Source organism: Poecilia mexicana, unplaced genomic scaffold, assembly GCF_051168715.1.
Source record: "Poecilia mexicana isolate PSO_F unplaced genomic scaffold, ASM5116871v1 scaffold_2, whole genome shotgun sequence".
In the NCBI taxonomy this organism is placed as follows: Eukaryota; Metazoa; Chordata; class Actinopteri; order Cyprinodontiformes; family Poeciliidae; genus Poecilia; species Poecilia mexicana.
Genome location: NW_028263371.1, coordinates 20,512,242 through 20,633,360, shown reverse-complemented (window position 1 = coordinate 20,633,360; position 121,119 = coordinate 20,512,242). Strand labels below are relative to the sequence as shown.

Sequence of the window (121,119 nt, the reverse complement as noted above, 5' to 3'; positions counted from 1 at the left end):
GAAGGCATTTTCTTGACTCATTGAGTCAGATGAAGCTATAGCACTACGCTGCCAGGTTTGTTTGAGAACGACCACTTAAGCCATATTTGGACCATTAAGTTGAAGTGAAAAGCTCACGAAAGGATCGATTGAAAGATCTCTGGTACATTTTAAGCCATTGGCATCGTTGGTTAACATCAGACGAGTTTCATTAAAAGCTGCAAGGCTTTACAGGTTAGTGGACTTTAGCCAAGGGTAGTTTATTCGGTACCAGTTAGCCAAGCCTGAGAATGAAACTAAACTGAAAGTGTTTTTGTTAACCGCTAATGATTTTTCCCTCAGATGTCCAACGGAGGTCAAACAAAAATGTTGAAGGACAAACAAAGGATGAAGCATCTTTTAGGTCTACTGTCAAGTCTGCTGGATTACTTTAACTATGACGTTTTGTGATCTTGAAGCATCTTTTGCCCTAGGCATGTCCAACTCTGGCCTCTTGTCTCTACTCTAAGCAGGCAGGACACTGGACATGACTGGTGCAGAGGTTTTAAGGTTAGCACATAGAGCTAAGAAGAGCAAGGTTTTAAGCTAAAGGCTCTTTGGGAATCAACCTGAACTGATTTCTGTCTTTTTAAGATTTTCTCCTTCATGTGTTAAAATAAAGAACTGAGCTCATACTGCCTTCATGACAGACTATTAACCTAAAGCAGACCATCCTGAAGCTCACTAACCAGTAACAGCTACAGGAGGAAGCCTGATTTACTGCAGCTGGAGCCCATTTTCTTAAGGCGGACTGACGGTTTGGACACATTGGACTCAGCTGAGGTTCCTGCATGTGGAGAATCTTCCTGCATAATCCAGGTGAGTCTGCTGCTTCCCTTAGATAACCAGACATCAAATCAACAGGAAGAACATTTAAAATACCTAAATCTGAAGTCAGATGGTTCTGATCAGTGGGTTCAGCTGATCTGGGTCTGCTGTTTGATGTTTTATGTCTGTTAGGTTTAGGTTGCTGGTTTTCTATCAACTATATGCTTGGATGACTTCCTGGATGGAACGGTTTGGAGACTTTTTCCTGGTTCCTGATGTTGTTGATCAGAACCTCCTGGTGTCGGATGCTTGGATGGATAATAAATGTTCTGAACGCTTCCTGAGGTCCAGCCAGAGGAAAACAGTCAATGAGCGCTTCCTGTCTGAGTGAGTGACTCACTCATTCCCATAGAAACTGGGCCAAACCGTTTTCTGTAAACCGACCCAGATCAGGACCATTCATGCGTACTGGATTCTCTCTCTCTCTCTCTGTGTGTGTTTTGTGGAGCCTCGCACGTCCTCGCTCATCTCATTCGGTCGCCCACACCCTTTCATCTAGCAGAGAACGAGGGATGAGTCATCCGTTGTTCACTTAGAGTTTTATCCTCCGGTTCTGCTGTGGAGGGAAAAGTCCAGCTCACATCAGGGTCAGCAGGGACTTAGCATCGACTGTTTGGTCCAAATATTCCTTCATCCATCTAAATTATTCACATTAATTTGATTATAAATATGTTTGAACTGGTTCTATTGGTTGGTGTTTGTAAAGTTACACCGTCAAAAATTAACAGTAATTTGGATTATTTAGATGGAACCCCCAAGAGCAACATATGGGAGTTCATATTTTCACCATGTTATTTATCACAGCTCCAAACTAAATTTGTTAGATACTAAATAATTTGAAGTTAAATATTTTGCTAAATACTTAGCTCTAAGCTAAATATTTATTTCACAAGTTAAATATTGAGGCTAAGTATTAAGCTAGCTCAGAGCTAATCTGGTTAACAATGAGATAGCTCTAATACTTAGCTAAGTATTGGCTACACTAGCTAATACTTAGCTAATACTACCCTAACTAAACATGTAGTTGATCAACTAAATATTAAGATCTATACCTAATATTTTATTAGCAAGCTAAATGTTTAGTTTGGTGAAAAATATTTTTAACATATCAGCAAAATATTTAGCTCTGAACTAGCTAATTATTTAGCTAGCTCAGAGCTAAGTATTTAGCTAGCTAAGTAGTCCTTACAAATTTGGTTAAAAACTGCGATTAACAAATAAATCGCACAACTTTGAAAAATGAACCCTATGAGGTACTCTGACTTGCTCGTCTTCTCCAAACTTTGGCTAAGTCATCTATCTGAATAAATGACCATTAGTTTGGAGCGTCTACATGTTTGGTTGACCTGTTGACCCAATGAACTTTGGAGTCAGGAACCAGGAGCTCTGATCAGAGAAATGCCATTCTGTTGGGCTTCATATAAAACGTACTCTGGTTCTGGTAGCGAGTCAGATGGTGACGTTCACCACAAACACATTGGCTGCATGTTTCTACCAACCTTACTGTCTTCTGCTTCCTCTACAACTTGTGACTGATTTCTATCGGTGCTGATGACAAACCGCCAACACCTCTCCTTCCTGCTGCGGCGGCATGTCACAGGAAACCAACCCCGCGCCCCTCAAACTGAAACCAGCTCTGGAGTTTTGGGTTTCAGCTGGTTCTGATTCACCAAACTGTGAAGAGACTTTGACGAGACAGACCGGGCTCCTAGAAGTGGCGATAAACGCTGTAATAAACACTCATCCATGCAGAGCTGTGATGGTGTGGCTGCCTGAAGCTATGCTGAAGACGCCGGATTGAATTGCTAATGCGCCGCAGGGAGTGTGTGTGTGTGTGTGTGTGTGTGTGTGTGTGTGTGTGTGTGTGTGTGTGTGTGTGTGTGCTGCTGGCTGGCAGCGCTGCGAGGCTGTTTAGCGAGCGAGACGAGCAGCGCTGCCGATGAATATTTAACCAGAGAGAGGCAGAGCAGCCATCATTTATTGATGCTGCTGAAGGGGAAGATGAATGGGCTGTCTGTGTACACAGCCCTGGAAACCGCCGGCATCCAGGCGAGACTCGACCCGAGTCTGGATGTGCGGCAGGAAGCAGAGATTCTCTCTGTCATGGCGGGATTGTAGGAGAATAAAAGTGTTTGTCATTAGATCTTCTGGTGGAGCTTTTAAAAACTTCAGATTTATCGGCTTCTTCAGAGGTCATGGCGGCACTTTCTGCTCCATGTCTAGATCCGTTCAGGGTCATGGTGGCTCTAAAGGTTGGTTCACTTCCTGCTAACGCAAAATCCTCCAGCTGTGAACAAATTAAGAGAAAGTCTGGTAGTTCTGACCAAAAACCACCTAAAACAGACGCTTGAAGGAAGAAACCCTTTCTGGTGGAGCCTGTGGCTCCAATCCAAACAGTCCTGTTCAGTTTGAGTCAATCCAACTCCAGTCCGTTTGGCGAGAAAGTCTGGTTGATTTGGGGAGCTGTGAATGCTAAGCTAACTTTGGTCCTACAAACCTCGGTCTGGGTTTGGTTGAAGTGAACTCTGGTGCGGTTCAAACGCTAAGCGAACTGGAGATTGTTCCAGAAGCAGGAAGTGGTCTACAGCGCAGAGAATTCTGGGTAAATGCAACCAAACCACACATGCTAATCTACCATTAACTAGGACATCCAGTCTGTTGGTCTTTAGACAAAGAAAAAACAAATCCTCCAACCGCTAAAGCCTGACGCCACTATGTTTGTGCCAGTCTGTTCAGCTCAGTATCTTCACAAGTTTTTGTCGTTTAATGCAGTTTTTCTTGGTGCAGCGCCCCCACAGGCCAGGAGGGGAACAGTGCAGTGTGAATGCGAACTGCAGCAGCTGGAAATGGAACAAATGTTGAAATTTTGGTCCCAATCGAACCAAATCTACCAAACTATCAGACAGGAAGGTTTGATCTGAGGCTCCAAACTTCGCTTTCACATCAAGCACTTCTGGGGAAGGAGTCGTCAGCAGCCATGAACACCCAATCAAAAACAGACATGTAGGAATTACTGGTTTTAACTAGACCTGGTGAAGAAACCTGGATAAATGTGGTTTATATGTGGAATGAAAGCTTTTACAGCCAGGAGGGTTCAGGTGTGTCTGCTATGTTTATTTTATTTGAAGAACTTCAAATAAAATCTGGATTTTACTGGCTAATCTGGAGATTATTCTAGATCCAGCAGGTTTGTACCAAAAATCAATTTAGACGTATTTATAAATGCATGTTTATGTTGCGGTGAATCAGTCGTGTCTTAGAAGAAACGTCTCGGTTTAGTTCTGAAAGACGAGTCCAAGTACGGCGGTCGACCTCAGAAAAACGCGCTAACAAAAGAGAGGAGAAGAAAAAGGCTGATGCCGTGTGTGTGTGTGTGTCTGTGTGTGTGTTTCAGAGAGACGGTTTCAAGGCTCCCCTTCCCTTTCGCCCTCGCTGCCTCTCTTTGACACACACACACAGAAACACACACACTCGTTTTCACACTTCACCACCAGCACTTTCTCTCTGTGCGGATGCACGCTCGCTCGCCCAGCGCTGCACTCAGAAGGAGGAAGACGAGGAAATCAATTAGTGTTCCTCGTCTTCTCGCCTCCTCCTCTTCCTCACCCATCTCCCCTGACGATGAAGCGGCTTGCTCCGTTAAGCCTACGCTAAATCGTCTTAAAAAGCGCAGAAATTGATCAATATTCAGTACTTTTCTGACGTAACTTTAACCTAATGAATGATAAACTGCTGTTTTAATTAATCTCTCTTAAATTTAACTTTTGGGATTGAATTGAAATTAAGTGATTTTTGTGTTAAATTTATGTTAAAAGGTGCAGCAGTGCCCTCTAGTGGAGCGCAAAGGGAAAGTAAATATTCAGTTTATTCGTTGGGATGAGTGTGTTGGTGTGTGTGTGAGAGAGATTACACGAAAACCAACCAAAGAGAAAAATGTTCGCAAACTTCTCTCCGAAATAACGCTTTGAGCGCCACCTGCTGGACAAGACTCGGTATTACACTTTAAAAAAGGCCGGGATTTAAGATTCAGTAAACAATCAACATCCGTCAAGTTTAACTCTTCTTTTAACAAAGCAGTGGCTTAATGATGCTACAGCGCCCCCTAGCTGAGTAGCATCCAGAGGATTCTGTGTTTTCTGGAAGAGACGAGCCTGTGCAGCGACACACACACACACACACACACACACACACACACACACACACACACACACACACACACACACACACACAGAGGAAATCAGGACGGCGCTCTGCCTGTGAGAGGAAATTAGACCACCTCATTATTCAAATTAGCTGAGAGGAAAAGCGAGTCGCTTGCCTCGTTTACGCCTCAACAGATGGAGAGATCTGTCACTCTTCCTCTTCGTCTCCTCGTTCTGTCATCTCTCTGCTCCTCTCCGTTTATCCTGCTCGTTCCGGCAGGATTTCCCATCATGCATCACTTCCCTCACAATCAGCACTTGTTGCAAACCTTAACCTCCATCCTGATGGCAGCTGTCGACCTTCCTTCAGTGGATGGTAACGTGGTTCTGGTGTTGCCTTTGACCTCTGACCTTCAGTTCTATAAACTCAGTTGTATTGAGTGAATTCTGGTTGGATGTTTCACCAGGCTAATTCCTCCATTTCACGCTATCAGAATGTATGCTAGCACGTTTGATGAGATAGCTGAGCGGCTAGCCTGTTTCTTCTCCACCAGGGCGGCCATCACTGTCCTGTTAAGACGGGACAGACAGCGGCTTTCCCCCACTCAGTCGTTTCCTGAGCTACACAGAGCACGCGTAGGCATTGGTAAAAAATCCAGCGGCTCCTCTGGGCTGTAGCGCCTCTGGTGGCCTCTGAAGGAACTGCTGCAGTTTTTTGCATAAACTCAGTGATTGGAAGCCAAACTTGCGGCACAGCGAACCACCCAGCTGTCACTCAAACCACAGTAACCACGGCAACCATGCAGGAGGCAAATCTGAAAGGTGATAATCAGAGGGAGGGTGATTGTCATGGAAACGAGCCCTGACCTTTAACCTGACTCATTCCTCCACACACATTTACACACCAATCAGAGCAGGAGTGTGTGTGTTTCTGCTCTAACCTTGTCACACACCAAACAGCCTGCTGACACACACACACACCCTTCAGCAGTGATGTGTTACCACAGCGCCTCCTGCTGGTTGATGCTGTAATTCCTCCAGTTTTACACCAGGATGAAAAGAGTAAATTAAACTAAAAACATTTTAGATATTTAAATTCAAATTTAAATTAGAATTAAGAAATAATGGTTTATTAATATTGAAATATATTTAGAATATATTTTAAAAAAAAAACACCAGAAATATTCATTAATGTGATTTTTGTTGTCAAACTTCAAGAACCAGAACATCAGCTGAACTGAGGGTCCTGTTTCATGGTTCTGTAGAAAACAGAGGAAATGAACCGACTTTCAGCAGAACCGGGTTTGGATCATAGAATCAGAACCAAACTGCTGCTGCTCGACGTTACAAGGCAAAAATTTTACTTGGTTCTGGTGACCGATTAAAATTAGATTTGAGTAAATGTATTGATTTAACCCTTGAAATTCTGGATCAAACCTCTCAGTAATGCCAGGATTATTGTTATTGCTGATGGATCTTAATCTGACTCTGGATTAACTCCTGAATTACTGTTCTACATACTGGACAATATAGCTGACAAACATCATGATATAAACATCAGTCGATATTATTACCGATTAGTTTTTTAATCAGGCATACTGAATGTTTTCTGGCTCCATAGACTCCGCCCACTTTCTGCAGACAGTTCAGATTTCATAGTCAAGCTCACCAATCGGCTTCAGTTTGAAAATAAAACCACTGAGATGTTCATCAGAACATTTTATTACCAAGCTGAACATTAAATAAAAACCATCCAGAGCTGAGAAGCAAACATCAAACCTCTGGTTAAGAAATGCTTCGTTAAATAATTTCTGTTGGTTCTACAGGTTCTGATCGCCTGATCCAAACATCATGAATCAGTCTGGAAATGAGTTGAGTTCCTGTTCAAAACAAACAACTTCATCCAACAAACTGAGTCCATCAGACCGGTCCAGATTCAGGTTCTGGAGGTTCTGGAGGCTCCTGGTGATGACGGTTATCTAGAGATGTTTGTGCGTTTCAGTCGCTTCGTTGCATAGTTTGAGTCCGCAGCATGAAATGAAGGACATGAGGACAGACGGACGCAGAGGACAGACACTGGAAAAGTGCAGCAAACAGAGAGGAAACGGCAGCCTCCACTGTGTGATGACCTTTAACCCCAGCTATCACACAGGTAGGGTTAGCTTGAGCTCATTAGCTACAAAAACTGTTAGGCTAACCGGTTTGATCTGGTTGGAGGAATTGGAAGCTGATGGTGTGTTTAAGGACACTTGTTCAGACAAGGCAAATTTAGCAGGAAGTGAAGCAGCAAAGTCTCGTTTTTCCACATTTAACCTTGAACAGAAACATCAGAGGTCAAAGGTCGTCAATCATCTGGGGTTTTAATGTGGGGGTGTTAAGTTTTGTAGCTAATGAGCTAAGCGGAGCGCCCGGGCCGGGTCAGTTCCTGCAGCCGATCTCCTCTTTGTAGCGGTTCGTTAGCGTGTTAGCCTTTAGCGTGAGCTTGGACAGAACCGCCTGGAGTCCGTTCAGGTGGAAGTGGAACTGTTTCTCCAGGTCGTCGTCGTCCTCAGCCTCGCTGCGCTTCGCCTCGGCCTCGGCCTTGGGCCGCTCGTCGCCCAGGACGCCCCACTCCATGTCGTTCCGGATGGACTTGAGCAGGACGTAGGAGCTGTACATGTCTCCGTCCGGCTGGAAGTAGCCGTTGGTGGACGGGGCGGACTCTGGGACCTTCAGATCCTCGCCGTCCTCCAGAGGGACGTCCCGCAGCAGGCTGGGCACCATCACCGTCTGGTCCATGTTGTTGACGGCACCAATGAAGCGGCTCATGGCGGTGAAGAGCGAGTTCTTCTGGTTGTAGGAGTCCGATATCTGCATCATGGTGACGTCTGTTCTGACCGCCCGGCGCCGTCCAGGACCAAACTTAGCCTGCTAATGCTCTTTGGGGGATTAGGATGGAGCTGGAGCCTGATCCTGGGTCAGGAGGGAGGGACTCGGCGCGTGATCCAGACTCTGGGCCGGGTCGGTCCTGCAGGACTCCAGACATCCACCAGCCACACTGGAAACAAGCAGGAAGACATGATCTATCTTGAAGGAAAGCTCCTCTGAAGGATTATTCATTTAGATTAATATTCTGGAATAATAATGCAGAATCCGACATTCATCTAGAGGTTCAGATTAAACACAACATGGCAGAAAAAGCTGCTACTTTTAATAAAATCATAAACTCTCTTCAAACTGTAAAACATAACTTCAACCTTTATTTAACTCTAAGCATGAAAAGAATAATTAGAATCGGTTCGGCACCCATCGGTTCTGAGGAACCTAACTGCTGCTGAAATACAGGAACTGTCCGATGATGGAACCAGCACCACTCTGTGGGTTTTCTATGCAAATATCCCCGAAAATCAGTAGAACAAATTCACCAGTACCCCAGGATGTTCGGATATCCTGATCCAATTGAACCTCATTGTGGGAGGCTAACGGAACATCTCTCCGCGGGATTCGGGTCAGAACAGCCGGTACTGCGCTCCAGACCAGCGGTAATTCCGGGTCCCGCTATCCCTGACTCGCTAACGCCTCACTAACCGGAAACCCCCCGCAGGTGGTCGGTCCGGAGGTCTTACCGTGTGCCGGCCGTGGTTCCTGGCTGCCGTCCGGGTGAGGAGTACCGGGTTCCGGTCGTCTGTCGGTCCGGGAAGCGATGAGCTCGGGAGGGTCGGCGGGTTTGTCCGAACAAGGGTGTAGCGGAGCGGCGGTGGGGCGGGACTTAGAGTCTCAGGAAGCATCAGCCACAGCCAATCACAGCGAGGTACGAAAAAGACGACCAATCATACACGGCATGACGTCAGATGGAACGTTGGAAAATGTTAGATTGTTAAACTGATTAATTATGAAGTAAACAATTAGTGTAGAGGAAGCAGTTTAATTTATTTACTTTATATATAAAGTATTTTATTAATATTCAATTACTATAAATTCTTAAGGTTAGCAATTTGTAATTGATTATATTAAGGACGATTATTCATTTAATCTAAAAAATGCATAATTTACTATTAGTATTGCAGTATTATTACTGTAAATAAATATTTGACTCGCTTTTTAAATTATTTAACTATATTAAATAATTTATGATTTATTATCATTTAATCATATAAGCATTTATTGGTATTGATGTATTTAAATTTATAAACAATTATTTTATTTCTTTTTATCATAGTATATATTTTTGTATAATAATCGATGAGAAGGATAGCGTTGTTTGCCTTAGTAATTAACAGCAGTGGTAAGAGGCTTTTATTTTGAAGGAAGTGTAGTTCAGGCTCAGGTGAGAGTCTGAAGGTGAGAAACTGTCATAAACGGGAGGATTTGTTGACTTTATCATTTTATGTTGCAGTGAGGAGAATCTGTTGGTGTAGATCTCAACAGAAATCAGGTTTACATCTGAATATTTGCTTTAGTTGAAACTTTTAGTGTTTATCAGATCAACACAACTTCAGTCCCACAAAAACTTTTATTTTCTAAACATAAGGAGTAAAATGTGAGTTTCATCTTCAACCTGCTCTTGGTTCAAACAGTCCACAGCTGGTCTGGCGCTTCCAGCGCATCATTATCATGTCCTCCTGATGTGTTGTCTAGGAGACTGCAGATGGAGGTCAGATGACACGATTCCAGGTGAGGGACACACCTGTCCTCAGCTCACCTGTCAGACCATCTCGTATTGGTTGGTGCTGATGAAGTGGGCCAGGCAGCAGGCCAGAGACGTCCCAAGAACCTGAGACAGAATCGGGTCACACTGGGCCCAAACCTGAGTTACCTGTGAAGGTCAGGGGTCAGTACCTGAGAGAAGGCGATGCCAAAGGTCACGCCAGCTATGACAGCCATGTTGTTCTCTATGAAGGAGACCACCAGCTCATAGCAGCCCTGCAGAGACACAGAGACACAGAGACGGGTCGTCCATAAACCTCTTAAAAGGTAAATTAGGACCAAATGTTTTAACTTTTACTTCTAAAGTTTTCTTCCTCCATGATATTTTCTGTAATTGTTTCCGCACACATTTTGTTGAGGCATGAAAAAAAGATAAAACAGTTTCATTAATGTTTAAATACATTAGTATAAGATCAGCGTTTTCAACCAACTTAATGACTGAATTGTTGCAGATATCAGCTTCCTGGAGGTTTTAATCAGCTTCAGTCAGAACTCTCCTGCTGTATAACTGTGACCTCCTGACCTGTCTGTAGACTTTGCGTGCAGCCAGAGTTGCATTCTTCAGTTCAGCTTTGCTGCACTCCACATAGGTAACACAGCAGCTGGCAGGGATACCACTGGCAGGGAAATACACACTGCTGAACCAGCTGGTGTAGTTCTGGACTCCACAGCAGTGCAACTGAAGAAACATCCAAAAAGACAAAAGACGCCACGTTTAAAGGCCGATTCTGTTTTTGGTTATCTTATGAATAAGCTAGAGCATCGTCTGCGTATGGTGTGATCTGCAGGTTGCCATGGTGAATGTAGAGAGACTGTTAACTGATAAATATGGATATTGTTCTTTAAAAGACAGAGAGAAAACAAAAAGATTAAAAACTAAAAGCCAGGAAGGTCAGAGTAGAGACCCTGACCAACGCTACAACCAGCTAAGGATTACCATCTGCTGAACTCACTGTGCGCTGGACGCTGTCCACTGCCATGCTCCTCTCATCATATCCGTTGTACCACATGACGGCCTCAGAGTACGACGTCAGGAAGGTTCCTTTAATCTGGAGACACACAACCGATCAGATGATTTACCGAGTCAAACGCCTGAAATGCAGCAGAATGTTTCTGACCTCGTGACGAAAGACGAATCCAGAGATTCCAGCGATGAGTTCGATCATGAAAACCAGAGACAGAAACACTGCATACTGGGAGAGGTCAGAGGTCAAGATGAGTAATCATGTTAATCTGTGTCCCCTCAGGGTGTAATCTGAAGCAACATCCCACCAGTTTGAGCATCCAGGGCCGACCCCTGCAGGTGGCGAAGCAGCCGAACAGCCCGAACAGGACGATGGCGGCGCCGGTACCGGCCAGCGCGTACGGAGCGTTGGTGGGACCGCTGGAGATCAGCAGCATGTACGGCCCCAACATGAACTTCCACCACAACCCCACCGAGAGCAGGACCACACCTGTCACCTGAGGGGGCGGAGCCAACGGTCAGACTGATGGCCAATCAGATGCTTGTTTTAAACAAAGGTTTTAAATAAATCATGATTCCTCATCTCAGGTCCTGGTTCTGTTTCCAGATGATAGAACCTGCCTGATATTGTTTTTCTGTCGGATCAGAACTCGTCCAGATGGGCTGAGTCACAGGAAGGAGGCGGGTCGTGATTGAGCAGCACATGACTGGGAGCGAACGGCGGCAGCCAAGTGACAAAGTGACAAACAGACGAGAACCAGAGCAGCAGCGACGCTAACGTCTCAGATTCACTGAGGCAAGGTGAATTTAACGAGATCATTCATGACGATGCTTTATCTCGGTTCCTCCGTCTCTGCTGTATCGGAGAAATGTTACAAAGCTCCAAAAAACTGAAAAATAACAATAATTCAGATCTAGCTAATGTGTGGAAATTATGTAGATGTGAATCGGATCCCTCTGAAGACAAACAGGAGGAAAAGGTTCTGTTCAGCAGCACAAACCGTCTGGGAGGCGGACCGGGTCCAAAAGTATCAAATCATCACATTTATAAAATAATAGGTCAGGTTATTTATGCCAAAAGTGATTTTTTTTTAAAACCTAAGTTATCTTTTGGCAATAACAGGAGTGATCTTTTTCTAATCAGTTGACAGAAAATAACATAATTTGTTTATGTTGAGTGGAAAAATGAATAATTAACTGAATGTTTGCTTCATCAAACCAACACAAAAAGTTTAGTTAGTTCAACTAACTTCCTTTCAGTCAATCTGAAGTGACCTGAACTAGCTTGGTTCATTTATTAATTTTATCTTAGCTCATAAAGTCAGATTATTCTCTCTCTTTTCTTTCAATTAACAAAACACAATTCTGTGGAACCAGTTGAAAAGAAAAGATGTTAAGTCAATAATTAATTTCTCTTAATTTCTCTGAGTTTACCGTGGAGGTTCAGCTCCTACCTGCCTCTAGAAACCAGGATCTACCTGCAGAAGGAGAAACGTAAACTCTGCTCCTCTTCCTCAGCCTGCCAGAGGAGGAAGAGGAGGAAGAGGAGGGTCCTCACCCAGAAGATGAACGAGTAAAGCAGCAGCAGCGTCTTCAGGATGAAGATCACCGGTTTGGTCTCCATCCTGCTGGGAGCCATCATCAGTCTGACTTCAACTGGACCCTCTGCTCCTCTTCCTCTGTCTTTGTATGAGCTGAGGAAGGCTCGCTGAGGCGTCAAACGGCGCCCTCTGCTGGAGGGAAGTATAACTGCAACATCCTCAACTGTGACGGGGATTTTTCAGAATCAGTTCAGTTAAAGTTTGTTTTTAGGGTTTGTACGGAGCGGTTCTGGATCAGTTTGGGTTCTGGGTCAACGCAGATGAACGTGTGAATGTCCAGAATGTGTCGGGGTGGTCGGGGGGTGGGGTGTTTGTGGTTGAGACCCGCCTCACCTCCGTGTGAATTGTGTGGTCACGGTGTGAAGTATGATGGTCACATGGTGCCTCCTCTACAGACCAGGCCTCAGTGGGACAGACACCAGAGAGAAACCGGGTCATCACTATGGCCCTCGTGACGTTCTGCTGGAGCGCCACATTAAAGGCTCAGCAGCACCGAGGTTCAGTTCTGACTCTGCCGCAGGTGGTGTTTGGGCTGCAAACAGATGACAGAGCTGTCAGAGCATCCGTCACACAGTCAGACTAACACAGAGGTTCTTGTTGTTTTATGGACAGATTCGGTCCAGAACAGCCCGATAACCACGGCTTTAACCAACCAGCAGCTCCAGCAGCTTCAGGTCACAACCTGATTCTACAGAACAACAACCCCAAAGGAAATGGACCTGGTCCTGGACACCAACCAGGTCTGAAAAGAAAGTCAGTCCAACATCACTTTCCTCATGATGTCATGTTATGAAGTTTACCAGGTCCTCCTTCAGTAAAACATCCCACAGCATGATGCTGCCACCCCCATACTTCACAGTGTGGATGGTAAGCTTCCCTGTTTTCCTCCAAATGTAGCAATGATCATTATAACCAAACAGTTCCACTTCAGTCACATCAGACCTCCAAAAATTAACCTCTTCATCTGTGAACAACTAAACCAGCTGATCTTGTTAAGTTTTCTGGCATTTAGTAAATAGAAGTAATTTTCTAAATAACCTGAAACAAGAGAAGATTTGTCTGATGTAACGTCAAAGAGCAAGAAAAAATGGTGGCTGTGTATTTGTACTGGGTGTATGTAAACTTCTGGTTTGAACTTTAAAACTAAAGATCAACTAAATCGCCTGACAACCACCTCACAAGATGCAGCTGTCAGGAACACCTTATATGCTCACTGAAGATGCTAATATTCATGTTTAAAATGTTTTTTAAGCTGATTTAATATAATGTGACTCTAAAACAGGAAGTGACATCAGTGAGGGGAGAACCTGAAAGGAGGAATCTTCATACACCTAAAACTACAGATCTCATCTATAAATTGAAGAAGTTTAATAGAAACCTGCCTGCCTCACTTTCATCCAAACTGATGTTTTCTCAAACAGCAGCTCCCCCTGCTGGTCAGAAATCAGAATGCAGCTCTATTCTAACCCGTCTATTGAAGGATAACACTGAAACTCAAGCAGGTTTCATCAAGTTTTATTTTCTCCAGACACAGTCATCGTCATGTTGCTCACATTTGTCCTTACAGATGGTGAAATTAGACGAAGTGGATTTATTGAGGGAAGATTTGTGGAAATCCTCCCAGAACCTCAGAGGTTCTCTGTATCATCCAAAATATCCAGAACCTCCATTAGTTCATCACAACCAGGACTTGAGACGATCACAGCTTCTGAGACCAAATCGTCCTCTACACCCGTACCGACCAGGGGGTGAAGGTTCCTGGCTCAGCTGGAGGGCACTGGGAGAAAACCAGCAGGACCAAACAATCAGAAAGGTTTTTATGTCTGCATCACTGAAACATGCTCCTGGAGGTTTTCTTACCAGTTTGGTGAATCGGTCACAACAGGCATTGCGGATCCTTTCTGCTGAGGCCGGGCTGTCCAGCCTAAAGGGTCCCATCATTCGTGACTCCGCCCGGGCGGCTCTGATGGCGTCTTTGATGGCATAGAAAACAGACGCCGCCAAGAAGAGAGGAGGCTCGCCCACCGCCTGGTAGAGAGAGAGTCGGTTTAAAATGTCCTACCATGTAGGAGAGCAGGGATGTTTCTGTCTGCAGAGTCAGGGATGTTACCTTGGAGGCAAAGATGGCCTTTTCATTGGGAGCATCTCGGAGCAGCGAGACGGTCAGCTGAGTGGGAATGTCGCCAAAGGCAGGAATCTTGTAGGAACCAGGACCCCGAGTGAGGAGGACGCCCTGAGGGGAGTAATGGAGCTCCTCCAGCGTGAAGAGGCCCAGACCCTGCATGAAGCCCCCCTCAACCTGCAGCCAGAGGAGAAGATGTAGACCAGAGGTTTGATCCGGTTAAACCACAGCAGAGTGTTTGATGACCTACCTGTCCGATGTCGATGGCTGGATTCAAACTGTGACCTACGTCCATCACTATAGTGGTGCTCAAGTTCTGCCACACAAAATGACGAGGAAAGTCTAATCAGTAGCAGATTGAAAGTAATCTGAGGGTTAAAATATAAAGAAAGTCCATACCTTGTGAGCTCCAGTCAGACAGTCTATCTCCACCTCTGAACAAGCCACTCCATAGCTGTAGTAGTTGAAGGCCCTGCCTGAGTTTGTGTCAAAGTCATACCCCAGATCTGGAGTCCTAATGAAGCAAAGGAAACCCTCCCAATTTGGTTGAACTCAAATCAAAGCAATGACTGTACTTTGAAGCTCACTTGTAGAAGCCGTTGGCACTGAGGTTGACTCTGTCGAAGTAAGCAGCATTCACCTAGAAAACACAACATTTGATATTTAAAAGGCCCAAGATGTTGGTTTCATTTAGACTAAATAAACAGAAACAACAAAGCTGTGTGATCTCTTGGTTAAGCTCACCCAGTCCTCCCATGATCCTTTGGGATTCTTGGTCTTGAAGCGCTCCAGGCGCTTCAGCAGAATCTCGCAGGCGTTCTGAACGGCCGCCCCGTTGAGGTCGGAGGATGCGGACGCAGCGGTGGCGCTGGTGTTGGCCACGGTGTTGGTGCTAGTCTCTGAGATGAAAATCTTTGAACAGGGAATACCCAGAACCCTGCTGGCCACCTGGAGACAGTTCAGATCCACACAATGCTGAACTTATTTTAGTTTAACATAGCACCTTTATACAAAACTTTGTTTTATTTCCAGGAAGTTCCTGTTTTTTGACGGCCATAAGGCGGGGCAGTTCCTTCTTAAATAAGGTCAAATCAGCAGCTGAAAACATGTGATTGATGATTTAAAGAGGGTTGTGTTAAGTTATTTTTTCAGTTCTCCACCTGGACCATCTTGGTGTGGAGTCCCTGTCCCATCTCTGTCCCTCCATGAGTCAATAACACAGAGCCGTCTCTGTAGATGTGGACGAGAGCTCCAGCCTAAAGACAAAGAACTCAGTCGGTCAAACTTATTCATTAATAAACTCCTTAGATTCCTCAAAAACTGCTTGACCTGAAGCAGATCAGAGAACAGTTGAGTGAACCTGATTGAGGAAGGTGGCTGTAAAGCTGATGCCAAACTTAGTGGGCACAATCGCAAGTCCTCGTTTGGTCCATCGGTTCTGTCTGAAATGAAACACAAAAGCCTTTTTATGCACAACTTCGCTCTGGCCAGTTAGAGTTCTGAGGTAAAGAGGTCAAAACTCGTCAGTCTAGTTGTTGTCAGTTTGTAGCTAAATGTTTCCTTCAGATTCATTAGTTTTACCTGTTAAAGAGATCAACAGCAGCTCGTCGTTGTTCGTATTCAGATCGTGAAAGACACTCATCCCAGCAGCGATCCAGTGTGAGCCCATGCAGGATCTGGTTGTAGGGCGTTGACTCTCCCTCCAAGTACAGGTTCAACCGGCGCACCTGTAAGGGATCAGATACTGGACACTCCTACACTCCTACTGTCCAGATGCTCAGACATTTATTCATGTACAGACCTCCTCAGGTGAGCGGCCCAGACTATGAGCCACATCTGTAATCCAGTTCTCAGCTACCATCATGCCTTGAGGCCCTCCAAAGCCTCTGAAGGCCGTGTTGGATGGGAGGTTGGTGCGACACAGGAAGCCTTGGCCACGCACATTTGGTATACGGTATGAATTTTCCATGTGGAACAGAGCACGCTCCATAATCTGAGCACAAAGAAGCAAACTATCGTCAGCATAGCGTATGATGAAAAGAAGAGAAATCCTGGTTATGGATGAAACTCACTGCCTGGGAGAGATCCATGGAGTTTCCAGAATTGCTATAGAAAGCCACATCCAGAGCAACAACCTTCCCACTCTGGAGGAAACCAACCTATGAGAAATGAGAAGTGAAGCTCAAATCAACCAAATAATGTAACCTCTATCAGAAGCTTAGGTAAACTATGTATACTTTATATTTCCCATAGAACGGATGACGACCTCCAGTGATCAGCATGTCCTCATCTCTGTCCAGCATACACCTGACAGGTCTCTTCAACCTGAAACACACAAAGCTCTTTAAATCTTTGGAGTTTCAGATTTAACATGAAATGAGGGTACACTTACTTGTTTGCTGCCACGGCAACAACAGTGGACAACACAGTGGTCCGACTTTCCTTTCCTCCAAACCCTCCACCCATCCGCTTAACTCGTACCAGAACCCTATTTGACGGGACACCCAAGGCCTTTGCTACAAAAGACTGGAGAACAAAAGACAAACAAAAATGTGTCATGTGAGTTGCATCTCCAGATAGGAAGGCTTTTAGGTGGCGAACTCTTGGTTGACACTTTCTACTCTGAATGACAGTGAACATTTAAACTTGGGTTTGTCAGAAGAAATTGCAGTTGAGAAGATATTTGTGGTTTTAGTTTCCAAACATGGCTGACCGCTTCCTGTCGACTTTGCAGAGATTTCTGAATGTTACCTGAGAATCAGAAGGCGATTGACTGGAAATGAAGAGCTCCATTTCTCCGTCTTCTTCTCGGGGAACAGCTAGAGTGACGTTTGTCTCCAGGTAAAAATGCTCCTGACCTCCCATATGGATCTCACCTAAGAGACAGTTATTAATTACTATCTGATTAACCAAGGTCAGATGGAGGTCAGTGGACAGGTTGTTTTACCCTCCAGTATATGATCAGCTTGTTTAAAGCCTGCTTCCAGGTCTCCGTTCTGGATGGTTCTGATTGGTTCATAGAAGGACTGGGCGGCGATGGCTTCCTGTTAAAGGAAACAAAACTGTGGTTCAGTGAGTTCTACACTGATTACTGCTGAGCTTTCAGGTGTTTCTGGTCTCACCTGGATGGTAATGATGGGCTTCAGCTCTTCATACTGGATCTTCACTGCTTTGGCAGCTCTCTGAGCATGAAGCTGGGAGTCGGCCACCACGGCACCGATAATGTGACCCACACAGGTCACCTGTGAAAACAACAGATGCATCATTAACCTGAACATGACAAAACCACCTGATTGGTCGGTCTGACAGAAACACACCTGGCCGTCGGCGAAGACCGTCTCGTCTTGTCTTACTCCAGTTACGTTACTGCCAGGAACGTCACTGGCAAAAAGACAGCAGACGACTCCGGGACACCGCTCTGCCACTGATACGTCCACAGAGCTGCAGCGAACACACGGCAGGTGAGACCGGACAGGTGTGTGTTACTGTCCAGGTGTGTGTTACTGTTCAGGTGTGACTGGATTGTGTCTTACAGTATCCTAGCGTGAGCCTTGGTGCTGGTGATGAGGGCCAGGTAAAGCTCGTTCTCGTAGAGAGGCACATCGTCACAGTAAACTGCCTCACCTGTGGCCTGCTTCATGGCTGACAGGTGCATTATGGGACGGCCCACCATGTCATCCTGGTTCTGCCCCTCTGGCACCGCCTGGAGGTGGAGCAGAGAATTACACTCCTGGACATAAAGTGTGTTTCTCTGCATGGTGGAGGTGTGTTTGCTGTACCTGGTAGACCTGAACGCTGGACGGTGTCTCTGGATGGTAAATCTCTGTGGCACTCAGACACTCTGAGCTAACCTCCTGCACATTCAGACCCTGACAGAACAACAAATCTTAAAGATTGTCTGGTTTTAGTTTTGTTAGACAGAAGAAGTTGAACTCAGTGAGACAAACCTGCAATCTGAGCTTCTGCAGAACCGTCAGGTAGAACTTGTAGAAAAGACTTAGGGTCAGGGTTTGGCGGTATGTCACCATGCCACCAGGTGCAGAGGGGTCTAGGCTCATCTCCTCAGCCAATGAGGAGCAAGCCTCCTGAAGAAGCTCCTCCCCCCACTGCCTGCATAATGCAGCACATTGTTGAATCCAATCTTCCTCTAATGGTTTGATCTTTACCCTTCAGTTCTTACCTTCCCAGCAGCCGGTTTGCCGTCTTTTTGGCCAATACCGTCACCGGCGCCATGCCGCCATAACTGAGCCTCAGGTCCTTAACTATATCAGTCCCAGGAGAGAAGATGGCGCTCATCGCTGCGGTGACAATGCTGATGTCATCCTCACGGCGTGGGGACTGCTTGAAGGCTGAGACGAACTGACACTGTGGAGAGAGGAAAGGTCAGATGCCACAAAGGAGAGAGTCAGGATGAAAGACAGAGAAGGTTAGCAGCAGAGGACAACCAGACTTAGGTTTGGGTTTCAAGACATTCATGATAGTTTAGTGAGAGACCATAGTTCTGATGTGACACCAACCTTCTTGCTGTATGGGATGAGTATGGAGAGCAGGATCTCCTGAGGTTGTACAATTGTCTTCCTGTAACCTGTGAAGAAACTGTTGTCCATCTGAACCTCCCGACTGCCATCTAGTGGAGGAAGAAGTGAAGGGCCACAATTAATAAACAGCCATAGGAAAATGGAAATGTTTTTATGACATTTGGCTCCAGACAGCTTCATAGTCCAATGACCACTAGGTGTTCAGGTCCTGTAGCTGTAGAATAAACCCACATCATCCTTCTACCACCGTGCTTTACAGTTGGTTCTGTCCATAATGGTCCAACATCTCTATCTTGGTCTCATCTGTCTAGAGGACATCGTCTGCACATTGATGGACTTGAAGATGACCCACATTGAGCAACATTAGATGCCTCTATGGGGTCATTGCTGATATCTTTCCATCAAACTGATGAACTTCCTATTCTATAGAGGTTATTTCATTGACAGCACCTCAGAGATTTTACTGAAGCAGCAAGAAGAACAAAGGTTTACCCATCTCTGTTTTTAAAGAGATTAATGTGAGATTTGCTGTTAATCATCTGCAAAGACCTGAATGAGAAGTTCACACTGAATTACTCATGAACCTTTTGTCCTTTCAGGCTTCACTGGATTCAGAAAACATCAAATCTTTGTTGCACAAGTTCTGGTGAAAACTTATGTAACAGGCTGTTTACATGCAGAAAGACGTCCAGTTTGGACTCTTGACTAAAGGTCGCTTAAGCTCCGCCCCCTCTGACAAACAGAGACAGTGCAACATCAGGACGTTTTGTCTCTCAGTGGCTGCATCTTTAGGAGTCTGGAATCATTTTCACACAGAAGCAGAACCAGATAAATCATAAATCTACCTTTGTCCCTCAGTGTGAGTTTACAGCCCGCTGCCATAAACACAGGGTTGAGGTCTGATATGGGACTGGCTGTCATGATGTTTCCACCAATGGCCTGAAAACACAACCAGTTACACAGACTGTACTCCTGTGAGATGACATCAGATGGTCTGAACGTTCTTTAGAAACTCACAGCTACGTTACGGATCTGCTGTCCTGCAAACCATCGCAGCTGCTCCAAGACACCCTGGAAGACTTCAGTCTGATGAGGAGGAAGAGTCTGAACGGCCTCTTTCAGCACCGCCCCCATGTGGCTGAGGCTGCATGCTGCACCAAACACGATGCCTAAAGACCAGAGGATGCTTAGTCACGTCTTGTGTTGTATATGTTGGACTTTAAGTGTTAAAATGAAGGAAGTTTATTATGTTTGTGTTACTTTAGGAAGAATCATTCTCACCATTCTCAGTGTGAGTCACTGCATTCAGCTCCGCGATGAAACCAGGAGCCAAGATCACAGGGTACACCATGTTTTTAAATTTGACTTCAATACCTGTAACAGGGACGATGGATGGATGGATGGATGGATGGACGGACGACGGACGGACGGTGTTAGGGAAGCAGAAAACTCACCCACTTCGGTGTTTCCTACCACCAGTCGGGCGTCTGGATGTTTCCATTTCAGGAGCAGAAGCTCATCCAGACTCTCTGGCTGCAGCCATGTTGTCCGGTCTCCATGGAAACACAGAGAACGTGATGATCTTTGAGCTTTAGACAGATTCTGTGGGAGAAAGGCAAGAAGAAAGGTTTAAATCATTCAGCACATAATCAGTGAAGGGTTAAATAACTTGTCAGTGGAGTATTTCCTCACACAAAGTGTAAAATTAGAGTAAAAGTAGTGATACTACAGCAGGTAGTACACCTGGACTGCTCTGGTTCCGTCGTGTTTAGATTTTTGACTGACACAAAAGCTTATGTTCAACTGTATGCAGATGATGGTCTGGTTTATATGCAACAAGGTATTTTGCCTGGTTTAACATCTTTGAATGAATCTCCTGAGGGTTTGTGTTCCTCACCATCAGTTCAGGAGGGAAGATGACTTCCTGTGTGGGATCGTACGGCTCAAAGTCTGCTGTGTTGTACAGAGATGTGGCCTCCTGTGAAATAATGCACATTTAATGCTGGTCAAGCCAAAGATATTCATACTGATGTTAGATTTTAGTGAGGCTTGCCTCTGGTTTGTCCTTTGACCCTTGGAAATCTCTGTTCCCATTGGCCATACAGCAGCCATTTTTTCCTTTGCCTCCACAACATCCGCCTTCCTAGAAGAACACAAATTAAAACTGTTACTGTCTTCATGTGGACAGCTGGGATTTGCTGCTGTCAGTGTATCTGGTTGCTACTCTCTCATTTTTACACCTGGTAGTCATTACTGTCTCCATGGTGACAGCTTATAGTACCTTCGTTGGTACAGACATGGTAAAGTTACTGAAACCTTTAAGCCATCTGTTCGTACCATCGTGAATGTCTTGTATCCTTCCAGAATCGGTCTGTATCCTGTACAGCGGCACAGATTTCCTGAAAGTGAAAATTGTTTTCGTTACTGCAGTGAAAACGACTCAGACTAAGATGAGCCTCCCATAACAACGACCTTGGAAGGCCTCCTCCACGTCGGCCATGTTTGGAGTGGGGTTGTTCCTCAGCAGTGCGTACATTGACATGACGATTCCCGGAGTGCAGAAACCGCACTGAGAGCCGTGAGACTTGGCGATCCGTTCCTGAACAGAGACAGACGTTGATACGACTGACCCAGCTTCAGAAGGTGACACCTGTTCTCACCTGTACAGGATGCAGTTTTCTCGCCACGCTGCCAATTCCCTCCACCGTTGTCACGGCAACCAGGTGTAGCGAGCACAGGGGAGCCAGGCAGGCATTCACGGCGTAATGTCTGATATCAGTTGAAGACAACAGTCCATTGAGCAGCTGTGAAATCAGTTTGTTGGTGTGAAAAGGCTCAGAAGTCAGATGGAAGCACATGACCGCAGTCCAGGCACGCTTCATTCACCCAGCGGAGGATACAGCAGCTGCTGCGGCTCCGCCTGGTATCTGGACAGCATGACGGTGCAGGCGCCACATCCCCCTTCAGCACAGCCCAGCTTGGTTCCTGTCAGCCTCACTGAGGGACACACACCATGAGTTAATGAGCAAATCTGGGAATCATTGACAGAACTGGTCAAATCTTCACTCTGACCTCCTGACTGATCATGTTCTCAATGTTTAAATTACAAAAAACCACAATCCTGAAGCTCTAAATCAGATCTAAACCAGAGGAAGTCCAAACTTCTTCACTCAACCAGAGACCCGAAGAGGGAAATCACCTTTCAAAGTTTGAGTCTTAAATCTCACAATGTCCAACATCATGAAACGATCTCTGCTCCTTCTCAAGATGCTAAATTTCACGTCTCTCCTCAAACTCCGTTTTGTCTCATCGTCCTGCTACTCTCAGTTGTCCTGTTGTCTCTTATAAACAGTTTTTTCCTCTTTCATTCTGTTGACCCATCCTTCCTCTCCATCAGTCTCTCTCTGACCTCTGACCTTTTTCTAGTTGTACTGTCAGTTCATTCTGTTGTTTTTCAGGGGTCCATCATTGGTCCCACATCTTCCCTCGTTTAAATCTTCATCACTGATTCCCCATTTTGCCTTAAAGGTGAAGAAATGCTGGAACCGAGCATCTTCAACCTGATCGACTCTGAACTCAAACCTCGACTGAACCCAACACCAGAAATCCAACCTTTGCTTTGCGTCACAGATATTGAAATAATATTCATGCTGCATTAGTCCTTATCATCCTGATGTCGACCCCTTTGAAGATGATAAATCTGTTTTCAGATCTGAACTCTTATTATTGTTGACATAAGTCCTGCTCTCTGATTGGTGCGTGGTTCTCTAACCTGACAGGAAGTTGGTGTAAATGTTGGACTTTAACTGTTTGCTGATGAATTGTGGCTCAGATCTTACATTTTCTCCTCAGGTACGTCAGCAGAGTCATCTCAGGGTCGGGGTTTGTTTCAACAATCTGCAACAGTTAACAGAATAATAATATAAACAAATAAAAATTTATAAATGATTTAAAGTAATAAATACATAAATGAAATGAAATAAAATAAACAAATTAATTCTAGATTTTCCAAATAAAACCTGATTTATAAAATTCAGACATACTGTAGCAAGAGTTGTTTTACAAATTTTAAAAATAATATATTCTTAAATGTAATAAACATTTAAAAAATAATAAATTAATTAAAATAACTTGACAAATACTAAAAATAAATAATTAAATGAGGAAAAACTAAAATTGAATTCAATATGACAAATAAATAAATTTAAATAAAATAAAATAAAAATAATCTAGATTTCAATAATAAAATAAACTAAACTGGAGCCTCAGTAAAGGACGGATTGGGTCTGAAACCAGAACCAGATGATTTATCAGATCACATAAATCCTTTCTGAATATTTTCTGTTTTTTCCAAACTGCAGATGATTAATGAATATTTTCTCGGGTCAGTAGAACCGAGCCTGGTATCAGTGGGTCAACATGCAGCATGAGATCCATCAGACTGAATTCCTGAGTTCCACCAGAACTGACCCGTCTTACCTTCTTTCCATTCACAAAGAAGATGAGCTCATCCGAGCTGGTGCGGTTCTGAGAGTCGGTCATGGTTCTGTTCCTGCTGGTCTCCATCCTGCTGGTGCTAATGAAGCTCCTTCAGAGGAAGGCCACTCCTCTTCCTCCTCCCAGAACCTACGGTCCAACGGGAGTCGGTTCTGTTCCAGTCATGTGAGGAGAAGCGACGCTGCAGTCGGGCAGACGACCCGCCACAGTCAGAACTTTGATCATAAACTTATTGCATGCCTCTGCAGGCTAATTATTCACAGCTGGGGGTCAAAGGTCAGTACAGTATAGCTTAGGTAACGGGTTTGGAGGCGTGAGGTCACGTGTTGCAGACATGAAGAGTAAAAACGATGATTATTAATCATAAAAATACGATAAAACGCTCAATACGCAGAAAAAATATATAAATCATAAAATATTATTTAAATCCATCAACAGTTTACATCCATAAACTAAAGACACACATCCATTCACACCTCTTATTATCAATAAGTGAAATATTCACACAGAAATGAAAATATTTTAATTCTTTCAAATTTCTTTAGTTTTTGTTTTTTATTCAACTTAAAAGTTTCTGATCATCAAATTTTAATATGAGACAAAAATAATCTGAGTAAATATGTAAATATTTTAATTTCATAAAACATGATCCTGTGTGTAAACATCAGCCTAAAATCATGTGTTCATAATCCCTGCTGATGGGTCTGTAACCTCACTGAGGATGACCTTTGACCCGCTCAGCTGAACTGATTTTCTTTCACAGATTCAGTTTAAATCTTTAATATTCATTTCTTTCTTCAGCAGTAAGAATCGGATCCCGTTTGGATCCTGACTCACATCAGCGTCGCCTCCCTCTGAGCTTCATGTGATTCGCGGCTTCAAATCAATTCGATTTGCCCTCAAGAGCTCAGGAACATCCACAAATACTCTGCTGTTGGTTACCATGGAGATGATGCAGCGTAGCGCGGCATTTTAATGTGAAACCTTTAACTGAGCAGAGCTACAGCAGGGCACCGAACACACAGCCCTGAGGAACTCCAATCCCAATAAATTCACTTACACCTTTTACATGATTTTATTTTACATTTTGGGAATTAAAATGATACAAAAATACAACAATAACCTCCAAACATTTACGTTTCAGCGCTAAAGCTCCTTCCAATAGTAAAAAAATAACCTAACACTGAGCAACTTGACTTTATGGCTTCGTCTGGAGGTCGGGTCCAGTTGGGTCAGGTCGGGTTGGGTCAGGAAGGATCAGCTTGTTGGCTCTGGTTTGTCAGAACAGAAGAAGAACTTTGAGGTAAAGAGTCAAAAGCATCAGTCTGAACATTTCTCTGGGTTTTATGTGTGAAAATCTGCCTTCAATGCTTGTTGAGATCTGTCACAGGAAGGCTTTTATTTTGAAAGTCACGAGGCTTCGACCAGGTGGAAGCCTCCGTTCTCCTCCCTCAGCCTCTCCCTCTTCCTGGCCTGCACCAGGCTGTAGACCACCGCTCCCAGCGTGTTCCTGTTCATGCTGAAGCCCCGCCCACCGCCGCGCTCCACGAAGCTGGACCGCTCGTCCCGATTGCTCACGAAGAACGTCCGAACCTGAAGGGTGAGAGGCGTCAGAGCCTCACCTTTACGCCCTGACCTGGAGTTGAACTACCGACCTTTCCATGACGCTCACTGATGCCTTTCACATGAATGTCCCCTCTGAGCTGCCGTAGGAAGCCCTGCTCCACCAAAATACAGCTGGTGGCTTCTGGCACCTGAAGGAGATTAAGATGATGATGATGATGATGATGATGATGATGATGATGATGGCTGCATAAGCTCCTCCCACAGACAGGTGGCTCACCTGGATCCTCCCGCTGACCCCGGTGCTCTCCATCCGGCTCGCCATGTTCACCGTCGCCCCCCAGATGTCGTACTGCGGCTTGGTGGCGCCGATCACACCTGCGATCACCGGGCCGTGGGCGACACCTGCAGGCCAGAGAGAGAACTGCATGAAGATTCAAACGGCTGAAGATTTTAAATAATTTTAAAACTTATTAAAATTTATGGAAAAAATGAATAAGAAATACTGGAATTGAAAAAAACTAATAATATATAAAAAATATTATATATCTTATATATCTTAAATTAGATTTAAAAAATCTAATTTATAAGAAACAAAAACAAATATGATCTTAATTAAATATAAATATTTGAAAATTGTTTTTTAAATAAGGTGAGAATTTGAAATGAAATTCTTTCTGTCTCTGTGTGTATGTTTCTGCCCCCACCGACTCTGAGCTGGAACTGGTTCCCAGTCTGTGTGTTGATCTGCCGCAGCGTTTCCTGCATGGCCAGAGCGAACAGCACCAGCTCACTGAGGTGACGCCAGCCGTCGACACTCTCCTGATGGACACATCGCCGTTAGCAACCGGCTGCAGCGCCGAGCCGAGGCAGGGAGGACACTCACCTGTCGGTCAGGTGAGAGGCCCGAGGCGGCCATATAGGAGCTGCCGATGGTTTTGATCTTCTCCACCTCCTGGAAGTAACACTCGTCCAGCAGCTGCAGCGACAGGCAGGCTAGTTAATCAGGGTGGTCCAACGTCTGCCCCGGAGGCCGTTTGAGGCCCGGAAATGATTTTGTTTGGCCACTGAGGCTGAGTACGAGTAAAGAATGGTAAAAATTGTACAACAAAAATAGAGAACAACTGATATCTTAGTACACTTGATATATGGAAAAACTGACTCACAAGTAATTTTTTGGCAAGATACGAGAATTTGTCTTAAGTCAATAATTTCTTAAAAGCTGGAACACTGAGTTCTTTTAGCTTTTGTGTAGTCTTAATTTAGTGAATTTATGCTTTAAGTTTGCCAGTTTTTTCATAAAGTTTGGACTCCCCACTGAGCCATTCTGACCTCGTCGAAGTCACTGATGATGTGGTTGAGGAGCCGCAGACACTCAACGTGCTGATGGACCAATTCCTTCTGCTCGTAGAAGTCTGAAAACCCGGGCAGCGAGGCAAACAAAACCCCGACCCACTGGTACGACTGGGCGTACAGCTCCTAGGATCCAAACACAGCCGCAGGTTGGTTCATCCAGCTACAGGGACAGACTGATGCATCATGGGATTGGTCTGCCCAGGTAGTCACCTCGTTGTTGGTGTCTCTCTCCAGGAAGTGCTGAGCCACGTGGGACGGCAGGATGTTGAGCAGCAAACACTCGTTGTGCTCCCGCTGCTCCTTCATGTCCTCCACCTCCTTCTCGGCCTGCAGGCGCCACAGGAAGTCCAGCCGTGCCATGGCCTCCAGCTACCAATGAAGAAGAGCGAGAATAAGATGCTGAAGACAGAAGCTCAGGTGACCAGTCTGTCCTGCTGGCCTCACCTGTCTGCTGTTGTAGAGGACTGCGACCACGAACATCATCATGAGAACCAGACAAACGCCCCCCTGGCAGAGCTGCTGGGAGCTGACCTCAGATCAGATCAACAGGGAGGACAACGTGAGACAGGAGACGGCATGAGGTGTCCATCCACTCAGAGATGACCCACAGCACCTGAACGTACCTCTGAGTCTCGATGACGTAGGTGTAGAAACCTGCGGTCAGCAGCAAGAAGGCCAGCTGCAGCATGCAGCTCAGCCTGAGGAACACCGCACAGGTGACCATGGCGACCACCGCACTCAGCACCATGAACTGTTAACGAAAAACTGCACAAGTAACCATGGCAACCACCGACCTATCAACAAAAAGCTGCACAGGCTGAAGGCTGCTGTCATGTTCCTGCTACAGCCTAATGCTACAGGTAGGAAACTCAGCTTCATGTTCTGGGAGTCCAGAATGAAGGAGCTCTCACCTCTGAATGAGTACAAATGTTCATATCTGACCATCTGGACGGAGGTAAAGTCACAAAAGCTTCAGTAATGCTGGATTCTGACCAATCACACCAGAGCTGAAAAGAAGAAGAAACTTAATTTGCTTCAGTGTTTAAACTTTAACCTTCACAGCAGCAGATCCAGTTTCCCAGAAGCATGAAGATAATAACCATTCTATGGGTTGTGACTGTCAAAATAACTAAAATAAAAATATTCAGACTTACGATGTTCACAGAGGCTATCACCGTATTGACGGTTATGGCAGTTAGCATGAGGACGGTTCGTGCGTATTTGGTTTCATGAACCCAGCAGCAGAGTGACTGTAGAGGGGAGGGGCAGCGTTTAAACTCCTCCCCCAGAGTCAACAACAGGAGCAGGAAGTAGACAAAGCCACTGATGATGAACTGGGCCACCATCGGACTCCACCTGAACAGAAACAGAAACAGAACTTGTCTGGTAAACGAGGGTAAATACTCAGCGTTCCCCGTTATGCTGACGATATTCTATTTATACCAGAAGTCTGTGAGGAGCACAGAGAACTGAAATGATTCAGTTTAAAAACCTGTTTTATGTCACCAGTAACAATTTGGTTGGAATTAATCTGTAAAAATTGTTGGTGGATGGACAAACATACCTTGGGGCAGGAATTAGCACCTGGACGGCCATCAGCAGTATCAGTAGGATGAAGGAACACACCATGTTAGACTTGAAAAGTTCATCTCTCATCTGAGAATACTGAAAAAGAAGTGGACTGTGATCAACCACCTGTCCATCACACCTGAAACAAACCAATCTCCAGATAGGAAGTTACCTTTCCCTCCATTTGGGAGTCCTTGAACACCTGAGTGAAAGTGGTGATGTGCTCTTTCCTCATTCGCTCGCTGCTTCGCACTTCCATTGCCTGACGAATCCTCTTGTTCACTTCCCGTGAACCGGAACGCTGAGCTGCGATGTGATTCGGCAGTTGGGTGAGAGAGCCATTGGTGAAAGTGGCCAGGATCTACGGGAAGGACAAGGGAAGAAATAATCAAATGACTCCAGGAATATCCAGATTTTTACCAACTATATTCCATATACTCACGAAGTTCATCCCCAGGATGTCTCCAAATGGCAACTCAGCACTCCAAGTTGTCAGTTCATCATAACTTGGGCGCCTTGCTTTAGGGGGCTGGGCCTCCTCCCGTGTTGCCGGGCGGATAAGGTAAGTCTCAACATTGTGTTTCCGTAGGAACTCACTCCGGTCCTGGCCGTGGCCCTGTTCCGTCTCATAGATCCCACCCAGACAGTCCAGAGTGGCCTGTGAAATGTGGACCTGGCTGAGAGAGGAAGACATCTTTTTACCAATCGCTGGAAACATGAACTGGCTCTATGGTTGTTGTAGCTCTTCTGGGGAGACCAGGTGTTGGTTTAAGCTGCTGACCCTGGCACTCCTGCAGCTTCCAGACAGTTGGCAATATCAACATCCCAGCTCCAGATGTCAAACTGCCACTTCTGAAGACCCAACACCCCACAAAGGACAGAACCTGAGTGGACACCAATTCGCATGTCCAATTCCTGCTGCAGCTCCCGACGGACATACCTGCAACAATCCATGTGTTCATGTGTTACAGAGACGCCTGTGCAGATGGTGTTTGGGGTGTCAGTTTTCTTACCGTATGGTGCTGATCATGCTGAGGCCCATCTCCACACAGCAGCGGGCATGGCCGCGCTGGGGTTCTGGGACTCCAGACACACAGTAGTAACAGTCTCCTAAGATCTTTATCCTCAAACACTGATGCTCCTGCACACACGAGAAAAACTTTAACCTCATTCTCAAAGGAGGGCTACAGTTTTTTATTTTAGAAACTGTTCAAAAGATGACCGGACCTCAGCCAGCCTGTCGAAGCGTCCAAAAAGCTCGTTAAGGGTTTTAACGAGTTCCTGAGCCGAAAGAATCAAAGAGAGAGACGTGAAGCCGATGATGTCTGCAAACAGGATGCTGGACAAACAGAGAACATGTTTACTGGTGCAACAGAAGTTGTAAATCACGTAAAAGCAGTTTGCTGCCGATCAGAAAAGTGTTTGGCAACCTGACGTCCTTGTAGTGGTGGATGTAGATTTTGTGGAACTGTTGAGGCAGCAGATATTCATCCACTGCAGACATGTCTGCAATCATCTCCAGAACCAGGAAGCGTGGTAGGATGGACATTACCAGACGCTCCTGAGAGAACGACGAAGGACTTGGACATGTTTGTCTTACATAAGAGTAAATGTGTCTAAGTGGGGAAGAGTTTACCTGTCTTTGGTTCTCCCTCTCCAGTCGGACTCGTCCTTCAATACATCTTCGCGTCTCTAGAAAACTCTGCCGCTGAGTCCGGTCAGACAGGTAGTTCATGAAAATACCGGCGGTGTTCATTGCCAGGTACAACAAGCCTTTTGAGAACACCTGGACAAAGGAAAGGACATAAAGAAGGTGGAGAGGCATTTAGACTGAAAAGGGAAGACATATGGTAGTAAAAAGTGAGAAGTATAAAAGTTTTCTAACCCTTCTGATCAGAATTTGGTCGCTGTAGTGCCAACAGACATCCACTAGGAGGTGCAGGGTAGAGGTGATTGTCCCTGCAGCAATCGCCCAGGGGAGGGGCAGCGGCAACAGGGTGTAGGTGGAGAACAGAGTGAAGAAGACATACCAGGAGTGATCGGTTTCAGCCCAGCTGAAAACCCCGACTAACACCTGGACGGTCTGAGACACCCAGGTGAGCACCGACAGGTACCTGAGAGGGCGGACGGAAGGTCCAGACCTGTTTTTAGCAGTTGGTCATCAGAAGTCGTTGGAAGGGTTAACAGCCTTTAGTTTTAGACATACCGGAGCCACTGTGGTGATGTCATCACCTCCTTGTTTGCCACTGCCAGCCCACAGACCCCCGCCCACAGAACAAGCAACAGGCCGGTCAGCCAGTCACAAGCCACGGCCCCCCAGCCTGTTGGCCACGTCACCAGTGAGATGAACAGCCGGATGAAGATGTCAATGAGGTTGGTGACAACCAGAGAGGTTCTTCGCTGAGCTGAGGAGAACTGCTGGTAGGTCAACTCCAGGTCGGCAGACCTGGTGGTCCGGATGGAACACAAGTTTTAAAAACTGTTGAACATCAGACTGTTTTACCTTTTTGTTTGTGCTTCTCTACTTGAATGTCAGCTGCATGGTAGGAATGAAGATGCCTCGGACCGTCGATCCGTATGATACAAAGAAGTCGGCATCAGTTGGCAAACGCTGTGCGACTTGCGTTTGTACAGAAATCCTTGGAGTTGCTGGATGAACTCGAACTGCAGACGAACGACGCTTCTGCCAAAAATTACCACGAGACGTCTTGTTGCGTATCTGCCTGCAGAACCACAGAAAGGAAGCAATCAAAGACCAAAAAGTCCCAATGTCACCTGCTGATGGCATCAGGCGTTGTACCTGTTGATGTCAGCAATGTAGGCGTCTGTGACGGTGATGCGGTGTCTGCCTCTCTCCAGGCCGCCAGCGAGCCTCAGAGAGTACAGGTTGTGCTGGTCGATGATGTTCCTGACGGCGGTCTGCCACAGCAGACGTTTCCTTCGTAGGCCGTGGGCGGGGCTGATGTTCGCACTGAAGGTGATGTCACTGGGCTGCCTGGCTGACTCACAGTCGCCATTTGTCAGTTGGGTGAGGTTGTCAGTCATGGTTATGTGGATGGTGGGTCTGAGCTACGGAGCTGTGTGAGCAGAAACCATGAAACACTAGTCTGATTTCAGGATTTCTGCCAGACCATTGTCCATTACTCCAAATCAGTAAAGTCACTCAATAATGATCTGATAGGTGGCTTCATTTTTCACTTTATGGCTTTTAAATCATGAGTCACACTTTTATCTGAGGTGAGCCTCAGGGCTCTGCTCTCAGCCTCTTTGGTTTTCTCAAACTGCACATCTTTGATTCCTAGAGGATTTAACATCTACAGATATAACAACTTTTTATCATTATTATGCTTAAAAGTGTAGCTTTTTTTCTGTTTCCATGTATTTAGTGGTTTTTACGTTGGGTCTGATTATAATGGTCCTATTTTATTGTCTGTAATTAGCAGAGGCCTCCATTGACACCATCAGAGTGCTGATGAAGCAGATGGTGTTAATCTAATGCCAGGTGAGGCCAGCGCCATGCTGTACTTCAACTTACAGTTGACTCAACCATGTATCCAGAACCATTAAAGAGGATTCCTGCTTCACACCAAACTGAATGTAGACACCTTATTTGGATTTAAGGTAAAGTGGCTCAATGGGTACAAATCGGTAAGAAAAGGTGAAGGGTTTTATTGAATCCTCTGAAGATTAGTTCACAGGATGAAAAACTGGACAGAACCGAGACATACTTGTACTCACTGGGTGCAGAATTGAGTTTGTCATGTCCAGTAACGACTCCGGTTCTTGTGGTTTGCCGTTGTCCTGTTTCTGTTTCCTTGCTGCTTCCTCATTCATCTCAGGTCCAACAACTCCATCTTGTTCCCTGATTTATTCAGGAAACATCTATAGCCTTTCCAAGCTCCTCATTCCTTCATCAGCGTTCTGAAGGTTTCAGCAGCAGGAAGAGTCCAGTCTTCATGGTGTCGGTGAGTAAAGACGGATGGTACCGTCGGGTCACAACCAGAACATGTCGCTCCTGAACTCTAGGTCTGAGAGAGGCGCAGCAGCTTGGTGTAATGAGCTGAAGTTGACCAGCAGATGTCCTAGTGCCGCGCTAATCCCATCAGGAACCCCTCGAATGGACAAAAGGCTGCTCATTAATCGGCCAGATTAAGCATGTGGCTGTGTCTGACCGTTCAGGTGCCTGATGGGATTGGCAGGCCTCCAACCAGGCCAGGTTGTGTTTGTGTACTCGGGTTGTGTGACCATGTTGATGGCAACTTCACAGATGGACAGAAACCTGAGAAGATGGGCTGTAAGTATCTGATCAGGGAGCTAAAAATGGATCCACTGATGTAGGTTTAGTGTGCTGCCACCTGGTGGCGAAACCTCTTAACTTTATTTTAAATCCAGGCCAAACTGGATTTAAAGTACCAATACTAGAAGGTATTGCCCTGGCAACCGTCCATATCAGGACTCATTTCACTTTATAAATCATAAATATTCCCAAAAACAAGGAGAAAGAAGGGAAAATGTCTATTTTCCTTCAGTGGAATTAGAAAAATGAAACATTAGATCCATTTGGTTGAACATGTGGAAGCTCAGGCTGATTTTATTCATTCCTGTGGACACAAACATCAACATGTAAAAATATAAAACTGTAATAATAACATGTATCCATGCCAGCAGTCAGCTCTGTTATCAAACAGTCGAGCTGATAAAAGTCTGTAAACAGACACAGATGGTTCTGTTGGATCCTACATGTAAACCTTAGAGGGGAACATGCTGACCGTTTCTATGGTAACATAAAAAAAAAGAAAGTCCAGTTAAAACCGGAGTACATGTCACAATAAGGATTTAATGTTTGGCAGTAGAAATAAGGAAGATTTGGAGGATGATTCTCATTTCACTGGAAAATAAGAAAAATGGATTAAATAATCTGGTAAAGTTCTACAATAAAACATCCAAACAGTTTCGGAGAAATGTTTTCTAATCACTAAACTTGCAAATAAAACCAACTAAAACGAGATTCCAGATAAAATGATGTAAATTGTTCTATTTAGTTAGCTAAATAGATAGCAAGCTAACTGTTTAGCTTCAAACTAAGTATTTAAATGGTAGCTAAATAGTTAGCTTGCTAACTAAATATTTACTTGAAAATCAACAGATATAATTAGTAAGCTTAATAGTTTACAAACTAAATATGTAGTTAGCAAGCTAAATACTTAGCTTCAAACTAAATATTTAGCTTTTTAAATATAAAAATTTAGTTTGTAAATGTGACAATTGAATATCAGGGTTAAAATGTCTCTAAAATGTGTAACATTAAGAACAGAAACCAACAGGAAATAATTTAAATCAAAAGTTAAAACTAATTAAATTATTGAGTAAATAAACTTTTCAAATGAATTATGGGTAATTGGAGGGACCTCCTGATTGGTTCCTGTCCTGACTGAGCATCATGCTGTCTGGTTCTGGTCGGGTTCTGGCTGTTTGTTTGGAACATAAGGATCACATCTCAACATTCAGCATGCACTTTGACCCTACATGACCCGTTCACCTGGGAACCTTTATAAACACGGTGAATCCTGACGTGTTCTGAGCTCAGTGAGGTTCTGATCAACAGAACACCAACAGAACCGAGCTGGTCCATCAGCTGCAGACCACAAACATTGTGAGAGCAACAGGAAGTGACATATGTTCTAGAAACTACAACTTCCTGCAGTATTTCTGAGCCCAATTTAAAGCTGATGTCATTTTGTTCAGTTAACTCAGTTTTACCTTGAATTTAATGTTATTATAATTTTATCAGTTTTTGACATCAATTTGTTTCTGATTTTAGGGATAATTTTTATAAACATGTTGAACTTGGGACATTTAATTTTCTTTTTAACTTAAAACATTTTATTAATATAAGTAACATTAAATCCATATTTAACATTTAAATTAATTCTCAAATTTCTAAAAATAATTTAAGGATTATCTGCCAATAAATTCCTTATAATTGTGGCATTTTTAAAAATTTGTAAATGTTTTCTTTTGGCTAAAAAAACATCACTTTTTGTTATTTTGCAAGCCAATGAAATGTTTATGAAGTGTTATTTTTCAAAATGCTGCAATATATGTATAAACAAATTAAATATTTGAGCAAGACTAAAAAGTTATAAGAAAAATGTATTCCCTTAAAATTTGTGAATTTAATCTACATATTTGGATGCTCACAGAAAGTGTAAAATATTAGAAGTTTATTTTTTTTTAAATTAGATTAATAATAATAATAGGAAACCATTAAAATAAAATCCTGACATTAATTTATCGGTTCAGATGTTAAGATAATAAATATTTAATTTAGATTTTAAAATATACATGTTTACAATGTTATGGAAGAAAATTATAACTGTAAAGGAATTTTAAAACTGTACAAAAAACAGGACACTTTTATAAACATTTGCAAAGAATGAAAATATTTAAATTAAATTACTGATGAAAGATGTTAAATCTAAATAATATTCACATATTTCTGTAAACAGCGACACAGACTCAGAGCTCTAAATGGACCTGGTTGGTTCTGGTGGACTCTGCCGTCCTCATCGTCAGACCTGCCTGTTCTCAGGTTAAAGGTTAAGGGTTGGCAAACAGCACTGTGGCACAGAGACAGAGTAAATATCCAGATAAATAAGGAACGAACATGTTGGTGGTTCTCTGACTCTGTTATTTGATGTTCTTCAGCAGCGAGGTGCGAGCGTTCACCACCGCCTTGAAGGCATCTTCGCTGCCGGGGGCGACGCATTTATCCGGGTGCAGCAGGACGGCCAGCTTCCTGTACGCCTTGTTCACTTCCTCCCTGCAGACAGACGACAGCGTCAGCGTCAGGAGACGCCGCGGGTCGGACCTCGGCGAGGATCCGGACTCACCGCGTGGCTCCCGGCTTCACCCCCAGCATGTCCCAGGAGTCCTTGCTGTTGCGGATGCGTCGAATGGTGTCGGCCTGCTCCTTGGTGAAGCCCACGCTGACCTCTGACACCGGCCGCTTCCCGCCATTCTCACACATGTCAGTGATGGAGGAGAAGAATGCCTGAGGACGAAACCAGAAGAACCTCAGAGCATCAGTAAGAAGCTCTGCGGCTCACAGGACGTCAGGACTACCTGGAACATCTCGTTGATGCCCTCCCCGCTCTGGGCCGACGTCTCAAAGTAGTGGAACCCTCTGGACTCCGCCCACAGACGACCCTCACCTTCATCCACCACCCGCCGCTTCGTCAGGTCCACCTGGGGGCGCCAGAGACCAGAAGGACTGACCCAGACTGTTCAGCATGTCATTGATGACTTGGCGGTAGATCGGGTCGGACCTTGTTGGCGCAGACGACGAAGACGATGCTGTCCATGTTGGCCTGAGAGCCCATCTCCTGCTTCATCTCCCCCAGCCAGCTGTCCAGGGCGTCGAAGCTCTCCCTCAGCCCCACGTCGTACACCAGCAGCACTCCCTGGCTGTCTTTATAGAACTCGTTACGGACCTGAAACGCAGAGCAGGGCAAGCGAGTTGCTGTGCCTCCACCTGCTGAAAGAACCCAGACCGTCGCCTGTAACGTCCTGAAATGTCTCACCTCGTAGAAGAAGGGATGTCCGGCCATGTCGAAGATGTTCACCTTGATTTCTCTGTCTCTGACCTGAACTCTGACACACACAAACACACACATCACTACGACGTACAGCCATCTGGTTCAGGACAGCGGTCGGTGTGAGGACCTACTTCGTGACTCCATAATCGATGCCGATTGTTGCCAGGTACTTTGGAACAAACCTCTTCTCACAGTAGCGCTTGATGATGCAGCTCTGAAGATAAAAACAGGTTTCTGATTAACGTCAAGAACCAGGATGCTCCTGCTGATGAGACTCAAGGTTCAATCACTCCTTCAACTCCTACCTCCATTTTGTGACCAGACATTGCCTTTTGGTTTTATACCCGTTAATAAGCCGCTGGTAACAATGATCAGTTAACCTAGAAACTGACTTGTAAGTTGACTGTTGACTGACTGTGCTAAACGTCTAATGTACCAACTCTCTAATGGACGTTACAAAACATGGGTACCAACTGTATAAAGGACTGTACTCAGGCCTCTTTGGTTCTAGGAACTGCAGAATCAGAGGGTTAGACTAACACTGAGGCATGATTTTGGGTAGAATAATCTAATTTACTCAGAGATTTTAAAAATTGAGGGACTGTAAATAAAAACACAATTTTTACTTTGTTTAGTCCACTACATCAGGTAATACTCCTGAATGACATACATTATAATATCTATGTGAATCATTTATAAAGGTGAGGTGTAAGCCGAATAGTAGAGTAGTTACTACCCTTTTTGGACATTCATTCAAATGTCTGGAAGTTTAAAGAAATTATGAGGAATAATAAAATAATGTATTATTTAAATAAAGTCTGGTATAAACAACGTCTTGGGCTCAGACCTAAAAGCATCAGTATATTGTCTTAACATTAAAGAAGGGTTTGCAATCCAGGCTGTTAGTAGTTTCTCTATGTATTGACGTGTAATAAACAATTAATTAAGCTGTAAAGCAGTGAGGTTAGTCCGTGTTCGGGCGACCAGCTCAACCGGACCAGTCTCCATGTAGATGTGATGTGAAATAATCAGAAACTGTCCTACCTTCCCCACCTCGGCGTTCCCCAGGCTGATGACTTTAACCCGCAGGGATTTCTTGTTGTCTCGTCTTTTCGTCGCCGTTGTTTCCATTTCAGCTGCGATTAAAAGCGACTTTTAATGTGAAAATAAGTTAGCCGCTGCAGGCTAACGGTGCTAACCTGCTGTTAGCCACCAGGACAACGGCTACAGAGCAGCTCCGACTCTGGATTAATCTCCACACATGATGGATTTCATTTAGTCTGATCTGTTTCAGACTCCTGCACCATCAGAACCCTGATCCGAACCTGATCTGCTCTGATGTTGGACCGGGACCAACTGGTGGGTTACTGCCACCAACTGGAGGTTCGCCACAGACGAATCTCCATCTGGATCATTAAAAAGGTTTAGTTAATTTACATTATTGTGGCTCAAGTCTACAATTTATTTTCTCTAATAATAATGAGAAATACTTTTGACTGGAAGGTTTAGTGGAAGGAAAAACTGAACAAGTAAGAGGCACACAAATAATAATGTTAAGTGCATCAGCTGAACTCTGAGTGATGAGCCAGCTGACTGTCGTTAGCTAATGCTAATTAATGTCTGTGATGCTCCTGCTTTACCCCTCAAATATCAGCCAGATATATAAAGGCCAGCCCAGATAGCACAGAATGATTGAAACAACATTGAATCAACGTTGAAAGTGGTCAGTCACTTGTATGTTGAATCAACATTAGGGTTTCAACCATAACTGACATATCAATGTTGATTCAACCATCATCTGTATGTGAATTTACATGCATATTTATGTTTATTTTACATTGAATCAATGTTGATTCAACACTCATTTGACTGTGGATCTGCATGCATATTTGTGTTGATTCTACATTGAATCAGTTAGGAATCAACATTGATTCAACCATCATCTGAATGTGGATCTACATGCAGATTTGGGTTGATTTTATATTGAATAAAAGCTAAGGATTTATGTACTTTTTTAGGTCTGATAGGTCTACATCATAACATGCCACTAAAAGTTTCTTTACTGGTGTTAAACACTATTGGCAGATGATGGGTAAACTGTGTACAAAAGGTTAAAAATGACAATATGGGTTTGATATTTTATTTAAGAAAAGAGGGACAGAGATCTTTAAACATATTTGACTCCTTGTTGACTGTCAAAACAACAGTCTGCTGTCCACAGAAGAACAGAGTCCATGAGGTTAAGCTTTGTACTCTATGAACTAGGGAAACAGTACAAGTTGTGGTAGCCCCAGTTTGACTCTGGTTGGCGTCACTTTGATTCCTTGCGATGTCTTCCTCTCTTTCTGGCATGTAATGAAGCCACTTCTTGCAGTCCTCAAGTGTCAGCTTTGGGTCAACTGCACAGCAATGGCTGAAAAACACAAAAATAAAAGTGAGGAAGGTGCCAGTTAGAAAGATGATAAACATGTGAAAAGTTCTGAAAGACACTGAAAGATTAAAAAGTGTACTGGTTACAGGTCTGAGAACAAATACAAACCATATAGTTCCTCATGTACACTCACTGTTAAAATAATATTTATCTTAATCTTTATCTTAATGTTTATACAACTACATTTACCCATCAAGCTGCAGTATAGTGTAGGATTTATGATTCTGCACTCATGTTAAAATGAGGGAATCAATATTTAAAATAAAGGCTGTTTATCAGAAAACCTAACAATAAAACTCGGGGAGGATCAGGGTTTATTTAACACAGAGACAAATAAATAGAGCAAAAGGTGATTTGCACTGTAGCTGGAAAAATTATTTATAATTTATACAGAATAAACTTCCATCAAATAGCTGGTTCAATCTTCCATCAACTACAAATATTTCCAAATAAGTTGATTAAATTCCTCAAAAAGTGTCTATATGCTGATAAAGATCCCACACAAGTAATAATAGTCCAGTTCATTTCAGCCAATTACCAATCCAAGAATCAACAGACTGAATCAGTCATTAGCAGGTTTAGTTCATTTATGTTTCACCTGCCTTACATGTTTCCCTTCTGCCTCACCTGGATTTAATCTGTGGATGATTAACAACCTTCTGCACTTCTTGATGGCTGCAGACAGTCATGCAATCATCTAACTCAGCTGTTCTGGAAGAGAGGCACATTTAAGCAAGTCCCTAAGAACATCATAATAAAAAATTAAAAACAAGTGGTTACTATCACAACAATTTAAAGCCCACCTGGACCAGCCAGCCTTACACTTCCTTGTCCACCACATGCTCTCCCAGACCAAACAATAGGCCCTGCCCTATTTTAAAAATTCAAATCCCACAAAATCTCACAGGATTTCATACTTAGGCCTGGAGTGGTGGGTAGTATGAAAATAATACAAAAGGAGACATGACCGCAATTATAAAAAATATCTGTTTTGCCCCAAAATAACCAGGATTACTATGGGCACAAAACAATGCCCTTATTTTTCAATAAACACGTTTAAGATCAAAGTAATATTGAAAAACTTACCATACAACTGCTCAGAAGAGAATTCAATTCGGAAGCCAGTTGCAAACAAGCCAGCAGCAAAGTGGCTGTTTGGTTGGGACAAACCACTAGTGTAAAAACGGGGAGGTGGACTGTACAACTCCTAGTACAGACTTGTAGATGTTTTTGTGTCAACACATTATGCACAGTCAGTAATAATATTTACAGACAAAGAAAATGTACAGAAAGGAATCACAACTCACTGTTCTCAACATGTAGTGCTTAATTTGAAACATGATTAACCCCCACCTAGTAATAAAATGTAGAGCTCAAGGAGGGGGAGGGAAGAAGGGATAAGAGGAGGTAAAGAGCAGTGGCACAACTGCACATTATTCAGGTGGATGCAAAAACATAAATCGGTGCCCCCCCCACCCCTAAAGGAAGGAACGTCAGCATAGAAAACATACGCTCGCTTCCCCCCGAGGCGAGGATACATTAAGGGTGAAACTCGTGCTAGATTTACCTCATTATGTGCATGAGGTGAAGGAGCGTAAGGCGCGCTGAAGTGTATGGGAAAACATAATCGGCACCCTCCAGACGGGGTTTTGGCACCCCCTCTGGTGCTGTGCCCCTATACGTTGCATGCCTGAATACCCACTTTTTGCGCCACTGGTAAAGAGGGTAAGGTTGGGAGGAGCGGCTGGGTGGGGAGAGGTTTAGGAGGGAGTAGGGGGAGATGAGGAGGTGATGAGGGATGCAACAAACTGCCCAGATTGCACACAATGTTAAATAAACATTGAATTATAGTCAGAATGGTTGGTTTTTGGTTGAGGTCGACAACTGACGGTGGATCAACCATCAAACAATCATCCAGCTCTAACCAAGTAACCAATGTTGAAACTGTGTCATTGAATCAATGTTGTTTTGTGGTTGAAATCTAATGAATGAAATGCCGATGTCTGATCAATGTTGAATCAATGTCAGCTGTTTTGCCGCACACCTTCCCCTCTTCTCCTCGTCTCCTCCACATCAGAGCTCTGGGTCAGAACATTTTATTACTAAGTGGGGGTTAATCATGTTTTAAATTAAGCACTACATGTTGAGAACAGTGGGTTGTGATTCATTTCTGTACATTTTCTTACTTGTTCATAAAAATTTCTACTGACTGTTTGTGTGTGATATATTGATATAAAAACATCTACAACGTACTACAGGGAGTGGAGCGGTCCACCCCTGCTATTTACATGAGAGGGATGGCCTAAAAACACAGCCACTTCGCTGTTGGCTTGTTGGCAAAAGATGTTAATTCAATGTTGAATTCTGGGTACAGAACAGAATCACAACTCAGTGTTGTCAACACATAGTGCTTAAGTTAAAACATGATTAACCCTCACCTAAAATGGGTTGTGCTGTGGTGGCGTAGGGGTTGGTTAAGCACAACCCACATATGGAGACCTTAGTCCTCGACACAGCTGTCGCAAATCATTTAGTTTAGAAAAAAACTAAATGAGCAAACTGAGGCACATATGAAACATACATGCACAGCAGAGACAAACTCATAAACATCTCACAGTAAACGCCTACAGTAATTAAAACCTGTTTGTAACTTTTAAACTTTTTCGTTGGAAACGTTTGAGACAAACCAGTTAAACAACTTAAAGCCTCCAGGCTAAAGGAGCCCAAAGCTTAAAGAGTTTAATGTTCATGAATGAATGAGGGAGGTTTATGTGAGAATCATCACAGAAAGCTTCCTTCATATCAACATTGAACAACACGAGTACGTTCAATAAATTAATAAAAATCCCTGTTTACTGAACAATCAACCACATATTTTTAGGTTTCTGGTTGTGTATTTTCAGTCAGAGTGAGAGTTCCTGTTCCTGAGAGGATCTCTGCTGCAGCAGCACCAACCATCTGATCAAGCTGGCTGGTGTTCATTCCTCTCTGGACTCTGTCTATGGACCGGATCATTGTCCAGAACCTCTTCAGACACTCAGAACAGGTGAACACACCTCTGCTGTCAGAGGGGGCGGAGCCTCAGGTGGCTCTGGTTCAGGTTCTGGAGAATCAGGTCCAGTTCTCCTGTTCGCTCCGACTCGGTTTGTGTGAACAGAAGGAGAAGCAAAGATCTGATCAGGTGAGTTTTAACTCCACTTTATACTGGTTTCCAGTCCTGACTGGGTTTTCTCTCTTGGAGCTGCATGACAGAACCAGAACCAGAACTGGGCCTGGTTGTGGTTCTGGTTCAGAGTTGCAGCACTTGATTTCAACCAGGAACTCTGATCTTCTCTGAGATTTCAAACACACTGAGGAGAATAAAAGCTAAGCTCTACAGTCTTTGCCTCACTTGGTTTGCTAAATGTTTCCCAGGCTGGACGGTGAATGTAACTCTGGTTCTGATCCATTTGGATGACATGTATGGCTTGTAACACTTGATCATTTTCAGCATTAAAGCCTGTTTTTATAAATAACCAAATCTCATTATTTCTCAAGGTGATTTACACTGAGGGGTTCTGGTCGGGTTCTGGAACTGGTAAATGGACCTGGAGGAGCTCAGAGACAGAAATGAATGAACTCCAACAGAACTATGAGGAAACTGAAGCTCCCCGCCTTTCCTCAGAACTGATCTGGATCAGAACCGGTTCAGCAGCATCTGAATCAGCCAATCAGCAGTGGAGTTTCCTCCCTCTGTGTCTCTGCTGGTTCCAGTAGAAACACTGATCTGGTTTCAGAGACGATCAACTGCTGGGATCTGATGGAAGCCTCTGTGTTTGATCTGAGAGGAAGAGGAAGATGATGAAGATGATGATGATGGTCCTCCTGCTTGGTAAGGTCACCTTCCTCTCTCTGCTCCTCTTCCTCTCCAGTCTCTCTTGAAGCTGCTGATCACCTCAGAGCTTCTTGGTTCTGGTCCGTTCTCTCTAACTGACCTCTGGTGACCTCAGCTGGTCGTTGTTTCTGGATCAGAACCTGAAGTTCTGGTTCCAGTGACTGGTCTCTCTCCAGTCCCCCCAGTAGATCTCACTGGTTTTTTGTTCCTAGTTGATTCTAGTCTCTTCCATTCACCCAGTGGATCCATTTTGCTGTTTCCTGTCTGGATTTAATTTCTCTGGTTTGGGTTCAGCAGCTGATCTGGTTCTGATATTTTCTATCAGTTTCTATCAGGTTGTAGTTCTGTCAGCATCAGAACCACTGAGACCCATTCAGTCCAGTAATCTGGATATTAGCTCCCAGAAACATTAACCTCAGAAACCAGTGAGAAATGTTTGAGATGTTGAAGGTTCTGGTTTTCCTTCCTGTCTTCAGTTTTTCACATAAATGTTCATTTGAATCTAAGATGGCCGCCTGGGTGGTTGTAGTTTGCAGTTTATTTTTCCTAGATATACTTTGGTCTCACAAGTTGGTGGTCATAATGTTCTGCTGCTTGATGGTGGTCTGACCATTAATGGAGAATCAGGTTCTGGTGGGTCGGTTTCTTCTCTGGTTCACTGGGTTTATAAAAAACAAACCTGAACTATGGATGATATTCAGAATGTAATTCTAAGTTTTTTGTATCACAAGCAGCTTTAGTGAATAGGAAAATTACAACATATTTAACCCAACATGTTCAACTAATCCTGGATCCTTTAACAAACATCTTGAATGTATTTATGACTAGCAGGAATTAAAATTTAGATATCTGGGTTAACTGTGGCAGACTGGCTGAACGTTAGCTGGAGAGGCACCAGCAACAGTCCTGACCCCAGTATAGGGACAAGCGTGTTAGAAGATGGATGGATGGATTTTGAATCTGGGTTAAGACTGCTATTGTGTCTAAGCCCTTTTGAGATGAAGCCTACAATTGAAGTAATAAAAAATATGCAGAATATACAGAAATGTTCAAATTGTTGTTTGATCAACAAAGACACATCAGTTTCACAGCAGAAACTGACTGAAAGTTTCTGGAAGGTTTAAATTCTGTAACTATAAAGAATCAGAACCAGAAGAGAAACAAAGTTAGAAGAATTTTAGTTTTTCAGGAAGTCACAGAAACAAAATCTCTGCCCCAACAATCCCAAGATACTAAAACAAAATCTTTACCATCAAGTCCATCCATGAGATAAAACACAACCTGAAAACTGACAGCAGGATCACAGCAAATAACAACAAACAGCAACTCTAAAAACACATTGATGCTTTTTTAGAGCTTCATCTGTTTCAGTCCTTCAGTTTTTAATTTTTAACAGATTTTTAAATTTTATGACATATTGCTTAATGTGAGTTAAATATTACATAAACAGAGATCATTGCTGCCCAATAAGAGGTCAGTATCTCTGAGTTGTTTAGCTGACAGACTGAAATCTTTGAACAATAGTGAATAATTGGTCATTATTTCTACACTAAACCCTCATCTTGTGTCCTCAGTTTCCCAGCATGCACTGGGTGGAGTGGTGGAGGTTAATGAGGGGGCGGAGTCTGTCCTGCTGCCCTGCATTTACTCTGGTCAAATACCTGACGACCCGGTCCTCCTCTGGACTCGCAGTGATCTCAGTTCTAACTCCGTCCACCTACGGAGAGAAAACGGTGACGATCTTAAAAACCAGAACCAGCGTTTAAGCGGACGGACCTCCATGAATCCTGACGCTCTGGATACTGGAAACTTCAGCCTGACTCTGAGGAAACCTGAGCAGGATGATGGAGGAAACTACAGCTGCAGCATCTCTAATGGAAGACAAGAACGGAACCTGAAACAGATTCATCTGAAGGTCAAAGGTCAGATAAACAAGCAGTACATTCTTTTTTTAAAGTTCTATCCTATGAATTAATTTGTTGAAATAAGAAAATTAATAATTGTTCATAGTTTCTGTAACCATGGAGACCAGGTCCAAAATAACTCAGAATAACCAAGGAATAGATTATTTCTATAAAGGAATTATTAAAACAACAATTTCTATAATCTGAGTTACTATGAAAAGAGATTTCTTTCCAATAAACTTGCTGTTAATTAAAATGGAGATGCTTTCATTACCGAGCTTCTCACCCTGGCTCTCCCTTAGAGATAGGGTGAGAAGCTCGGTCATCCGGGAGGGACTCAGAGTAGAGCAGCTGCTCCTCCATGTAGAGAGGAGCCAGTTGGGGCTCGGGCATCTGGTCAGGATGCCTCCTGGACGCCTCCCTGGTGAGGTGTTCCGGGAACGTCCCACCGGGAGCAGGCCCCGAGGAAGACCCAGGACACGCTGGAGGGACTATGTGTCTCAGCTGGCCTAGGAACGCCTTGGGGTTCCCCGGAGGAGCTGGAAGAAGTGGCTGGGGGAGGAACGTCTGGGCCTCTTTATTTAGGCTGCTACCCCCGTGACCCGACCCCAGATAAATGGAAGAAGATGGATGCTTTCATTAATATTTCATGTTTCTTTAAGTCTCCATAATTGACCTCAGTCAGTATTTCAGTATTTTATTAACAGTAAAGCAGTCGGCTCTTTAATGACAGGAGCTTTATTCAAACATATTGATGCAAATATCTATAAAAATAAAATGCAACATGAATTACATAAATATTCAGCATCATTTTATTACTTCTTAAAATATTTATATTTATTAAGATTATAAAACATAATTTATCATAACCTTTTTCTGTTTTTGCACCATTATTTATTTATGCTGATGATTTACCAGCTGTATAAACTGAACATTTACAGGATGAATCCCCAGGAATAATTTGTATTTGTGTTTCTCATCTCCAGCCTCCACAGAACCAAAAGGTTTTGTAGATCTGCTACGTATAGATCAAACCCTCTGATGCATCAATAACTGTCCACTGATGGACAATGAACCTCTGATGGATCAAAGTTTATGATGTTGATTATTAAATAAATTATTTTTATCCTGCAGACAGAAACTGAATGACATCAAACCAGAATAATGATCCAAACTGTTTCTGCTCATTTTGTCCTTTATTTCCTCTCAGTTGGTCAGCAGGAGGTCGAGGTCACTGAAGGGTCAGGTTCTGTCGTCCTGCCCTGCAGAACATCAGCCGATCTTCCTGAGGGGACGTCAGTGGAGTGGACCCGGTCAGAACCTCGTTCCATGTTCATTTATGTGTTTCCCAACACGAGTAAACACTTCGTCCAGCAGGACAGACTTTACAGCTGTCGCACAGAGATGAACAAAGACTTCCTGAGGACCGGAGACGTCAGCCTGACCCTCATACATCCCACAAACAGAGACGATGGACGCTACGTCTGCACCGTCCACAGAGACCAGGACGTCCTGAGACACACTGTGGTTCTGAAACATGTACAGAAAGGTCAGAGCATCAGGTCAGAGCTGCTGATAAAGGTCAAAGGTCAGACTGAGGTCAATGTTTCTCTGTTTTTCCACAGAACCGTTTCCATCCTGGGCCATAGTTCTGCTGGGTCTGCTGGTTCTGCTGGTTCTCATCGTCTGTGCCAGCTGTTTATATCATTTTAAAGGTTATTTCCTGAAAGGTGAGTCTCTGAATGTCCCTGACCCAGAATGCTGTTGGAGATCATATGACTTGTCCTGGGGTCAGAGGTCAACGGTTACTATTGTTGTCATATCAGTTCAGATCTTTCTATTCATTCATGTATAGATCAAATGCAGCGAAGATAGAAACATCATGAACAGAACCAGAACCAGCAGCGTCTCTACGGTCTGCTATCTGGATCTTTAACCAGAAAAAAATACAGTCACCAATTATGAAACATTTGGTCAAATATAATCATAGCTAAATGTGTTAATCAATGTTTCATTGATTAACACAGTTAGAGTTCCTTTGTTAATCAAAGGAACTCTAAGTAGCTGGGTTTTAGTTTAACAGTGTTTCAGCTGTTTTTCAGTTTTCTGGAAGTTTGTTCAAGATCTGTGGTGGACAGAAGCTGAATGCTGCTTTTCCATGTTTGGTTCTGATTCTGGTTGAAGATCAGAACCAGAACCATAAGGCCTGAAGGTTGATTGAGCAGCTGCAGATCTTTAATCTGTTCAGTGATTTATAAACTACCGACAGGATTTAAAGTCTATTCCTCTCAGTGAAGGTCTGTAGAACGGTGTGGTGTAGAACTAGATGATGTAGAACGGTGTGGTGTAGAACTAGATGATGTAGAATGGTGTGGTGTAGAACTAGATGATGTAGAATGGTGTGGTGTCTCTATCCTCCTGGTTCTAGTCAGAACTCCAGCTGCAGGGTTCTGGCCCTTTGGTTTGTCAGTCAGACCTGCTGCAGGAATCAAAGCCACTAAAGAAAAACGCCTGGATGAGTTTCTTTGATCTGAGACTTTAGTCCTCTGGTCCTGGAAATGTTCTGCAGCTGCTGGAAGGCCCACTGTGGAACCGAAGGGTCAGGTCAGATGTCAGAGGTCAGCCTGATCTCTGGTTTCCAGCTGGAAGGACTGAAACTGACTCTAGATCTGTAACTCTAGATCTAAAACTCTAGATCAGTGGTTCTTAACTATTGTACCCTAGGTGTTCGGTTAGTCGGTCTCAGGGGTTCGGTGGAGCCTCTGCCGCGGAGGTAAAGACACACTGTGTAAAGTCGTGATGACGCCCTGCTTTGCCATCACTTGCTGCAGAGGATCACTTTACATTGCTGAGCCCAGAGGTTCCCAAACTGTGGGGCGTGCCCCCTAGGGGGGGTGCTGTGCCATTGCAGGGGGATGAGGGAAGCAGTCTGGATGAAAAAAACAAAACAAAACATGAACACTGTATGCGCTGGGTTTTTACCTTAGAATGGCCAACTCTCTGTTATTCCTCTGTCAATTTGATACAGTAGAGGCTTCCACACTTCCCATATCTGTGTCCTCTGTCACTTTTATCAGCAGTTAAAACTGTTTAATCAGTTGTTAACATGTCATAACCTGTTTTTACACCTGTGCAGCAGTGAAGGAGACCTGCTGCTGCTGTGCGGAGCTACGTAGGTTTGTGTTAGAATCACGGCAGCAAACCAGCAAAACGCAAAGAACTTTTCACAGTTTTTCCCTCCAAACTAACCGACTGAGTTGAGTAAAGCTGTTGGATGCAGGTAATGTTAGCTAAAAGATGACTAGCTAATATCAATACAGAACCTTAAGCTTGTTAACAAGTAGCTTGCAGGCTACTGGTGTTGTTGTCTATGTTCGGCTACGTACATTCATTTTGCCCCCAAAAAAGTCGATGTCCCCCCCAACAAATGTCCCCGCCATAGGGGAGGCTCAGGAGAAAAAGTTTGGGAACCACTGGCTTAGCCAATCAGAGCTGCGGGGAATTTAGTGCGCGCAGTAGTCAATGGCTGTCGTAGTTATAAGTTGTGTGGTTTCTTTCTAAGTCTTTTAATCCATACTAAATATGTCGAGCAAAAAAAGAAAGTGGTCGGACGAATATGTACAACATGGATTCATGTGCATCACGGAACAGTCCACCTTAAAATATATTAAGTCTATCAACCCCTAATATGTATATGCATAATGACGCCCCTTTAACATTTTTGCCTGCCTCCTCATGTATCCATGGCTAGAACCGGCCCCGAATCACAATATAGACATTAAGCCTGACAACATAATGTAACAGACTGAATGTTCTGTTTTGGTGTTTTTGCTACTTTGTGTGTGGAAAATGTTTGTTTTTTTGTGTTGATTCCCCTGATCGGTAATCTCTGCTCTGTCAGCTCCTTGAGCTGTTGTCTGTCGGTTGCCATGGCAACGGGTCCGCATGTAGACTTATTTTAAGTCGAATTTAATAGATACTGATAATAAATGGTGGCGCTACTAATATTTTTGTAACATATTTCTGCTCGTCCTGCATTGGGGTAAAATATTTGTCTGGACTTAACTCAGTGAATCACACAGCGACTAATAGGCGCTGTCCATTACAGAAATACATATCAATTACTGTATTGATGGGTGATTCTCTGAATTCGGTGCCTTTTGGGGTCTATGGTTACTTAAAAATAAACCACAAAAAAATTTGTTTTTGAACACTGCTTCTAATGAAGGACTCTTTGAACCTCCAAGAAAATGTGTCTGCCCACCGTATGCATGAAATCCCAAACATTAATACGAATTTCTTTGCTTCTTAAGTTGCTTTAAATTCAACCCCGTAACGGGATAATTTCATTCCTCTATCAGTATAACTGCATAACATAATTAAAATAATTATTCCAGTTCCTCTGAGATCACTAGTCCCTTGATTAAGATAATTAATTGTACGTATATTTTATTTGATTCTGAATCATACAATAATTATAAATAAGTAGAATATGGCAACTTGATGTAAAAACATTTCTCATAATTCATTAAAATACACTTAAAAATAAAAATTTGATCAGACTTTTTATGTTTTTGAATCATTCTTTAAACTTTGCATACAGTCCAAAAGATATTAGTCTAATATTTGCTATTATAAAAAAAATTTACAATAATGTATCCCGTTACAGGGTTGAACCCATTGTAAAAGTTGACCAGACTGTTACTGGGTTGAACAGTCTGGCTGGCTTAACAACAGTCCAACGTCCAACCCCGTAGTAACCACAGTTTTTAAACGTTACAAAAAAATCCGTTACAAAACTTGTGGTTTTGTAACGGGGTTGAACATTACGGGGTTGAACAAAACTCGTGGGACATGAAAGTGCTATTTTATATATAATTCATGTATTTTTCTCATATTTCTTTTATTTAGGTTAAAGTATACTGAAAAATGTTTAAAATGGTACAAATAACTTGCAGTTACTGGCTATTTTTATTGGTTTAATATTCATTGAAAAATTAACATTGGTCAGTGGGGACATGCTCATTTGGCTGACTACTACACTTCAACAACCCATAAAATTTTTCAAAACATTATTTTTAAAATATATTTGCATGTTACATTACCAAGACACATGGACATTTCCATTTCTTAATTTTCTCAAAACAATTTGCTTGCATTATATGAAAATCTTTGAGATAAACCTGTGGGACACAAAACACACCGAATTCAGAGAATCACCCTCATATGTATTACTACATTATGTAAAATTATTTTTACGTATGAAAGACGTAAAAATAATGAACTATACTATATTAAGAAATTGTATTTAAGCCTCAGTGCTACATGAAGCTAATTTTGAAGCTTCATGTAGCACCGATGGACACACACTCTCATAAATGCCACATAAACTACCTACAAACAACTTCTGCTGATCTGCGCTGATTTCTGGACATTATTTCTTATCTGAACAAAACATTGCTTACAAATGTTTGCGCCTCCTAGTGGCGAAGCTGAAAACTACAATTCAGTCCTGCCTTCAGAACAGTTACATCCCCTCATACTGCCTTGGAGATGTAACTCTGCTAAAGGATTTTTCTCTCTGACTTGAACGTCTCAGTTACAAGGAAACATTTCCACTAGAAAAACCTTCATGGTCTCTGAGCTGATGGGTCCATCGAGGTCCAGGAGGAACTCAGACGATATCAGCTCATCATCTGCTCCACGTCTCTCTCGTCAGCTGCTGCCCATCTGTCTGTCCGTCCATCTGTCTGTCCAGCTCATCTTGTCCTCTGTTGTCTCTCAGCTCCACTGGAGGTGGATTCAGGGGTGAAGTCTGTCCTGCTGCCCTGCAGAACCAGAGTCTGCCTGCCTGGAGGCGCTAGAGTGGAGTGGAGGGACGGAGAGAACAGGACGGTCCATGTGTATCAGAAAGGTTCTGATGATCCTGAAGAACAGAACCTGACCAGCAGAACCAGGATGAATGACGACCCACTGAAGACTGGAGACCTCAGTCTGACACTGGAGCGTCCCTCAGTTACAGACAGCGGGATCTATACCTGCAGAGTCAGGAAACAAGTCGTCCTGGTGATGAAACAGGTTCATCTCCAGGTCAAAGGTCAGTGGTTAAATGTTGCATTCTTCCAATCAGATGATTGACTGACCAGAAGGTCAATGTGATGTAATGAGTGAAGAAGAGGAAGCAGATCAGGAGGATGAGATCCAGGACAGACAGGGACCTGAAAAAGCAGCTTGAGGCTTTGACTAGGACAGTGCCCCCTGCTGGAGACACCAATTACTTTTCAGTACCACCAGATCTGAAGTTCCTGCAGCCTGAAAGCAGCAAAGATGTTGTCAATGAGGATGCAGGTGGACTGGGATTTTATTTTTATTTAAAAATAAGTTTTTCCAACATTTTCAAATTGAGTCTGTTTTGCTTTTTTGTTAAAATTCTCCAGCTGCAGAAAACAGCTGCTCACTTGGCCCAAAGAGACTAAAGTAAAACAGAAGAGGTTTGGATAGATGGTATTTCGTTGTTCCAGGATCTCAGAGGATCCAGAGTCTTGGTCTTATCGCCTCTGGCAGGAATCTCTGCTGCTCCTGGACGGCATCAGGAGGAGCTTTTGGTCTGACTGAACACTTTGATGTTGACATGTTGGAAAAAGTTTTCCAATAAACAACAAATCAGCATTTATAGGTTTTGGAACCACAGAAGATCAAAGATTATTTTGACAGATTAATCCTGATCATTTATCTAAAACAATCATAATAAAAAGTGAACTTAGTATTAATGTAGATAAAGACAGACGAGGCTCAACTATGCTGACAATAAAATATGTCAAAAGTTGTTAAACTTATGAAAATATTCACATATATAATGTATTTAATCTCTCTCATTTTGACAGTCAAAAGCATAGAATATATTGGACGGGCTTTCTTTCCCATATAACAAATGCAACACTTCCTTTCAGAGTTCTTCCTGTTTCTCATTTCAACTAAAGAAACTATAAAGCTAATAATAATAATAATAATAATAATAATAATGTAATCTGTGGAGGTGCATGACTGCATTATTTTAGCATGAATATTATTATTTCTTAATTGTAAATGTGTGGCAGTGATCATGTGGATGAAACTGTTTAAAGTTGATAGTTGACAAACAAACCTTGAGGTGAAATGAAGCAGCTTGAGTTCAATTTACACATGTTGCTGAACCAGAGAACAAGTCTCACAGCAGGTGGGACTCAGCCAGAGGGCATGATGTAGGCAGGTCCTGAACACTGTCCTAAAAAAGCATTTTGGAGGGAAAGTTTCATACAAACTTCTTAAAAGCAACAATGTTTCACTCTAATCAAACCCAAATTCTTTAAAACAACTTAGTAACAGTTAACATTACATTTTTATGCAACACAAAAACAGTTAAAAGTATTTTAACTTTATAAGCATTACTGAGAGAGCGATGGCATCTTGCCAGCTGCTGCAGCTACTGAAACATGCCTTGTGCAACATCAATAAAGGTCCTACCAGTGCAATATTTGGGAACCAAAAATTTTAAAATAATATAAAAATGTAAAAAGTAAATAAAATGAACTCTGCTACATTCTCCCCCCTGAACTTCTCAAAACTAGAGATGTGCCGATCAGGTTTTTTCCTGCCGATACCGATACCGATCACCCATGAGGGCCGATCACCGATACTGATCACATAATTATTATTTATTTATTTTTTATCATAAACCCTACCGGTTACATTATGTGGAAAAAGGAACCATGAATTCACCTTAATTTAGACAAAAACTTGTTTTTAATAACTTTTTCCAAGAAGAAAACTAAACAAAACAGGCATTGTGCAAATTGTACTGCTATTGATAATACTATCTTTAACAGACTGATAACATATGAAGGCTCTGAAGAGGTTAAATAATGCAAAGAGCCAAAATAAAACCTCTCAACATTGCCAAGAAGTTCAAGTATAAAACTTAACATTCAAAGGCAAAAACAGGATCCATTACAATAAACAATCCAGAGTTACTGAATGAAAACTTCCTGATAGCATGGCGGCTAGCTGATTACTGCTAGCTCTGATTGGCTGTTTCTGACTGAGCGGAGTAATTATGCAGAACAGGGAGGAGATCGATTATTTTTTCAGAGATTATCTGTCTCATGTTAGGACAGCGAAAGTTTTAATACGTATGTAAAATGTATTTTTTAAATTAGATGCTGCAGCTTTAAGCAGAGGTTCGGTGTGAGAGTCACTACCAGGTGGAGCAGAAGCGAAGCTCCGTCTGTGAAATATTACTATCTGTAGCGTAGCAGCGGTTCAACAGGAGAGCAGAACCAGCGTCTTACATCGCAGCTCGAAGACTTAAATAATTTTCCAGGTTATTTGTTTAGTTTTCTGACCGTCATGCTAATCCGGGTGATTGTTTGTAGCTGTGCGCTGCTTTACCTGCTGTCTGATCCTCCGCATGTCTTTTTTACTGCAGTGAGCCTCGATGTAGCCAATCTCCGTCAAGTATGGCATTGTTTTTATGTCATATTAGATTCGTTGTGTTGATGCATTTTGACCTGCTTCACCCCACCTGCTTTAATTTTCCGCCGCAACACGCAAACTTCCCCTTTCACTCAGTGCGTTGTAGTTACACATCGCTTAGGATTTGTTGCTGCGCGTTTGCGCAGAGTGAAGGAAAGAGGAGACCAGCTGCACAGGCAGGCTGCGAAATGAGAAGCAGGTGATCGGTATCGGCAACAAGAGCAAATGATCGCCGATCACCGATCATGCACTTTTTCACGGAAATCGCCCGATTATGATCGGTGACCGATCGATCGTCACACCTCTACTCAAAACAGTAACAGGTCAGAAGAGAAGTACAACTTTAACATCAGTTAAACTCAGTTATGTTTTCCTAACAATAATTGTGCAACTAAAAGTTATTTTTCAATAGAAAGTGACTTTAAGGAGTTGGAGAGACTTTTAATGTTCCATCTACATGTTCTCAAATTGGGAATTCAAATAACTGTTACCTGAACCTGAACTCCCTCCTCTTTTGTCAAAGCATCATGTACTGATGTCACTTTCTCTCTGTAAATGGATCTTTGCAAACTTTGTACAGGATGTCATCGTGCATTCTTCAGTTTTTCCCGCTGTTTTATTATTTTGAGCACTAAGCAAATTAACTCTCTCGTTTTGATGGTTGTCTCCCTCAGATGATGAATGGATAACATAAGATGGGACAGCATCATTTATCTGGCTGTCACGAAGCTCTTAAAGTTGTTGTGAAAAAAAAACTATTACCAAGCACTGTTCAGGTAAAATCACCCAATCAGGGTGAGCACAGACTAAAAAGACAGACAGAGGGTCTTCACCTGACTGGACCAACTGCTCCAGATCCTGGGCCAGCTATAAAACCATGAACCTCTACTTTGGACCTTCATGCATATGACCTGCTAATACTGCAGAAATTTTACAGTCTGAGTTTCAGTTCACTCAATGGGGCTGCAGGCTGAATGTGTTGGTGGTTTACAAAAGAAGACGACAGTCTAGACTAAAGTCTTTGTAGACTGACATTGGAATGACTTTCATTAGTTTTCTCTAATTATTGAATTATGTTTCCTTCATAGAAGTTTATGAAGAAGAACCAAACTGGCCACTTTATTAGTCCAGTTACTTGTTAGAATATTGCAAAATGTTTTTATTTTGTTTGTTTTTCTTGCTTTCTTCAGATACTGTTGGTCTGTATCAGCCTGTCTTTAAAGAGTCTCTGAAGATGAAGTTCCAGAGTCTCTCTGAAGGCGTCGCTCAACCTGGAAATCAAACGGTTCTGAACCAGATCTACATAGAGCTCCACATCACAGAGGGGTTAACTAGAGAGGTCAAGCAGGAACATGAAGTTAGACGCATTGAAACAGCATCCAGGACACAAGAAACAATCAGGAGAGAAGACATCTTTAAACCTGGAAGTGATCAACCAATCAGAACAGTTCTGACCATGGGAGTGGCTGGCATTGGGAAAACACTGTTAACACAGAAGTTCACTCTGGACTGGGCTGAAGGCAGAACCAACCAGAACATCCAGTTCATATTTCCATTCACTTTCAGAGAGCTGAATGTGCTGAAAGAGAAAAAGTTCAGCTTGGTGGAACTGATTCATCACTTCTTTACTGAAACCAAAGGAATCAGCAGCTTTGAAACGTTCCAGGTTCTGTTCATCTTTGATGGCCTGGATGAGAGTCAACTTCCTCTGGACTTCACCAACAAGGAGATCCTGACTGACCCTTCAGAGTCCAGCTCAGTGGATGTTCTGCTGACAAACCTCATCAGGGGGAAACTGCTTCCCTCTGCTCTCCTCTGGATAACCACACGACCTGCAGCAGCCAATCAGATCCCTGCTAAGTGTGTTGACATGGTAACAGAGGTCAGAGGGTTCACTGACCCCCAGAAGGAGGAGTACTTCAGGAAGAGATTCAGAGATGATGAAGAGAAGGCCAGCAGGATCATCTCCCACATCCAGAAATCAAAAAGTCTCCACATCATGTGTCACATCCCAGTTTTCTGCTGGATCACTGCTAAAGTTCTGGAGGATGTGATGAAGGCCAGAGAGGAAGAAGAGCTGCCCAAGACCCTGACTGAGATGTACATCAAGTTCTTGTTGCTTCAGAACAAAATCAAGGAGGAAAAGTACAGAGGAAAACCTGAAGAAGATCCAGAGAACAGGAAGCTGATTGAGTCTCTAGGAAAACTAGCTCTAGATCAGCTGCTGGAGGGAAACCTGATCTTCTATGATGAAGATCTTGATAAATGTGGCATCAACATCAAAGATGCTGCGTTGTTCTCAGGAGTTTTCACTCAGATGTTTAAAGAGGAGACTGGGCTGGGCAACATCTCCGTCTACTCCTTTGTCCATCTGAGCATCCAGGAGTTTCTGGCTGCCGTCTACATGCTCCACTGCTTCACCAGCAGGAGGTCGGAGGTCATCAAGACGTTCCTGGGAGAAGAATACAATGAAACATCTCTAGATGAGTTCATGAAGAAAGTCATGGAGAAATCCCTCAGCAGTGAAAATGGCCACCTGGACCTGTTTGTCCGCTTCCTTCATGGTCTCACTGTGGAGTCCAACCAGAGACTCTTAGAGGATCTGCTGGGTCAGACAGAGAACCGTCCAGAAACCATCCAGAGAATCATCACCAACTTGAAGGAGATGAACACTGATAGAATCTCTCCTGACAGAAGCATCAACATCTTCTACTGTCTGGTGGAGATGAACGAAGTCTCATTTTATCAGGAGACCCAACGGCTGCTGGATTCAGGGAAGGAGCTCTCAGTGACTGACTGTTCAGCTCTGGCCTTCATGCTGCAGATGTCAGAGGTTCTGGATGAGTTGGACCTGGAGAAGTACAAGACATCAGAATTAGGACGACAGAGACTGGTTCCAGCTGTGAGGAACTGCAGAAAGGCTCGGTGAGTCCAGATGTTTTCATTAATGCTGATTCAGCACTATTGTCCTCCTGTTTCTTCTTCTTTCTTCAAGTTGATTCTGGATGTTTTTGGCCTTTAACTACTTCCTTCATCCTCTGGATGATTTCAGCCATTCAAACATCTAAACATTCAGTTCATCCAGGACAGCTGCAGCTTCTGGTTTTTAGACATTTTGATCATTTAAAAATATTTAACTTTTCATGATATTTCAGGTTGAGATGAATACAAAACATTGAGAACTCCAGAAAATGTGTTTTCTCTGAAAGATGCAATCAGCCATAGACACATTTTAACTTTAAACTGCTCTTCACTCATTGAGCCACTACTCCATAATTCACCTTCACTGTTCAGGTCTGATGGAAACTTTAAAATTCATCCCAGCATTGACTTCCTGCTCTGCTCACTTCATTTATAACTCACTTCCTGCTTGGTGGAAGATCTCAAGGAGCCAAACGGTCTAGTCCAAGTCAGTGTGACTTGTCAGAGCTGTGAGCAGTTCCTCCTGCTCTCCATCATCTCCAGTAGTTTCCTTCATTCAGCTCAGTCAGCCTCTTCATCAGCTGCTGCAGCTCCTTTGAGGCTCTGATGCTGCAGAGAAACTGAACTTTCCTTCACAGATGATAGAAGATCTTCAACATCTGACTGAGCTGAAGGTCTGAGGACATGAAGCCTGGACCAGAACCAGAACCAGAACCTGGACTTTAGTCAGGAGCTGCACAGACTCTCTGTCGGGTCAAACTCAGTAAACTGAAGATCAGATGTTGATCAGATGATGACATCATGATGACATCACTGTTATCATATTTTATCTGTTTATGATCCAGATTGATTTCATTAGAACTGAATTTATTTCTTCTCTCATCACAGACTTGGTGGCTGTAGGCTCTATCAGTCTGAATGTGAAGTTGTGGCTTCAGCTCTGAAGTCCAAGCCAGATCTGACTGAACTGGAAATAAATCGAATCGACATACTGAGAGCTGGAGACTCTGACATGAAGAATCTGCTTGAGATCCTGGAGAGTTCAGTCAGTAAAGTGAAGAAACTGAGGTTTGTTTTCTCTATTTATACAATAAAATCATTCATTGACACTTTAATCCTTAGTTTAATTAATCATTTAATTCTAATATATTTTCTTTAAAGCAATCTTTTTAAATGTCAGAATATCAAAAAACATTTTTACCTTATAAATGAATTATTTTCTCATTTCAGACTTTGAGATAATTGAACTTTGTTTTTCAGTTTTTAAAATGTTTCTGACTGATGAACAAAATGAGTAAAATAATTCAAATGAAGTTAATTAACGATGGAGATGTTTCAGTTTGGTTGGTAAAGATTCAGATTGTTTTATTTCTGATTCTCATCTTTACATCCAGAATGAAATGTTTTCCTCCAGTCGAGCCACAAACACTGACCAGTTCAAATCATCATTAATGAAACATCTAAGAAGTGACTGATTGTAGAAAAGCAAATCTAGATGAACTGAATGACAGTGAGGTTTGCAGCAGCAGCAGGTTCCTCACTTTGTCCTGAAGCTGTGGTTCTGTTGGGCCGGGTCAGAGAGGAACCGTCCTCTTCAGTCTGACAGCCGTCAGTCGGTTGGAGCCTCGTCTCTGTGATGAAGCTTCATCACAGAGACGAGCACATGAGCTAAAGCTATGCTAGCTCATGTTAAAATGTGGTGATCAAAATTTAAAGTAAAGGGCTGTTTGTTATGAGTACGGGTACCGGGCCCTTTGGTACGGGCTGCCAGATCTCTGTATGACCGGTGTCAGAGTCTGGTCGGCATTGCCAGTGTTCTGTCAGATCAGCATACGTTGTCAGATAGTCATACGCTTAGCTCAGACATGTATACGCTGTCATTACCATATTATTTTATTTAATCAGCAACATAGAATCATGACGTAGATCATCATACACTTTGTTATTAACAGCTGTATGGCATCCTGACTTAGCGATTAAGTAGGTTAATGAGTTTTACACGGGCGCGTGTTGTAGTTGAATGCAGCTGCAGCCAGACCTGCTTTAAATACACTTTGAAACCACGACAACGCATGTATATCTATATAGTTATCATATTATAAACAATTTAATGACTTATTTTTGTCATAACTTGTTGCGTATGGTGAACTGACAACTCCGCTGACGGTTGGACTTCTTAATGCGCGGGCATGGTACTCACTGCATGTATGATATCCTGACAGTGTATGGCTATCTGATAGAATACCGGTGTTCTGTCAGATTTATGTTTTCGCATCCAACTGAATAATGTGTAGTTGCGCCACTGACTCTGCCCACCTGGTTTACAAGATAAAGCATAAAATGTCAGAAATAATTACTAAAGAAATTAGTCAGCTTATAGGAAAATTTTTGGACACCATTAAAAGTCGTGCCAACCTGTCTGAAGAAATGTGTTGAAGTCATCATAACAGGCTTCAGTCACCAACATGACACACTAACAAAGAAAAAACATTTTGGCAGTTTTATGTGTGCCACAGGTACAAAATACCAGAGTCAAATGGCTTAATTGCCTCCTCACTGTGTAGATATGTTCTCCAGAGTCCTGCTAATCTCCTAATTATTGTATTCAGGTGTGGTACAGCAGCGGCACATCTAAATGTTGCAGGGCAGTGGCCCTCCAGGACTGGAGTTTGACACCTGTGCCATAGATCGAGCCAATGGTCCAGCACAGCCACGCCCCCATTTTGCAGTCTACAGCCAAAAACTTAAAGAAAACGACCCCACAGCTAAATAATGTTAACTCAAATGGCCTCGAGATTTTCCTGACACTTTCGATGTTCGGTTAAGACAATAAACAGTCGTATATACAGTGATATCCAAACAAATAAACCTACGTTAAGTGAACTATGCATATGAATCGATACTCTTGTGTAAACGGAGAAATAATGCCTCCATAAAATATAGTCAAAAACATGATCATATTAACATGGAACTTACTTTGTTACAATAAGCTCCACACAAGACGTCATACTGCTGCCTCCGCTCCTCGGGCAAACATGTGACGCAGTAGCGGAACAAGACGGCGTGGGTCGGGGGGCGGGGCTAATGACCCGGCCCAAATAATAAAGCTCATGATAATTTAACTTTGCAACATTACGGAGCCCTCCAGGGGACATGGGGAATTAGCCATCTTAGCCTTAACAGACATAAACATGCAGTAAATAAATCGATTTTTAATCAGTTTTTTGCACCAAAGCGTTAATAATAATAAACATGTTTTATTATTATAAAACACAGGTCACATAGGGTATTAACAACAGAGCAGACCCACCAAGGCTGGAGACTGAACAATACTGGAAAGGCATATGGGAAAGGGAGGCGTCCCACAACAGCAATGCACAGTGGCTAACCTCTCTACGAGAGGACCACAGCAACCTCCCTGAACAAGCCCCAGTAACCATCACTGTGGCAAATGTCCAAGAAAGAGTCTCAGGTATGAAAAACTGGACAGCACCAGGGCCTGACATGATCCATGCCTACTGGCTAAAGAAACTCACTGCCCTCCATGAGCGACTGGCAGCTCAACTGAACCAGCTGCTACAAAATGGGACTCACCCTGAATGGTTAACTGAAGGACCCCTCAAAGGGTTCAGTCCCATCCAACTATCGGCCGATAACCTGTCTCTCTACAACATGGAAGCTCATGTCAGGCATCATAGCGGCTAAGATAAGCGGACACATGGATAAATACATGAGCTCGGCACAGAAGGGCATCGGCATAAATAGTAGAGGAGCCAAACACCAACTCCTTGTAGACCACACAGTCGCCCGAGACTGCAAAACCCGACACACCAACCTGTGCACCGCTTGGATTGATTACAAGAAAGCCTATGACTCAATGCCACACACCTGGATCACTGAATGCTTAGAGATGTACAACATCAATAGGACTCTAAGAGCCTTCATTGCAAACTCGATGGGGCTGTGGAAAACCACCCTTGAAGCCAACTGCAAACCGCTTGCACAAGTGTCCATCAAATGTGGCATATACCAAGGAGATGCTCTGTCCCCACTGCTGTTCTGCATAGGCCTGAACCCCCTCAGCCAAATCATCAACAAGACTGGCTACGGATACCGACTTAAGAATGGGGCCACAATCAGTCACCTCCTCTACATGGATGACATCAAGCTGTACGCCAAGAGCGAGCGAGACATCGACTCACTGATCCACACCACCAGGATCTACAGCACTGACATTGGGATGTCATTCGGACTAGAGAAGTGTGGCCGGATGGTTACAAAGAGAGGGAAGGTCGTCCACACAGAAGGGGTATCACTCCCAGAAGGAACAATAGCAGACATAGAGCACAGCTACAAGTACCTGGGAATACAGCAAGCAAATGGCAACATCGATGAGGTCACAAGGAAAGGAGCCACAGCCAAATACCTCCAACGAATAAGGCAAGTCCTGAGAGTCCTACTAACCATGCATGGAGGGTTCCACCCCAAATCCAGCACCCTGAGTACACGAGCCGTAAGGAAGGAGGCAGAGGACTAGTGAGTGTGAGAGCCACTGTCCAGGATGAGACATCCAAGATCCATAAATACATCAAGGACAAAGCCTTAACGGACGATGTGCTCAACGAATGTCTCAGGCAATGGGGAACAGAGGACAAGGTGCTGGAGGAACCATCATGGGAGGACAAGCCCCTACATGGGATGTACCACCGACAAATAACTGAAGTGGCTGATATCAGGAAATCCTACCAATGGCTGGAGAAAGCTGGACTCAAGGACAGCACGGAGGCCCTCATCCTGGCCGCCCAGGAACAGGCCCTAAACACCAGAGCAATAGAAGCTCAGATCTACCACACCAGACAAGACCCAAGGTGTAGGTTGTGCAAGGAGGCCTCTGAGACAGTCCAGCACATAACAGCAGGGTGCAAGATGCTGGCAGGGAAAGCGTACATGGAACGACATAACCAAGTGGCGGGCATAGTGTACAGGAACATCTGTGCAGAATATGGACTGGAAGCCCCGAGGTCAAAATGGGGGACACCCCCAAAGGTGGTGGAGAATGACCGAGCTAAGATCCTGTGGGACTTCCAGATCCAGACAGACAAGATGGTAATGGCGAACCAACCGGACATTGTGGTGGTGGACAAAGAACAGAGGAAAGCCGTTGTGGTGGATGTAGCAATACCAAGTGACCACAACATCAGGAAGAAGGAGCATGAGAAACTGGAGAAATACCAGGGCCTCAGAGAGGAACTGGAGAAGGCCTGGAAGGTGAAGACCACAGTGGTGCCTGTGGTCATCGGGGCCCTCGGGGCAGTCACCCCCAAACTGGAGCAGTGGCTCAAACAGATCCCAGGAACAACATCAGACATCTCAGTCCAGAAATGTGCAGTTCTAGGCACAGCCAAGATACTGCGCAGAACCCTCAAGCTCCCAGGCCTCTGGTAGAGGACCCGAGCTCAGAGGATGAAAGAGACCACCCACGGAGGGTGAGAGGGGAATTAATTTTATTTATATATATATAGATAGATAGATAACTGACTGTATATATACAGTCAGCTGTACATGGATTCATATATATATATATAAAAATTGCACTGTTGTAACTTGCCCCAGCCCGGATTCGAACCCCAGTCTCCCGGGTGGTAGACTGGTGTCTTACCCACTGAGCTATACAGTCAGTATATATATACAGTGTGTGTGTGTATGTATATATATATGTATATATATATATATGTATATATATATATATATATATATATATGTATATATCCATGTACAGTGTTTAATATAATTATTACATAGATGTTTGCAAGAAACGGTCAAACCTTATGTCTTTGTTCCACAATGGCAGCTTTAATAAGCTCCTCTCCTTTCTCATTTCCTCTCCTCCACATACTTCGTTGCCAGATGTGTAAGATTTCCAAAAATAAGCAATTTAAATGTAAAAGTTGCACATATGTAGATTACTCAAGAGAAGCTATTTACAATAGTTTTTACAGAACTCTACACAACATCAATTTATTAATAGATACATATAGATATTAATTAAAGGATAGATACACAAAGATTTCATTTCTAATAGCGGCAGTATTGAGTGTTCATCCAAGAAGTGTGACTTGCAGGAGCAGGGAGGCTCTGTACTGGTTTCTCCTTTTAAATCAAGAGGCTCATGATAGTTTGACATTAGGCAGCAGATGTCCCACAGCTGATTGACTGAACCTGCCATGGACAGAGGAACAGGACCATCCCAGATATGGTAGGCTAGGTAGGCTACTGTTGAGAAAGATGAACAACACAATATGAGAAATTATGAATCACATCAGAATATGTAAATTATTTGGCAGATAGCGCTTAAGTCAATATTTAAAATGCTTTTCTAAACAACTGTTGGAAGATGTAAGTGATTTTAGTGAAACTTAACAATACAGCACTGACAGGCAGGGGTGTATATGTTTCCTAACTGTGGCTAAAGCAGCTGCTAGCTGGTTTACCCTCCGATCGGAGGCTGGGTCTTTTAAATACAGTTGGAGAATGGTAAATTGACAATGACTGATAACGGCTAACACTTAAATACTGTTTTATTAAAGTTAATACAGAAAGTGAACCTCTAAACGTTACAGCACTGACAGACAGCGGTGTATATATGTTCCCAACTATGGCTAAAGCTGCTGCTAGCTGGTTTATTCTCCGATCGGAGGCTGTTTATTATATACACAGTTAGAGAATGGTGGATTGACAATGAGTAATAACGGCTAACACGTAAATGCTGTTGTAATTAACCTTACCTTTTAGTATATCTTTAAGCTAATGAGTATCCGTGAATTTTTCAGTCAGGTTTCCCGAGGCAAAATCACACCGGAAGTAAAGATACATCTCTTCGAGTTACGGCGCCCATTGTCTGACATCACTGTGAAAAGGGTCTCCAGAAAAACTTCCGGTTCAGAAGTAAAACGAGCTGTAGTCCAATCAGTGATTTCTTAGGTCTCCCACTGGGACCTACCTTTTCCGTTTTCTAACGAGCTGGAGTCCAATCAGCGATTCCTTAGGTCTCCACGGGGACCTACCTTTTCCGTTTTCAGTTCATCATGTTTCTTTTACATTCAGGCAAATTAATTTTCTACATTTTTATTATTTATTTGTTCATATTTCAGTTTTAACTGCATCCTGTTGGCTTCAGCTCATCTTTTATTCTTTATTCAGATTATTGGGCTGCATTTTGTCAGAGACCAGCTGGACGTCTCTGTTCTCAGCTCTGAAGTCCAACCCGACCCATCTGACAAACCTGGACCTGATCAACACCAACCTGGTAGATTCTGGAATGAAGGAACTCTGTGGTTTTCTACAGACTGAAGGCTGCAGACTGGAGAAATTGTTGTATGTAATTATATAATGATTGATATTTCTGTGAATATTATATATAATTGATCATAAATCAAAGTTCAAATCTTCTGATCTAATAAATAATTTCTGAGTTCGTTCCTGGACTTGGATCCAGAGTTTAATTTAGTCCCTCTGTGTAACTGAGTTGGACCTGCTGATCTGAGGTCAGAACAGGACAGCATTTGGACCCCCAGTGTGTAGAAATCCTCCTCATGTCAAGCAGGTCAAAGGTCAAAATGCAGAAAGAGAGAGAATGAAATCTCTCTTTATTGAAGATCCACAAATCAGACACTTAGTTTTAAATATTCTGATAATCATCCAGTCCAGGTGTTTTAATGTTTAACTAGAGCAGATTAAAGATGCTGGTTGTAGTGCATAATTAGGTGGAATCGCCCTTTATCCATTTCCTGAATCTGAAGCTTCAATCACATACCAACTTCAGCTTCGTTTAAAAACCCAGACCACTGAGTTTTTCTCTGAGCTCAACAGGCTGCAGGTTCTTCAGGACATCAGTTTTCTGGTCCAGACATCAGAACCAGCAGAGACTGCAGCACATGAATCTGGACCAGGTGTGTTAGGAGAGGTTCTGCACATGCTCAGACTGAAGGTTCACCGTCTGACAGAGAAAGTCGACCAACTCTGGATGAAATGGTTCCTAGAAACAGGGAAGCTTTCTGGGGACTCGACTGCCTGCTCATATGGAGCTGCAGCTCATGCAGGAGTTTTATGTTGGCAGGAAGCAAAACAACATGGAAGCAGGTGATGAGTTTCCATTTTAGTGTCAATTCCACTGATGGAGCAAATTACAAGTCAGTCGTCCTCCAAACCACTGAGAGCAGCTTCCAGAGGAAATCTGAGTTTGTTCTGACAGTCAGACTCTGTCAGGATGACCACAGTCTTCTGGCTGAGTTCCTGACATGAAGGAGACAGAAATAATATAAAGATCATTAATTAACAGTCCTGCAGTAAATACTGACTTTGTGAAGGTTATGGTGTTAAAGTCATTTAGTTCAAACATCTTGATTCAGCTCTTATTTTGTAGGACAGGAAGTGAGATCTTACCTTTGTAAAGCTTTGTGTGCAACAAGCTTCATCAGTGACTGAAATCATCCTCATGTGGTTCACCTGGAAAATAGATTTAAAAATGACTCGTCTTCACAATCAGGTTGTTTTTTATGATAATGTTCCCATTTCTGCAGCGTCTCTGATGGAGGGTTCAGAACTTGAACTAAATGGCCCAAATCAATCTGACAGAGAAAAGACTCAATATTTTCTAGTTGATAGTTCAGGAACTGAATCACCACAAAATGAGAAAATGATCAACTTTCAGAATCTGAGCTGTAATGGATGTTGTAAAACTCTGAATTAGACGGATTGAAATAAAACGTTTACATCTGTCATACTTAGCAATGAGCTGCAGTTAAAATACAACCAGCAAGAAAAACATCATTAATAGATTAATGACCAAAAACTGGAGGCATAAAATCTCTGATGATAAATGAAGGTACAGAGCAGTCAGCTGATACAGAGCCTGGAAGGAAACATGGAGAGAAAAACATCCGACTGAGTTTAAGATCCTGAGAAACTTTTAGAAAAACTTTGAGTTTCTTTGTTGATAAAATGTTCTGGTTCTGCTGGTTTGGACTCTTTAAACCAGTTTGACTGGATCAGATGTTAGAATCAGTTCATCATGTTTCTTTTACATTCAGGGAAATTAATTTTCTACATTTTATTATTTATTTGTTCATAATTCAGTTTTAACTGCATCCTGTTGGCTTCAGCTCATCTTTTATTCTTTATTCAGATTGTGGGAATGTAGTTTGTCAGAGACCAGCTGGACGTCTCTGTTCTCAGCTCTGAAGTCCAAACCGACCCATCTGACAGGACTGGACCTGAGCAACACCAACCTGGGAGATTCTGGACTGAAGGAGCTCTGTGGTTTTCTACAGACTGAAGGCTGCAGACTGGAGAAATTGTTGTATGTAATTATATAATTATTGATATTTCAGTGAATAATTATCTATAATTGATCATAAATCAAAGTTCATATCTTCTGTTCTAATAAATATTTTCTGAGTTTGTTCCTGGATCCAGAGTTTAATTTAGTCCCTCTGTGTAACTGAGTTGGACCTGCTGACCTGAGGTCAGAACAGGACAGCATTCGGACCCCCAGTGTGTAGAAATCCCCCTCATGTCAAGCAGGTCAAAGGTCATTCAATCCAGTCTAGAAAAGTGAATTTCTGGAATCTGACAGGAACAAATCAATAATCAATGATTGATGCTTCAACACTTTGATCAGAACCTGGAATGATTTTACTGACTAAAATCCTCCAACACAACATGACCCAGTACCAGGTTCTGGTTCTGGTTCTGAAGTCAGCAGGTCTTTATTGAAGCAGCAGCTTGTTGGCTTTAATATTCATGAGAATCTTTAACTGGTTCTGTTGGACTGGTTCACCTGCATCCTGTTGGCTTCAGCTCACATCTTTTGTTTTTTATTCAGGTTGCCTGGCTGCAGGTTGTCAGAGATCAGCTGTAAATATCTGGCCTCGGCTCTAAAGTCCAAAAGCTTACAGCTGACCAGACTGAACCTGAGAAACAACAACCTGGAGGATTCAGATGTTCAGCAGCTGAAGGATCTTGTAAAGGCTGTAAAGTAAGTAAATGTTTGTAGTGAGTCCAGCTGCTGTCAGCATATTGAACTAAACCCAGTTAGCATCAAAGCAAAGCTCCAGTGTTCCCAGTAAAGCTGCAGCTTCTCAGTGGGAGGAGAATGGTTCAGGCTTCCTGATTGGACACAGAGACAGCAATCAGCCAATCAGAGGAGCAGCAGCTTGCTGTGTTCCTGTGTTTGTGTTGGTGTGAAGATGAGTGTTGTTGCTGTGTCCATGTCTCCAGGACGTCCAGCTGGACTCCAGCGTCCAGCCGTCCAACATGTCTAGAGACAGTGGTCCTCATTCATCAAACTGTGGCAGCAGCAGATCTGATCTGAGATCTGCTTGTTCTCTCAGTTCAACAGGAAACAACTGATCAGGTTCATCTTGGTCACAGCTCTGAGATCAGTCTGACTGCTGCCTGGAAACCATCTACTGGATGTGCTGCGTCACTGACTGCTGCTGGAGAGGCTGGAAAAACTCACTGATCTGATCTCTCCTTCCTTCTTCTCTCTGCAGGTGGGAGGACTAATGATCTCTGTAAAGTAGAGAACGGTCTCTGTGTCCTGCTGATCCTCAGAGGTTGAAGCTGCAGCAGTTTGAGTCTACAGAGACTCTGACTGGATCATGATGATGACCTCTGACCTCCAAGATTTTCCTCCTGTTTATTTTCTCATGTCTGTCATTTAGTGTCTGATATTGTTTGTCTCTTTGGATCAATAAAGATCCGATTCAAACTGGGCTCCATTTAGAGCAGCGTTTCTCAACCCTGGTCCTCACCGCCCCCCTGTCCTGCATCTTTTAGGTATTTCCCTTCTGCCACACACCTGAATTGTATCTCTGGGTGGTTAACAGTCTTCTGCAGCACTTGATGGTCATGCAATCATTTGAATCCGCTGTTCTGGAATAGAGGCACATCTAAAACATGCAGAGCAGGGGGGCGGTGAGGACCAGGGTTGAGAAGCATTGATTTAGAGGCTTCATGGAGTTTTGATCTGAACTGGATTCAACTGGAAAGTTGATCTTTTTTCTCTCTGATTCATTTTCATCCTGGAACCAGAAATGGTCTGAGATGGAAACATGGGAATCATTTCAGTTCAGCTCTGAATCATAAAGACACTTCAAACCTCTTTTCTCTGCTGCTGCTTCGTCTTCTGGCAGGAAAATGTTCCTCAAAGCTCCACAGATAAAAAGATGCTTTACTGGAAACTGCAGAGAAACTTCAGCTTCCATCACAGAAACCAGTTTAGACCTGGATGTCCCACAGAAACACTTAGAGCAGTTTTCAGGAACATCAATTACTTTATATGATCTTTTTTATTATTTTTTTACACACACACACACACACACACACACACACACACACACACACACACACACACACACACACACACATATATATATATATATATATATATATATATATATATATATATATATATATATATATATGTATTTAGTAATTGTAAAATTTGTAAATAATGAAGATTTGCATTAAAGTCATTGATTCTCAGTGTTATGTCAAATATTTTTTGGTGGTTTACTTTTTTAGCTCCATAATAGCTCCAATAAAGTTTTTAATTACATTTTTTGTGGGGGTTTTTTTGTGTGTGCAGCTGATGGTGTACAAATACAGAAACATGCTGCTCAGTTGATCTGATCTGAGGTTTTTTAAGCTTCTGATTAAGGCAAAAGTACATTTTTTTAGTTATTCAGACTGATGATGTTTAAATAAAATACATGAGAACCATTTAATTAATCAAAACTCTTGTTTTTCCTCCAAACTTCTTAGTTAAGCTAGTTATCAAACTATAACAGTATTATTATTTACAGTGTTTTATTTTAAAAGATCTCGGCGTATTTGATCAGCATCATTGTAGCTCCAGAACGTGGCTTAACTCTACCTGTGCAGGCTGGAGGAGGTCAGTGAGCAGAACCAGAACTGGACCTGGTTCCGCCATGTTGATGTAGTTATCTGGTGCATTCTGGGAGTTGAGAAGGATCAGATGGTGAACCTGAAACCAGATCAGGGCGGATGTTAAATCCAGCTCTGTTCATTTCAGGTTGACTCTCTAAACTTGTGCGTTTCTCTTGTAGCTGCAGGTCGTTTGCATGTTGACGTCACTTTGTTGACCTTGAATATTTCATAGAGCTTCATGAATGAAGCTGCTCTGGTCACTTTGCCTCACCGTGTTTCTCTGTGAGTCGGGAACACCGCGCTGTTCGCTCTCAGATCTCTGATGCTTTCAGCGTTTGTAGCCAGCATGCAGAGCCACTTCCTCTGAAAGAGTCTCCACTTCCTGCTGGGACTGCAGAGAGTGGAGACGGAGCAGCAGGAAAGGCGGCCATTTTGGCTTCTTGCTCTTCTTAAAGCGACGCTGAGTTTATTTAGTTTGCTCTGTTGTTTTAGTGAAGAGAGATCACTGGTCACGTTGCTCTGGACCAGCTGGGGAAACTGGAGCTGACCACTCTGACCTTTGACCCCTGGGCCAATATTCTGGGTTTTTGTCCTCTTCCTCAGTTCTTCCTCCATGTAGCAGCAACAAGCTAGCTCTGACTGTAAAGAAAACTGAAGGGGCCTTGACTTGTTGCTCTCACTTTAAAATGACAATTTGTTGTTTTTTAGTTTTTTCTGGGTTTGATTTACAAATGCTACAAATATCAATAATGAATTAATATTTAACATTGATATCAATAATGGAAAGTAATGTGATGTAGAAAGTAAGTCTTTGTTACTTATATGATATAATGATTGCAAATATCTAAAACATTTATCAGTTTGATGAGGAACTTAACAGATGTGTCATGAGAAAAGAGGAAGTTCTTGTGGGGGCTGCAGGAAGAATCTTTCACAACAGTTTCAGCTGCAAAAACAGAAATCTTCCAGTAAAGAGGGGTGACTATCAGTTCATGGGAAAAGCTACGTAGGCAAAACAGCAGAAAGCAGAACCACTGGCTGATGTTCGGGGTTCAGTCTCGGGACAGACTTCATGTTGACATGGAGAAGAGATGGTGACGACCTTCAGGGTTTGGAGGGAAGAACTGCAGCCCTGATGAACCACCAGCCAACAGCTTCACAATCTGGATTTACTCTCCAGCTGCTGTTTCACGCTGAGGTTTTCTTTTGTTGGATCCAAGAATTTTCTCAGGTTTTGTCAAGAACAAGTTGAAGAATTTTCAATTAGATATTTGGGGCTACATCTGTCAACTGGGGAATATTGGATGTTTACCATGTTTTTTGCACAAAGAACAAATTAATCAACCAAGGAAAAGGTATGAGCCTCTCTCTCTCTGTCTTCTGCAAATATATTATATTTAAAAGTTCACTCAGCCTCAAGTTTAAGAGGAAGATAACTTGGTCATTTTTGCAACTTATGTACGTTTTTCTGTTTTGCTTTATTTCTTACTGTGTGCTGTTCCTGCTAAGCTCTGCAAATTAAAGCAATGAAAATCTTACTGGAAATTGAGGAAATCTGATTATTGATATCGTCACCTCTAAGAGTTGTTCATGGTGTGAAATGCTGGTTGCTCAACAAAATTACCAGGGGCCTCATGCATAAAACTGCGTGCGCACAAAAAAATGTGCACCGTCGTATTTTACGCACAAATCGGCATGTATAAAAATTTACTTTGCATCAAAGTTTGCGTAAATATATTCACATTTTTTCGCTGGCGTGAAAATGTGCGGCAGCCACGCAAACTTTTTCTGTGGACAATATCAAACTCCAAAGAGTCAAAACTCACCTAAGTACACTGAAATCTGACTAGATTCATTATTATTTAGACCAAGAAGCATCAAACCAGATGTTTTTAATGATTTTAATATTTTATTGTTTAAACGTAAATGATGAAACGGAACCGCATTTATCCTCAGACGATAACCTAACACGCGCACAAAATAAAGACAATCAAAATAGAAGGATGTGAAAACCTCACTCGAATGTAAATAATACTTTTACTCAGTTTTTGTCTCATGAAGATGTAACTCATTGGTCTGTGCGCCGAAGCGCATGAAATGCATCTATGGGGTAATTTAATTTTCACTGAAAAAGAAAACAGGGTTGGATCATCAGAACCAAACAGGTTTGATCATTTTAAGGTGATCAAGGTGTGTAGACAATCATAGGTATATAAATAGCTGCGCAAAGGGACACACTTTTTGCGCTGTGCCACAATTACGCGGCACAACATAATTGTGGCACAGCGCTTTGGCTCTGGTGGAGAACATCGCCAATGGAAGGATTAAGAGGGAGCGATTAATCAGATTGATCCATTTCCCATCTGCTGGGAAATATTGATGATGGTTTATTAGCGTTTAAATTTTCTGGACTGATCATCCTGGAGCGCTGAGCAGAACCTAAAGAAGGCGCCTGCGCTACCGGTACCGGTACAACTGCAGTCATCCTTCAGTCGAGCCGCCCGCTTTGTGAATGCACCTTATGGACATTAAGCATCTTTATTCTGTATGATTCCACTATTTAGAATAAACGTCCACATTCCCTCTCAAAGACTCTCTGTCTGTCTTTAAGTCCTTCCTGAACGCCCTGTTGTTCTAACAGGCATTTGCACAATCTCTTTATTTATTTATTTGGATATTTTTTCTTTCTTTATGATGCATTATTTCTATTTTTGTGAGGTGACCTTATGTGCCCTGAAAGCACATTTTACTTTCAGGGCACGGAAAATATATAATTATTATGATAAATACTTATACTGCTACAAACAAGGACGTTGTCATGGTTACTGCTACACGTGGTGGCAGACTTCTGGGTATTTATACTAATTTACATTAAGATGTATTTAAGGGTGGCTGTGCTCAATTTCCAGCAAATTAGGATTTATAAAGGAAAGGCGCGGCTACGTGCACGGTTTTATGCATCCCATTTTTTGTGCCCCGCACTTTTCTAAATTTTTCCATTTGCCAAGTTTTAGTATAAAACCTGCGTACTCTTTTATGCATGAGGCCCCAGATGGTTTTATTGCTTTCTTTGATCAAGAAAGTGACCCTGAAGTCTGTTTTTCCAGATTTCCCAGAGCGAGTCGTGTTGGAGGAGAAGCTGCTGTTAACGGTGTGGCTGGAGGTTTGGTTTGCTGCTCAGTCTGATCTGATAAAGGTGAGGTTTGGGGTTCTGAAACTCGGCAGTTAGAAGCTGATGTTTCCTCCTCCACACCAGCTGAAACAGAACCCTGTTGACTCGCTTGGTACCGGCCCATTAGGCTCAGGAGGTTCTGGATCCTTTAAACGGAGAGCTAGTTCAGGCTGCTTTACTGTGGCGAGATCAGCTTAATGTGACAAACACTTCCTGGTCTCTGATGATGATGGTGATGCTGGTTCTGTCCTCCATCAGAACCCGGACATCATGAATTCTGAGATGTTCAACAATCATTCCAAACTTGGTCGCTATAGCAACCACATCTCCAGGTCCCAACCAGGTTTTCTGCTGCATCAACTGCTGCTCCGGTTGAGCCCAGAGCTCCCAGTTAGCCTCAGCATGCAGCTCCAGTCCAGTCTGGGCCGACACCATCATCCCAGTCCACACCAGAGGGAAGAATCAGAACCAAACCCAGTGGTTCTGCAGGCAGACAGGAAGATAAAGCAGAGGTTCTGGTGGATCAGGTCCATATTGAACTGGATCCAAGATCCAAGACCAGCTTCACTCTTTCTGGGAGAAAATATGAACAAAACAGAAATGAATATGAAAACAGGAGGAAAATATAAAGTTTCTTCACCAGTTATCAGAACCAGTAGCTGCTTCTGGTTCTGGAGGATGAACCAGTTAGATCCAGACATGAACAAAAGGATCAGAGAAAAACAACGTCTCACTCAGGTTATATGGAGTTATTTTTCTGCTCAGTGAGTTTGAGGACAAAGTGAAGATCCATGAATTCCCAGGGCCTCGACCTCCATGACCTGGTGTTATGGATTAACTGGTGGCTAAATTAACTTGTGGTGGCAGCTGGGATAGGCAGATGTTTCTGTAGGTGTGGCTTTTTAGGATCTCTTTACCAAACTAGTAAACAATACAATAAATTTACAGAACTACAACTCTTTGCAAAAATACTATTTGATTCTGTAAGACACCCATTAAGATCTTAAGATTAACTCATTAGAAAGATGTTTATTGGTCTAATATTGTACGTTGCTCTTTTTTTTAAATCTGCAAAATTGCTAAAGCTTATAAGTTACGCAGAACTTGTCCTGTAGAGCAGTTTCAGTCTGACAATAGTCGAAGGAAAATCAAAACAGATCTAAAGATGCCATAAGACAAATTTCAAAGCAAAGATTAATCCATGAAAGCTGACATAAATGTTTAAGAGCCATGGGATTTAAAATATGTTTAAAAGATCGACTATCTGTTATTTTTCTTATCACCCTCATATTGTATAATATTTAAATCAAATATCCACTGAAATTATAGCCAAAAATCCTTTGACAGTTTTTGTAGCATCTTTGTGGCAGTGCTCCTTATTGTTGAGATATTTTTTCTCATAATTTAACTAAACTTTCAAACAACTTTGAAAACACACTTCTCTTATGCTTTTATATCAGAATAAAATCTTCACTCAAACTGAGATTGTGAAAGTGTGACCAGTTGATCTGGGTCTGGTTATTAAAGCTACAGGTGTCGGTTAGTTGAGAATCGATGACCCGTCTGCAGGGATGCTCTAGTGAGAGGGAAACTAGAATTAACCGTGGCATTACTGGTTCAGGGGACGTTGACTGACAGATCAGGAAAGTCCCAGTCTTCCTTCAGCTGATGCATCAGCTTCCCTACACCCTACAGCTGAACAGGCAGAAATTAAACTGCAATTTGCCGAGATGAGCCAGTTCCTAACATGATGCTGAGCGGCTCTCTGCACTCATGTTGCTGTGGGGGACTGTCTGGAAATGAATGTGCCTTGGTGAGCATTTCCTTCCTGTAAACGTGTAGTTTGTGTCATGTGCAAATGTGTCTAACAAAAGTAGTGGCACAAACTTTCAGAATGAAAGTTGTTCACTCTTCAGTAGGAAAACCAAGAAATCTTCTGACGCGTTTTCCACTGATTTCACCTGTAGGTCGAGATGTGTGAGGAGGAGAACCTCGCTGAGCTCCTGGATGATTTAAAAGGAGAGGAATTTACCGCCTTCAAGTGGCATCTGAGGAAGGAGAAGTGGAATGGGACGGATCCCATCAAAACTGCCAACTTGGAGAAAGCAGAGAGGCTCGACGTCATTGACCTGATGGTGCAGAAGTACAATCTCTCTGGAGCTGTGAACGTCATGGTGATTATTTTGAAGAAAATCAGCAGGAATGACCTGGCGAAGAAGCTCACAGATCTGAGTGCTGAAGCTGCAGCTGCAGGTCAGTCGCAGACAGAACTTCATGGCTGATTAAACCATGTGGTCCTTCTGAACACTCCTAACCGTCATCAGCCCACACCAGACACACAGCTCAATTTCTAGGTTAAAATTTGGACAACAGAATTATGAAGAATGTGAGTCTGAAGAGAATCAGAGGTTCTCTTCAGAGTGTGAAGTAGAGCAGACAACACTCAGAGTCATCAGAAAACCCCATTCATTCACTGATTCATGTCTGAATTAGTGAAGCAGCTGATCTCAGAACAGAATGGGTTTTGGGTGCTTTGATTTCCTGTTTTTTTTGTTGCTGTTGTTTTTTTTTAATTTAGCATATTATAAAAACATGAACATTCATGTTATGGAAAGAAACTGTGATAAACTGAGTTTTTTTAAGAAAACGTCCACTGATCAATTAATGTTTAGTTGATCAAAAAGATAAATCAACTTTAGACTAATTTATTAACCTACAACTTGCATCCATAAAACTAAGCCAGAAAAAACAACAACATGGTTTCCTGCAAAGCTGCAGTAGCTTCACTAAATGAAAGGTGATAAATGGTATTTAATAAAATGCAGAGGAAACAGCTGCTCTGCGTCAGACCCTGATTTACTCCACCCAGACAGAGGAAGGTTTCCACACCCAGGAACAGGTGGCACAACATCTCAGTAAATTCTGCCATTCAAGCAGCTTAACTTAATATTTCATTGCCAAACTGACAACAGTGAAAAACAGTGTGATATACTGGCTTTCTGTTCTGATGCTCTATAGTCACCTGGGGAGGAGCGATAAACTTCACACGCCATCACAGACAGGAAACATCAATAACAGGTTAGATAAAGCAGGCAGGAACCCATAGCAATGGATAGGATGTACCTGGAAACACTGCAGTAAATAGGAGAAAAAATATTTATTATATTTGACAAAATATAATGAATCAACACTAAGTCACTGGATTTGCGTAGAGGCGGTTTTTAATGTGGAGCTGTGCATCTAAAACTCCATAAATATGACACATGACTGGAGAATCAGTCGTCCACTCATCCATGTTCAGCTGGAAATATTCAGGTGAGGATGAACATTTCTAATTCTCTGCTAGTGGAGCTGTCTATCAGCTGAGAGTGAGTCTCCTTATTTTGCCATTAGAAGCTAATTACCAAGCAGAGGAAGAAAGTGAAACGTTTTGATCCTTTTGTCAAGCAAAATGAGGTCAGTGGCAGTCACCCCAGCAGCCCCCCCTGTTGGGGTGGTAGAAATACAATCACTAAATGTAATGAATGAAATGGTGACCAAGTTGACACTTTGGTCACATGAATCCATCAGCCAATACAAGAGCCTATATTTTCAACTTGAAAGCTGGATTTTATTTTCTTGCTAAAACTCCTGCTCTTTTTGAAATCATCTCTGTTCTTCCTCAAATCTTTGTTTTCATGCTCAGATTTTCTGCTTCTTGCAGATATTTGCTCCTCATATGTAAAGATTCTCTGCACAGATCAGAGCAGTGCTGAAAAACCTCTCTTCCCTGCTTGTGAATTGTTTAGGCTCTTTTTCATATCAAAGAGCAATGTTGCCTAGCAACCATTCCAGCCAATAGAACGACAGTGTTCCTTTGGGATGGGTTTGTTCCTTCTAGTGGGTGTGACTGTGTGGCTACAATAAAAAGCTGCATCTCTGCTTCTAGTGCTGTTCACTAGGGGCAGGGGAAAATTTCAGCTTTCTGCACCATGTCATGATATGTTTACGAAAAACATTATTCTTAGTTTTTGTCAGTTTAATGGTTTTCCAGCTCGGCAAATGAATATGTTCATCTGGGCTCTTACAGAAATATGTTTTTAGCATGAAAACCCTGAAAGAGGTTTAATGAGTAAAACTTATTATAATAATCGCTGTGTAGACTGTTTACAGTTCTTGTTTCATTGCAGAGCTTTTAACCAGGTTTCAACATTTTATTTATCTGTCACCTCAGGGAGCTCAAGACTGACATTTCTTCAGAAAATCACAAATTAAATTTTATATTAATTTTACATTTAAAGTTGGAATGACTTTCTGGTTTAGACACTTTGGTAGAAAATAGATATCTGTGAATGTTTAATTATGTTTCCTTCATAGAAATCAATACTCAAACCCCTTTGAGAATATCACAAAATTGTTTTTTATTGTTTGTTCTTTTTTCCTTTTTTTCTTCAGATATTGTTGGTCAGTGTCAGCGTGACCTTAAAGTGTCTCTGAAGACCATGTTCCAACGTTTCTTTGAAGGCGTCGCTGAACCTGGAAATAAAATGGTCCTGAACCAGATCTACACAGAGCTCCACATCACAGAGGGGTTAACTAGAGAGGTCAACCAGGAACATGAGGTCAGACGGATTGAAACAGCAAACAGGAAACGAGAAACAATCAGACGAGAAGACATCTTTAAAGTCCCACCTGGAAGTGATCAGCCAATCAGAACAGTGATGACCATGGGAGTGGCTGGCATTGGAAAAACAGTCTTAACACAGAAGTTCACTCTGGACTGGGCTGAAGGCAGAACCAACCAAGACATTGATTTCATATTTCCATTCACTTTTAAAGAGCTGAATACACTGAAAGATGAAATCAGCTTATTAGGACTGATTCATAAATTCTTTACTAAAACCAGAGGAATCAGCAGCTTTGAAGAGTTCAAGGTTCTGTTCATCTTTGATGGCCTGGATGAGAGTCGACTTCCTCTGGACTTCAAGAATCCAGTCCTGACTGATGCTAAAAAGTCTGTCTCAGTGGATGTTCTTCTGACAAACCTCATCAGGGGGAAACTGCTTCCCTCGACCCTCCTCTGGATAACCACACGACCTGCAGCAGCCAATCAGATCCCTCCAAAATGTGTTGACATGGTAACAGAGGTCAGAGGGTTCACTGACCCCCAGAAGGAGGAGTACTTCAGGAAGAGATTCAGAGACAATGAGAAAGCCATAAGAATCATCTCCCATATAAAGAAATCAAAAAGTCTCCACATCATGTGTCACATCCCAGTTTTCTGTTGGATCACTGCTAAAGCCCTGGATGAAATGATGGAGACCAGAGAGGGAGGAGAGCTGCCCAAGACCCTGACTGAGATGTACATAGAGTTCCTGCTGGTTCAGACCAAAATCAAGGAGGAAAAGTTTGATGGAGGATCTGAAGAAGATCCAGAGAACAGGAGGCTGGTTGAGACTCTAGGAAGACTGGCTTTTGAGCAGCTGCTGAAGGGAAACCTGATCTTCTACGAAACTGACCTGGAGGAGTGTGGCATTGATGGCAAGGAATTTGCACAGAATTCAGGAGTGTTCACTGAGATGTTTAAAAGGGAGAGAGGAACGCGCAACATCTCCGTCTACTCCTTTGTCCATCTGAGCATCCAGGAGTTTCTGGCTGCAGTCTACATGCTCCACTGCTTCATCAGCAGGAGGTCAGAGGTCATCAAGACGTTCCTGGGAGAAGAATACAATGAAACATCTCTAGATGAGTTCATGAAGAAAGTCATGGAGAAATCCCTCAGCAGTAAAAATGGCCACCTGGACCTGTTTGTCCGCTTCCTTCATGGTCTCACTGTGGAGTCCAACCAGAGACTCTTAGAGGATCTGCTGGGTCAGACAGAGAACCGTCCAGAAACCATCCAGAGAATCATCACCAACCTGAAGGAGATGAACACTGATAGAATCTCTCCTGCCAAAAGCATCAACATCTTCTACTGTCTGATGGAGATGAACGACGTCTCATTGTATCAGGAGATCCAACGGCTGCTGGATTCAGGGAAGCAGCTCTCAGTGTCTGACTGTTCAGCTCTGACCTTCGTGTTGCAGATGTCAGAGGTTCTGGATGAGTTGGACCTGGAGAAGTACAAGACATCAGAATCAGGACGACGGAGACTGGTTCCAGCTGTGAGGAACTGCAGAAAGGCTCGGTGAGTCCAGATGTTTTCATTAATGCTGATTCAGCACTATTGTCCTCCTGTTTCTTCTTCTTTCTTCAAGTTGATTCTGGATGTTTTTGGCCTTTAACTACTTCCTTCATCCTCTGGATGATTTCAGCCATTCAAATACCTAAACATTCAGTTCATCCAGGACAGCTGCAGCATTTAGTTTTTAGACATTTTCGCTTTTCCATTGATTTTTACCCAGAAAGCACATGGGCAAAACCCATGAGTGAAACGGTCACTGGGACTGACTAGTAAATATTCCATTGAGAGAATGTAACTTTAACATATTAATTTCTCATAAAGGCTCGTTTTGAAGTATAAGCTGCTACTTACAGGCATCGCTTCGAAGAATTCAACCTGGAATGCTGCGTTCATAACAGACGTGTGTTCATCTGCTCTACCGCTAGCAAACAACCGTATACTGATTAAATAACATAAAAGTCAAGCAGTTCCCTAAAAGTCCAACAGATGGCAGCAATGCGCCCCACAGTTTACAGGACACAGCTCCTGCTAAAGGGCCCCCTGGTGGTTGAAGAAAAATCCACATATAAACCGGAAAATACAATAATTGAAAAAAAAAATCTGAATGCTCTCTGGTATTGTTCAGGGGGCTGGACTAAATGTGGAGGTGGGCCGGATCCGGCCCGCGGGCCGTAGTTTGGGGACCCCTGGATTAGGGTCAACATCCCAAAAAAATCAGTATTGGTGCTTCAACATAACTACAAAACAGAGAGGCTTTTTAGAGGTCCTACTTTCAATGACGTTCGCTCCTCGTACTGAACAATTTCGTTCACCATCACCTCGTCAGACTTTGTTGGTTTAGGACTACGAAGTTCAGAGACACATTTTCCCCTTCTTTAAAACTCTTTATTTCACCATAAACTACACTGTACTCTCCAACAGAAACAGAACACCTCAGGCACCAGCCCTCTTAACTTAGTAATGTTCAATTACACAAATAATACCTTCTTTTTCTTTGGGTTGACCAAAAGTTTGGTGCCTGGTGTGTTCTGCTCAGTTTTTCAAATCATTCGCCTCCATACAGCCTCACTGAGGCCTCCAAATTGTGTAGAACTATCTTTTCTCCAATTAGGTTCTTAATGTATGAGGTTCAAGAAGAGTCAATGAGTTGAATTCATGATTTCCATTTATTAAGACTAAAATACAGCACTGGTCCATTTTACATCATTATGGAAAGCTGTGCTATCCATAAGGTTAACACAGCTATCCTTATGGGCTAACGCATCAAAATGGCCCCTAACAGTTTTTAGACATATTGATAATTGCAAAGATATTAAACTTTTATCTGTTTTAATGTTAAAATTAATAGACAATCTTGAGAGCTCGACGCAATCTGTTTTCTCATTCAGCTGCTACCCCATAATTCTGTCATGGTTAGTTAAAAGTGGACCCAAAAACAGCAGGCAAAAACAATGTAAAGTTCAGTAGATTATTTTAATAACAAAAGAAACCCAACTTACAAAAATGCACAATCAGTATAATACAAAATATCCTAAACAACTCTAAACTGAGACACAGCAACCAGAGAGAAAGAAAGAAAATGATAAGGAGAAAGTGACATGAATGACGAGGGGTGTGACGAGACTAAATAAGAACTAAAGAACAAAGAGCTAGAGCAACTAGAATGACTAAACAAAGAAATAAATAAAATCACTAAAGAAAGATGGAGATAGATTCAGGCATAGAAAAATTAGAGTAACAAGATGGGAAACCTAGAAACACTATGAGGGGCTGAAATAAGGAAAACAATGATACATCTAACCAAAATAAATGGCATCAAATGATGAAACTAAAATGTCCCCAAAAGGTAAAATTAAAGTGAACTAGAAAATAATTGATAAAACAAAAACACACAAAAAACAAAATCCCAACCCAAAACCCAGAGGCCTGACATATTCTCCTTTTAGGATCTTTGTTTTTATAAGGTCATTGTTTTGGTTTGATGGAAACTAAAATAATCCACAGTATTGTTGTTGTTGCCATGGAAACTAGTTATAAACTTTGTGAACCAATTTTTCGTCCTCCACTAGTTTCCTCTGAGTTTGTAACTGAGACCAAAATGTGGTGATTGTTGTCTGGTTCCAGAAAAAGTCCTAGTTTCTGTCAGATCCTCCCAAAGCTCTGAGAACTCTGCTTCCAGAGCTGGAACCATTTTCCTCATCAACTCTTCATCTGCAGCCTTTGTTGAAGCTGTTAGCTGTCCTCCATGAAGACCTGCAGAGACATGAGCTTCAGCTCCTTAGACATCCCAGCCTCTTTAGTTCTGGAGAACTTTCACTGCTTCACCATGAAGATGCTGCTGGACCCAAACCCTCCGTCTCCTCCAGGGGTTTTGCTCTTCAGCTCTTCAGGAGTTTAGCAACAATTTCTAAATTTTAAAAATTCAAATGGACAGACCAGGACAGTGACACATGTCCCTCTTCCAAGCAGTTTAAACTCTTTTACATAAAACAGTCTAGAAATACAGAAGTCATCATGAATTCAACACATTTCTGCTACTGATTGGTTAACAATTGTCTCCAATCCCAAGCCAGTACTTTTATACCTCCATCCTCTGCAGGATGTTGATGACTTCTCTGTCTCTCAGCTGCTGCAGCTCCTTTGAGGCTCTGATGCTGCAGAGAAACTGAACTTTCCTTCACAGATGATAGAAGATCTTCAACATCTGACTGAGCTGAAGGTCTGAGGACATGAAGCCTGGACCAGAACCAGAACCAGAACCAGAACCTGGACTTTAACCAGGAACTGCACAGATTTTCTGTTGGGTCAAACTCAGTAGATTGAAGATCAGATGTTGATCAGATGATGACGTCATGATGACATCACTGTTATAATATTTTAGTCTGTTTATGATCCAGATTGATTTAATTAGAACTGAATTTATTTCTTTTTTAATAACAGATTTGGTGGCTGTACGCTCCATAAGGCTGAATGTGAAGTTGTGGCCTCAGCTCTGAAGTCCAACCCAGATCTGACTGAACTGGAAATAAATCGGATCTACATAGTGGAGGGTGGAGACTCTGAGATGAAGCCTCTGCTTGAGATCCTGGAGAGTTCAGTCTGTAAAGTGAAGAAGATGGGGTTTGTTTGCTCTATTTTTCTAATAAAATCATTCATTTATACTTTAAAACTTAGTTTATTTAATAATTTTATTCTTATGCAGTTTTATAGCAACCTGTTTAAATGTCAAGATAAAATCTCAAAAACCTTTTAGCTTAATTAATTATTTTCTTACTTCAGACTTTGAGATTATTGAACTTTGTTTTTCAGTTTTTCACTTTAAAATGTTTCAGATTCAGATTGTTTTATTTCTGATTCTCATCTTTACATCCAGAATGAAATGTTTTCCTCCAGTCGAGCCACAAACACTGACCAGTTCAAATCATCATTAATGAAACATCTAAGAAGTGACTGATTGTAGAAAAGCAAATCTAGATGAACTGAATGACAGTGAGGTTTGCAGCAGCAGCAGGTTCCTCACTTTGTCCTGAAGCTGTGGTTCTGTTGGGCCGGGTCAGAGAGGAACCGTCCTCTTCAGTCTGACAGCTGTCAGTCGGTTGGAGCCTCGTCTCTGTGATGAAGCTTCATCAGGTCACGTCTCCTTGGGAAATAATGGCCTCCATTGGCTTTCAGCAGCTTTAAGAAGAACCCAAGGCCATTCATGAATAAACTGAGTGGTTCTGATCCGGTTACCAAGTCGGGTCTCCAGCTGATGATCAGAACCAGCAGCCAAACCCTTCAGTCAATGTAGGTTATTGTTCTATGAGCAGCAGCCTGATGAGCTGAGCTGTTATAGAGCAACGAATGAAGGAGAGAATCTGAGCGTTTCAACCAGCAAACACTGAACACACATGATCTTCTGGAGTGTGTCTATGACTTTCTTTTGGACGTCTGTCCAGCCAGCAGTCGTCTTCAACATTGGGTCCAACTGACCCAGACTGGGGTCTTCTAGAGCAGGCTGTTCAACTGGTAGCACTCAAACCACTTCTGGTTCATTATAACTAAATAAAATATTTGAAAAAATATCAGTGTGACAGAACTTAATTACTAAATGATTTTTAAAAAAAACTATTTTCTGTACTTTTTATTGAAATTTTATTTTAAATTAGAATCCAATGAAAAACAACAATGACAACAGAATAACTTCTAAATCTGAAATAAAAACTAAATTTCATTCAGAGAGCCCACCTACCCATGCAGATGATCTGTGTTGAGCAGGTCAGTTGTGTCGACCAATCATCATGTATTCCTGATATCCAAAAACTCTGCACCATAGACAATTTATTTCTACTGTCACATTCTTGTGTCAGATATTCTAAAACCATTTTAGGGAATAAATAAAATTTCTTTTTCTAAGATTTTCAAAGTCTTTGTTGACCATCATAGCCAGGGTTGAACCCCAGCATTACATCAAGTGGTTAGGGCCTGCGGGGCCTTAGCACTATCAGAATCCCTAACTTATATCTACAACCTAAACTGTAATTCTTTTTCAATTAATGTTATTAAATTACTTCCAAAAGTCTATGCTCTTTTCTTATATCTCTCTTGGATTCCTGTACATGTCTGTATGGATTAATTGTCCAATTGGATTTCAGTATCTACATGTTGCCAGGGTCAGAATAATCTGCACCAGGGCCTTATAAGCCTAGCTGGCATTTGGCTGTACATGAACACATTACAGTAATATTATATTCACAAAATATAAACAATAATATGTTCATTTTACTCTTGTTTGCCTGCGCCTGTGCCCACCTGTTTCAGTCCGCAGAAATAAAAATGTTTTTGCGGGACCTCTGGAATCCTGCGCCTGTGCCCACCTGTTTCAGTCCGCAGAAATAAAAATGTTTTTGCGGGACCTCTGGAATCCTATCTGCCGTTTTTAAGAGAGGGTTACGTGTCCCTGGCAGATAGTCGCAGGAATGTGCCTGTAAAATTATTTCGAGATGCAGGTGGATGTGACCCTTATATTTGGGCTGAAGTGCTGCCTCTATCCAAGGATTCTGAGTTGGGCAGTTGTGTTCCTGTGTGCAATATCAGTTTAAATATTATACATGTTCCCCATCACAGACTACGTCTGGAGTGTGAACTCTTCTGTGGGGAGGTTGCCTAATAAGAGCGTTTTGGTGATTTTAGGTAACGACAGAAAGCTTTCTGACAGGCTTTCTGCTGTCTGAAAGCTTTATGTGCTGGTGAACAGTTGTGATGAGCACGAGGTTACTGGTACATTCATGGCCAGTCTTAAGACACGCTCTCAGTCTGTGCCTGTCAGAGAGACAGGAGACTGACAAACAGGACATTTGTTCTTGCCTCTCAGTGATGGTCCTTTATTTCTATCCCACATTATACTGATGGCTGAACAGAGTGTTGATTCCTCTCTAGGAGTGCTGGTTTTGCTCTTGCGCCCAGGTGACTTGTCAGGCAGCTCATATGGTTACCTTCTTAAATGTAGACTGTGAGACAATGAGTGCCACATTTTGAGTTTGCTAAGGGTGCTGTCCTTTGTTTTGTTCTTTTGGGGGTTTTTTTTTTGTTTGTTTGTTTTTTTGAAAATCCTATTTCTTGGATGACTCATACATCAAGGAATAGGTCAAGTTTCCAGTGTGATTTTGTGCTCTCATATACTCGGCCGTTTTGCTTGACCACAGATCTGGTCTTGCTCTTCCACTCTTTGCCACTTCACCTAACACTTAAATGCTTCGAAAGTGGACCAGTTTCTGGGAGCAAGAAGTTGATACAGAAATGATGTTGGGCTGATGGATGCATTACCTCTTCAAATCTGTTTGGTATTGTCAATATTTGACAAAACTACATGTATATATTTTTGTAAGTATTTTTTGGGGAAAAAACATGTCTAAATGTTTGCTCAAACTTCCCAAAGGGGGAAGCTTTACATAGAGGGATCCATCCCTTATAATTACTGTTCTTTGTTCCGAGGCACACTGGAACAAAGACTCTTTAAACCAGTTTGATTGGATCAGATGTTAGACATCATGCTTCTGAGTCTTTTACATTCAGGGAAATTAATTTTCTACATTATTTATTTGTTCTTATTTCAGTTTTAACCTGCATTCTGCTGGCTTCAGCTCACATATTTTATTCCTAATTCAGATTTTGGGGCTGCAGTTTGTCAGAGACCAACTGGGCTTCTCTACTCTCAGCTCTGAAGTCCAATCCAACCCATCTGACAGGACTGGAACTGAGCTACAGCAACCTGGGAGATTCTGGACTGAAGGAGCTCTGTGGTTTTCTACAGACTCCTGGCTGCAGATTAGAGACTCTGAGGTATTCTAATTATAATATTATTATTATTATTATTATTATTATTATTATTATTATTTATTGACATTATTATTATTGATATTTCTGTGAATAATTATATATAACTGACCAGAAAATCAAAGTTCATTTCTTCTGTTCTAATAAATATTTTCTGAGTTTGTTCCTGGATCCAGAGTTTAATTTAGTCCCTCTGTGTAACTGAGTTGGACCTGCTGACCTGAGGTCAGAACAGGACAGCATTCGGACCCCCAGTGTGTAGAAATCCCCCTCATGTCAAGCAGGTCAAAGGTCATTCAACCCAGTCTAAAAAAGTGAATTACAGCTCCTGGAATCTGACAGGAACAAATCAATAATCAATGATTGATGCTTCAACACTTTGATCAGAACCTGGAATGATTGTACTGACTAAAATCCTCCAACACAACATGACCCAGTACCAGGTTCTGGTTCTGGTTCTGAAGTCAGCAGGTCTTTATTGAAGCAGCAGCTTGTTGGCTTTAATATTCATGAGAATCTTTAACTGGTTCTGTTGGACTGGTTCACCTGCATCCTGTTGGCTTCAGCTCATCTTTTATTCTTTATTCAGACTGTTCCGGTGCTGGTTGTCAAAGATCAGCTGTAATTTTCTGGCCTCAACTCTAAAGTCCAACAGCCTCCATCTGACAAAACTGGACCTGAGATGGAATGGCCTGAAGGATTCAGATGTTCATCAGCTGAAGGCTCTTGCACATGATTTGTTGTAAGTAAATGTTTGTAGTGAGTCCAGCTGCTGTCAGCATATTGAACTAAACCCAGTTAGCATCAAAGCAAAGCTCCAGTGTTCCCAGTAAAGCTGCAGCTTCTCAGTGGGAGGAGAATGGTTCAGGCTTCCTGATTGGACACAGACACAGCAATCAGCCAATCAGAGGAGCAGCAGCTTGCTGTGTTCCTGTGTTTGTGTTGGTGTGAAGATGAGTGTTGTTGCTGTGTCCATGTCTCCAGGACGTCCAGCTGGACTCCAGCGTCCAGCCGTCCAACATGTCTAGAGACAGTGGTCCTCATTCATCAAACTGTGGCAGCAGCAGATCTGATCTCAGATCTGCTTGTTCTCTCAGTTCAACAGGAAACAACTGATCAGGTTCATCTTGGTCACAGCTCTGAGATCAGTCTGACTGCAGCCTGGAAACCATCTACTGGATGTGCTGCGTCACTGACTGCTGCTGGAGAGGCTGGAAACACTCACTGATCTGATCTCTCCATCCTTCTTCTCTCTGCAGGTTCTGATCTCTGTAAAGTAGAGAACGATCTCTGTGTCCTGCTGATCCTCAGAGGTTGAAGCTGCAGCAGTTTGAGTCTAAAGAGACTCTGACTGGATCATGATGATGACCTCTGACCTCCAAGATTTTCCTCCTGTTTATTTTCTCATGTCTGTCATTTAGTGTCTGATATTGTTTGTCTCTTTGGATCAATAAAGATCCGATTCAAACTGGGCTTCATTTAGAGGCTTCATGGATGTTTAGACGCTAAGATGCTAAGCTTCCGGTCTGAAGTTAGGAGAATATTTATGAAATGTTAAATTGTCCTGGAAACAGTCAGAATTACGTTGATGTTTTAGCTGCAGAGCCCCAAACTTAACTTCTATCAATATCAGAGCAGGGCGGTTATTGCCCTCTAGTGGACCATGATGGTAACTACAGCTACTTGACAAAGATTGTTTACATACTACATTCACATCCGGTGAGTACTTTTATATTAAGAGCGATAGAAACGAGTTAATTTATTCTGTTAGCTTTCGTATGAAATAATGCATTTCAATGGTTTTGTTTCTTCTCTGAAACAAACTTTTACTCAACAGCACCAAATTAAACTCTGCTGAGGTTTTCTCCACCTGCATATAATTTTCCTATTTCTGCAGTCATTTCAAACAGACAAAAGTATTTAAATAACATTAACAGTAGCAGCATATTTTTAATGTGTGAGAAATTTATTCGCAGTGTAATTCAGCAATGAGTAGTTGTGATAAATTAATTGCAGACTCAGCAACTGATTAAAATTCTAATTTAGTCCCATCACTAGTAATATTTTAAACTTTAACTTTTCACACTTAATTTTTCTCCATTTTCATCTTGCCTAAGCGCTCTATTTTTCAGCTGATTTGATTTTAACACATATATTTTTAATTTTTATATTTTTCAGACATTGATTCTCAAAATGTTCCTTGGTTAATATTTATGGGATGCTTTTAATCTAAGTAAATTTAGTTTAATTTTCACTTCTAGTGACTCTTAGCAACATTAATGTTAGGTTTTATTGTGACTTTATAAAAGTGAAAATTAGAACAAATAAAGTAAATTATCTTATGAATAATATCTGTAGTTACGATAGTTCGCCACCAGAGGACAGAATCGTTTCTGTATTCCTAAATATGAATGTGTGTGTTTGTGTGTAATGTGTGGAATTATAATAACCTACAGAATAAACTGATTTATGTCCTGAACCCTGAAGCTGTGAAACTGAACCTTCAGGCTTTTTCTTCACTTTTCAGTTCATCCGTTGTACTCAGTGAACTTTAAATCGGCTGGCTGGCATCTTCAATAAAGCAAACATCACTGACTGAGCAGCGCAGCATTGGTTTTCAAAATAAAGAAATAAAAGTACCATTACTTTTATTTCATTACAGTTAAAAAATAAATAAATAAAAATAACATGTTAATTCTAAAGAGTAGCTTCTTCTAATGCAGGTTGAATCGAAATATAGAAATCATGACATTTTCTTTTTCATTACAAATACACTAAAACAATATCTATTTTGGTGTTTTTATTCATCTTAATTTAAATATTTGTGTCCATTAATGATGATGTAGTTGCAGATTGTGACCACTAGATGTCAGACATAACTCAATTTTATTTTCCAGTTTTTGTTTATAATTTTAAATGAAAGCAAAAATAATCGCATGTAATATTTTTCAACAGACTAAAATGTTTATATTAAATTTGTGACGTTAAAATTCTGTAAAATAAACTATTTCCTGTATTCCTGTTTATTTCACTGCTGAACAAGCTTTTTTTGTGAAGTAACGCGAGATTTCTTAGGTATCGTGAGATCTGACGTGCTTGTGCGGCAGTCTGTGTCGCTGCTGATCTGTCCGTGGGTTTGTTTGTGTAAATTTCCTGCGTGATGTTCGGCTGTCCTCCACGGGAGGACCGGGATTAGTCCACACGTCCAGCAGAGGAGAGGACAACATGGCGGCTGCAGAAGGTAAGGCCCGTTGTTATGGCAACACGGTACCGAGTGCAGGTTGCTGATGTCCTCCGTGGACAGGTGTCAGCCTTCCCACTCCCACGGAGGAGATGAACGGGGCCGGGACGCTCATGGACTTCCTGGACGAACCGTTCCCGGACGTGGGAACCTACGAGGACTTCCACACCATCGACTGGCTGAGGGAGAAGTCCAGAGACACGGACCGGCACCGAAAGGTTCTGGAGGGCTGGGTTCGGTGCGTGGGGGCAGTGTGGACCCGCTCACTGTGTGCGTGTTTGTCCCGCAGATCACCAGTAAGAGCAAAGAGTCCATCTGGGAGCTGATCAAGAGTCTGCTGGACGCCTGGTCCGGATGGGTGGTGATGCTGCTCATCGGCCTGCTCTCTGGTACCGACCGACCCGGTTCCCTCTGTGACCCGGTTCTCTCTCTTAGACTCTCTGGTCAGAGAGAGGGAACCTGGTCCAAAGTTTCTGGTCCCAGCTCATATTGAAGCAGTGGCCGGGTTCTGTTGTGGTTCCGCCCAGGGCCGGTCCAAGCCTCCATGGGGCCCAAAGCGAAATCTGGTTTTGGGCCCCTCTAATTCAGCTAATAATGTGGATTTCTGCAATGAACAGTCAGATGATTAGATGATTCACACGCCTGCTAAACTTATTACATCTCTGATAGTGATGGTTACATTATTATCCTTTATCACCTGAGAATGTGGACCGGTACCGGGTTGATTCTGAGCTTTAAATGATTTTAACAGAAGTTTCACATCCCTTAGAAGTTGATGTAAAAATAATGTTTGTTTTAGCCACAAAATGATCAGCAGCAAACAGCATGTAGCTACAGCTTAGAGCAGCTCATCGATACATTAATGCAGCCTGATAGAAAACATTTTGCTAGACAATGTCAAACATTGAGAAGTTTTAATTATTTTCATCAAACTTCATCAAACACACAATTTTGAAGCCAAAAAACTCCAGTATTATACAAAGCCAACCATGAGAATCAACTCATTGAAAGTCAAAACTCAGTGTGACCTACCGTAACCACCAGGGGGAGCCCAAGAGCAATTTATTTTTTTCTTTTGGTCCGTATAAAGAATGATTTCTACATATATACATGCATATATATTCTTGTGAAAAAAAATCACAACTTTTTTATGAAGCTGTGTGTTCTTGCTAATATAATCACATAGAAATCATTACTAAAAAAAAAAAAGTTCCACTGAAGGGGCCCCCTGGTGTCTCTGGGGCCCTAAGCGCCCGCTTAGTTTGCTTTGCCTTGGGCTGGCCTTGGTTCCGGCTAACCGGGCCATCCCCCTCAAGAGTTCTGGCCGGGTTCTGTCATGGTTAACCGGGCCGTCCCCTCAGGAACGCTGGCCGGGGTGATCGACCTGGCGGTGGACTGGATGACGGATCTGAAGGAGGGCGTGTGCCTGTCGGCGTTCTGGTACAGCCATGAGCAGTGCTGCTGGACCTCCAACCAGACCACCTTCGCCGACCGGGACAAGTGTCCGCAGTGGCAGAAGTGGGCCGAGCTAATGACGGGCCACGCCGAGGTGAAATGGGTCCAGGTGGGAGGGAGGTTCTGGCCCATGGTCCAGTCTGTGACGGTGTGTGTTTCTTCAGGGCGCCGGGGCGTACCTGCTGAACTACTTCCTGTACATCCTGTGGGCCCTGCTGTTCTCCTTCCTGGCGGTGTCGCTGGTCCGGGTGTTCGCCCCGTACGCCTGCGGGTCGGGGATCCCAGAGGTACCGCATGCCCTGAGGCCTGCAGGTGGTTCGGGTCGGTGCTGTAACGTTCTGTTCCGGTCCGCTGCAGATCAAAACCATCCTGAGCGGGTTCATCATCCGGGGCTACCTGGGGAAGTGGACCCTGCTGATAAAGACCGTCACCTTGGTTCTGGCCGTGTCGTCGGGCCTCAGCCTGGGGAAGGAGGGCCCACTAGTCCATGTGGCCTGTTGCTGTGGAAACCTCTTCTGCAGCCTCTTCTCCAAGTACAGCAAGAACGAAGGCAAAAGGCGAGAGGTGAGTCGCCTGGTTCTGATGTCCTCGACCCGCCAGCATCCAAATAAGACGACAAATAGTCCATAATGTCTGATTTGATTCAACTTTTGATACCAGAGTGGAATAAAAACCTGAACTTTCTGGTGATAAATGAAACTAGTTGTTAAGATGTAGGCAGAAGCAGCAGAACAAACCATAAACCTTCAAAACTCAGAAAAACAGTTGAAGACAAATAAAAAGTTTCAAGGATAAAAGTATTAGCTTTTTGTGCTGTAAAAGCTAAAACAAGCTAAAAAGCTGAAGTTATCTAAAATATAATAATAGCAAAACACTGTAAAAGTTAATTCTTGCAAAAAAGGTAAAGCTAGCTAAAACAAAAACTAATGATAGCTTTTAGGCTAGTGGTAGCATAATTCTTTGCATAATCCACACAGAGTAAAACACCTCATGTAAAAGATACAATCAGCTAAAAAGCTAAAACTAGCTAAAATACTAACAATAGCTTTGATTCAAAACAGTTTGTTCTACATACATAAATTATAAATATAAACTTTCAGAAATACTTAGAGGATGAAACATTTCCTATCCAGGTGAAATTTACAGCACCTCTTGGCAGAAATGAATTCAGATGGTTTAATATTTATAAACCGGGATTATTGTTTTGGAAGTGTAAAAGTTATTTCACATAAAATACATAGAATCTAAAATAGCTAAAAGTATTACCACTCTCAGCAATGACAGATAAAAGAAGAAACAGGAAGATTATTAATGTTGAGGACCACAGAAAGGGGAACAGTAGAGTTAAGAAGGTTCTACTGACCTCTTTTTATAAATATTCACTAAATAATGAGGAGTATTTCAGAAAAAGTAGCATCTTTTGGTACCTCACATTAGATCTGCTTTATTCTTCAAATGTTCCAGATGCTTTGTTGAACCTTTGGGTAAAATAATGGTTGCCCCCTGCTGTGGTCAGGTGTTATCGGCGGCAGCAGCAGCTGGCGTGTCGGTGGCCTTTGGAGCCCCAATAGGAGGAGTTCTGTTCAGCCTGGAGGAGGTCAGTCATTCACTGTTTTACCAGATCAGACTCATCTTTGCTTCCTTCTTAGATCTCCCTGTGGTAACTGTCTGCTATCTCCTGCAGGTGAGTTATTATTTCCCCCTGAAGACTCTGTGGCGTTCCTTCTTCGCCGCTCTGGTCGCCGCCTTCACGCTGCGCTCCATCAACCCGTTTGGAAACAGCCGCCTGGTTCTGTTCTACGTGGAGTATCACACTCCCTGGTATATGGCTGAGCTGGTCCCCTTCATCCTGTTGGGGGTGTTCGGAGGCCTCTGGGGAACGCTCTTTATCCGGGCCAACATCGCCTGGTGCCGACGCAGGAAGACCACCCAGCTGGGGAAGTATCCGGTCCTGGAGGTGATTATCGTGACGGGAATCACTGCCCTGCTGGCGTACCCCAACCCGTACACCCGCCGCAGCACCAGCGAGCTCATCTCTGAGCTCTTCAACGACTGCGGCGCTCTGGAGTCGTCGCAGCTCTGCGACTACTACAATAATCCCAACATGAGCCGGCCTGTGGACGACATTCCAGACCGTCCAGCGGGCCCTGGGGTCTACAACGCCATGTGGCAGCTGACCCTCGCCCTCATCTTCAAGATTGTCATCACCATCTTCACCTTCGGCATGAAGGTATCCTCCTCCTCCTCACACTTGTTCATTATCCTACCCAGTCGGAGTAGAGTAAGAGCTTATGTTGCTCTTCACAGATCCCGTCAGGACTCTTCATTCCCAGCATGGCGGTGGGAGCCATCGCTGGTCGGATCGTTGGGATCGCCGTGGAGCAGATGGCGTACCATCACCACGACTGGATTATCTTCAAGAACTGGTGCCGGCCTGGCGCTGACTGCGTCACACCGGGACTCTACGCCATGGTGGGGGCTGCTGCCTGTCTGGGTGAGTCACCAAGGACAGAAGACACCACATGTCCAGTTCCTTTCTTACCTGTCTGTTGGGTCTGTTTAGGTGGGGTAACCAGAATGACCGTCTCCTTGGTGGTCATCATGTTCGAACTCACCGGCGGGCTGGAGTACATCGTCCCCCTTATGGCTGCCGCCGTCACCAGTAAATGGGTGGCTGATGCCTTCGGGAAGGAGGGCATCTATGAGTCTCACATCCAGCTCAACGGCTACCCGTACCTGGACATCAGAGACGAGTTCACCCACCGCACCCTGGCCACCGACGTGATGCGTCCCCGCCGGAACGACCCTCCCCTGGCCGTCCTCACGCAGGACAGCACCACGGTGGAGGACGTGGAGACGCTCATTAAGGACACCGACTATAACGGCTTCCCTGTGGTCGTGTCCAGGGAGTCGGAGAGGCTGATTGGCTTTGTCCAACGCAGAGACCTCACCCTGGCCATCAGTGAGTCTGTTACAACAACTGGCACAAAGCTTCTCTTTCTAGATGCTGACGTCATGGTTTCTGTCCTCAGAAAACGCCCGTCAGAAGCAGGACGGCGTGGTGAGCAGCTCCGTGGTCTACTTCACAGAGGACGCGCCGCAGCTGCCGGCCAGCAACCCTCAGCCGCTGAAGCTGCGTCGCATCCTGAACCTCAGCCCCTTCACCGTCACCGACCACACGCCCATGGAGACGGTGGTGGACATCTTCCGCAAACTAGGCCTACGGCAGTGCCTGGTCACCAGGAGCGGGTCAGTCTGCCACAACGCCTCTGAGACCAAAGCTGTTATTTAGTGTCCTGCTGTGGCCAGCAGAGGTCAGCCTAGAGTAATTTGATTAAGCAGCAATTAAAAATCTAAAAATTTTGATTGTTTAAAGGCAGAAAAAGACTAAATATTTAAAAGAAAATTTCTTCTGTTTTTCATGGCTTCAGTGGAAATAAATGCTTTAATCCCCCTGAATCAGAATTAACTGATCAGTATTTGGTTTTTTGGCTCAATAAAAGTTTATTCTTTCTCAAATCCACAAACAGGTAAAACGGCTCCATCTGGTGGACAAATTAGAGTATTACAGTTTCTGTGTTTAAAATCTTTAAAAGAAGAAAGTTGGCACATAACTGCTCATTTAAAGGTCCCCAAAATGTTTCATATTAAATGTCCAGAGCTAATAATTGTAACTGAGAGCCGTTAGCTAACTTTCCCCTGTCCCTGCAGGCGTCTGCTGGGCATCATCACCAAGAAGGACGTCCTTCGCCACATGGCCCAGATGATGAACCAGGATCCAGAGTCCATCATGTTTAACTGACTGATCACTTGCACTCACCTGAGCTCTAACCAATCATCTGTTTCACTGGAGTTTATAAACCAGTTCTGGCATTTTTAATACAGCAGAATGAAACGGGGAAGGTTTATTTAACATGTGGGATGATTATGGCTGAAATGGGTTTCCATACACTAACTCTGAGCTGATTTTATTGCACTTTTTGGTGTTGCCATATGTGTTTGTGCGTTGCCATGTGTTTTTCTCCCTCTGAAGGATTTGTGGTGTAGTTTAGACCTCTGTTGATCCTGAAGTCACTCCAGACTCCACCGCTACAACCAGAGACGCTACCGTTAGCATCTGTTAGCATCTGCTCCAGTTACACTCCGCCGTCCTTCTGGAGCCCCACCTCCACTCTGAAGTATTATTTCTGTATGAAGGTAAAATCCTCATCCTCAGTGTTTGTTTTGGTTCTTCTCTGTCTTGTTTTTTTTATTATTATTGTAAAGCTGCTGATGCTTCACAGAAACGGTGTGGGGAACTTATGAAATGATGCTAACCTTTAGGTCTGGTTCTTTTATCAGAAACTATTTCTTCTGTTGCACTTTTGTTTTATCAAAGTTGGAAGAATAAATGTCTGAAGAGACTGAAGTGACCGAGTGCTGTGGTTTTATTGGGGTATCAGAACATTTTCTACCATTTGATTTTAATCTTTATCCCTCTCAAATTTTCTGTTTTTTTCTGTAAAAATCAGTGAAACTCTGTGAACATCCTGACCTGTAAGGGGTTAAAATCCATGATCAATATTGAAATTACATGAGAGGCTGAAGTATTTTTTACAAAACTACAAACTTAAATTGGAAACATGGTTTTATATCATTTTTCCAGAAAACGTTAGGAATATAGTACTATTCTTTCGATAGTACTGTCAGTTTTCAATCTGGTAATAAAATATGTTAAAAACTATGTTGCAAGCAATTATCGACCCATTTGAGGGCCTTATTATAATAATATGTATTTGTTAATTATTTTAAAGGCTTAAAATCTAGCAAGCATAATTGATACTGTGGAAAATAGAAAAAAATTTTTACATCCCATTTTTACGTCAGTTTTGGAGGTTTGGATACTTTTTTTTATCTGGAAGAGAATGTTTGGACTTTAATGGATCTCAAAAGTAAAATAAAAGTCCCACAAGAAGTCATAATTATGAGTTATAAAGTCAGAAATACAAGAATAAAACTCATGCTAGGACTTTTATTCTTGTAATTCTGACTTTTATTCTCAATGTAACTTTAAAACTCAAACTTATTACTTGTAATAAATTATGACGAGAAGAAAAGTGACAACAAAGGCATAAAAATAGTTTGTCTGGGTTTGGTTCCTGCTTTAACAGATGTTGGGTCAGAATTTCTCCTTTAGAGTCGGCTTTTCCACACATGGATCAGAACCAGCAGTGAAAATATACCATAACATTAAACTACATGTGAGATTTATGAATTTTAATACTTTTTATGAGCATTAGTTTATGATCGTACTGGGTAAGTTTAACCGCTTCATTTAGAGTGCAGTGTATCAGTTGAACCACCAGGGGTCGTCGTTCTGCGGTTCCATTCACTCTGCAGGCTAAAATGTTTAAAGTTTTATAAATTATCCCGTTATCATCCGGGTATTTACCCTAAGCGGACGGTAATGATTACGTTCAGATTCGTCTGGAGTGAAACGGATAGATGTGTCAGTATTTGGACTTTTACAGGAACTGCTGGTCATAAAGTGAAGTAACGGTAGATTGTGGCCAGAGGCAGCATCGTTTTTCCTGGCTGCTTTTTTTTTTTCCAGGGAACGGGTCGGTCCATCCGGTGAGAGACTCGGGAACCGGTTACGGGGTCATTAACGAAATAACTAACCCACTCAGAGAGGTAGGTACCGCTAACAGAACCGCTGTAGACCCCAGGCGAGGTTCGGTATCCCGGTTAGCTCTGGGTGCTAACAGCGGTGTTTCATACTGAAGCTGTTAGCCACTCAGTTAGCAGCCGCAGCTAGCTGCTCTGTGGTTAACGTGCTGGTTGAGCTGCTAACCAGCGGTTAGTTAGTGTAAAACCACAGACCGCAGCATATATGTTAGCTCCTGCCTGTGAGTCCAGATTTAGGGTAAAAACCTGTGCAGCTGCTGGTTAACCTGATAACCAGCTTAGTTAGTGTTAAACCAGATAAAGATTGTTAGCTAGAGCCTGCAAGTCTTTATTCAGGGTAAAATGTGTTTACCTGGCAGGTTACCTGGCAACCAGCTGTTAATGAGTGTTTAACTACAGCCTGTGAGTCCAGATTCAGGGGGAAATGTTTGTGTTTCATCTGCAGGGAGAATGAAGAGCATCCTTCCTCTGCAGGACATCTCACTGTGTTAACCAGAACCAGAACCAGAGGAGACAGCCCAGCCATGGAGGAGGACGAGGAGGAGAAGATGAGCAGCATGGAGGACCTGCTGGACCTGGTTCTGCAGAAAGACCTGGGCCGGCGGCTGCAGGTGGGGCCGGAGATCACCGAGCTGGTACTCCACCCGGACCGCTGTCCCGGGCTGGACCAGGACCAGAACCTGCTGGACAGGATGGTGGATGCTCTGGCCAGCTCCTGGGTCAACTCCAGCAACTACAAGGTGAGTTTCTGACTGGGCTTCACCGGGTCGAACCGGGTCAGCAGGGAGGACACGCTCCATCGTCTAGTTAAACACTGAAACGTGTGGCAGGCATTTGTTTTCACCCACTTTACTCTGATTGGTTCTGGTTCTGGGAGGACTGCAGCAAAAACAAAGGAGCCGGACTAGCAGAGCTCGTCAAAGCTGAGGGTTTGATAGATTATTGAATTAAATGAATCAGAAACTGAAGGAGGTTCAGGTCAAATTCCAGCTGATTGGATGATTAATGTGAAGCAGCTCCAGAACCTCCTGCAGAACCAGTTCAGTGAACCAGAGTCCAGATCTGAGCCCAGATCTAACTGTGGATGAGCAGCTGGGTCAGAACCGGGCCTGATGTGCTGGTAGAACCCAGTGGCTCCCCAGCGGCTCGGAGCTTAATTTATCCCGACCCAGTTTCTAGTTTCCTTCCCTCTGAGTCAGAGCCTGACAGGAGGAACCTCTCAGAACCTCCACATCCAGCGGCCCTGGAGCGCCACCTACTGACACCTGTGGTTTATTTAATCATTTTAAGTTATATATCTAAAACTTAAAATAAAACATTTAGTTTTCCAATTCTTTTATGCTCAATTGAACAAATTTATCCCCAGTTATAAGAGAAGGATTTGGGTCATTTTGTTTCTAAACATTTGCTAATATTTATCCAAGTTTAATAAGTTAAAATTAGGCCAACTATTCAGTAAAAGTCTCTGGATAAACATATTCGTACTTATTATTAAACTTTGGTTATAAAAAGACAAATACTTTGTGTTGTTAATATTTTCTATCGTAAGAAATTTTTTACTGATTACAATTAAAAAGTCTCTATTTGCATCATTATCAGTTTTGGACTGCTTTTAGGACCGCTCAAACTCAGCCCAAGGGCCTAAAATGGCCCCCAGACCACACTTTGGACACCCCTGCTCTAGCTGAAAGAAACAAAAATTATTGGTCACTGAGGATTGAATTTGCTCCTAAAATATTCAGAAATTCTCAATTAATTTAGCATATTTTCTAGAAAAATACCCTGATGTAACAAAAGTTGTAAATTTACGATTAAAAATAAAACTCTGGGTTTATTAATTCAGACAGTAATTCTTACCACAGCAAATTTACAACTTACTTTTTTTTTCTTAGAAATATGTGAAGCTAATCTTAACATCTCTTAGTTTTTGTGGCGCCACATGGCTCAGAGGTACAGCAGGTTGACTGTTCGATTCCCGGCCATTTGCTGCTCATCTTCCTCTCTCTTCCTCTCCAGCTTCTGTTGAATAAAAACTTTTATTCAGACTTCCGGGTATTTTGTGAAGAAATTTGATCAACAGTCCATTGTATCTGCTCTTTGTAGAGCAAACATCAGTTTCTAAACTAATTTGCAGGGTTTTCCTACTATTCCAGAAATTAATATATTTTGGCAGAAATGTTGATTTTTTTATGCAGTACAGAAATGTCATGCATTACCGCTGTTAACCACAGGGGGTATTTACATTATTGTCGGTAAAAACCTCATGAATTTTGAGCGATTGCTCCAAAAATTGCACCTTTCCCTGAGCGCATGCGCTCAGGTGATGCGGATGTGTTGATACGGTGTCAGCAGGGAGACTCTCACTAGTCGTTCATTGAGCCTCCCGGTCCACCCCAAGACAAGGAAAGCTGGCGGGGCGGTCCCGGTGGCTGTTCTAGTGCGGAGCGAACTTCCTCCTCAGTCACGGTTCCCACCCAGATCTCCCGTTTCAGCCACAGGCCGCCTCGCCTCTCCTTCCTCTGCTGAATCTTCTGATTTAAACCCGGTTATTCGGTCCAGTTGTACTTCTTTTTAGCCCTTTCTTCCAGTTTACTGCTCAATACCCAGAATCCTTAGCGGCTCAGCTGCGTTCTGATTGGCTGTGGTGGGTTGTGGGTGTTTCCTGCTTCATGTCGGCGTGTTTTCCTCTCAGGTGGTTCTGCTGGGCATGGAGGTTCTGTCGGCTCTGGTGGACCGGCTGCAGGAGAGGTTCAGGACTCAGGTGGGAACAGGTGAGGACAATATTATAACTGGGCTGAATATGTAAATACAGAGTATATGAAAATAAGAAGTAAAAAAATAATATCCAACATATGACAAAATATAAGTTAATCTAAAATCAGTTTGAACCTTTAGTAAAATAACATTTAGAGTAAAAATTGGTGAATGATACAGAGTAAATTAAATAAGATCAATACAATTAATTTGAGAAAATCAATCTACAGCATGAAATATGAAGAAAAATTAAATATACAGAATAAAATAACATCAATAGCTAATGTGAAATATATAGTAGATAAAAACAGAATAAATTAATTCAATGTTTAGCATTAATTACAATCAATACAAATTATACAAAAATTAGAAAATAGATTATTTAAATACATGACATGAGATATTATAAAATATATATTTAATAAAGAAAACATAATAAATTATTTCAATACACACTATTATAAAAAATATATGTAAATAAAAAAGAAAAGTAATGAATAGAATTAATTAAATCTGCAACATAAATAATATTAAAATGTGATAAATAATTTTTTTAATGTGAGTGATGCCACATAAAAAAAATGGAACTTAGATTCATGTGGAATTAGGACAAAAATAATCGGAGATAACATTTATTTGTTGTCTCTTATACATAAGATATAATATAATCTCTCTCTCTGTGTGTCCCGTCCCAGTCCTGCCCAGCCTGATGGACCGGCTGGGCGACTCTAAGGACCAGGTGCGGGAGCAGGACCAGGCGCTGCTGCTGAAGGTCATGGACCAGTCGGCCAACCCTCAGGTAGCTTCCTGGACAGGAAGCTGGATGCCGCTTCCTGTCCAGGTGAGGCTCTGACTCCCTGCTGTGTGTCTGCAGTACGTCTGGGAGCGCATGATGGGAGGATTCAAGCACAAGAACACCCGGACCAGAGAGGGGCTCTGCCTCTGCCTCATCTCCACCCTCAACGTGTGAGTGGGCGACCCCTGACCTCTGACCTCTGACAGTAAAGCGGTCTGTGTGTTAGAGCCCTGCTCTGTGTCTTCCAGGTTTGGCTCTCAGAGTTTGACGCTGAATAAAATCGTTCCTCACATCTGCAACCTGCTGGGAGACCCGACCAGTCAGGTACGACCCGGTGGTTCCAGATCCTCCAGAGCTGAACTGGTTTCATTTGGTCTGGAGCTCCAGTTTAACTCCAGATGAGCTAAAGATGCTAATTCAAACTGCCTGTGTAGAGCTGGGTTCATTTAAAATATCACCCATAATTTACTCTTTTTATCTGTGTATTCCTATTATAATTTTCTTTTTTATATTATTATGGCATGTTTTTGATTTAACTATTAATTTGTTATTTAACCATTATTTACTAACAAATTGCTTGACATTTTAAAAATATTTTAATAATTTTTTTTGGAAAATATTCTTTTTACTATTCAATTTAAAAAAAATATTTTCCTCAGAGTTTTGTTAAATATATTTTATTATTTATTTTAAAAAACAAAATGAAAACTTTTCTTTCAGTTGTTATTGTTATGCATTTTTATCAAACACAATTTGGTAAAATGCAAATATAGATTTAAATTTGTAGAATTAAATTTGTAGGATTTTAAAATAAATGTTACATGTTTTATTTTATTCTTTTTTTATTTTTACCAAATATAGTTTAGTTATTAAATTTTAAAATGTATTTTCCATGGTTATTATTATTTGCATAGCTTATTAATTTTTTAAAGTTTTGTTTGTTTATTATTAATTTCCAAATTTTTAGTTTTATTAGACTAATAAATAATTTATTTTGCTTTTTTTCTATAAATTAGTTTATATAGAATTATTTGTTGCATAAATTTTCTCCCAGTTTTCTCAGAGTTAAATAGTAAATCAGGGTTTATTTGTGGTGGAGCGCCCTCTGCTGGTGAAACACAAACACTGCAGTGAGGAAACAGATTTGTTTTCCTGCTGAGGTCAGGCTCTCCAGTGTCCTCTTGGACCGTCAGGTCGGTCTCTGAGTTTCTGCGTCCTGATTGGCTGCAGATATCTGTCATCACCAGAATCTGACTTCCTGTTCAGGACAGGAAGTCGAGCCCACCCGCTTCACTTCCTGGAGCCAGAATCTCTCAGCCTGCAGCAACAAAACCCTGAATTTACAATTCAGAGGCCTCTGAGTTACACTTTGAACTGTAAACACAGAAAACACATTTTTATTCCCTTAAGTTTCAGAATAAATTTCTCATGTATGGAGTTAAATTCCTGCTGTGTGTCTCCATGTTGGTGTGAAGGTCCGTGATGCAGCCATGTCCTGCCTGGTGGAGATCTACCGCCATGTAGGAGAGCGAGTGAGAATTGACCTGGGGAAGAAAGGGCTGCCTCAGTCACGGTGCGTTCAAGGACTCCTCACCCTGTGGTTTTAGTTGTACTTCAGTCACGGTGCATTCAGGAACTCCTCACTTTGTGGTTTTAGCTGTGCCTCAGTCATGGTGCATTCAGGGACTCCTCACCCTGTGGTTTTAGTTCTACTTCAGTCACGGTGCATTCAGGGACTCCTCACCCTGTGGTTTTAGTTCTGCTTCAGTCACTTTGCGTTCAGGGACTCCTCACCCTGTGGTTTTAGCTGTGCCTCAGTCATGGTGCGTTCAGGGACTCCTCACTCTGTGGTTTTAGCTGTGCCTCAGTCATGGTGCGTTCAGGGACTCCTCACCCTGTGATTTTAGCTGTGCCTCAGTCATGGTGCGTTCAGGGACTCCTCACTCTGTGGTTTTAGCTGTGCCTCAGTCATGGTGCGTTCAGGCACTCCTCACCCTGTGGTTTTAGTTCTACTTCAGTCATGGTGCGTTCAGGCACTCCTCACCCTGTGGTTTTAGTTCTACTTCAGTCATGGTGCGTTCAGGGACTCCTCACCCTGTGGTTTTAGTTCTACTTCAGTCACGGTGCTTTCAGGGACTCCTCACCCTGTGGTTTTAGCTGTGCCTCAGTCATGGTGCGTTCGGGGACTCCTCACCCTGTGGTTTTAGCTGTGCCTCAGTCATGGTGCGTTCGGGGACTCCTCACCCTGTGGTTTTAGCTGTGCCTCAGTCATGGTGCGTTCAGGGACTCCTCACCCTGTGGTTTTAGTTCTACTTCAGTCACGGTGCTTTCAGGGACTGACTGTCTGTCAGATTGTTGTGCTTCGTCCTCTGATAACGAACCGATTGTCCCGTGTTTCTGTCTCAGACTCCCCTGCACAGCTCAGATCAGAATCAGTCTTCCTCTTCCTGTCCGACCCCTGACCCCGTGTCTCTGATTGTTTGCCATCTCGTCCGTCTCAGAGTTCCTGCTCCAGGACTTTGACCCATTTAGATTCTGTCCCAGGACTCTGAGGTCAGCCTGCAGGCCTGATTTTCGTCTGTTTGTGCCTCTTGCAGGCTCAACATGATCTTCAGTAAGTTCGATGAGGTCCAGAGGTCGGGGAACATGGTGCTGTCTCCTCTGTCAGGTAAGAACTGCTGGTCAGCCCACTGGAGGTTCTGGGTTCTGGGTCAGCTGCTTGGTGGGGCCCAATCTGAAACCACAGAGTCAAACTGTCCCAGGTTTGATGCTTTGCTCTGAAATATAATAGGAAATATGATACAATGTGATAAATAAATGATCTAATATGATGCAGTTTGATTCAATATGATACAATAAAAATCTGATAAAATTTATGTAATATAATGAGTTTCAATATAATACAATATGATACAATGTGATCAATACATAATATAATATGATACAGTAAAAATAAGATGCTCTAATACATAGAGAACATGTGATACAAAATAAAATAAGATGTGATTCCATACAGTAAGATACAGTATGATAGGTTATGATTCTGTGTAATATAATACAATGTGATTTAATATAGAGAGATATAAAGACCCAGTACGTCTTCCTGGTCTGAATCCTGGAGAGCGTCGTCCTTCCTCCTCCAGCTCAGTGGGAACAGTCCAAGTTCAGGAGATAAACTTGTCCGGATGTCTGTGGGACACACACGTCTGCAAACAGGAAGTTCAATCGGGGCCAAACCCACAGCGCAGCAGCAGCTGGGACTTTTATTTTGTAGGAGTGGTGTCAGCTGTCATCCTCACAGTCACAAGACAGAGAGGCAGCAGAGGAGGAAGAGGACGGAGCGGCACTGAGAGAGAAGCTTTCCTCCACAGGTAAATCCTCCTTTTCACGTCCAGCCGACTGATCATCAGGATCTTACCTCTGGACTCCTTGTCCATCCAACCCGGTCCAGATTCTGACCTGCTTCCTGTCGGATCAGAAAGTTCAGACGTAAACGAGCTGCTGGTGGAACAGGAAGAGCTTTTGTCCGATTCCTCCTGGAGGCGCTCTGGAAGACACAAGCCGCCTCTCATTCAGACAGGAATGAAACCTGCAGCTGTTCTCTGTGTGGGCCGTGATGTGGAGCCGCGGGCCGGTACCGCCTGCTGGATAACGGAGAGATCCAGTTGGTCCTGGTTCTCCCGGTTCTGAGCCTGACCCGACTGAGTGAATCAGAGGAATGTCTGAGACGGAGGAGGATTAAAGCCAGCTGTCAGGCTCCATCAGAACCGGAGCTGCTGGACAGAACCGCAGAGTCCAGCTGGGAACCGGAGCTCTGAAATGACCCGATTGTGTTGGATTCTGACTGTCTGCATTCAGAGAGCTGCAGCTGCTACGCGTCATTCTGCTGCACATCGCCCCACTGTGCGCCGTTCTACTGCACGCCGTTCTGCTGCGCGTTGCCCTGCTGCGCACTGCGTGTCGCCTGCTGCGCATCATTCTGCTGCGCGTCATTCCATTGCGTTTATTAGATGAACAACCGCCTCTTTATCATTAATGCACCGATCCACTGTTTTCACTTTCGATACCGATATCTGACATTTCCAATCAGATATTGATCCGATCCGAAAACAGCTGAATTGACTTAAAATGTTTGTTTTTAACACAGACATAAAATATTCTGAATTACATATTTATTTGCTAACACTGCACCAGTACAGCTCACTAAAATATACCAATAGCTTCACAAACTTGGTCAAACATGAAAAAACAACTTTGATTATTTCACTCTGCTCAATTAGGAGTTTATTAACCAGCGTAAAATAGATAATAAAGACACTAAAACTGACAAAAACAACAGGTGGACTATCCTGGTCAAACATTTAAAAATAAACTGGAACACTATTATCTTTTTCTGTGTTTATTTTGTTTCAGCAACAAGAACAGGATGTGGCTTCATTTAGCTTTATTTTGTTGATTAATGGCGGAGCTCAAGTCTGAGTTTTAGTAAAAGCCACTGGATGATTTTGGTTCATATTACTAATAAATTACATTAAATTGAAGCTTAGTGTTGCACCTTACATTTACCATGTTAAGACTACAATTATATCTTCTTTTGAACAGCCTGGCATCACTGAAAACTTCAAAGTTAGACGATTCTTTAAATGTGCTCAAGATCTGCCCAAAATCATTCTGAGGGCCTCAAATGGCCCCAGGGCCGCACTTTGAAAACCCCTGATTAATAATAATTTTAAACATTTAGCTACATTAAACCACATGTATATATTTCCCATCAAGACTTGTTCTGATTTGATTTATTACTGTTTTTAAATTAATGTTAGTTTTATTTAGCACTATTAACATTTTATTATCTTATTGTGTAATTTATTATATCAATCAATCAACTTTATCTATACTCTTATGTAGATTTGGTTACAGTGAGTCAGCTTTCTTGCCAAACAGGAAACTTTACATAGAAACACAATACATATAAATATAACGTAATTCAAAATACTTTAAGTATTTAATTAAACTTTTATTGTTATTTTTAGTCTAATTAAATGCTTTTAACAGTTAAAGTATTTAAAATCGTCTTTTATTTCAGATTTCCTATTTTAACTTAATTACATCTTTTAAAATAAGTTATTTACCTCTTGTATTTTTAATGACAGTTGAATATAATCAGTTGATATAATTATTTTGAATAATAATTCTGCTGACTCATCATTTTGCTGCTCCGTCCTCTCTGAATCCGCCTCCTCCTCTGATTGGCTCCTCCTCTTCCTGCTCTGCTCCATCCTCTGTCGTCTTCCTCCATCCTGTGTGGAGAGAATCAGAGGACGAAGGAGGAGGAGGTGGAGGAGGAGTGTTTCTGCTTTGGTTGGAGCCCCGTCAGGCTGCAGCTCCTTCCTCCGGGTTTCTGTGGTGCTGTGGGGGGAGATGTGAGGCAGAGCGGACGGAGCGGACGGAGCCGGCATGCTGAGGAAGCTGGTCTGCAGGAGGATCTGCTCCTGTAAGCTGCTCCTCTTCCTCTGCATCAGAACCAGACAGGAAGCCGCGGCTGAGGGGGGCGGAGCCGGATTGTTGGGAGGATGATTCAGGATGTGGGGAAGCTGCTGCTCCCAGATCAGCTGAAACAAACAGGATTCTAATGCGCCGGTCTGGTGCTGGTTCTGGGTCTGGGTCTGGATGGTGTGAAGGTTGGATCTGTCTGCTGCAGTTGGTGAGCTTATCCTGTGTTGACCTACTGGATCATTTCTCTGTTTTTGATCTAATAACCTGATGCATGTTGTTGGTTCTGGTTCTGTAGAACTTCTGATGGTTATACAGTAAAGAATTCTCTTCTACAGAAGAGAATACTCAAAGGTGACATTTTTGTGCTTCCATTTGGTTTCTACTGCTTATAAAAGCAGCTGAAAAACCAACCAGATGTTTTCTGGATGAAGTTAATAGTGTCTGGAAAATGAGCCATTTAAAAACTTCTGAATGTAAAGCACCCATAAGAATGGACTGCCCGTTACCTAGCAACCCCAGTGAAGGCCAGCCTGTTACCTCGCAACATACAGCTGGAAGAGACTGGAGTTTCGTTGTTGACTCACCACCCAGAAACCACTTGCTGCATTCTGATTGGTTGTGCAGGAGGCTCCACTTCTGCTTTTCAAAGATGTACGGTTGTATAATAGTGCATCTGTTTGCTGCCATTTTCACGTGTGAGTGTAAACATTGAGTTAGGGGTGTGGCCAGCAGCTGCTTGTTTGGATTTAAAGTGACAGACCCTAAAACGGCTCAGCCTAGTCAGAACCGATCACACTGAAATGGAGCGGTTCTGGTTTTACATCAGACTCAGGGGAAGGTTCTGTCTGGACAGAACCGATGTTCTCCTGTTGATGCTCGGTGGCTTTGCCTTCAGTGACCTGCTGATGTGTCGGCTCAGACTGGCTGTGTGAATAATGGAACAGGATCGATTGCTTGCAGGGCGGGTTCCTGCTCTGGGGGGTGAAGTGGCTCGTATTCACAGAGCCTGGTGTGTTTATGTCCTGATGACCAGAGAACATTCTCTGTTGTTGCTGCAACCTGCTGACCCTCAATCAGTTCAGAAATCCCATCCTGTTCAGCTTCACTGCATGCATCAGAACCATCCTCTGCAGTAGTTCTAGTCCTCCACACTGGACCAATTGTTCTGTCTGCTGTCCGGTTCGGCAGGAATCTCAGGAATCTGCTGGGATTCAGCAGCAGGCACGCCTCGGCCCGCCTGCTGGGACCTGCTGAGCTATTGGGTTCATTCATACCAGCCCTGTTCAGTCCGCTTCAATCCAACTCCAGTCCGTTTGTTTATAAAGTCCAGTTCAGTTGATGAGGTGTGAATGCTAACTGAATTCTGGCTCAGCCTCCAAACCTCGCTCTGGGTTTGGTTTGAATTCATATGTGAACGCCAAGCGGACTGGAGACCGCTCCAAAAGCAGGAAGTCAACTACAGTGCAGGGCATTGTGGGTAAATACAACCAAAGCTAACGTATTAGCCTAGCGCTGGGGGGAGAAATGGCTCATGGTTTTTAGCCAAAGACTAAAGAGAAATTCTCCAACCGCTAAAATCTGACGCCTCCATCTTGTTTCCATCTGGTGAAGAAGGAAGTTGCGCTCAGTGTCTTCACAGATTTTTGATGCAGTGCCCCCACAGGCCAGGAGCGGAACAGGTTGCTCAAAGGATTTGGTTGGTTTGAACCACAGCAGCTGGAGATAAAGCAGATGATGGAGTTCTGTTCCCACTAGAACTGGGTCTACTGGACCATCTGGTGTTAAAACATTCCTTGTTGTTCTTCCTCCAGATAAAACCTTTGAGGACGATGAATCGGTGGACGGCGGACGTTCCACGTCCAAAGCAGCCTCTGTGTCTGGGAGGAAGGCGGTGAGCATGGGCTCGTTCCGACGGCCGTCCTCGGCTTCCAGCAGCAAGTCTGCAGGTCAGAACCAGAACCAGTTCTGCCCCACATCTCCTCGTGTTGGCTGTGTTTTACGAGGCTGTCTGTCCTGCAGGGCGGGACGGATCGAGTGCAGGAGCTGTGGATGAGGAGGATTTCATCCAGGCCTTTGAGGACGTTCCCACAGTTCAGGTAAGACATCTTCTGCCTCCCTGAAGCCGCGGTCCATTAAATCTGAGTTGTGGCGTTTCCTCCACCAGATCTACTCCAACCGGGAGGTGGAGGAGGCCATGACCAAGATCCGGGACGTGCTGTCGGACGATAAGAAGGACTGGGAGCTGAGAGTGGCCGCTGTAAGCCGTCCTCACATCGTCTCAGTGTGGAGTGTGTGTTGTGCCTCTGACCTCTGACCTCTGCCTTGTCTCTCTTCAGCTGAAGAAGCTTCGCTCACTGCTGCTGGCCGGAGCGCCGGAGTTCGACTGCTTCCTGCAGCAGCTGCGGCTCCTGGAGGCTTCCTTCAAGCTGTCCGCCAAAGACCTGCGGTCTCAGGTGGTCAGGGAGGCCTGCATCACGCTGGGGTGAGGCTGCGACCTTTCACCTCTAGAGCTCCTCCGTCCCTGATTAGTAACGCCTCCTGTCGCCTGCAGCCACCTGTCGGCGGTGCTGGGCAGCCGCTTCGACCACGCCGCCGAGGCCATCCTGCCACCCCTCCTCAACCTGGTGCCCAACAGTGCCAAAGTCATGGCCACGTCGGGCGTGGCTGCCATCCGCCTCATCCTCAGAGTACAACCCACACTTCCTGTTTCTGATCATCACTTCTTAAAATTCACTTTTTACATGTTTCTGTTCTTCCACTTGTGTCTCTACTGTTTCTAAAAACAGACTAAACGGTAAAAAAAAATACCAAACGTTCTTTGGAAATAAGTTAATACTTTTTTAGTGTCTGGAAAATTAGCCATTTCAAAGATCTCCCAAATGTTGTGACACTGTACCGTTACCTATCAACCTAAGCTGATCTCCCGCAGGTTTGGTCAGCAGGTTTTACTGCTATATGCGCTGTAAAATGGCTGCTGGAAAAGACAAGAGTTTGGTTGTTGACTTACCATCCAGAAACCATTTCATACATTTTGGCTGGCTATGCAGGAGGCTCCACTTCTGCTTTTCAAAGCCGTAAAACATTACAAAAGTAATTTTGATTTAAAGTGACGGAGACCCTAAAACAGCTCAGAATAGGCTGCATCAGACTGAAATCTTATTATTATTTAAGGAAGCAGAGCCGGTCTCCTTGAGGCTCTAGAACCCAGGAAGCTTCATGAACAGGAATCTCCTTTCCACAGCAGCCTGGTTCTGATCCATGAAACTTCCTGCAGCTTTTCCTTCTCCTTTTGTTCTGCAGCACACTCACTGTCCTCGCCTCGTCCCCATCATCAGCAGCAGCTGCTCCTGCAAGTCTGTGGCTGTCAGAAGGTCAGACCACATTCCGCTCTACATTTATCTGTTGTTACACAGAACAACTTTTATTTCAATTTTGATAAATTATTATATTTAAATTATTTTGTAAATTAATCTGTATCTGGATTTTTTGCTGTTTATATTTCTACCTATGTATAAAACGTACATTATTTAAATATATTATCCAATGTTTTTGTTTTTTTTACTTTTTTTTGTCACGTATAGCAATGTATTTTTTTTAGTTAAAAATATATTTTAGTATAACTACACCATTTTTTTTCATTTTAGAATTTTTTTATTTTACCATATTTAATATTAATTAGTAATCAAATGTTTTATAATAATTTTTTAAATAGTAATTATTCTTTTAGTAATATTTATCTTTTTGTTTTCTGACCTTGTTGAAAACACTTATTTCATAAGTACATATTTATTTTTTGTGACTTTTCCTGCCTTGTTTTCCAGACGCTGCTTTGAGTTTGTGGACCTGATGCTGCAGGAGTGGCAGACCAGCAGCCTGGACAGGTACACACACACACACACACAAACACACACACACACACATCTCCACCTCCGCCTGAGGAAACCTGACACCCAGCCGGGACGAGCTCCACCTCAGCCGTTTCCATGGCGATGGGAACCGCTGGGGAGGAAACTTGAGCTGAACCCAGAGCGGCTCTCTGTGGCCATCGACCCGTCTGGGTCCAATCAAAACCACAGAGTCAAACTCAGAGGCTGGGTTGGGTTTTACAGAGATAGAAGCTGGTGAAGCTCGGTGGAGGCAGTGTTATGATGTGACGTTCAGAGGCCTGAATGTCACATCATGTAATTTAACTGTGATTTTAGTCTATGTAAATTAATTTACATATTTTTTTGCAAAGTTAATTACTTAACGTCTGTCATTTCTCTCTCTCTCTCCCTCCCTCTCTCTCTCTCTCTCAGACATGGAGCGTTGCTAATGGAGACGATAAAGAAGGGGATCCATGATGCTGATGCTGAAGCTCGATCTGTGGCCAGGAAGTAAGGCAGCCTCCACAAACAGAGCAGCTCCAATAAAAACAAGCCTCGCTAATGACCTCTGACCTCTCAGGTGCTACTGGAGCTACCAGGGTCACTTCAGCCGGGAGGCGGAGCTTCTGTTCCAGGGCCTGGAGTCGGCCTATCAGAGAGCTCTGCAGGCCCACCTGCGGAGCGGAGACGCCCTGGTGTCGCTGCCGGCCTCCGACCGCTCCTCGTCCTCATCTCAGGAGAGCCTAAAGTGAGTTCAAAGGTCACCTGGTGCCCACCCTGCTGGAGCCTTCTGCCTCTAACCCTCTGACCTGCTTCCTCCTCAGCCGGCCGCTGGCGATGAAGAGCTCAGCAGGAAGCAGCAGCAGAGGTCAGAACCAAGGTCAACATCATCACACCTCACATTTAAACCTGTTTTCTTTCATCATATTTAATGTTTTATTCATCACATTTTTAATTATTATAAGTAAATAAATAGGTTATATCTAGAGAACATGTTTTGTGATGATAATAATAATAGTACAAATAATCTTTATGTAAGAAGATCTGCACCACCGTTTGACCAACTCAACTTTTACATTAAACCAGAGAAACGGGTTTTAGTTTTGAATCCAAAAATGAATAAAATAATAAAAACAGCTGATAAAAAGCTATCAAAAACATCACCAGCTAAAATCTTCTTCATCTTTCAGCAGCGATATTAATTCACTGATCTGATCACATCGTGTTAGAGATAAAGTTAAACAGTTTAACTGCAGTAAAAACAAATCAAAGCTAAAATAAAATTAAGTTGTCAGATTTCTATCTCATTCTTTTAAATGATTTTTTATATTAAAAGGTGGAATATTTAAATGACAACAGGAATATTGTAAACAGTAACCAGTAACTAACTTGAAGCTGTTGGAACATGCAGCCGGCGCCCCCCGCAGGCCTGGAGCCGCCTCGTCTCCAGGCGCTCTGCAGCGTTCCCGCAGCGACGTCGACGTCAACGCCAGCGCCAGCGCCCGCAGCAGGATGCCCCCCGTCAGCACTGCCGCGCCGCCGTCTCCCTTCAGCGCCGCCGCCGCTCTTCCTCCAGGATCCTACGCTTCGCTCGGTCAGAACCAGAACGGCCCGCTGGCTCCGCCCACCTCTCAGGGGTCATGGGTCGTCCTTCATCACCTCATCTTCATCCTCAGGGCGAGTCCGGACCAGGAGGACGAGCGCCGGAGCCGGTCCCACGGCGACGGACGGCCGGAGCCGAGGGAAGGTCGTCTCTCAGTCCCAGCGTGAGTGAAGAAACCCGATATCTCTGTTCGTGGTTCTGGTCCACTCTGACCCGGTTCTGCTGTTTTCAGCCGGCAGCCGCTCCGGTTCTCCAGGTCGCCTGCTCAGCTCCACGTACGGCCGGATCCCGAGGCCCGCCGCAGGAAGCAACGGCGCCCCCTGCAGCGTGAGCGACAAGACGCGACCCCGAGGTCACCGCAGCCAGGGCTGCAGCCGAGAGACCAGTCCGTCCAGAACCGCAGCCGGTAAGAACTGTTGCTAGGCAACAGGCCCAGTTCTGCAGAACCTTGTCTGACTGGAAAGAAAATGATGGCTTGGTTTATAATATTTTATTGTTTCTAGATCTATATTTTTATTTCAAATTTGAATTGTTTCTTAATGTTTAATTTGATTGTATTTCACTTTTATTATTTCTTTTAAGTTTTTTTGTCATTTTTATTTGAAAATTGTTTTTTTATTTTATTTTTAGAATTGTTTTGTTACATTTTATGTTTTTTCTATTATTTTAATTTTTTTATTTGTTTTATTAAATTACATTAGTTTGATTTTGTTTTAATCAGTTTTTTCAGATTTTATTTTTGTTGTTCTTTTACTGTTGTTTGATTTTGTGTTTTTAATTTATTTTAGTTTTTTTATGCATTTAGTAAAATCCATAAAATCATTAAACCTTTCTCCCCAAAAACATCTAAAAATAAAACATTCAGGTACATATAATGAAAAATATTTACATTTTAAAATATGTTTTGTCTCATTTCAGAAAGTAAAACTCATTTATTATACAGATCCATCACACATAGAATGACAGATTGTAAGCTTTTATTTCTGATTATATTGATTCATTATTTTTAATTTTGGCTGCAGATAATATTCAGGAAATCGATGACACCAGTAAAAAAGCATTTTTAATGTATAGATGTTAAAGTTATCTAAATATTTTATGGAAACCAGGATATCATCTGCAAACTGTTGTAGTTTTTTTGGTTTTTCTTGGTAAATTGAAGCCAGAAGTGATGAAAGCTGACAGGAAGGAGAACTCAGCCCTGCGGAGCTCCTCCTGAACCTTGGCCATGTTGCCATGTTTCCTAGTTTATCCACTGTTTCGGCACAGATCCTGCATGCTCCTCCTCCATGTTGTCCTCCTGCTGTCTAACCTGCTGTCTAACCCAGCTCTGTGACTCACTGCATGGACCGCTGTCCTCTTCTCCTCTCCTTTTCTCCTGTCCTCTCTGTCCTCTCCGTCCGTCTCCATCCGGACTCTGCAGCCCGGAGTCGGATCCCTCGACCCAGCATGAGTCAGGGCTGCAGCCGGGAAACCAGTCGCGAGAGCAGCCGCGACACCAGCCCCGCCAGGGGCTTTTCCCCGCTGGGTGAGTACCTGACTGTGGCCCCTGCCGTGCGGCCCCACGGCCCACGGCCCCATGGCCCCCCTGAGCTGCCAGCGTCTGCTTTAGACGCCTCCTGCCTCAGAGTGAGGGACCTGCTGTGGTTTTTGTTTCCTCCTGCAGCCAGCCGGCCTCATTCCCGTTCCACCAGCGCCCTGTCCTCTGCAGAGGGCTGCTCAGGTGAACTCTGACCTCCTCATTCATTCATGCTCATTTACCTGCATGGCTGAGTCAACAGCTCCATGCTGCGGGGTCAAAGGTTAAACGTAGCAGGAGACATGCCTGGGCTTATTGCTGCGTCTTGTGTTGCATCTTCACTGATGTTTGAGCTGCTTCAGGTTCCTGGTTGCTTTGGGTCCGAGTCACACACTGTAAAAACACAAAGTCTGACCAAGTGGTTTTATCTAGTTTCCAGTGCAAAGATCTTACTAAATTCAAATTAAAAAAAAAATATTGATCACATTTACACTTGATTTCCTTAATGTTGATGAAAATGTTTTAGTTCCACTGGCACTTATACTTAGTATTTTTCATCAATATTAAAGCAGCAGTATTATGTGAAATTAACCTTTTAAGCTTTACATCATGTTTTAGCTTTCCACCATGTTTTCATGTTTTCCCTGCATTGTTGCTCTGATTCTTTCTTTCATGCTTGAGAAATACTTTAATCTCCATGGCAACCATTCAGCTGCAAAACACCTGGGTGGACCTAGCCCCGCCTTCCAGGTGTAGCTCCTGCCCCACTCTGCTCCTTCAGACTAGTCAAGTGAATTAGCAAACAGCTGGTGGATCTGGTGAGCTGCTGCTCACAGCGACTCTGGTAAAAACATTAAAGGGTTAATAAAGGAGCCATGTTGGAACAACTTCCTGGAGGCGGAGCTTCAGAAAGAGCAGGAGCTTCTTAAAGGGACAGAGACCCAATTTTAAGTCATATTTGACATATATTTTTATAAAAATCAGAGGAATCATAGTTACTTAAATGTGCCATAAACACCTAGTTCTGCCCCTTTAAGACATTATTGAATGAAAACAAACTCCTATGTTTTTCTGTCTTATTTCTAGATGTTTGCAGTAGAAACTAGACAATAGTGGATGGTAAGATTCTGGTTTTGCAGTGATGATGATGCTGTCCAGTCTGACCCTGGTGTCTCTTCCTCCTCAGACCGGCTGGCCCATCAGGCCCGGATCTCGGCCTCCGTCAACGCCATGCGGGTCCTGAACACGGGCACCGAGGTGGAGGCGGCCGTGGCCGACGCTCTGGTAGGAAGCAGCTGCAGTTTTCCTCTGTCTGTCTGAACTGAGCTCCTGTGGTGCTGATGTCAGGTTTCTTATGACTTCCAGCTGTTGGGAGACTCCAGGAGTAGTAAGGTAGTAGATCCTGTGTGCCTGCATGCAGCGTGTTTTAGAGTCTGTTTCATCACATCAGCGACCTCTCCGTCCGTCCGTCAGCATGTCCATCTGTCCGGCCGCCATCAGACTTCCTGCTCACTCTGGTTCTCTTCCGACAGCGGCGGCCCGTCCGGCGGCGCTTCGAGTCGCCTGGTATCTACTCAGACGACGACGCCAACAGCGACGCCTCCAGCGCCTGCTCCGAGCGCTCCTACAGCTCCAGGAACGGCGGCGCCGGGCCCCACTTCCTGCGGCAGACGGAGGACGTGGCGGAGGTCCTGAACCACTGCGCCAGCTCCAACTGGTCAGAGAGGAAGGAGGGCCTGCTGGGCCTGCAGAACCTGCTGAAGGGCCAGAGGATGCTCAGGTGGGCTCTGGTGGCAAATGAATAACTAATGAGACGCAAACACAAAGGAAAACTCTTTTTTTTTTTAAGGTTTTGTTGGCTCTAGTTGCCTTTGTTTGAAAGTAGTTTGACAGGAAAGAGGGAAATGAGAGAGGAGGAAGACATGCGGAAAATGTCACCAGGCTGGGAATCGAACCTGCGAGCACCGGCATGAGAACTAAGGCCTCAATACATGGGTTGTGCTTTGCCCCTGCGCCACCATAACACCCCAAAGGAAAAACCTTTAATCACAGCAGAAACACTTTGAAAAGTCAAGACGTTTATTTACTCTTAAGTAATAAATACATAATGTTCCTTTTTAAAGACATAAACTTGAAACAATCAGCAGCACAAAAACATGTTAATGTAAAACAACAGGAGGACATGGAGTGTCAGTGAGCCATCTGATTGGCAGCTGTGGTGGGCGTGGCCTGGCAGGCTGGCCAATCAGAGAGCTTGTTGTTTCTGCGTTAACAGACTCTGTTTGCTTCCAGCCGTGTGGAGCTGAAGCGACTCTGTGAGATCTTCACAAGAATGTTTGCAGACCCGCACAGCAAGGTGAGGTCCTCCTGACAGGAAGCAGAAATATGTCACTTCCTGTCAGACAGGAAGCAGCGTCTGGCTGCAGCTTGAACTAACCCGGTGTTCTCTGTTGCATGTTGCTCTGCTGTGGACTCTAACAAACCCAGAGAGTAAGTTGTTCCTCCCCCTGCAGCTGCTCATCATCACCTTCATTCCCAGTCCTGACCCTCCTCTTCCTCTTCCTCCTCCTCTTCCTCACCTGCCAGGTGTTCAGCATGTTCCTGGAGACGCTGGTGGACTTCATCGTCCTGCACCGGGACGACCTGCAGGACTGGCTCTTCGTCCTGCTCACTCAGCTGCTGAAGAAGATGGGCGCCGACCTGCTGGGCTCGGTCCAGGCCAAGGTCCAGAAGGCTCTGGACGTCACCAGGTCAGAACCGGAACCAGCACCCTGACTGTGGTCAAAGAAAGAGGCAACTCCCTGCTAATTGCTTGTTTAGACTTTTATTAATGTAACATGAAAAAATGGCTGGAAAAATGAATTTCTGCTGAAACAGTTAAATGAGAGTTAAATGTGTGTAAAGGTTGCAGGTTTGTTTCTGCTGTGTCCCTCAGGGAGTCGTTCCCGCTGGAGCTGCAGTTCAACATCCTGATGAGGTTCATCGTGGATCAGACCCAGACGCCCAACCTGAAGGTGAAGGTGGCCATCCTGCGCTACATCGAGGCTCTGGCCCGGCAGATGGACCCGGCCGACTTCGTCAACTCCAGCGAGACGCGCCTCGCCGTCTCACGCATCATCACCTGGACCACCGAGCCCAAGAGCGCCGACGTCCGCAAGGTACCGCACTGCATCATGGGAATCCGGGCCAGGAGGATTCAGAACCTTATCACAATAACTAGTGATACTACTGGGATAAAAATAAAGATTGTGTTAAAAAGACAGAAACAGATTAAAGGTTCACACAAAAACATTTAAGTGTTAAAAACAAGATGTAGAGAATTAAGATGAACAATAACAACACAATGAACAGAACTAACAGAAACATCCTCATTATTAGCCTCTTTACCTCATTTAATCATTTTATAAATTTACTTTTATTTATTGATTCTCTCTTGGAGAAAACAGCAGAAATAACCGTTCAGATAATCAATAACTGATGGTGACAACCAGACGACGAATGTTTCTCCACCCTCAGACGCTCCACACCTGGGCAGGTGAGGATCGAAGCTCCACCGCCTCTCTGCCCCGGGAGGGGCATCTGGAGGAGAGGTGCAAGCAGGTAGAGCCGGCATGAGCGGGGCAAACAACCGGGTCAGAATGGGGCAAATAACCGGGGCAACAACCGGGTCAGAATGGGGCAAATAACCGGGGCAACAACCGGGTCAGAATGGGGCAATAACAGGGTTAGAATGGGGCAATAACAGGGGTTAGAATGGGCCAACAACCGGGGCAAATAACCAGGGCATTAACCGGATGGGAACTGGGCTGTATTCGGGTCAGAACCGGGCTCTGTCACTAATCTGGCTCCTGTTTCTCTGCAGCTGCTGCATGCGTCTCAGGAAGCTGCTTTCCTTTCTGGCTGCATGTCTGCCGCCTGGCTAACACGGCTCTGACCCGTTCTCCAGGTCCGGCCGGCGGCGGCGCCCCCCGGTGGAGGCATGGGGAAGCGGTGAAGTCATTCGGTCCGGTTTGTGTCTTGCAGGCGGCCCAGGTGGTTCTGATCGCCCTGTTTGAGCTCAACACCCCAGAGTTCACCATGCTGCTGGGAGCGCTGCCCAAAACCTTCCAGGACGGAACCACCAAGCTGCTGCACAGCCACCTGAGGAGCGCCAGCGCCGGCATCACCATGGTAACGCCCTTCGCCTGCCCCCCACAGAGGGCTTCTTCAAATCTAACTAAACCACTGTCAGTTTGAAGATAGTGATGATGACCTCTGATGACCTCTGGGAAGGTTTCTATTAATATCTTTAAAATTGAAGCAGCACAAACAAAACCATTTGAGATTTGACTCAAATTAACTTGATTTGAAGAACCTGAGGGAGAAACGTCACTCAGATGTGACTGCAGGTGTGCCGGTTTGCTCCACACCCTTTGACCTTCGGCTTTCTTCAGGCGGCTCCAGGCGACTCGGCCGGCCGGACGCCCCCCCGCCCCCCCGGCAGCCGCAGCAGCCCGCTGACCTCGCCCACCAACCACGGCGGCCTCTCTCCCAGGTGAGAACGGGACATCCTGACCAGCTGGCCTCCGGTCAGGACCAGATGCTAACCTTCCTGGTATCTCTCCCCCTCCCCCGCCTGCAGTCGGCTGTGGGGCTGGAGCGCCGATGGCCTCTCCAAATACCCCCCTCTTCCTCCCTTCCCCTCCCCTCTCCCTCCCTCTGCCTCCCTCAAGGCCTTACGGCGAGCGTACTCTCCCAGGTAACCCCACCCCTCACCCCCCTCCGCCCCAACCATCGTCTGTTTGACTCACCTGTTGGTGTCTCAGTGTGACCTCATCAACATGCACGTCCATCCAGGTTCTCCGACTCACTGAGAGGCTTTCATAGGCATGGACCAAACCCAGTGGGCGCTAAGCTGCTAAGCAGCTAATAATGCGCTAAGAGCAGAGCTAATTTTTAAGCTAATATTTTAGAGTTGACAACATCAGTTAAGACAAAGTTGGTCCTCTAGAGGGCGACACATGTTGCTTCTTTGACATGGTGGGTATCAACAGCGTTGAATTTAGCAATTCAGCATTAGCGTCCAGTAGATAGCATGTTGGTTTAGCGTTTTAGCATTAGCTAATGATTATTATTAACACTTCAGGTTTCGCAAATCTAATATAAATGATTAGCACTTTAGAGTTAAAGTATCTATACGATTAGCACATTATGGTTAGCATTAGCTAATGATGATGACTAATGATTCAGATTTAGCATATCTATTTTTTATGATTAACTCGTTGGGGTTAGCATAGCTTATGTTTCTGATTAGCGACTTAGCGTTAGCTCTGCTAGCCTTTCAGTGACTGGTGCCGCCACTGTTGGACCTTGGAGCAGAATGAAGAGTCGTTGGTCCAGTTTGAATGAAAACGGTTCCAGTGTTTAGACGGACTGAGCCCAGGACTGATCCATGTCTAAGAACGTGTCCATGCCCTGCAGGACTGTGTCCATTCACTGTCCTCTGTCCCCTGCAGCGGCGCCTTCATCCTGTGTTCCTCTGTTTCAGCATGCTGGAGTACGACAGTGAGAACCTGAACACTGAGGATCTGTACTGCTCCCTGCGCGGCGTCTCTGAGGCCATCCAGAACTTCAGCTTCCGCAGCCAGGAGGAGCTGGTGGAGCCGCTGCGGCGGGACGGGAAGCGGGATGGAACGGTCAGTGGGTTCACCCCGCCTCATCCCACCAGGCTGGGTCTGGAAGTTACCTGACTGTTCTGCTGCCAGGCCGGTGTGGTGACGGCGTCGTCAGACCCAGAGCGCCGGTTCTATGGCGACGTGACGGAGGGCGGCCGGACGGCTCTGGACAACAAGACGTCGCTGCTGAACACGCCTTCGCCTCGCTCGTTTTCTGGGCCGCGCTTCAGGGAGTACAACCCCTACAACTACACAGACGGCCCGCCGGAGAAGCCCGGCCCGGAGGACGGCGCCGAGCCGCAGAGAGACGGTGAGCTGGACGTCCTGCAGCGGCTCAGTGGGTCTGTCTCTGTTTAACTCTGGCTCCCTCTGCAGGCCGTCGGCAGGAGTGTGGAGAAAACAAGACGCAGAACACTAAAAGCTTTCCAGGTAACAAGCCGAACCCAGATCTTCAGCAGAACCGCCACTTCCCGTCCTAACACGGTTCTGTGTGGCTGCAGCCGGGTCGGCGGAGCAGCTGGAGCTGGTGGGGGAGCTGCTGAAGGAGCTGTCCCAGGCCGGGGACCAGGAGGACAGGCGGGGGACGCTGCTGGAGCTGCTGAAGGTGGCCCGAGAGGACAGCCTGCTGGTGTGGGACGAACACTTCAAGACCATGCTGCTGCTGCTGCTGGAGACGCTGGGGGACAAAGACGTGAGTCCAGCCGGACCGGACCGGCCCTCATTCACAATGAGCAATTAATCATGACCAGTTAACATAAGATGATTAATATTTATCATAATCTGTTTGATTTTACGTGTTTGGTTGGTGTGTTTTATTTTGGAAACTAAAAATGTTTTCCACTTCCTGTGTGAAACATTCCTCACAAAATTACAGTTTTTCAGAGAATAAAGTCCAAAATGTATCGAATGTTTGCCGTAAACTGACCAGTGAGCTGTCCATCAGTTAGTTGTGACCCGGTCCGTCTCTCGCAGCACTCGGTCCGGGCGCTGGCTCTCCGGGTTCTGAAGGAGATCCTGCGGAACCAGCCGGCCCGGTTCAAGAACTACGCAGAGCTGACCATCATGAAGACGCTGGAGGCTCACAAGGATTCTCACAAAGAGGTGAGACGCCGGAAGCTGCTGCTGCTGCTGCGTACTGAGAGTTTTAATGTTTTTATCTTTCTTAATCTTTTTTTATTTTTTTTTCAAAATCTCTTTCTCTTTCTTACTGTTTATTCAATGTCACATGCTGTTTTCTTTTAATTATGTTAAGCACTTTGAAATGCCTTGCTGCTGAAATGTGCTATACAAATAAAATTTGATTGATTGATTGAGATGGTCTAGATCAGTGGTCCCCAAACTACGGCCCGCGGGCCAGATGCGGCCCGCCTCCACATTTGGTCCGGCCCCCTGAACAATACCTGAGAGCATTCTGATGTTTTTTTCATTTACCGTATTTTCCGGACTACAAGCCGCTTATATGTGGATTTTTCTTCAACCACCAGGGGGCTCTTTAGCAGGAAGTGAATCATTGGAAGGCAAAATTGGAAATTAAAGAAGAAAGTGCCCATTAAAACGGAATTAGGTTTTAATAGGGAATTGAAATTTGAGAATGTTGTTGATCAGTTAAATAACATTGCAGAGAAAAAGAAGATTTTTTGTTTTTTAAATAAATATGGGATCATTATGAGAATTTGAGGTATAGATATTAGGATCCAGTAGATGGCAGTAGTGCATCAATAATGGATGCAAGCTGCCGTTGGAATCTAAAGAAGAAGAACAAGCAGCAGAAGAAGAAGAACAAGCATAAGAAAGCGCCCATTTTCATTTAGCACATGCAGACAGAAGGATCAGCACTTTTACTGTTACAGTTATCATTCGGAAACTACCGTAATCATTTCAGTTAAATCTAAACTTGGCAACTTTTTCTTTTTCAACCGTAATAAATGTGATATTCAATTGACCTGTTATGACTCAGATTTTGGGTGTCCGCCCCCCTCTGCTGCTGCTGCATCGCTGTGGAAAACCTGGAGCGGCAGAGAAATCTGCGGTTTATACGTGCATGTTTACTGGTTTAAAAAAAACTTTGGGGTTGTGGATCATAGTTCGGAAAATACGAACTATAATCCTTCCTGGATTTTTTCTGCGAAGAACCCATAGAGGGTTATTTAATTGAGCTTTCTGAAAAACAACACATTTTTACATTTAGACACTCCTGCAATCGTCACACTTTTTCTGTTACAAACTGACTCCGGCCCCCAGCAGAGAAAGGAAAAGCTATGTGGCCCTCACAGGAAAAAGTTTGGGGACCACTGGTCTAGATGATGATGATGATGTCATCATTTACTGCTAACAAAGACTGCAGAAAAACTTAAAGTTTGATATATTTAAGGCTGCTGTGAATCAGTTTGCAAAGAAGATACTCCTCCTCCTCCAGGTGGTGCGTGCGGCCGAGGAGGCGGCCTCCGCCCTGGCCGGCTCCATCCACCCAGAGCAGTGCATCAAGGTGCTGTGCCCCATCGTCCAGACCACCGACTACCCCGTCAACCTGGCGGCCATCAAGATGCAGACTCGCGCTGTGGAGCGCGTCTGCAGGGAGCCGCTGCTGCAGCTGCTGCCGGACGTCATCCCCGGCCTGCTGCAGGGCTACGACAACACGGAGAGCAGCGTCCGCAAGGCCAGCGTCTTCTGCCTGGTGGCCGTCTACGCCGTCATCGGAGAGGAGCTCAAGCCCTACCTGTCCCAGCTGACCGGCAGCAAAGTACGCCACTACCCACAATGCCTCTGTCTGCCTGAGGCACAAACAGCTGAGCGGTTTCATCTAGAGACACCGTTACCCACAATCCCCATGTTTACATTTTAGAGCTGTAGTCATAACATATTTACCCAAACTTATCACCACGTCATAATTTTATTCCATAATCTGTTCTACAGATGAAGCTGCTGAACCTCTACATCAAGAGAGCTCAGACCTCCACCAGCAACAGCAGCAGCTCCTCCGACATCTCCTCCTACTGAACCCCTCCTCCACCTACTGCACCCCGCGGAGCTCCACCTCCATCAGCCTCCAGCCTTAGGAAGAGGAGGAGCTTTAAGGATGAATGTAGAGATCTTCACTGCTGATCATCTGGCTGGCCAATGGCGGGAGAAACCTGCAGGATGTCACTTCCTGTGGGACTTTCATCACTTCCTTCTTAAAGCCTCACCTGTCCTTGTTCTGTTGACCAAAACCACGTCTCTGACTTCCTGCTGCAGGTTTTCGGTTTTAGATCAGAATCTGTCGTCGTATTTTAACAGTTAACATGTCAGCAAGGATATAGACCTTTAAGACTTTAAATTAGTGGGCGGAGCCAATTAGAACTGATTTTAATTCAGTAGGCGGAGCCAATCAGAACTGGTTTTATTTCAGTGGGCGGAGCCAATCAGAACTGGTTTTAATTCAGTAGGCGGAGCCAATCAGAACTGGTTTTAAAGTGGTGGGCTGAGCCAATCAGAACTGGTTTTAATTCAGTGGGCGGAGCCAATCAGAGCAGGAGGCAGAGTCTCTATGACAACCAGTGATGTTTCAGTTGTGACCACGTTGGATCCTGAAATGCTTCGGTTTTGATTTTTTTAGTGCAAATTTACCAATTAATTATTGATTAATGATTCCACGTCTGTAAATATTGTGTTTCCATGGAGACGCAGCTGATGGCTGATCCACAGTTGTTCAACTATGCATGAGCTGGATGAAGGTCCTGAGGAAGACTACTGCTGGTCCCTCAGCGCAACACTGAAACATAGCTGCCAATAATCAGTATTGGGATTTAAATATTGATCATCAGCAGAGGAGCCGCTTTTCAGAATGTGAAGAGTTTGATCGATCGACCAGCAGCCAATCAGACTCAACCTGAGAGATGGACCGACCAATCAGCTGAGCTTCCCCCTGATTGGATGTCGTTCACCAATCAGTGTGAAGTCTGGACCTTAGCAATAATCAGAAACTCAGTGGGTTTCCTCATCAGCACACTGGATGGTTTAACTACTGCTTCCACCAGGAGGCGCCGCTGTTTACCTTAGTACTATTATTATTGTTATTAATATTATTACTATTATTATTGTTTTAGCTCTGCTGTTTATTGACGGGACGGCAGCAGCACCAGAATAAATCTGTCAGAATATGAACACCTCAGAAGAAAAAGAACTAGTTCACTTATCTGATGTAGTTCATTCCTTGTAGTTCAGAAGTAGAACTGAAGTTTTAAATTAATTTTTACATTTCAAAATTCTTAAACTTAAAGTAAGTTTCTTTTTGGGAATATTTCTTGTTTTTTCTTCCTCACTAAATGTAATTATTTAAAGATTTTATTTTTATTTTTGGTTTTATTTTCGATATTTTCCAGGTTTTCCACTGACACAGCGCCACCTGCTGGCAGCAAATCATCTTTTAATCTTAAGCAAAATAAATCAGAAAAAAATTGAGAAATAGTTCAGTAAGTTAGAAATGTGAACAAGTTTTCCATGGATTTATTTTGTGTAAGTTTTTGCTTTTTGATGGTTTATTGTATTTCCAACCGGTGCTGAGCTCCGCCGGTGTGGCCTAGTCAAAGTCCAGTCTCTGCAGCTGTTTCTCATTTGTTTCACGCCGAGTTGACTCATAACGTTTAGTTCTGAATTGGACCTGGATCAGGACGGAGTCTAGACGCCAAGCAGCGGGCTGCTTCCTGCTTTCCTTCCAGAACCGTTTGGACCTTTCAGAACCTTCAGTCTGATTCAGTTCCTGGTTCTCCCTCCAGAACCAGCCTGTTGTTGTTAGCGTGTGCCTTTGGGTCGACTCTCCTGAACTGAACTGTTGCTAACCTTTGCTAATGCTAAGCTGCTGCTTTAAGGTGGACTGAAACACGGAGCTGCTGTAAATAAGCTGCAGATGCATGGCGCCGACGCTTTGGGTTGGATCCACCTTATATTTTCAGTTCTGCTGGACATATTTATCCCCTCCAATAAACAATCACTCTTCTTCTTCTTCTCCTCTTTTTGTGTTCATTAAGTCCTGTACTGACCCGGGCTGAAAAGCCGCTCAGACAGGAAGAAGCCATCCGCACACATCAGTCTGTTTACACCAGGCTACTGTGGGTTTACAATGCATGCTGGGGAAAAACAGGACATCACAGGCTGCTCATTATTTATGAACTACAGCAGAAAATATGTTTTTTGGTTCAGAAAGGTTTTTATAAAAGTGTTAATCATTAAATGTGTCTATTTGGTCCAGATGCCATGAAAATATATCAGATTTATGGTTTCCAGGGAACCAGCAGCCGTCCAATCAGATTAAAACCAAGATTCAAACTCACTTGTATGGAATTATGTCTTATAAATGATTTACCAGTGAACGTCTTAAAAAACTGATATTATCGGAAACATATTTTATCTTTCTATTTCAATTTGTTTTTATTGAGATGTTTTGTTCAGCCCTTAATCGCTGCGGTTTCTTAAATTTAACTTTTGCTACTTGTTCACTACTGTGATAACCACAGACAAACAGCGCCACCTGCTGGCTTAATTTTATCCATCTCTATCACAATTAGTACAAAAAATATAATCACTTCAACTATGACCAAAATCACATAAAAACAACCAAGACTCTCAAAATGTACTTAAAATGATATTCTGAACTTAATTTTGTTTAATTTCATGTTTTACTATATAAATGTATTTATTTATTGACAGATTTATTATTCTCCATGTGGACACTGAGACGCCACCAGGGGAGGCACTAACAGTCCAAATATTCCTTGCAGCCTTTTAGGAATAATGTTTCTTTCCCACAGACAAAAGTGCGCAATAATAATAACAATAATAATTTAATTATTCACTTTTTAAAATGTATTCTTATTTTTAAATGCAGCTGGAATATGAATTTAAGCATTAAAATGAGTCTGAATTCACTGATAACACATAGTGAAAAATACAAAAAGGAAATAAATATTTAATGTGAATTTCAAATTGTATGGGGATGTTATAGAAAGGACAGATCAAATTAAATATTAGGGTATTTGGTTTGATAAAAAAAAACTTACATGGAAGATACATGTAGGTAAAATAATTGAAAAAAAAAGTAAAAGAATTTTAAATATGAGATGTTTGAGAGAATGAATGGGGAGCAGATAGAAAAGGATTAAAGACAATTTACATCGGACTAATAAGATCAATTTTTGATTATGGGTGTATTTTATATAATTCAGCTTCAAGTAGTTTATTGGAAAAATAGATAGAATAATATCAGGCATTAAGACTTTGTTGTGGAGCGATGAAAACAACAGTTTCAGCTCTACAGGCTGAGTTGGGTCAGACGCCGCTGGAGCTCCGGAGAGAACAACTAGGCTTACT

At 43.3% G+C, this 121,119-nt stretch overlaps 9 protein-coding genes, 1 long non-coding RNA gene and 1 other non-coding gene across 21 annotated transcripts; 5 read left to right on the top strand and 6 right to left on the bottom strand.

The window, feature by feature from the left end:
• Positions 1 to 6,692: 6,692 nt before the first annotated feature.
• LOC106910106 (mid1-interacting protein 1-like) lies at positions 6,693 to 8,742 on the bottom strand. The gene is made up of 2 exons (XM_014976681.2): positions 8,594 to 8,742; positions 6,693 to 8,025 (listed from the first exon to the last, which is right to left on the bottom strand). The coding sequence occupies exon 2, from the start codon at positions 7,845 to 7,847 to the stop codon at positions 7,407 to 7,409; it is 441 nt and encodes a 146-aa protein (XP_014832167.1). The 5' UTR covers positions 7,848 to 8,025; positions 8,594 to 8,742; the 3' UTR covers positions 6,693 to 7,406.
• A 719-nt stretch (positions 8,743 to 9,461) lies between these two features.
• On the bottom strand, positions 9,462 to 12,347 carry LOC106910103 (tetraspanin-7-like). The gene is made up of 7 exons (XM_014976671.2): positions 12,197 to 12,347; positions 10,947 to 11,135; positions 10,793 to 10,867; positions 10,628 to 10,723; positions 10,198 to 10,353; positions 9,807 to 9,890; positions 9,462 to 9,741 (listed from the first exon to the last, which is right to left on the bottom strand). Exons 1-7 carry the CDS (start codon positions 12,278 to 12,280, stop codon positions 9,673 to 9,675), a joined length of 753 nt encoding a protein of 250 aa, XP_014832157.2. The 5' UTR covers positions 12,281 to 12,347; the 3' UTR covers positions 9,462 to 9,672.
• Positions 12,348 to 13,738: 1,391 nt separating this feature from the next.
• On the bottom strand, positions 13,739 to 23,639 carry xdh (xanthine dehydrogenase). Its single transcript, XM_014976679.2, has 35 exons — positions 23,379 to 23,639; positions 22,739 to 22,796; positions 21,800 to 21,896; positions 21,560 to 21,668; positions 21,372 to 21,498; positions 21,237 to 21,298; positions 20,953 to 21,042; positions 20,797 to 20,877; positions 20,354 to 20,501; positions 20,181 to 20,273; positions 19,917 to 20,068; positions 19,745 to 19,838; positions 18,879 to 18,988; positions 18,542 to 18,726; positions 18,309 to 18,471; positions 18,141 to 18,230; positions 17,895 to 18,064; positions 17,679 to 17,802; positions 17,484 to 17,603; positions 17,309 to 17,405; positions 17,113 to 17,237; positions 16,754 to 16,887; positions 16,599 to 16,686; positions 16,434 to 16,520; positions 16,163 to 16,354; positions 15,943 to 16,088; positions 15,722 to 15,803; positions 15,522 to 15,617; positions 15,106 to 15,309; positions 14,949 to 15,001; positions 14,761 to 14,875; positions 14,612 to 14,677; positions 14,350 to 14,538; positions 14,100 to 14,267; positions 13,739 to 14,016 (listed from the first exon to the last, which is right to left on the bottom strand). The coding sequence occupies exons 1-35, from the start codon at positions 23,463 to 23,465 to the stop codon at positions 13,966 to 13,968; spliced, it is 4,053 nt and encodes a 1,350-aa protein (XP_014832165.2). The 5' UTR covers positions 23,466 to 23,639; the 3' UTR covers positions 13,739 to 13,965.
• Positions 23,640 to 24,457: 818 nt separating this feature from the next.
• Positions 24,458 to 31,064, bottom strand: LOC106910104 (adenylate cyclase type 8). The gene is made up of 23 exons (XM_014976676.2): positions 30,685 to 31,064; positions 30,410 to 30,607; positions 30,091 to 30,330; positions 29,770 to 29,998; positions 29,521 to 29,670; positions 29,315 to 29,445; positions 29,112 to 29,223; positions 28,898 to 29,025; positions 28,666 to 28,824; positions 28,327 to 28,561; positions 28,057 to 28,245; positions 27,880 to 27,980; positions 27,470 to 27,671; positions 27,227 to 27,322; positions 26,939 to 27,066; positions 26,760 to 26,841; positions 26,526 to 26,684; positions 26,292 to 26,438; positions 25,846 to 25,938; positions 25,667 to 25,781; positions 25,240 to 25,364; positions 25,052 to 25,150; positions 24,458 to 24,989 (listed from the first exon to the last, which is right to left on the bottom strand). Exons 1-23 carry the CDS (start codon positions 30,927 to 30,929, stop codon positions 24,807 to 24,809), a joined length of 3,546 nt encoding a protein of 1,181 aa, XP_014832162.2. The 5' UTR covers positions 30,930 to 31,064; the 3' UTR covers positions 24,458 to 24,806.
• Positions 31,065 to 32,443: 1,379 nt separating this feature from the next.
• dnajc27 (DnaJ (Hsp40) homolog, subfamily C, member 27) lies at positions 32,444 to 36,872 on the bottom strand. 4 transcript variants are annotated; one of them, XM_014976683.2, is made up of 7 exons: positions 36,527 to 36,871; positions 35,614 to 35,696; positions 35,468 to 35,537; positions 35,213 to 35,377; positions 35,007 to 35,132; positions 34,778 to 34,938; positions 32,444 to 34,707 (listed from the first exon to the last, which is right to left on the bottom strand). In XM_014976683.2, exons 1-7 carry the CDS (start codon positions 36,611 to 36,613, stop codon positions 34,575 to 34,577), a joined length of 825 nt encoding a protein of 274 aa, XP_014832169.1. In that variant the 5' UTR covers positions 36,614 to 36,871; the 3' UTR covers positions 32,444 to 34,574. The 4 variants fall into 4 exon arrangements, with proteins under 4 accessions (XP_014832169.1, XP_014832170.1, XP_087859951.1 ...); XM_014976684.2 differs by having other exon boundaries at positions 35,010 to 35,132; positions 36,527 to 36,866; XM_088003825.1 differs by having other exon boundaries at positions 35,213 to 35,537; positions 36,527 to 36,872.
• Positions 36,873 to 40,822: 3,950 nt separating this feature from the next.
• On the top strand, positions 40,823 to 65,905 carry LOC106913533 (protein NLRC3-like). Its single transcript, XM_088003739.1, has 12 exons — positions 40,823 to 41,094; positions 41,451 to 41,784; positions 43,362 to 43,709; positions 44,902 to 45,240; positions 45,317 to 45,421; positions 49,477 to 49,788; positions 53,393 to 55,127; positions 56,013 to 56,192; positions 62,325 to 62,498; positions 64,309 to 64,482; positions 65,008 to 65,160; positions 65,678 to 65,905. Exons 2-12 carry the CDS (start codon positions 41,751 to 41,753, stop codon positions 65,688 to 65,690), a joined length of 3,567 nt encoding a protein of 1,188 aa, XP_087859865.1. The 5' UTR covers positions 40,823 to 41,094; positions 41,451 to 41,750; the 3' UTR covers positions 65,691 to 65,905.
• A 1,395-nt stretch (positions 65,906 to 67,300) lies between these two features.
• LOC148160563 (uncharacterized) lies at positions 67,301 to 70,832 on the top strand. Its single transcript, XR_015762359.1, has 2 exons — positions 67,301 to 68,431; positions 70,193 to 70,832. It is a non-coding gene; the product is annotated as an uncharacterized LOC148160563 (long non-coding RNA).
• Positions 70,833 to 72,216: 1,384 nt separating this feature from the next.
• Positions 72,217 to 84,199, top strand: LOC106924474 (NACHT, LRR and PYD domains-containing protein 3-like). Its single transcript, XM_088003782.1, has 6 exons — positions 72,217 to 72,501; positions 74,683 to 76,414; positions 79,352 to 79,531; positions 82,559 to 82,732; positions 83,316 to 83,468; positions 83,986 to 84,199. The coding sequence occupies exons 1-6, from the start codon at positions 72,222 to 72,224 to the stop codon at positions 83,990 to 83,992; spliced, it is 2,526 nt and encodes an 841-aa protein (XP_087859908.1). The 5' UTR covers positions 72,217 to 72,221; the 3' UTR covers positions 83,993 to 84,199.
• Positions 84,200 to 85,804: 1,605 nt separating this feature from the next.
• clcn4 (Cl-/H+ antiporter 4) lies at positions 85,805 to 91,830 on the top strand. The gene is made up of 12 exons (XM_014998194.2): positions 85,805 to 85,967; positions 86,031 to 86,185; positions 86,257 to 86,356; positions 87,329 to 87,516; positions 87,587 to 87,709; positions 87,780 to 87,986; positions 88,939 to 89,019; positions 89,107 to 89,652; positions 89,730 to 89,916; positions 89,986 to 90,384; positions 90,455 to 90,671; positions 91,134 to 91,830. Exons 1-12 carry the CDS (start codon positions 85,952 to 85,954, stop codon positions 91,222 to 91,224), a joined length of 2,310 nt encoding a protein of 769 aa, XP_014853680.1. The 5' UTR covers positions 85,805 to 85,951; the 3' UTR covers positions 91,225 to 91,830.
• A 963-nt stretch (positions 91,831 to 92,793) lies between these two features.
• On the top strand, positions 92,794 to 119,751 carry LOC106924470 (cytoplasmic linker associated protein 1a). 8 transcript variants are annotated; one of them, XM_088003722.1, is made up of 38 exons: positions 92,794 to 93,095; positions 93,535 to 93,829; positions 95,782 to 95,860; positions 96,539 to 96,642; positions 96,718 to 96,809; positions 96,888 to 96,963; positions 98,115 to 98,212; positions 99,237 to 99,307; positions 103,944 to 104,078; positions 104,152 to 104,228; positions 104,297 to 104,389; positions 104,469 to 104,614; positions 104,684 to 104,819; positions 105,433 to 105,503; positions 105,954 to 106,013; positions 106,431 to 106,508; positions 106,579 to 106,746; positions 106,823 to 106,878; positions 107,410 to 107,592; positions 107,675 to 107,764; positions 107,834 to 108,007; positions 109,025 to 109,129; positions 110,307 to 110,404; positions 110,486 to 110,512; positions 110,653 to 110,900; positions 111,413 to 111,476; positions 111,707 to 111,870; positions 112,056 to 112,278; positions 112,637 to 112,720; positions 113,144 to 113,290; positions 113,554 to 113,654; positions 114,648 to 114,795; positions 114,865 to 115,084; positions 115,150 to 115,203; positions 115,275 to 115,465; positions 115,747 to 115,875; positions 117,191 to 117,514; positions 117,688 to 119,751. In XM_088003722.1, the coding sequence occupies exons 2-38, from the start codon at positions 93,614 to 93,616 to the stop codon at positions 117,769 to 117,771; spliced, it is 4,614 nt and encodes a 1,537-aa protein (XP_087859848.1). In that variant the 5' UTR covers positions 92,794 to 93,095; positions 93,535 to 93,613; the 3' UTR covers positions 117,772 to 119,751. The 8 variants fall into 8 exon arrangements, with proteins under 8 accessions (XP_087859848.1, XP_087859853.1, XP_087859850.1 ...); XM_088003727.1 differs by having other exon boundaries at positions 92,795 to 93,095; positions 106,823 to 106,866; XM_088003724.1 differs by lacking the exon at positions 109,025 to 109,129 and having other exon boundaries at positions 92,795 to 93,095; positions 106,823 to 106,866.
• Positions 95,369 to 95,498, bottom strand: LOC148160562 (U4atac minor spliceosomal RNA). Its single transcript, XR_015762427.1, has one exon. It is a non-coding gene; the product is annotated as a U4atac minor spliceosomal RNA (small nuclear RNA).
• Positions 119,752 to 121,119: the final 1,368 nt, after the last annotated feature.

Bases quoted from the DNA above. Each gene is read 5' to 3' on its own strand.
- LOC106924474 (XM_088003782.1), top strand. From the start codon at position 72,222: ATGTGTGAGGAGGAGAACCTCGCTGAGCTCCTGGATGATTTAAAAGGA. The intron at 79,532-82,558 runs GTTTGTTTGCTC...TTCCTAATTCAG, and splicing joins TGTAAAGTGAAGAAGATGGG to ATTTTGGGGCTGCAGTTTGT. The intron at 82,733-83,315 runs GTATTCTAATTA...TTCTTTATTCAG, and splicing joins TGCAGATTAGAGACTCTGAG to ACTGTTCCGGTGCTGGTTGT.
- dnajc27 (XM_088003825.1), bottom strand. From the start codon at position 36,613: ATGGAAACAACGGCGACGAAAAGACGAGACAACAAGAAATCCCTGCGG. The intron at 35,697-36,526 runs GTAGGACAGTTT...TTTTATCTTCAG, and splicing joins GGAACGCCGAGGTGGGGAAG to AGCTGCATCATCAAGCGCTA. The intron at 35,133-35,212 runs GTCCGACCCGAT...TGGCGCCCCCAG, and splicing joins TCGTCGTCTGCGCCAACAAG to GTGGACCTGACGAAGCGGCG.
- xdh (XM_014976679.2), bottom strand. From the start codon at position 23,465: ATGGAGACCAGCAGGAACAGAACCATGACCGACTCTCAGAACCGCACC. The intron at 21,299-21,371 runs GTCGTTGTTATG...TTTCACTTTCAG, and splicing joins CGTGGAGGAGGCCTTCCAAG to GAAATCTGTGCCGCTGTACA. The intron at 20,069-20,180 runs GTGAGAATGATT...TCTGGTCTTTAG, and splicing joins AGTGACTCACACTGAGAATG to GCATCGTGTTTGGTGCAGCA.
- LOC106910106 (XM_014976681.2), bottom strand. From the start codon at position 7,847: ATGATGCAGATATCGGACTCCTACAACCAGAAGAACTCGCTCTTCACC.
- LOC106910103 (XM_014976671.2), bottom strand. From the start codon at position 12,280: ATGATGGCTCCCAGCAGGATGGAGACCAAACCGGTGATCTTCATCCTG. The intron at 11,136-12,196 runs GTGAGGACCCTC...CCGCCCCCTCAG, and splicing joins TTTACTCGTTCATCTTCTGG to GTGACAGGTGTGGTCCTGCT. The intron at 9,891-10,197 runs GTCAGGAGGTCA...GTGTCTCTGCAG, and splicing joins CACGCAAAGTCTACAGACAG to GGCTGCTATGAGCTGGTGGT.
- LOC106924470 (XM_088003722.1), top strand. From the start codon at position 93,614: ATGGAGGAGGACGAGGAGGAGAAGATGAGCAGCATGGAGGACCTGCTG. The intron at 98,213-99,236 runs GTGCGTTCAAGG...TGCCTCTTGCAG, and splicing joins AAAGGGCTGCCTCAGTCACG to GCTCAACATGATCTTCAGTA. The intron at 104,079-104,151 runs GTCAGAACCAGA...TCTGTCCTGCAG, and splicing joins TTCCAGCAGCAAGTCTGCAG to GGCGGGACGGATCGAGTGCA.
- LOC106910104 (XM_014976676.2), bottom strand. From the start codon at position 30,929: ATGACTGACAACCTCACCCAACTGACAAATGGCGACTGTGAGTCAGCC. The intron at 30,331-30,409 runs GTAGAGAAGCAC...CCGGACCACCAG, and splicing joins ACCATGCAGCTGACATTCAA to GTCTGCCGACCTGGAGTTGA. The intron at 27,672-27,879 runs GTATGTTTGTCC...GTTTCTGTTCAG, and splicing joins GTGCTAATTCCTGCCCCAAG to GTGGAGTCCGATGGTGGCCC.
- LOC106913533 (XM_088003739.1), top strand. From the start codon at position 41,751: ATGATGAAGATGATGATGATGGTCCTCCTGCTTG. The intron at 45,241-45,316 runs GTCAGAGCATCA...GTTTTTCCACAG, and splicing joins TCTGAAACATGTACAGAAAG to AACCGTTTCCATCCTGGGCC. The intron at 56,193-62,324 runs GTTTGTTTTCTC...TTCTTTATTCAG, and splicing joins AGTAAAGTGAAGAAACTGAG to ATTATTGGGCTGCATTTTGT.
- clcn4 (XM_014998194.2), top strand. The intron at 87,987-88,938 runs GTGAGTCGCCTG...TGCTGTGGTCAG, and splicing joins ACGAAGGCAAAAGGCGAGAG to GTGTTATCGGCGGCAGCAGC. The intron at 90,672-91,133 runs GTCAGTCTGCCA...CTGTCCCTGCAG, and splicing joins TGCCTGGTCACCAGGAGCGG to GCGTCTGCTGGGCATCATCA.